The following is a 144,179-nucleotide window of genomic DNA, read 5'->3' as shown; positions in this document are numbered from 1 at the left end:
TTCACAGCCAGAAAGATGGTTTAGGGCACAATCCTGTGCATGCTTAGACAGAAATAAGTCTAAAACTCCCAGCATTCCCCAGCCATGCTTAATGGAGGAATTGGTGCACCAAGATCAGTTTTACATCCCATAATAAGTTGTACACTGAGCATAGTTCTCTGGCTACATGAGTAATGATGCACTGGAGTTCCACTGGAGTTGAGTCTGATTTTGTCGGCTTACATAAGCTCCAGCTAGGAGGGCTCAGCACCTCTGGAATTCAGCCCAGTCTGCTTTTGTCGTGTTTTCATAAGCGCACAATGATTCAGACATCCCAAAGAGCTCCAAGTCAGCACACAGGATTAAAAGGAGAATTAACCTTTTCTGCAAATGTAGTCCGCAGTTGCAAACGCAAAGGTCTTTTGAAAATAATGGCAAGGTCACTTGGCGCTGAGATCAGTTCACACACTGTTCCACTATCCTGATAAGGATTCAGATGAAAGACGCCCAGATAAGGATGGAATGAAATGCTTAACTGCCTTTGTGATTTTTATTAAACTGGACTGTTTCATCCCATTCCATTTATATGACATCATAACAATGCTTTGGTGTGGGCTATGCAGACACTCTGACAAGTATATCGAGTGTTGGATTCACAAGGTGATGTTTGGCTTTTGAAGTGTCAGTTCTAATAAAAGAAAAATGAAATAATCCCAAGCTTACCTCAGCTTCCTCTGCCACCTCCATGCAACTGCCCAAGAAACGAAGGGCTCTCACTCACAGCAGCCTTTTATTAGAATAATCATGGCCAGTGCTCGCACAGGCTCCAATCCTATGCACACTTCCTTGAAAGTAAGCCCCATTGAATGCAGTGGGACTCATTTGTGAGTAAACATGTCTAAAGTTGCTTGAGCAATCCTAGTCTTGGGAAAGACTGAAGGCAAAAGGAGAAGGGGACGGCAGAGGATGAGATGGCTAGATAGCATCACGGATGCAATGAATATGAACTTGAGCACGCTCCGGGAGAGAGCACAGGACAGGAAGGCCTGGCGTGCTATGGTCCATGGGGTCACAAAGAGTCGGACACGACTGAACGACTGAACAACAAAAACCCTCTGAATAAGCACAATGGGGCTTATTCCCAAGCAAGCACGTAAAGATTGCAACCTTGGTATCTATTTTGTAGTCAAATGTGCTTGATGCTTAGATTGTTGTTGGGGGTGTGGTTGGGTAATCTGGTAATTAGTAGGCCCTAAACTCTAAAACAAGGGCTGGCAAAGTCTGTGGTCCTCCAGATGTTTTGGCCTAGAACTCTCATCAACCCTCATCATTGGCTGTGCTTGCTAGGGCGGATGGAAATTATAGATCGCCACATCGGGAGGGCCACAAGTTGCCCACTCCTGCTATAAAATATCACACTTCAGGACAATATTTCCACCAGTGAAAAGAGTTCAGCTATTAATTTGCCTATGAGATGCAAGAAAGACCAGATAGGTTTTTCTTTTCCTCAAGATGGCGGGGGGGGGGGGCTACCCAACTAACCTAACATATATAAAATATGGGTCAAATTCTGAGGGTTGGGGAGGGTGTCTCCACGGGCAATTTGCTGTGAGCTGGCTGTGTTTGGAAGTCACCCGGGGCTGTCATTCCACAGCTTTTTGCAGAAGAACCAGTTTTCCCGAGACTACTTAAAGTCTGATTCTTTTCCTTAAGTCAGGTTCTCCACGCTATAGTTGGTATGTGTCCCAACCCCATTTACTTTGGGTATGCTAGACCTGCCCAGGGGTGTGCCTTTCACTGTGACCCAGGTCAAGGGGTGTTTCCTGTCCTTATATTTCCCATCGTTGTCTTGCCCAGCACAGACATATGTGTGTCTACCCAGAAGTAACTCCCATTGTGGTCAATGAGGCTTGTTCCAAAAATGTGCACTTCTGAAGTTACTGAGATTCCTATGGATCGAAATAACGCATTTAGGAGCCTGAAAGCTATGTCGAAGCTGCATGTGTTTGATGTCTGCTTCCTTGCTTTTCAGAAGTAATTAATTCACAACTTTGCTCCTTCGTAGCATCGGGAGCTTCAGGGGAGGGAGAATTCTGCCACTGTGTTTCTCTAATGTTTGCTTAGCTGTAAGGAAGGATGGGGGGAAGCCTTTTGCATTGGAGGCTGGGGGAAGACTCTCATATTGGTTGATCAGCCCCTGCCAGTCTGATGACGTTCACCCCAAACCCCCCACCCCACCCAGAAATATGTTACTGTGAAGAGACTTAGAATGGTACAGTGTACTCGTTTGTGGAGCCCTGCACAGACTAAAGCTGATTCCCTGAAAAATTCGGGTAATCCTACCTTCGCTTCTCCTCCTGTTGTCGTGGAGATCCCCCCCTGGTATGAATCAGAAACCAAAACACAGAACAACAAAGGCAGCAGCATACTTCATCTTGAATGGTTACAGTCATATTGTTATTCATGCTTCCCACATATCCCTGAAGACTGAGAAGTTCCAGGGTCAATGCTGACATTAGAGAAGGGATCTCAGGAGACTGGGGGCATTTCTATAATACTTGAGATTATTTACAAATATACCTGGTGAACACAGGTGAAGGCACACAGCTTAACATTCCAGCAAAGCAAATCCTCTGCTCCTACATCAGATCTCCAGAAAGAGTAAACTTGCATCTCCAGATGCTGTTAGATTACAGAGCCCTGGGGTAATTCCAGACAGGCAGCTCCCAGGGATAACTCCACTGCAAGCTACAGACAGAATTGCAACTGACTTTCCGCACCATCAGGGGATGTTGTAGATTTTCTGTGTGTACATCCCACTTAACTGAAAGAACGTTATGGTCTGGAAACAGCCCTAAGCTCAGTTCTGCCCTCTCTCTGTGCCTCAGTCTCACCCTCTGTCCTAAATCCAACGTACCGTTAGCGGAAGAAATTGCTGCACTACTGGAGCTCTGCTGTCTTTTCCCGTTGCACAAGGGGGTCACGCTAGAGGACCAATTTGTGAACCTATGAAAGAAAAGAAAAAATAAATGAAAAGAAAGTAAGTTCACTTCTGGAAACCAACAAGCCCTTTCAGATACTATGATAATCATAGGCCCTGTTCAGATGCATATTGGGGAAGGGTGGTTAGGCTAACATGGCACATGGTGGTTACCACTAACTACTGCGAGTGCTACTGCCGCACGTGCAGGTAACATTCCGCAATGTGGTTAGGATAACCGTTCTCTAACCACCCTCCCTCTTGCAGGAACCCACAGTCCTCCAGATGGGTGGCCATGTATCTCAGCAGCCTTTGCGCTGTCAAGCCATTTTGGTGCTTGTTGCTGCTTGTCATTTCAGCGTTTGGCGCTTCGGGCCATTTCAGTGACCAGCAGTTCAGCAGCCTGCTGCCCCCTGTGCCACGGCACACGGCCCCCAGGCATGTCCCACAGCATGGACTCACATGGTCTGAGATCCATCTTTCCCGTTCCAGAGGCGTATAATCACTGGTCACTGCCACAATCCCCCCCCCCCGATGCACAGTGCATTCACGCATCCCCTGCAGTGCAGACAGGGGCAGCCATCAGGAATCAGCTTCCATCACTTCCACCGACTGTTTATGCCACTGCAGGCGTAGTGCCAGAGTCCATGCTGCCTCTGCAGTCGCATTGTAACAGGCGCCATTGCACATGGCGATGCCTGGCAGTGCCCGTAGCGTGGCCGTAGTGGTGGCAGGCTAGGGCACAAGCAGCCACAAGCCACAACTCTATACTCACTTCTCTGCTGGAGTGCAGTGGGCTGTTGCAGGGGCAGCATATCAGCTGGCTCGCAGCAGCCGCATCTTTTGCTGCTAGGCAGATCTCGACCATAGAGATCTGCTGCTCCGGCATGAGTGGCTACTTCTTCTTGGCTGCTCTTGCTGCAGAGCTCCATGGAAGCAGTCAATTAACCACAGGGGCCTGTTCAGACATCATGCTGAGCCATGGTAGAGCCCACTAACCATCTTGCAGCAAGTCGTTAATAGCATGGTTAGTCCATAGTTAATAAACCACCATGGTTGGGAAAAACACTGTTAGCACAGAAATGCTAACCATCATGGCTTAGCTTGATGTCTGAAGCGTGATGTCTTAGGGCCACTGAGTCCAAAACACCAAGACACAGATTTCTTGCTCTCCCCCACCATGGCCAATGTAAACCATGTCAAATATATATAAGTTAGATATATATATATGTAAAACATCCGTTAATACAATTCTAACCTAACTTCCCTTATACCAATGAAGGTTTCTGTCCAGGGCTCACATCCAAGGTAGGCCTAGTTGGACAACTGCCGAGGGCCACGCCCCAGCAGGGGCCCACTGACAGGATCACCCTGGAGTTGCTCCTCCTCCTCACCTTTGCAACCTGCTTGCTCACCTGCCTCTTGCTCTGGCCCAGATGATGGTGGTGGTGAGAAGGAAGAACATCAGATGCCACTGTCTACTTGCTCCCCGGCTCTCTCAAACAAGCAAGTGGGAGCAAGGATGAGAAACAAGAAGAGGAGCAATAGCAGCTAGTGACAATAGCAGTGACAATAGAGGAGCAATAGCAGCTAGTGACAATAGCTAGTGACAATAGAAGAGCAATAGCAGCTAGTGACAATAGCAGTGACAATAGAGGAGCAATAGCAGCTAGTGACAATAGCGGTGCAAAGACAGACTCACTGAGGGAGGAGGCCCATTGAGGGCGTCTTGCCCAAGGGCCCTCAAAAACCTGGAGGCGGCTCTGTTTCTCCCCAAACATTCTCTGCGGTGGGGGCATTTGAAAGAAGGGCTCACCCTCAACAAATCACAGACAAATCAGCTAGTAAGTGATAAATCTGTCCTGGAAAGAGAACGGCGGTGCATGCTGGAATGGTAATCCTCAGTGGTCTAAGCATTCACGTGATGAACAGTAAAATCAGTTATGGTAATTGTCAAGAAACCTGGGCAGGCTGTACAGGGCAACGCAGAGTATGAACAACCCAGGAAAAATCTCAGAAGTAATACAAGGCCGGACCAAGACATGGACTGGAATACAAAAGTGGGATAGAACTGGGATACAAAACATTCCAGCATTGAGCCGTTCTATGCAAATTGAATGAGGAAGATGTGTAGCCAAACTGTCAAACTGATGGCAGGGCCTAGAGAACAAAGGGCTGTAGAAAGCATCCTGCAGAAAAAACACTGTTTCTGGGTCCGGTGGATAACATCACCCTTTAATATTATGCTCATCTTAGACAGAAAAAAACACTCAACTAACTGACAGCTGAGAAGCGTCCATCTCTGGAGTGTGTGTGGCGTGTAGTTCAGAACTCCAAGTCTTAATTGTTAAAAAATTCAGAAAACAAGGGGAAAAAACAATCCAGATATTGTTGCGCTAGAACAGTTTACATGATAAATTCTTTCTGTTTGACGTCTGTTACGCTGACAAGACCTTCATGCTCCACATCTAGCAGGAGCTGGTCGCCCTCTGGTGGCCATCTGGCGTTGTTGTTGTTGTTGTTCAGTCGTTAAATCGTGTCCGACTCTTTGTGACCCCATGGACCACAGCCCTCCTGTCCTGCGCTCTCTCCTGGAGCGTGCTCAAGTCCATATTCATTGCATCGGTGATGCTATCTAGATCTAGCCATCTCATCCTCTGCCGTCCCCTTCTCCTTTTGCCTTCAGTCTTTCCCAGCATCAGGGTCTTTTCCAGGGAGTTTTCTCTTCGCATGAGGTGGCCAAAATATTTCAGCTTCAGCTTCAGTATCTGTCCTTCCAATGAGCACTCAGGGTTGATTTCCTTTAGGATGGACTGATTTGACCTCCTTGCAGTCCAGGGGACTCGTAAGAGTCTTCTCCAGCACCACAGTTCGAAAGCATCAATTCTTCGGCGCTCAGCCTTCCTTATAGTCCAGCTCTCACAGCCATACGTTACTACTGGGAAAACCAAAGCTTTGATTAGACGGACCTTTGTCAGCAAGGTGATGTCTCTGCTTCTTACTATGCTGTCTAGGTGTGCCATAGCTTTCCTCCCAAGGAGCAAGCGTCTTTTAATTTCATGGCTACAGTCACCGTCTGCAGTGATATTGGAGCCCAAGAAAATAAAATCTGTCACTGCTTCCATTTCTTCCCTTTCTATATGCCAGGAAGTGATGGGGCCAGATGCCATGATCTTAGTTTTTTTTAATGTTGAGTTTCAAACCCCAAAATATCACGGTTCAGATTTCATTCCGTAGTTAAAGAACATTTAAAAGGTGGGATTTTATTTTCCACATGTGTAGGTGCACAGGCATTGGAAGATTCTAATTTGAATTTAAAAGATCAGAGTTCTGTAAGTAACAAAATTGTGAATGCTAGAGTCCACTTCATCAAATGTAGGAAGTGAATCTGAACTAGTGATTGTCAATATAGAATCAGGGTGTGATAGTTAAGGATTCAAATGTAGCTCCTGCTATAACATTTTTCTACTTAGTGCAGCACAACGCAGGAAAGAGGGGGCCGGCTTTCTGCATGAAGCAGATTTTGCCCATCAGCAACACAGGCTCATGCTATGTTAATTGGAATTAAAGGTGTGAGCTTGTGTGTTGAAGCATGTAATAATGAATGGATGGGATATTAGATACATACATATATACATACATGATAGATAGAAAATTGCTTTGATTATATGGTTATGGAAATGCAAAATAATGAAAATGTACACTGAAATAGAAACTTGGTTTCCCCCCACCCTGTGTGTGTGCGCGCGTGTGTGTGTGTGTGTGTGTGTGAGAGAGAGAGAGAGACAGAGACAAAGACAGACAGACAGACAGACAGATATTGTTCTTGTAGGTTTGTGGGGTTTGGACAGGAGAGGGTTAATGGTGATAGTATGGCAGCAAATATTTCTTAATGAGCATCAGGCCACATTGCAAGACACATACTTTATTAGGAAAGCTTCAGGTAGATAGCCCAAGACAAGGAGATGGTGAAAGGCACCTGTGCTCAACCTGTATATTTGTAAGTAAACTCAAATGTTACACAACACAAGCTTCCAGTGACGTCCTTTCAAAGTATGTGCCGCACCCCTGAAACTTTCACCACTTGAAGAAGTACATAAGTTTCTTCCTAGGATACACCAATGGCATTCTCTCAAAGCAGGTCATACAGGCGGCAAAGCCTGGGCTGCTTTCACAGCTGTCCCCATCCAGTGGAGGCTGGTGGCTCTGATTTCAGTGGGGCTGTAAATCTGCTCTGGGTTTCAGTCAGAACCAGCCAGAACTCAAAGGGGCTATCCAAGGTGTTGAACCTCTTTGGGGGATTGGGTTTAGCACCTTGGATAGCTCCCTTGGAGTTTGGTCTGGTTCTAAGACCCAGAGTGTATTCACAGCCCCACTAAGATTGGAGCCACCAGCCTCCACTGTCCCCCATCTGCTGTATGCATAGGTGGGAGACCAGCATAAACTCAAAACATACACACACACACACACACACACACACACAGTGCACTGCAGCACACAAACTGCACTACACCTGATTCCCAGATCGATTTTCTAGAAACAGCCTTCACATGAGCGGAGTGTGATGCACCATTTTCCATTGATGCATGTAGTTTGACATACCTTCTTGAACTTCTCTGAACTAGCTGTTTTGCTCCCTCTCGTGGTCCGAGGATGAAGAAACCAGCAGATTTTGGAATACAGAAGGTTGCTCTACTAAAGCTGTGTTGCTCCACTATAATTTCCACTTGATGTCAGCTGAAGCTAATGAAGCAAATACTGTAAAATTGTCATTAAATAAAACTTTTTTGTAGACAAATACAATTTTCATTCAGTTACAGTCTATCCATAAAATTTAATCCCTGTGCTGTATTCCCCAACATACTTACTCTGATGACGCCCTGACCAGAACCTGGGAACAAAGTAATTTTTAAAAATCTTACAATCATCATCGTTTATCATGAACAGAGAGAGTGGAGGACCTAAGGATTTGTCCCAGGTGATTCTATCTTTGCCTTCCTCAGCTTCCTTCTGAGCTTCGCGCATATGCTCTTCATTCAAGACCGCATATGAAATGTGATGATGCAAGGAGTTTTCCTAAGTTTTAATTTATTTAAATAGGCTAATAGCACCTCTGATCCCTACCATGTGAGTATATTTAGAAAAACTAACATTACACAGGGAATTTCCATCCATTCAAGGATCTGTTTTTCCAATAGTGAATGAGCAGTTTATAAGAGTAGGACTCCATTTTAACGTCAATAAACATTGTAAGCAACGGAGACCCTGGGCATTTACGAGGCAGAAAACAGATCTTGCATTTGGAAGTCCCTCAAGATTTTTCTTGGGTTTACAACTCTCTTCAAATATAAAGGGCCTCAGGGTATTCAGAACTGCACTGTAGGTCTGTTACAATGCAGCCCTATACATGTCTACTCAGAGGTAAGAGAGCAATCCTAACCCCCCTCAGACAGCTGTCGGGGGGGGGGTAGGTTAGGGCATAAGTGGCCATCTGCCAGCAGAAAAGAGTTCTGCTGACAAGAGGGAGACATCCACCCCAGAAGCTCACAGTATACCCTTGGAAGGCATAGGCCCACAGGCATAAGTCCACTACCAGTAGCGTTCCTGTCAGTAGTAGGCACTGAAATTGGCATCCCAGGGGCAGGGTGGAGCAGAGGTAGCCTTGGATCCAGCACTTCCATTCCCCCAGAGGCCACAGGATCGAGCCCATGCCTAAGCCTGCATTTTACCGCCTGTTGCAACCAACAGGAGTGAAAAATGTTAAAAGAAAGTGCAGGGACAATAAAAAAAATCCCGGTTAGGATTGCTGCGCTGGTCCCATTGATATTGTTATGGGTTTGTTATCAGATTTCAGTGAACAGGACTATCGCTGCAGGTTTTGCTTATGTCAATACTTGGCCAGAATCTTGGACCTGACAACAGAATGTTAATAGCCAGGATATTCAGGTGATGGCTCTAAAAATGGGAGCAAGTTGTTAGCAGATTGTTTCTTGAGACAGGACCACCCCAGAATGCTCTGAACAGGAAAAGCAGGGGACAGGAGGCATACCTTCCTCCCTAGCTAAGGATGATGTAATCGAGGTGTGTGTGTGGGAGGAACAGTTTTGAGTCAGGGAGTGAGACACATAGGGGGACGGGGGTGGGGAGCTGTAATACGTGGAAGCATTTTGTGGGTGTGGGCTGACTCTTCGGAGATCTGATGTGGGAGGCAGTAGAACCTGGTTGTATGTTAGAGAGATAAACTGTGCCCCTACGTGTTAATGTAGTCCAGTTTAGCTTCAGGGCCTACACTCTTTGGGCTCGAGGCACCCCAGTGGGTCACCAAGCCGAGTCCAAATAGACAAGCATCACCGTAGACTCAGCATTTCATTGAAATGTATAAAATGCTTTATTTAAGATTACAAAATCTAATAGAATGGTGGTTGCATGAGCATAATTTGGAAGCATTGTTGCACCTACATTATCAATGGTGAGAAAATGTCACATAAATTTAAGATTAACAAAAAGGAATTCAGTTAACATCACAGGCACTACAAATATAGCAAGATAGCAAATTGGGTTGATAGCACTGCTGATTAAATAATACGGCTCCTCCTGCACTCTATTCGTGTTTCAAAGCTAAACGAAAATATGCGAAATAACCTAATGTCCACTTAAAACTTCCTCCTGCGTACTACTTAAATGTGGAAAAGTTAGGCTAAAGCATTAGTATGTTTCAGCTTCAGAAATAAGACTATGACTCATTTTAAGAAAATACATTTAAGTTTGAACTCCAGAAAACAATGGTAAGTGCTAAAGACGTCTGTTAGCTAGATGTCTTGGTGCAATGGTCCAGTGTAGATCAGAAGTGAAGAAGTGCAGGCAAAGCAGACAGCAAAGATAAGACAAGACAGGAAAGATACCTGTTAAGTCAAGTATCTGTCCACCTTGCTGCATGTACTTTTATACTCTTGTTCTGATCAGAAGTGGTGGCTTACAATAGTGAGGTTACCAATCAGAAATGAATTGTCCCCTTGTCCCACATTTTACTCCCACTTCGTTCTAGGAATGTCTCTGAGTGTTCTTCAAAGTTCTTTCATCTGGGTATGTTATCTAGTGGGTACACTGTGTTACCCTTTATCAGGTCGGCAGGTTTCCTACGTACATCTTCTTTAAGTGTGAGGTCATCCTGACGTTGTTCCTGCTATTGTTGTGATTTTTCTCTGAACCAAGGCGTCAAGTAAGAACATTCTGGGTCTTCTTATCAGTACAGGTGCTAATCACCAGCCACCAAGCACAGTTAGTATCTGAGCATGCATCAAAGCTGTTTTCCTCTGTTCTTCAGTAGCTGTCAAGTCTTGATCCAAACAACTTTTATTGTTCATTCTCTGATGTTGCAGAAGGAACAATTAAAGCATAACAAGCTGAACTATACTTTTCCAGTGCAAACTCTTTTCATAGCCTTTAGTTCAGAGATGTTATCATCTCCAAACATCAGAAATCAAAAGCCCCAATTCTTCTTGCACATGAGTCTGGCATCTAGAACGTATGTCTGATGTCTTCTTTAAATGTGAGCCTGGGTCCTTCTTCTAGGTCTCCACATCAGTCTCCTCCAGACTTTATCCTAGGCCATTTGATCATTTCAGGACCAGGTTAGCAGTTTGCAGCTTCTTCAGAACCCAGTCAATATTTATTTATTTATTACATTTATATCCCGCCTTTTCTTTTTTTTTACTCTTTAAGGATCCCAAGGCAGCATACATAATCCTCCTCCTCTCCATTTTGTCCTCACAACAATCCTGTGAGGTAGGCTGGGCTGAGAGTCTGTGACTGGCCCAAAGTCACCCAGTGACCTTCCATGGCTGAGTGGGGACTAGAACCCGGATCTCCCGGCTCCCAGTCCAACACTCTAGCCGCTACACCACACTGGCTCTCCTATTATTCAGCCTTTTCGGTACAAGATAGACATCACCTATGCTCAACCTGTATATTTTGTACATAAGCTCAAATATTACAAAGCACCATGAATCTTCAGTGATCCTTCCTTCCAAAGGAAAACAAACACAAATAAACATTCACCACTCAGGGAAACAATATGTTTAAACCTTTTCATTATTCACCTAGGGAGACAACTATGGCTGACTCTGACCTGGTTTGGATAATCAAAATTAGCTTATTATAGCTTATTTGAATTGTGGCCATTGGCTGTTCTAGGGTTATTGGATGGTTGTTTTCCCCTCCAACAAGCCATGCCACCCAGGTTTGGATGACATGACAAGACGCACCTTGGTGGTGATTATGGAAATCATGCCCAGCATGTGCCATGATTTAAATAAGCCACAGTGGCTTATTTTGATCGTGCAAACCATTCCACTGACTATAGTAGTAGAATATGCTTAACAACATTCAACTTCGAGTGGGTGGGTGGGTGCGTCTTCTAATTGTTTTATGTTTTCTCTGTTGTCTCAAACTCATCCATTATTGGGGGGATCTCCATGGCAACAGGTTTAGTTTGCTCTCCACTTTGCTGCAGTTTTTACTGGAGTCAAATCTGCTCTGTCTGGGGACATACAGGGCTTGAAAGGCTGGATTATCCCAAAGCTAGCCTGGGGCTCTTGGCAGGTCATATGGCAGTTTAACAAGAATCGTTTGGGAGGCTACAGGGTGAAGTCTCATCCATATTATTACCTAGAGAGCCTGTTCCCTCCTACCCGCTCCCTCCCACTCTCACCTTGTTCTGCTCTTTCTGCTTTCTCTGGCCAGTGTTCAAATGCGCTATTTCACGATAGTACTACAGTGCTATAGCACTATAATGCTATAGGGGTATAGCTACTCCCATTCAAATGCACTATTTCATGATAGTGCTGTAGCGCAATAGGGGTATAGCGACTCCCATTCAATGTGCGAAATCGTAGAAACATCAGGGAAACACAGGCGGGAAAAACATTGGGGAAACACCCCTTGACAGGGGTGAGTGAGGTCATGGCCAGGTGAAAGACACACCCCTGGGCAGGGCTATCATGCCGAAGTAAATGTGGAGGGTTGGTGCACACAACAGAAGCACAGACAAGCCAAATTAAAGAAAACAATTGGACTAAAAGTGGTCTCAGAAAAACCAGTTTTTCGGCACAAAACTCCAGGGTGGCTGCAGGATGGCCATGACATCATGTGCCCTGAACAACCTCCAAATGCAGAAAACTCACAGTAAATTGCTTGTGGAGACAGCCCTGTGTTTCTCTCCTAGGGAGAATTACTGAAGAGCTTTATGTGGAAGTAGGTTACACATTTTGCTAGGAAATCACCTAGAACCTTCTGTTTGAATCCTGGCAGTGCCTTCAGGAAGCAATCTTGACACCACATCTCCATCACATTCAAAACTATTCATAAATGATTGATTGATTTTATGTTTATTTGTTTCAGGATTTGTATCAAACCTTTCCATTCACATCTCAGTGCTCTGGAGAGGTGACATAATATATGAAAAACAAAGAGCAGAACAATTTATAAACAAACACAACAAAATATGAAACTACAAAAACCATTTCTGGAGGGAGAAAACATCTTGCAAAGATCAGGCAAGTTACTATAGGCAAGCTACTGTTTTATGTCATTATGTAAATAATTCATTAATAGGTTAACAATGATGGATCATTACAGGGGCCAATTGCAGGAAGTTGCTAGTATGATGGTTACATTTCCACAATGCAGCTTTTACATTGCAAAATTAAAGTCCTGACAAGAACAAGAATCAGCCCACCATAATATTCTTCATTTGTGTCTTAACATGAAATGTGCTCTCACACTATGCCCTCAAGCAGAAGCAATATTTCCACAGCATGAACATATGTTGCAAACGAACATAAAACTTTACTTCCTGTTTTCTCGTAAGGGCAGGTCATGGCTTATCCCACACAGTATTGCAAAGATGCAACATTCCCCAAAGGGGTATGTAAAATAAAGCCTATGGGAGAACTATTGTAATGAAATCCAAGTGTTACAAAACCATGAGACCGTTCTCCATCTCTTGTGAAATTGGTGTCATGTGGGTCTCATAGCTTTTGTTCAGGTTTTCAAGCTTTCCTTGAGTATCAGTTTTAGGGTCAAAGGCTAAATTGTTACATAGAGAATATCCTGTAAACTTATCATTATTTGTCAGGCACAACTCCCATGACTGTGTCTATTTACTCACCCTCCCGCATCAATTCAAGGTGAACACAAGGTCTAATCATCCTCAAAGATTCTGTATGCAGATTTGCAAGGAATATGGGATGCCAGACCCATATTCTTCCTGGAAAAGATCCCTGCATTTATTTCATTGGAATATGTGAATGGTGAACTATGTGATGACACCAGCAACATAGCTGGTCCACATGAATTTTTGACTAGCAGGATAGATTGAGTTGCGCAGAGATGCATTCTTGGTTCCTTGGGAGTTGTCCCTGACAAACAATGATACATTTACAGGATACTCGGCATGCTGACCATTACGCCTCCGGCTGGTACAGTGCAATTTCATGGCTCCAGGAAAGACGCCTGAAGAACAACAATTCAGATAAAGTTAAGCATCCTTAAGCTGTTTTGAAATCAGTGAGATTTAAGTGTGTTTAACATTCTCTTAGGTTGCACCCTAAGAATTTGATGTTTGCATTCTAAAACACTAGATGATCCAATAATGCATATTCTTTTGTTTTCTCTGTGTTTCTCGCTCTGTGCGATGAACCTTCTTACAAATATATTTATTAGCATGCAAAGATATAAACAGTGTAACATAAATTGTAATCCCACTATAGAAGTTGAAGGCACCAGGATCTTATTTTTGTAAACAGAATGCTGCTGTGATCCTAAACACACTTGCTATGGAGTAGGCCCCACTGAACACACCAGGACCTAAGTATGAGTAAACATCCATAGGATTGCGCACATAGGATTGTGCTATAGGGCTGTTCCTTTGCAGGCAACAGCTGTCATTCAAAGAACCAAGAAACTAGTTCCAGCAATCCAGGAGGGATTTAGACTTATTTTTATTTACCAGTAGCTCTAATCCCCAACCACACCACCACTACCACCATATGGCAAACTATTTTCAAAACTGAATCAACCTTCAAAGTTAGGGGTGGCCAGTTGTTCACAGGAATAAATGCTTTACAATGTCACTGAGCTAGCACAGGCCCTCATGTGAGCCTATGTTGCTCTTTGAATCCAGGCCCATGAAATCAGGAGGAAAAAAAGGTGATGTTGTCCTTATCAATTGCATAGACAAAGGGTAGAATCCAATGGTGTTCAGTGGCCAGTCTGGTTCTGCAGCTAGTGCCCACCGCTTGCACAATGGAGATTTAGTACTCCGAGGACAACCCAAAACAAGCAGAAATGGTTGTTTCTGGACCAGGCAGGTCAGCGGAGCTCGCATAAGGGAGCTCTGCCGACCTGTCCCCTTCCAAAAATGAGTGATTCCACTCATTTCAGGGCTTGCCCCTGGAAACGCTAAATCTCTGTTGCCCAAGTGGTGGGCACCACTTGCACAAAAGGATCAAGGGAGTTGCCACTCATGGAATGGAAGCAGTGGTGGGCCCTGCTTGGGGATAGACAGCATTAGTTACTGCCCTGAGTGTGCAGTTCTGATACTAGAAGACACATGTTTCTACAAACTAGAGTGCAGACAGGGCAAAAAATGGCAGATAAATGCAACCGGGATCCTGTATACCAACAATGCTACTAGCTCACAGAGACCTACACATATCTCTTGAGTATCTCTCAAAAATAGCAGTCCATCTCCTTCCTTCCTTCCTTCCTTCCTTCCTTCCTCTCTCTCCTCTGTTTCTGTCTCTCTGTCTGTCTGTCTGTCTCTCTCACTCCACCGATTATATATTTCTTGGCTGGGTGGGTAAGGTATGTCCCTATCCTCTTCTCTGATTGGTTTTTCCTGTTCCCAGAATGGTCCTGTGTCGAGAAGTAATCTTCTAACGATTACCTCCTGTGGCAGGGATGGGCAACTGCTGGAGGTCCAAGGGACATTTTTGCCCCTCAGACCTTCCACACTCACATGCACACACGTGCATTGCACTCTGTGGGATGCCCACCGGGGGGGATGGTGTTTGCAAGTTAAATTTGCAAGCTAATTTTGACCCTTTGGGGGTTCCGTAGTACTATGGATGCTATTTTTTTGTTTTAAAAAAAGGAAAAAGAGAGTTTTTTACATTTGACGGTGTGGTGGGGGGCACAGTGGGGGGTGACAGGGATCCCATCTGGCCTCTGGGCCACATGTTGCCCACTCCTGTCCTATGAAGACACATCCCCTGAATATCTCAGGCTACTAACAATTCTTTGCCAAGTTAAGACTCTGGACAGGTATTGCCTTAAGGAAGGGGTAGAACCTATGGCCCTCCAGGTGGTGGCCTACAATTTCCATCAGCCCTAACCACTGGCCATGCTGGGAGTCCAACAACAGCTTGAAGGCCACCGGTTCCACACACCTTCCTTAAGGCAATCCACAGTGCTAGTGCTAGCCACAGAAACCTAATAGGATATTCATAACAGTATTGTACTTCTTATGTTTTGGATATTAATATATAATTTAAAATATCTTATTGTCCTAAAGTCTGGAGTAAAATGGAAAGTTGTGGGAAATTTATTTATTTATTTATTTATTTCATTTCTATACCGCCCAATAGCCGAAGCTCTCTGGGCGGTTCACAAAAACTAAAACCAAAGAACACACAATAAAACAATTTAAAATATATAGAACATTAAAACCACAATATAACAATACAACCACAATAAAACCTAGCAGCAGTACAGGAGTTTAAAATACAGATGTAAAACAGCAAAGATAAAAATTTAGAAAGCTAAAATGCCTGGAAAAATAAAAAGGTCTTCACCTGGCGCTGAAAGGAGTACAATGTAGGCGCCAGGCAAACCTCACTAGGGAGCTCATTCCAGAGCTGGGGTGCCACAACAGAAAAAGCCCTCCTCCTAGTAGCCACCCGCCTCACTTCCTTTGGCAGGGGCTCACAGAGAAGGGCCGCAGATGATGACCTTAAGGTCCAGGCAGGCACATATGGGAGGAGGCGATCCTTCAGGTAACCTGGCCCCAAGCCGTTAAGGGCTTTGAATGTTAACACCAGCACTTTGAATCGGGCCCGGAAATGGACTGGCAGCCAGTGCAGCTGGAAAAGTACTGGCGTAATATGAGCTCGCAGGCCAGTCCCTGTTAACAATCTTGCTGCCCTATTTTGGACCAGCTGAAGTTTCCGGACCGTTTTCAAAGGCAGCCCCATGTATAACGCATTGCAGTAATCCAGACAAGAAGTTATCAGAGCATGGATAACTGTAGCTAGGCTATCTCTGTCCAGATAAGGGCGTAGTTGGTATACCAGCCTAAGCTGATAAAAAGTGCTCCGTGCCACTGAGTTCACCTGTGCCTCAAGTGACAGTTCTGGTTCCAAGAGCACCCCCAAATTATGAATGTGATCCTTTAGGGGGAGTGCAACCCCCTCCAGAACAGGTTGAATATCACCTAGCCGGACAGACGAACCACCCACTAACAGTACCTCCGTCTTGTCTGGATTGAGTTTCAGCTTATTAGCCCTCATCCAGTCCATTACCGTGCCCAGGCAGTGGTTCAGAACAGCCACTGCCTCACCTGGTTTTGATGAAAAAGAGAGGTAGAGCTGGGTGTCATCCGCATATTGATGGCACCTCAGCCCACACCTCCGGATAACCTCCCCCAGCGGTTTCATGTAGATGTTAAACAGCATGGGGGATAAAATAGAGCCCTGTGGAACGCCATGGCACAATTGCCATGGCACAGAGCAATAATCCCCCAGCACCACCTTCTGGAATCGGCCATCCAAGTAGGAGCGGAACCACTGTAGTGCAGTGCCTCCAACTCCCAACCCAGACAACCTATCCAGAAGGATACCATGGTCGATGGTATCGAAAGCCGCTGAGAGGTCCAGGAGAATCAACAGGGTCACACTCCCCCTGTCCCTCTCCCGGCAGAGGTCATCCCACAGGGCGACCAAGGCAGTTTCTATATTTGCTTAGAAATATTTGCTTAGAAGTGCTACAGTGGAACTAAACACAGAGTTAAGAATGGAAGAACTACACTACTTTAGATCTTAACAAGTGGGGGAGAGGCAAGGAAAATTCAGTGAGTAGGGAACGGGACAAGTTTCTCAGAAACTTTAAGGTCCACCCTTGGATATATTTTCGGTTAAACAATACAAAGCAGTGTATTTTAAGAGGAACCAGCTGGTTACCCACGAACATAGTTCGCAAGAAAAATCAAATCTAACTAAATGTTTAACTTAACTAACTGCATTTATTGAAACATTCGAAGTGCTAAATCTTTTATCTTTACAAAACTTCTTTAAATACAATGTTCTTGGTGTAAACTCCAGGGTGGCCAATGTAACATCCTTGTTCTGGTCTATTGACAACTTGAATCTTGAGGTTTGCCAGTGACAAACATGACTCATGGCAACGTAGATTTGTTTACCAGTCATATGCTACTGGCATATTGTTGTACTTTGGTCTGCACCTCTATTTATAAAGGTGTACAGAGACTATTTTGTGTTCATATTTCATTTTGCTCCAATTTGCCATTAATTATGTTATACTTATAAATTATACTTGAGTTTTTTATATTAAATATAAAACTTTTTAGTACATTGTTATAGAAGATGGCCTAATTCTTTAAAAAAAACAAAAACGCTTTATGGACATAAATAAACTCCCGACTTTGAATTATAGTGAAAATTGTTATTGGTGGAATCTGTATGTCAAGAGCTTTCCGATGAAATATGTTTCATGAGAATCAATGAAAGGGAAGGCAGTCAAAAAGGGACCAACTAACTCCCAACTTTGAATTATATATTTGATGGCTGCAGTTCCTTTTTATATACTATAATAACTGTACCAATGTTATTAACAGAGGTCAGCCCCTTTCCCCCTCTTTTTTACACAAAGTGAATTGTGCCTTTGGCATGCATACCTCATACATTGATACCCTTGGACTCTGAATGGAGTTCTCAATAAATTTTATGACAGTAAACATGGAGTGGGTGGAAAATCAGACAGATGGCAAGCTACGTGAGTACATGTACCAAAACTGATTTTGCACAGTAAATACTTATTACATGTAAGGCTGGATAGCTGCAGACAGTGATTCCACATGGGAATTCAGTCAACTGAAATGTCAAATCACGAGGTGAAGAAAATGTTACCATATAAGTAGAAATCTGGTGAAGCAGAGTATGTAAAAAAAAAAAAACATTCCTCACCATCTGTCTGGCTGCTGCTGACAAATGGCTTCCTATGTGGTTACAAGCATACTAGTAAGTGTCCTTGGAGTAAAAAGGCATCTGTAGTTATCCACTGAGGTAACAGCCATTCACTGAAGTAGTGTTTCAAATACCACTGAGTATTTCTATTGTTCATTATTTATGTGTAGAAATGTTAAGCTAGAAAGCTATTTGGAACCATCCAAGCAGTCACTCGTGACAATTCACAAGTCATTGTAGGTTTAAAAGTTCTGGATGGCAACCATTTCTACAAGGAGGCAATAACAAGGGCACAAGCACAGCAAGATAAGTAACAAAGGTAAGGTAGAAAAAATAGTTAGGCTTATACAAGGTTTCTGTAATCTAGGCTGTCCTCAAAGTGCTAAGTAAAGCCTTTTGATTAAGGTAAGGCAGAAGGACTATTTAAGATGGCACCAAACTCTTCAAAACAGTTTCCAGACGCTTTCAACCACCTCACAAGTCCACTATATATCTAATAATATGCCAACCTTATCACAACTTTGCAGTACTTACGTGATAAGAATTCGTTAATCTCATTGTTAATCATGAGTATAAATACCACCCTTTCCTCGCTTGCTGTCCTGAGCTGTTTCACACTTCGAATGGCACCCAACATGGCACCCTCCAGATTTGTTGGAATATAACACCCATTCTCCAATATGGCACCCTCCAGATTTGCTGGAATACAACACCCATCACCCCCAGCTACCTGGGGATGATGGTGGCTGTAGTCCAATGCACTTGTAGGCGCCAGGTTGGGGAAGGCTGGTTTGGAAGATGAACAGGGTGTGGGGAGAGATGGCAACTGAAGGAACAGGGTGTCACCAGGCCAGGGCTGGTGACACACTCTAATGGACCATCAGTATAGTGCTGCCAGTGGGCTCCTGACACCGCTGCCCCCCATCACCAAAGCTCCCCCTGCCCCCTCACTGAAACTGCCCTCACTCGCCAGAGCCCCCAGCAGCCTCCTCACCCTCCCAAGCTGAAGTCCTCCACCTGCTGCTGAAGCCACCCACTCACTGAAGCTCTCCATCCACCAAAGATGCTCTCCCACCCACCCAAGCCCCCTGCCCACCTTTTGGTTCACCCTCCTCTCTTGGTTACTTTTACCTGGCAGCAGCTCCTCCTCCCCCTTACTTGGCCTGGTCGGCCGCACTGGCAAAGCACTGCAGCACCTGTGTGACTGAGTGTAGGCCCTGCAAGTGATTTTAAAAGCTTTTTTGTTACTAATGTTTTGAGTAGCAGTGATCTGAACCAATAAGAAGCTGCCTTTGGGAAGGACTTGGAGCAACATAAAGTCTATCTTGTGCCCTCATTGGCCATCTCCCCCCCCCCCGGCAGCATTTCATAGGTTCAGACTGCTGCCACTCAAAATGCAAGTGTTTTTTTTAAAAAAAAGTTTTTAAATGGAGCTCCACAAGGCCTGCAAGGCTGGCCGTGACAATGCCTTTCACTAGTAGAGCTGGCCAGGAGTGTGAGGAGGAGGATGGTGGCAGCTGTGGCAGGCTCAGGGAAAGATGTGAGTCCTTGGCAGCTGCCCGCCAGGCCTGGAACAGGCAACTCCTGCCAAGGATTGTCAATTAGACTATACACACTAACCTGGGAATAAGTCCTACTGAACTCAAAAGGGCTTAGGTTTGGGTAGACATGTACAGGATTGCACTGTTAGCCTATTTTAAAGGTTTTATTATTTTCTCCTCTGCATTCATCCACAGATGTTTATTTTTCTCCCATTAAAAAAAAAAACCTTATATATTTAATGCCCATGTTCTTACCTCCATAGTCCTTGGTTACAAAAGTTGGGCCACTGAGGGACAATTCAATGAGAAAACCAACTGAATTCTTGCATAGGGAGATTAAACAGAAGCCAAATGGGGATGTCCTTTGCAGATCACTGTTATCACCAAATTGTGACAAGAAGGGGGTGGGGGGAAGGAAAACTCTTTGTCTTCTCAAAAGCAGCACACTGGGGCTGTTATTTAGGACATATTTTACAGAAGTGGTATAGGAATCAGATCCCAAAATCAGTGATACAGGCTTTGGCTTGAAAACCACGTAAGAAATCTATGGCAATCTATTGCTGTGGCCTTAATTGACCTTTTTTTCAGTCACAGGTGTCATGTACTTACACAAACAATGTAAATGTGCGAGACTTGACAGATCACAGAAATGTTGCTCAGATTTTTGTGGGCTTTTGTGACTTGTTATACTTCAGTCACATAAAAAAGAAGAAAATAACGCTCTTGAGAATGTACAAAGAACTTTCCAATACTACTGCATAATTACAACCAGCCTCAATCTGAGATTAGGGAACAGAATTTAGGGCAAAGGCAGTTATTTCCAAGAAGCACCTCTCATGTAATATATGTATTAAACCTATGCCTGAGGAACACAGCAAAGATTCCTGATGCTAGTGTGGATGGGACATCACAGCCTATGAGCATTTCTACACCAGGCTAAAATCCTGCAATTTTACCGGGCTTTCTGCTTCCGTTTTAAATGCAGGATCATGACAGATTCCCTTTATACGCGCTTCCCTCCCCCCTCATCTGCATGTTCTATATGTTTCCTTATACAGCCACTAGATGGTGCTGTGGTCTAGCTCCTCTTATTGCTCAACTTCCTCTTTTCTTGAGGAAACTCAACACCCTGTAATTTGATAGCTCATTATCTCCAATCTTTTAAAAAAGGGGACAAAGGACATTTAGCGTGAGAGATGTCCTGGAGGTTGATGACATAATGTAAAGGACTTCACTAAACTTCTGTGAGTAACCAATCTCCACTGCAGGATAAAAGTCCCGTGTGGAGAAACACTGTGTGTCTGCACTAGCATGGAAGAGGGATCGGTAATGGTGGTCCCTCAGCAATCTCTGGGCCCTGACCCACGCCAGCCACATTCTTGCTGTTGTGACACCCAGATTACTTTATGGATGTGATTTGGCAACTGCTTTGAGTGAGAAAGCAGACCAAGATACCATGTGAACCTGTTAAGTTTCCCTGATTTGTTCCCAATCCAATCTCTGTGATGAGGTTAAACCATCTCACAGCCTTAGAAGTTATCATCGGTTGCCATAACTAATCCATTTTATTTTAGTTCATGTATTTATTTGTCACATTCCCACAAAACCTGCAATTTAAAAAAAAATCCATTAAAAAACAGCACTTTTTCACTCACTGCAAACTTTAAAATTCTTTCCAATAGCTAATTTGGGAATGCTCAGCTAATTTTCCTCCTCCCACCTAAACCAGCTTATAGGATCAGAGAGTTTTAATTCCAAAGTACAAGCTTAATTCCACACAAATAATTAGCTTTCCCCTGAAAATCCCGATTAGATTTTTCATAGAATTCTGATTTACGCTAATCAGTATGGATGACAGTCTCCTTCACATTCAAGATGATTTACTTAGTAGAGGACAAGAAACCAATTTGCATGCACTCTGTGCTTTGAAAGCTGAACATTGAAAGAACAAAGCCATCAGAAGCCATACGTGTTTCTGAAGTGTTATAATATTTCATTAAACATTTAGCATCGGACGCCTGTGTCATCTAAAGTACAGTACTTCCATTTTGATGCATTCTTCTCAATAACGTCACATGGGTAGTAGCAGTTCATAAATAATTTCAGATATATTTCTAATGGGGAAAATACTTTGAGCGCTCTAGGATAATGCACTACAATATTCCTGGAGGATAATGCACTGCAATATCCCACATCCCGTTCCAACAGTGGCCAGCCAAATGCCTCCCAGATAGTCATGCAGCTAGGTAATTTTAGACCCTGGACTTAATGGTCTTTTCTTAAGAAATCACCTAGAACCTTCTGCATGAATCCTGGCAGTGCCTTCAGAAAGCAATCTTGACATAGCATCTCTGTCACATCCAAAACTGTTCATAAACTACTGATTCATTGATTTTATGTTTATTTACTTCAGGATTTGTATCTCACCTTTCCATTCACATGTAAGTGCTCTTGAGGGGTAACATATTAAAAACAAATAATGATGGCACAATTTATAAACAAACACAACAAAAGGCAAAACTACAAAAACAGTTTCTGGAGGGAGAAATAATCATGCAAAGATCAGGCAAGCTACTACAGGCAAGCTACTGTTTTATGTCATTTGTCTTTCCTCGACAATGATGCTGAAACTGTGAACCTTGAGTAAATAATATATGAATAGGTGAACTTAACAAGATGAATCAAGCAGAGGCCAATTGTAGGAAACTGTTAATAGGACACATGTGTGTGCCTTGGATGGCCATCAGCATTACTTCAGTTGTAAAGTACACAGCTAATATTTCTCATGCTTTACATCTGCTTCTACATCCATGATATGTTAGAGCAAACAACACGATAACATACTTTTAAAGTTAAAATATAAAATGAGCATCTGTAACCAGGTACATGCCTGGCTGGCTGCCCCCTGACTATAAAATGTTATTTATTTATTACATTTTTATACTGCCCAATACCAATGTTCTCTGGGCAATTCACAAAAATTAAAACTCTAAAACACAACATAAAACACAATATTAAGCCTTTAAAAGTTTAAAACTGAATACAACCAGAGTAAAAACAAGAAGCAGGGAAAGATCTAAAAACACATATAAATTTTAAAACAAACCAAAGAACTAAAAAGCCTAGGAAAATAAAAAGGTCTTCACCTGCCGCTGAAAAGACTACAATGTAGGTGGCCAGGCCAGCCTCTCTGGGGAGAGCATTGCATAACCAGGGTGCCCCCCCCCCCAAATGCCCTTTCCTTAGTAGGAGATTTGGAGTGCTTCCAGATGGAGTGCTCCTAGTGCTACGAATTAGAAGGCATTGTGCAGCTATTTCGTCTTTTTTCTCCTTAACAGATTTTTCTTAATCTATTGGAAGAAGTGATGGGAAAACTCAGGAGGATTAGGAGTGGAAGGTGATGACGTCCAGTCCTCACATAAAATTCCATGAATGAGGCAGGGTGATAGTGCAATAAAGGCCTCAGCTGGAAGCACCCTTGGGGCTGCATAGCAGAGGTTGGGAAAAAGATTAAACACCCCTTCCTTCCCCTGCCTCCTCTCTAGAACAGAGAATTCCCTCTTGCTGAAGTGATTTGCTTATTTTAAAGTCTTTATTGAATGGTTTACACGTTAGTGTGTAATATGTAATTAGTAGCCCCTTAAAAGATCTTAGGTGTACACTTTAAAAAATCAAGTGTGGTGTGGCCCTCAAGATAAGTTTGTTCACATTAAGGTAGTTTCCATTTGAGCGGGGTGGTGTGTGTGTGTGTGTGTGTGTGTGTGTGTGTGTGTGAAGCTAATGTTAAGCATGCATTAAATTCTCCCTCTCCCTCTCTCTCTCTCTGGTCATACTTTGACTTTCATGGTACCGATGGGTATGTATACAGGCCAGACAAGCTGCCTACTGGAGCTGAAAATATTTGCTATTTATTTGTAAAGAGAACACTGCCACAGGATTTTTTTTTTGTAATTAATTGAGGTCACTCCTCCAAGGCCATCCGCCAAATCCAGCTGTTCAAAAAAGGCTAACACAGGATGTATATTAGATTAGAGAAAGGCCACAGTGCAATAGTATACTTGTGAAGACCCACTCACCTCCATTTTCACTTGCAAAACACTGAATTTAAGCAAGGTCTGAAAAAATGAGGGTTTAAGCAAACTCTTTATAACGTCTTGTATATGCCATCCATAAAAAATATAAGATCACAGTACATCACAGTAACATGCTCAACAGGCCATTTTACATATTCCATTCTCAAAGAGTGACCACATCTCAAGCAAACCCCCTCCCTCTTCTGCTTTTTTAGAATCCTGGCTGTGCTGGCAGGCTGCAAAAGCTTATGACTTTAAAGCATTCTGTCTGCCCTTAGCTCTCCCTCTGCTTTTAGCAAGGAGATGTAAAATTTCTGAAAACTTTGTTGCCATGAGCAGCGGGGGGGTGGGGTTTTTTGGCGGGGGTGGAAAAAGCACATGGAGAAATGGAAAAATATGCTATACTTATATTTTAGTGATCTTTACAGATGTGAAATTATTTTGTTACTTTAGGAACCCTAAATTTATTATGTATAATTTAAAATTATCATTAAAATTAACATTTAAAAGTAAACTCAATAAATGGCTTATTGTCTGAATAAATTATACTTTTAAATTTAATATACCAAACACGATACTTTTATGAGCAAACCAAGTTATACATAATACATTTTAGATTCCCATTTTATGTCCCACTAGAGGGAACTTCAGCAAGTAGTACCAGAAACAACTAGAAGTCAGATGGATGAGCTGGAGGCAGAGTTGGGGTGAAGTTCCAGAGTTGGTGGAACTCTTGGTTGGGGTGAAGTTTAGGGAAATCTGGTCTGAAGGAAAAGCTATTGAGAGCTTATTTAGCTGGGGAAGACTCTATTACCTAATAAGAATGGTGACCATGCATATTTAACTTAAGCACCTTTAAGAAATCTCAGCCTATTATTTGAAGAGTGATATTTACAAAAGGAAATGAAATAATTCCCACTAATAAACATCTTAATTCTTGTTCATTTTGAAAGATTCTCTCTAGTGGTGGTGTCTATCCCATGCCTATGTCATAGGAACCAGGCTAATGTGTTTCTTTTAGGTATAAAAGGGTTGTTTTGGCGGCAGCAGTTAAAGGTTAAATAGCTGAGGCAGCATTCCATAACAGTGAGGTATAATTAGGAACTTTATTAAAAACTAGTGCTGTGCCAAAACTTTCAATTCTTCAATTTTCAGCATTTGGGGGAGGGGGGAACTCTGGCAAAAGAGGCTGGGAGAGGTGAGAATTTCGGAGACGAGCTCAGGTCTTGTCTCTAGCTAGGAGTTCTTCGTGAATGCCTATTGGAGACGGAGAGGTCGCATGGTCTTCTGGGAGTTCAAAAAAAACCTGCTGGGGTGGAAAAGAGTCCTGGGCTCCTGCAAGTGCAGGGAGTGTTTAAAAAAAATGGAAAGAAGACCCCCTCCAGAATTGCCTACACTTGAAAAGGTATGTGGAAACCCTGTTCCCCTCCCCAAGGAGAACATTTCCCAAAATTCTCCCTCTCCCTGCGAAAGAGGTAGAAGAAACAATGCCTCTTTTGCAGGGAGAGAGAAAGTTCCCGAAAACAGGGGCAGGTTCAGCACAGCGCTATTAAAAACTTTGACAGTGAGTTCCATAGATTCAGGCCTCAAAGCTCTTTCAACAACAAAAAAAAGGTCAGATAACTCATACATTATTCCACTACATGTGGTGGCTGTGGCGGCATAACGTACAGTATTTCCCTCACATGAGGGTTTTAGACCTGGCTGCTACAGTGAGCTTTTCTACACGAGGCATTTATTGTGCACTCATCATTCCCTACTTATGATTGTTTACGGGTTCTTTAGCTGATATCACGACCCTCCAGTTTCGCTTCTGTTTGTAAAGAGCACTTCCCACAAGTTTTTTTAGAGCAGGGAAAATGGGGTATTATTTCTGATGGCAAAAGGAAGTGCTGCTTCCATGTGTGTATTTGCACTATTCTGCTACACCATAGTGCCACCTAGACGTTATGTAGTGAAAAAGCAAGAAAGGAAACACTCCTTGTGTAGTGCTTGGATCTCAATTCTGTGATGAAACCAGAAGTAGATGCAGCGGATTAACATCCTCATGTAGAAAAGCCCAGGATCATGTAGAACAAGCCCAGAAAAACAGGATTCTATAGAACAAAACTTAACCTGTCAAGAATTCAAACCCAAACACAATAATCTCAAGCTGAGCAACCGTTAGCCCTGATTATGTTTCTCAAATTATTTTCTGGAAAAAAATTAGCAGTGAAAGGAATATCAAATTTAGCTGTTAGCAGCACTGAAGTGATAAATGTGAAGCTTACTTCCCCATAGGCACAAATAAGTAAGCACAGGTAGGTGAACCAAGTGGCGAGGCAGGTGGGGAGAGGAGCCTCTCTTGAAATCACCAGGAACTTGCGCTCAAACCTCAGGCCCAAATTGAAAGAAGGTATTAAAGGAATATAATAGACAAAAAGGAAAAGCAGAGTGGGCACTTGAAAATAAACATATTATGATATGGTGACTCCAATCACATGTTGGGAAAAGTGCATGACTTGAGGCACCCCTAAATATCTATCAGTAAAAAGATACATTAGATCAATGGTTTTAATAAGGACTTGATGAAATAACTATGCTGGGAATCTTACAGAGCGGATTAAAAAACCACGTTTTCGTCATGGTTTCAAAATTTCCAGAAACTTTAAATCTCTTACGTAAGTCTTCCTATCATGCAGTAGTTACTTTTTAGAAGAGTAGTTATTTTGAAGAGCATCATTGTATGATCCAGCATCACTGAGGCAGGATTGCACACAAAGCTCTATTTCTGGCTCTAGTGATGGGAATCAGGCTTTCCCAGAAACAGCTTGATCTTTACTAATCTCTAATGTCCTTCACGAGTTACAAATATGGCATCAGCCAAGAGACTGCTGCAACACATAACAATCCTGGATCCTTGGCAGAAAACCATGTGTTAGTAACTGTCAGTCCCTGGAGGGTGTTAAAAGAAAGACTTAAGGAAAGGTTGGTCACTGGGTGACAGCAGGGGTGCAAAACTGGCTTGGGTTCCTCCAGAGGACAGGCCTCTAAACCCCACTCCCTGGAGGATTCTCTCTAGAGGAATCCCCGCTGTTGTCTCCAATCTGAGATTATCATGTGGGCAGCAGTGCTAATCTTGCAGTTGTAGCACCCAGCATTTAATATGAGCTGGTGTCAGAATTAAACATGGGTGAACATACGTTGTAGTGGCTTGTGGTTGATTACAGTTGTGAAATTATATCCATACAGGTACAAATGCTTCAAATTCTGTTTGTGAATAGCATTCAGCTGCTGCGAGAGCTTTCCTTGTGTGTGCTATAGTGAAGATCCAGCTAAAAGAATGAGTTTGCATTAGCATAGCCTGAAGCCCAACTGGTTGGCATCTACTATAAACTCAGTGTTCTTTGAAATATCAAAATGTGCTATTATTCAAAAGGCTCAAAATATGCTGTTATTGTAATATGGAAAAGGATGCCTTCAGGTTTGCTGTATAGGTGTCAATTCCCAAGATATATTGTTGCTGGTGAATTCTCTGAGATGTGTTATAATAGCAAGATTAGAGATGAAACCACACACCAAGGCCATATGAGAAGCCCCATTTTACTTGCAAGTTTGTATGTGCTGTATTCACACTTCTCAGTATGAAGAACTTCATCAGGAGGGCTTTAAACTGAATCCTACGGGGAAGGGAGATGTAATGTTGGGGGTAACAATGGACGTAGGCGCATGCACTGCAATGGAGAGAACAGCGCTGATAGCGCCCAATAATAGTCTTCAGACACATGTAGGAAGAAAGCCAGACTATGAAGCACATGGTCTTCGATGTCTATATACTAATGCCCAGAGTATGGGAAACAAACAGAACGAACTTGAACTCTTAATACAGGAGGGAAATTATGACTTGATAGGTATAACTGAGACTTGGTGGGATGACTCTCATGACTGGAATACAGCAGTTGAAGGATATAACTTGTTCAAAAAGAACAGGAGGAACAGAAAGGGAGGCGGGGTTGCACTGTATGTGAAAAATACATATCTCTGCACAGAAATACAGGAGGAGGACCTTGGTAGCCCCATCGAGAGCATCTGGGTTGAAATAAATGGAGCAAAGAATAAAAGGAACCTGGTGGTCGGAGTCTACTACCGGCCACCCAGTCAAGGAGAAGCCAAGGATGAAACTTTTGAAAAGCAAATAGCCAATGTTTTAAGGAAGCATGATGTAGTAGTAATGGGGGACTTCAATTTCCCCGATATTTGTTGGGAGACAAATTCTGCAAAACATGGCCCCTCCAGGAAATTCCTGACTTGTGTGGCGGATAACTTCCTCCTACAGAAAGTAGAGGAAGGAACTAGAGGATCGGCTATCCTTGACTTGATCCTAACCAACAGAGATGACTTAGTGGATAAAGTAGCAGTTACAGGAACTCTGGGGGAAAGCGACCATGTTGTACTTGAGTTCTTGGTTCTAAGGGAAGCAAAAGCCGAGTGTACTCAAACGCATACCCTGGATTTTAGGAAAGCTGATTTTAATAAACTCAGAACAATGATCAGTAAGGTCCCATGGCAAACAATGCTAGCGAGAAAAGGAGTCCAAGATGGGTGGGAACTTTTAAAAAAGGAAATTCTCAAGGCACAATCACAAACAATTCCAACAAGAAGAAAAGGTGGAAGACAACAGAAGAAGCCAATGTGGCTTCACAAAAAGCTTAGGGATGACCTGAAAACAAAAAAGGACACATATAGGAAGTGGAAAGAAGGCCAAGTAACAAAGGAAGAGTACAGGCAGGTAGCACAGAATTGCAGGGATGGCGTCAGGAAGGCTAAAGCGGAGAACGAGGTGAGGTTAGCGAGGGATGCTAAAAACAACAAAAAGGCTTTCTTCAGCTACGTGCATAGTAAAAGGCAGAGGAAAGAAATGGTTGTTCAGCTATTAAATAAGGATGGCAAAATGATAACAGATGACAAAGAAAAGGCAGAGGTGCTCAATTCCTACTTTGGCTCAGTCTTCTCCCAAAAGAGGGTCTATGACCCCCCTGGTAAAGGCGAAGTACAGGCTGAAGGGGCAGGATTGCAGCTTGAGATCGACAGGCATATGGTCAAGGAACACCTCATTACTTTGAATGAGTTCAAATCTCCAGGGCCAGATGAACTGCATCCTAGAGTCATAAAGGAACTGGCAGAAGAACTCTCAGAACCGCTGTCTATTCTCTTTGAGAAATCATGGAGGACCGGGGAAGTGCCAGATGACTGGAGGAGGGCTAACGTTGTCCCTATCTTCAAAAAGGGTAAAAAGGAGGAACCTGGGAACTACAGACCAGTCAGTCTGACATCAATCCCTGGGAAAATTCTGGAGCAGATCATAAAGCAATCCATCTGGAAGCACCTTGACAACAATGCCGTGATTACTCGAAGCCAACATGGATTTGTCAAAAACAAGTCCTGCCAGACAAATCTGATCTCATTTTTTGATCAAGTCACCTCCCTTGTAGACCGTGGGAATGCTGTAGACATCATATACCTCGACTTCAGCAAAGCTTTCGACAAAGTGCCCTATGATATCCTGATGAGCAAACTTGCTCGAAGTGGGCTAGATGAAACAACGATCCGGTGGATCCACAGTTGGCTACAGAATCGGACTCAAAGAGTGCTTATCAATGGGACCTTCTCAAGCTGGGGAGAGGTAACGAGTGGGGTACCGCAGGGCTCAGTCCTGGGCCCAGTGCTCTTCAACATTTTTATTAATGACTTGGAGGAGGAGGTGCAGGGAATGCTGATCAAATTTGCAGATGACACAAAATTGGGAGGGATAGCTAATACTTTGGAAGACAGAAACAAAATTCAAAGTGATCTGGATAGACTGGAGTGCTGGGCAGAAAACAACAGAATGGCATTTAATAGGGACAAATGCCAAGTTCTGCACCTAGGAAAAAGAAACCAAATGCACAGTTACAAGATGGGGGATACGTGGCTCAACCACACTACGAGCGAGAAGGATCTTGGAATTGTCGTCGATCACAAGCTGAATATGAGCCAACAATGGGATGTGGCTGCAAAAAAGGCCAATGCTCTTTTGGGCTGCATTAATAGAAGCATCGCTTCCAAATCCCGGGAAGTACTAGTTCCCCTCTACTCAGCACTGGTTAGGCCTCATCTGGAGTACTGTGTCCAGTTCTGGGCACCACACTTTAAGAAGGATGCAGACAAGCTGGAGAGGGTTCAAAGGAGGGCAACAAAGATGATCAGGGGACTGGAAACAAAGCCCTATGAAGAGAGACTGAAAGAACTGGGCATGTTTAGCCTTGAGAAGAGAAGACTGAGGGGAGATATGATAGCACTCTTCAAGTACTTGAAAGGTTGTCACAGAGAAGAAGGCCAGGATCTCTTCTTGACCATCCCAGAGTGCAGGACACGGAATAATGGGCTCAAGTTACAGGAAGCCAGATTCCGGCTGAACATCAGGAAAAACTTCCTGAGTGTCAGAGCAATACGGCAATGGAACCAATTACCTGGGGAGGTGGTGGGCTCTCCCACACTGGAGGCCTTTAAGACGAGGCTGGACAGCCATTTGTCAGGGATGCTCTGACTTGGATTCCTGCATTGAGCAGGGGGTTGGACTCGATGGCCTTGTAGGCCCCTTCCAACCCTACTATTCTATGATTCTATGATTCTAACCCTGTTTTTCCTACCAGCAATCCTGTCTGATGGTGGGAACCATGGGACCTGGGTTCATGCAGTAGGGTGTGGGGGACAGGCATGCTGGTCTCAAAATAGTATGTGGCACCTCTAACTCACCAAGACCTCTGTTCTTGAAAGAGGGTAGGGAGAAAACCAGTGAGCAACTTATTGGGTTATAAAAAACAGGAACTAGGAATTATTTAACACCGGGGAGGGAGCAAAAGGAATATTCAAATTTATTTTTATTTATTATTAAATTTATTAATACGTCAACACTTTAACGCAAGTCTTTAAACAATAAAATAGGGGCAAACAGAGCCCCAAAATTATATGATCCGTAAATGTAGATTATCTTTTACCATCTGTCTGGCTGCGTAGTCCAGGGCTCAGAGGTAGTGGCACACCTCAGTTGTTGACAGTTGCTGGAGCAGCAGCTGCTAAATGAGAACTGTGGGAGGGCAGAATGATACTACTGCTGCTGCTGTCTTTCCCTGCCTTCTCTCAGCACGCCTCAGGATTTATCTTCCCTGCTCTTCTATCCCGCTTCACTGTCATCCTCAAAACCTCTCTCTCTCTCAGAACCAGCACTTTCATCAGGATCAAAAAGGATTGAACTCCAGGAATTTTCACCAGGGGGCTGCACTGCCCAGAATTAGATCAAATGTCATTTCACTACTGTAGGTATTCTAAGGCCCTGTTTCCACTACAATGGAAGAAGGAAAGAGTGGCTTACCTGGATTTTTCTAGGGCCTGTTTTCCAGGCAGGGCTCAATGGGGGTGTGTATCGCCCCATTTTAGGTTGCTTCTCTTAACATACTTCTGGGGGGGGGGGCGTTGGAGTGAACATTATCTGAACATTATCAACCAATAAGAGAAGCTTCCCTCCCTCCAGGCAGTCCCCCCCCTTTCTCCCAAATGAAGGTGCAAATTAGAAGTAATTACTTTATTAGAATTAGAAGTAAGCCTCATTGAGCACAATGTTACTTCTGAGTAGATTTGTGCTGGGAATCACAGGGACGGGAGACAGGAAACATCCATTGAGCAGGGTCACACCCCGGGCAGGGCTAGCATACCTGAGGTCAATGCGGGGGTTGGGGCACACAGCCACTATACTGGGGAGACCCTGACTCGAGGAAAAGAATCAGACTTTAAGCAGTCTCAGGAAATCCAGTTTTTCCCTGATAAGCTCCGGGGTGGCTGCTGGATGGCCAAGGCGTCGTGTATCCCTAACAACCTCAACATGCCCCCAGCTCAGAGTAAATCCCTGGTGGAAAAATCTCCTAAGACATCTCCAAGTCAATTATCATCAATTCTTTTTGAGTTGTCCCAAACACAATAAACTCAGGCTGAGCAACCATGTTAGACCTGATTGTGTTTTTCACAGTATGTTCTGAAAAAAATTAGCAGTGAAAGGAATACCAAACTTAGCTGTTGGCAGCACTGAAGAACAGCATGAGTGATACATGTGAAGCTTACTTCCCCATAGGCATAAATAAGTAAACACAGGTAGGTGAACCAAGTGGCTAGGCAGGTGGGGAGAGGAGCCTCTCTTGAAATCACCAGGAGCTTATGCTCAAACCTCAGACCCAAATTGAAAGAAGTTATTGAAAAAATAAAATAAAAAGCTTGCTAACCTATGCTAAACTCTTTGACGTAAAATACTCACAATGGAAGGGTCACCTGGAGAGTTGCAACATGAAAAGCAACTTTGGGTGGTCACAGGAGGTGATGATTAGAGTGACGAAGTGACAAACTAGAGTGACAAAGGAATAAAGAACTATATTTCAATGTTATATTTGGCATAGGGGTGGGGTGGGGAGGTGAGTGCCCAACATGCTTCACAAATCCGAGGACTGGCAAGTAAACAGGAAGATCCTCTTCTCACCTTTGGGGCTAGGAGATGAACTATCAAACTGTTAATGAAAACGGAGATAGTTCTAGGGATTTCTGGTAGACCAAATACATCAAAAGGCTTCCTGCTTTGTGGATCTGGAAGCGCCAGAAAATATGTGTGTTATTCCAAGCAGGCTATGGATGCACGCATCCTGGGCCTAATCTACATGGCCAATTTAGTGCAGAGTGACAGCACATCAGGGTTGTTCACGACAGACGACGCTGTCACCAATCCACAGCAACCCCACAGCTTCCCTCTGGAAAAGGCGCATTTTTGGAAAGTCTTTTTAGTGCATTGTTTTTCCTTAAACACAGCTCCTGAACAGTTCTGTTCCATCCCCCTGTACTAAATCCCTGGCATGCCTATTTCGGTGAGATGGCTCATTTGGAGGCCCAAGTGGTGGGGCCTCCCCCTTTTCCCCTCCCAGTTCCTCTTTTTCCGCATTCACAGTATCACACTTGCATGGTTTCAGGCATTCACAATAGCAGAGTAGGTGCTGTATCCATTCACAGTATGTAGCCTGTATTTCCCAATCAGAATAGTGCAGTAGCACTGTTTCAGGCATTCACAATAGCGGAGTAGCTGCTTTACACATTCAGATTATGTAACCTGTTTTTCCTATTCACAATAGCGCAGTATCTTTTAGTCTTTCACAATATCCCAGTGGTGGATGAGAGGGGAGAGGTGTGGGGTGAACTACAGGGGTTTAATTCAGCGTTTCTAGTAAAATTCCCTGAGCAGGGTAGCATGGACAGGGGCGGGGAACAAGGCTCTCTCAGTTGCTGAGCAGCACCTACAGGGTTGATGACATTCAGTTCTACTCTGCCCACCCAACAAGTGCTGTGTGACCCATGAAAGCAGGTTTTTAGATAGTGTATACTCCGCTTTTCTTGCTTCATGTGCCCCCTCATGAAAATCCGGAAATAACTAGGAAGTGCTTCTCGTTCCGTTTCCATGTAGATGGAGCTCTGGTCAAAGATGCTTGCAGCTTTAGAGAAATACACACTGAAAGGCAGAACAGAATCATAGGAACTTCTAAGACGTATAATATGTTTGCAAGCCAGCCTTCCCCAACCTGGTGTCTGCCAGCTGTTGAACTACAACTCCTATCACTCACAGCCAGTGCAGCCATCTTATACAGTCAGGGCCTGAAATATTGGAACAAGGATAACTGTTTTGGCAGTTGGCGTCTGTACACCACCACATTGAAGTTGAAAGGAAACACACCCAGATGGGAGCCAAGTCAGGACTTTCAGCTTGACAAAAGTGGGGCACTAACCATTCAGGAAGTACAGCCAGTGGCATACACATACACCCATCGTTGGTGGCTCATAAGTAATGGAATGAATGGCTGACAAGCAGCTGCATGGCCAGATGTGGCCTGTTTCCTGGGTACCCCATGACCAATCAAGTAGATAAAAGGCCTGGAGGTGGTTCCAAGTGTTACATTTGCATTTGGTAGCTGTTCACTGGAACTCGCAACAGGAGGTCCAAAGAGGTGTCCATGCAAGTGAAGGAGGCCATCATTAGGCTGAGGAAACAAAATAAACCCATCAGAGATAGCAAAAACAGTGGGAGTGGCCAATACAACAGTTTGGAACATCCTGAAAAAGAAGGAATCAACTGGCAAGCTCAGCAACAGCAAAAGCCCTGGAAGATCACAGAAGACAACTAAAGTGGATGACCGCAGAATTCTGCTCATGGTGAAGAGGAACCCTTTCACAACATCTAGCTAGGTCAAGAACGCTCTTGCAGAGGTAGGCATGTCATTTGACTGTAGATGTTGACAGAGATGGCTTTATGAATGTAAATACAGAGGCTTCACAACAAGGCACAAACCACTGGTAACGCTCAAGAACTGAAAGACCAGATTAGCCTTTGCTAGCAAACACCTAAAAATCCCTGCCCAGTTCTGGAATAAGATTCTTTGGACTGATGAAACCAAGATTAACTTGTACCAGAATGATGGGAAGAGAAAAGTATGGAGAAGGAAAGGAACAGCTCATGATCCAAAGCATACCACATCATCTGTCAAAGATGGTGGAGGCAGTGTTATGGCATGGGCATGTATGGCTGCCAATGGAACCGGGTCACTGGTGTTTATTGATGACCTGACTGCTGATAAAAGCAGCAGGATGAATTCTGAAGTGTATAGAGCTATACTTCCTGCTCAGATTCAGCCGAATGCTGCCAAACTGATAGGACGCCGCTTCATACTGCAGATGGATAATGATCCAAAACATACAGCAAAAGCTACCCAAGAGTTTCTCCAGGCAAGTGGGATGTTCTTCAATGGCCAGGTCAGTCACCTGATCTCAATAAAATACAGCATGCTTTTCACTTACTGAAGACAAGACTGAAGGCAGAAAGACCTACAAACAAGCAGCAGCTGAAGGCAGCTGCAGTAAAGGCCTGGCAAAGGATCTCGAGGGAGGAAACTCAGTATTTGGTCATGTCCATGGGTTCCAGACTTCAGGCAGTCATTGAATGCAAAGGATTTTCATCCAGGTATTAAAGGTGACTCTTAAGTTTGAAATGATGTTGGTTTGTTCCATTACTTATGAGCCACCAACGATGGGGGTGTGTATATGCCACTGGCTGTCCTTCCTGAATGGTTAGTGCCCCACTTTTGTCCAACCCCTTGAATTACAGCTGAAAGTCCTGATTTCGCTCCCATCTGGGTGTGTTTCCTTTCAACTTCAATGTGGTGGTGTACAGAGGCCAACTGCCAAAACAGTTATCCTTGTTCCAATATTTCTGGCCCTGACTGTATGTTCACTGAGACACAGCATTGACTGAAGCCTCTGCATCTATCAAAAACTCTTTTTCTTTCCCATGCAGGAAGATTTTACATTGTTTGAACACAGTATTCCTATTTGTCTCATGTGCTGGAGATATGGTAAAAGCATATGGGTTCTCTTCAGCGTTGTAGTATTTGGCAATCACTGCAAATCATGGAAGCATGCTTAGTCTAGAATTACCTCAGTGTCAGGACCAAATACACTGAGAGTCTAGTGCCTTTGGAACTCTGTGGTGAGGTGGCCTTATGGAGATAATGGCCATTGTGTTCTTCAGGTTGCAGCAAAATAATTCAACTTGCCACATTTCTGACAAATATTTCCTTGGCTGGGCACGAAAGTATTTCCTCTACAGTAGTAGCAGAGGTACATAGTTGCTGTGTTATGAGCAACTATATGAGAAGTCTGAAGCTGGTTCCTACCCATCTTGGGTTTAACAGTCAATGCAGTTCCTTCTATGCCATCAGCATAGTGAGCTTCCATTTTCTGGGCATGGTTTCTACCTTCTCACAGGCATGAGCAGTACCCAGATTTTACAGAGTGAGACATCTGGATCCATGAGTTGATTTCTGAGGCAAGGACAGGCATCTCTGAAATATGTGAGCTCAGACCTCTCTATGTTGCTGAATTCAAGGGTGTAGCTTGACATCTCAAATATGCATCAAACTCATTCATTTGTTCACCTTGCTACTTATTCATCAACCATTATTGTCTAGTAGTCACTTGTGAAATCTAACCCTACCACAATTTGAGGGGGGGCTTATATACCTTCACCCCCAGAAAATAAAATATTATGGATTTCAGGAGCTTGTGTGAACTGAAGCTGGTGTGAAGAATTTCTTCTAAAAAGGGTGCAACCTCCAAAATAGCCATGAAGGTTGCTAACTACTTTTGCTGACAGATAGGGTTCATCACACTTAGTGGGGGAAGAGGGGATATATTTGAACTTTGCATGGGTTGGAGCAACTAGAAGCCAGAAAAGGCATGCAAAGTGGCTCTTGCTCTGCTCCCACAGATCTCCTTGCATGGTTGTTTCTGCTCTCTATTTTGAGACACTACTCAGAAAAGGAAGCAGATGTCTACCTTGTATAGAAAGAGGAAGCACTCTATATCTATCTGCCTGATCACACCATTTCATAAGAATCCAGGATGGGGTAAAATGCAAACTCTTGAGCCTTGGCTGGAGAGACCATTTCTTGGTAAAACTTTGCCTAGTTCTGCAGAGCTAAAAAAGGGAACACAGCATACATTGTCAGTAGCATGTAAACTCCTGTTTCAGTTTAACGGGTCCAACAGGCTCCTGTGCTCACCCACAAACCTCTGCCTACTAACAAACCAAACCTATGCTTGTTTACTCAAAAGCAAGTTACACTGTGTTTTATTTATTATATTTTTATCCTGTCTTTCCACCAAAAGAGGCAGTATCCAACAGTGTCATTCCGCTAACATAAATTATTATTATTATTATTATTTCTAAACCTCCCTATAGCCAAAGCTCTCTGGGCAGTTTACAAAACTAAGAAATTTAAAATACAATATACAAAGTTTAAAAACCATTGACATAAAAACATGCAGACAATCTGCAAACAACACATAGCTAAAAACAACTTTGAACTAAAAACAATTTTTTAAAAAATCCAACAATAAAACTCAGCTTAAAACAACACTGCTTAAAAGAGTATACAAAAGTCAGCAAAAGGAACAAGAGATCTAAAAAAGGGAAGGCCTGCCAGAATAATACAGTATTTAATGCCTGCTTAAAAACCTTCGAAGAGGTCAGCAGGTGCATTTCAACCAGCAGGTCATTCCACAACTGAGGGGTGGCAAAGGAGAAAGTCATCTTGCGTGTGGCTGCCAGTCTCTCATTAGGCAGCCACAGCAGAGAGCCCTCAGAGGACCTTAGGTGGTGGACTGGGACGTAGGGGAGAAGGACCTTGGACCTAGACCACGTAAGGCTTTAAAGGTAAGAACCAGCACTTTATATTTTGCTCGGAAACAAATTGGCAGCCAGTGTGAAGATTTTAAAATCGGTGTAATATGGTCTCCACGGGATGTCCCAGGTCTTGTACCAGTTGAAATTTCCGAACTAAATATAAAGGCAGCCCCAAGTACAGCACATTGCAGAAATTAAGCCTAGAGGTTACTAGTGCATGCACAACCATTACCAGTTCCACATGTTTCAGGAATGGTGTAGCTGGTGTATCAGCCGAAATTGATGACAGGCACTTCTCACCATTGCCTCCACCTGGGGTGCCAGGAGCATGGTTGGGTCAAGAAGCATCCCCAAGCTACAGATCTTCTCCTTCAGGGGGAGTGCAACCCCATCCAGAACTGGTTGACGTACCTCAATACCCAAATTAGGACCCTTCGCTATGAGCACCTCTGTCTTGCCTGGATTCAATTTCAGCTTGTTCTCCCTCATCCAGCCTGTTACTGACTTCAGGCAGTCATTCAGAGGAGTCATACCTTCCTTGGATAAAGATGTTAAGGAGAAACAGATTTGGGTGTCATCAGCATGCTGCTAACACTCAGCCCCAAACCTCCTGATGATCTCTCCCAGCGGTTTCATGTAGATACTGAACAGCATCGGGGACTCCACATAATAGTTCCTTTTTCAAGGAACAACTACCTCCAAGTGACACCATCTGGAACCATCCTGCAGAGCAGTGCCCCCAACCCCCAACTCCCTCAGACGATCCAGAAGGATATCATGGTCGATGGTATCAAAAGCTGCTGAGAGATCCAAAACAATCAATAGGGATGCACTCCCCCTATCGATTCCCAGGCGAAGATCATCCACCAAGGCAACCATGGCAGTCTCAACTCCGTATTCCGCTCTGAAGCTGGTTTGAAATGGGTCCAGACAAATTATGTTGCACTAGCGGAAACTAGGTTCCAAACCATGCACAAGAGGAAAAACCAACTGAAATTACATTTGTGCAAGCAGTTGCGCATTACAGTTGCACAGCTGCTTTTACAACTGCTTGCACAACAGAACGATTCTGCAGAGCTCTGCTAGTGTTATTTGAGTTTGCGGAATGACACCGTTGGATGCGCAGGGCAGCTAACAATAAAATCAAGATTAAATCAAAAACTTAATTAAAATATAACATAAAAATAAATTTAAAACACAACAAAAGAAATAAACAGCACTCAAACCATCTAAACCATCCTTCAGCAGCAGACCCGCTTATATGCCAAAGGCCTGCTTAAATAAAAATGTATTTGCCTGCCAGCGGAAAGATAACAGAGAGGGAGCCAACCTAGCTTCCCTCAGCAGGGAGTTCCAGAACCTGGGAGTGATCACCAGAAAGCCCTCTTTGACACTTTAAATAAATAATAAATTACAATAGGATTGCTGCTGTATTAACTGGGACTCAAGAGCTCAAATCTTGCTATTGGAAGATGGAATCACTGTTTCCTCTGATTTCTCCAATACTTACCTATGGTCAATACATTCAGTACTGCAGTGCTATCTATGCACCTGCCTGGATATTAGTATTGAGTGAGGAATGCCCTCTTGATAGTGCCACATTTGCCTGGAGTTCAATATGCAGCAATCCAAAGAGAGGGCGTTCTCCATACAGGCACCCTGACTGTGGAATTCCTCATATACAGGCAGCATCAAGTCTTACAAGCTTTCAGTGCCATCTAAAGACCTATTTGTTTACCAGGCTTTTGACTGAATTTTTGTCTCTTTTCTTTTGCCACACTGTGCAAATTTTTATTTATCTGTTACTGTTCTCCCCGTTTTGATTTTTTGTCAGTGCTGTATTATTTTACTGTGTTTTAATGTTCATACCCTGCTTTGGGATTATTTTATAATGAAAAGTAAGAATTTTTTAAAATAAATACTGAAACGAAATAACTGTTTGACTGTGAAAAGGTTGCTGAAGACTACAAAAATGAGATCAAAGAAGCACCATGGCTTGATGCAACAGCTCCATGGTTTCTAGAGCACTGTTAGGAAGCAGGATCCCTAAATCTCAAGGCTTCCGCCCCTCCAGGGGGACAGTGGATATGATCTTCACCGCACGACAGCTCCAAGAAAAATGCAGAGAGCAAAACCAACCTTTGTACATGGTGTTTATTGATCTGACTATGGCCTTCGACACTGTAAACCAAACTGCTGTCTGGACCATCCTTCTGAAAACTGGATGTCCTAATAAATTTGTGAACATCTTGCGGCTCCTCCATGAAAACATGACGGCAACAATTTTGGATAAAAATGGCTCTCAAAGTGATCCATTTAAAGTGGGATCAGGCGTTAAACAGGGATGCGTCATTGCTCCAACCTTATTCGTTATCTTTATCGCTATGATTCTATACCTTGTTGAAGGGAAACTTCCCACTGGTGTAGAAATCATGTATCGAACAAATGGAAAACTTTTTAATCTCAGTAGGCTGAAAGCAAAAAGTAAGGTAATTACAACCTCTGTTATAGAACTTCAATATGCTGATAACGTAATCTGCGCACATTCAAAGGAAGATCTCCAAACTATCCTAAACATCTTCACAGAAGCATATAAAAAGCTCAGCCTCTCACTTAACATCAAAAAAACCCAAAGTGCTTTACCAGCAAGCACAAACCAATCCCTCTATAGCGCCATCAATCCAGCTTAACAGTGTGATGCTGGAAAATGTTGATCACTTTTCTTATCTTGGCAGCCATCTCTCCACAAAAGCTGACATAGACGCTGAAATTCAGCATCCCCTGAGCTCTGCGAGTGTAGCATCCTCCCGAATGAAGCGCAGAGTGTTGGAGGATCAGGACATTTGCAGGGAGACTAAAATGCTTGTTTACAAAGCCATTGTACTACCGACTATGCTGTATGCCTGTGAAACATGGACCATCTATAAACGCCACTTCCAACTTCTCGAAAGATTCCATCAACGCTGCCTCCAAAAAATTTTGCGAATTACTTGGGAAGACAGACGGACTAATGTCAGCATACTGGAAGAAGCAAAGATCACCAGCATTGAAACAATGATTCTCCAACATCAACTTCGCTGGACCAGTCATGTTGTTCGAATGCCTAATCATCGTCTCCCAAAGCAGCTACTTTATTCCCAACTTATGAATGGAAAATGGAATATTGGTGGACAGCAAAAGAGATTTAAAGATGTTCTTATAGCTAATCTAAAAAAAGTAACATAAGCATTGAGAACTGGGAAGCTCTAACCCATGAGCGTTCCAACTGGAGGTCAGCCTATATTAAAGGCGCTATGGACTACGAAGAAGCACGAGTACAGGGCGAAAGGGAGAAACGAGCTCAACGGAAGGCATGTCAAGCAAACCCTCACCGTGATCACCTTCCACCTGGAAACCTATGTCCTCACTGTGGGAGGCTGTGTGGATCCAGAATTGGCCTTCACAGCCACCTGCAGAACCACTGTTAAGACTCTACTCTTGGAAGACAATCTTACTCGGTCACGAGTGATCGCCATGATGATGATGAGGAAGCAGGAAATGTTGCTTTAGCTCCACTGTGGGCAGATGCTGTTATTGCATCCTTTCAGTGCGAACCTTCTGTATTCCATGAATAGCAATTCATATAGCTAGATGGTCCCCAAGTTTCAAATAACAGCTTTAAGAGTAAAGGAGCAAACAGTTTTCTAAGCAGTAGAACTAGAACACTGCTTCACCCTGCTCCCAAAGGCAATTCCATAAACATCTACAGCAACAGGCTGACATAGCAATGAAATGCATCTTGTTGTGGTTTCCAAGGGGTCTGGCCTGTGAAAGGCTACCTTTCTTGGCCACTCCACCTCGAACTGCTAGTCATGTTATTCAGTTAGGAACCAGCCAGTCAGGGACCAAAGTTCAGTGTCAGAGAATGTGATTAATAACCAAGACCCCAGATTCAGTTTCTGGTGATTCCAGTTACAGAATTACAGAGACTCTGGTGACAAGACTCCAAACAGACAGAGTTGAGGACTAAGACCCCTTCCTGAGATATTACAGAGCTGCTACTAATCACTAACCATTTTTGGAGGTTTCTAAGTTTTTAGGCTCATCCATTTAGCCACTGATGCTACCCATCTAATCCAGGACACCTATGATTTAACCCAAGATTACTGGTATATACCCAATTATTAAATTAACATAACTCCCAAATAGTTTGTAGAGTTGGGTTGATTTGCTATTTGGCTTCTGTGCAGACAGTACAAACTTTGTAATTCAAATACATATCAGTTGGGTAGCATCAAGTCTCCATATCTCCAACACTTGGGATTATCAGAGTAATTAAACAGTAATGTTGGAGGCCAGTGCATTATTAATAATACTCATACTGTATGAGCCTGAGTCACAAGTCCAGTAGTGTTGAACTTACTACATAGTGGGCCCATAGTGTACATGCTGAATATGAAGTGCTGTGACTACAAATGCATGGGCACAGAGCTGCCAAATGTAGATCTGCCCTTCGGAGGTACTCACAAAGCTGGAATGCACTTTTCAGAGCGAACTTGGCAAAATTACAGATGAGCATGCCAGCACAGAACCGACACCTAAGCCAATACCTAAGCTTTTCCTACTAAGTTGCTTGCTTCTGCTCCCTCCTTAGCTACCTATAACTAGAGCAGCATTTACAGGGCGGCCATCTCCCTTGGGAGACAGGATATGGGCAAGCTGCAGGTTACTGAATTCCACACCATGCCTGGACATCCTCAGGACAAAGAAGCGAATGCCCACAAAATAAATGCACTCTGCAGATGCTCAAAAGCACTTTGCTCAAATGCCCTTTAAAAAAATGGTCCTGTTGACAGAAAATAATTCTGCACATACTCAGAAGCATTCAACCTCAGGTGCCAGAATTTTTGAGGACAACTTAGTGGTGTGATACAGAGTTAACTCCTTTCAAGAATCCATTTAAAACATGCCAGACAATTTACATGGTCCTCTTTCTCACACCCAAGTACTTCACAGAAGCCATTTTTGTCTTTGGAAAGAGCATGACAGAGCAGGCTTTGCATGCGGGTCTCAAGTTCGAATTCCAGCAACTCCAGGTAGGGCTGGAAAAATTCCTGCCTGAAACCCCGGAGAGCCACTGCCAGTCAGCGTGGACAATACTGGGCAAGATGGATCCATGGTCTTACTCGGTATAAGGCAGCTTCCTATGTACCTCTATCTTCAACGGTTTGTCTGTTAACTAACAGCCCTCACGAATCACGGGGCTTTCTTCCCCCATGACTCCCTCTCGCATTCCCCCACACCGAGTCTGCCTGCCTGCGCCTCAGCCCGCGGCTTGCTTTTCCCGCCCAAATCGCTGGACGTCGTTACCAAGACGCCTCTGGGCGGGCCGACTGCGGACAACGCCCACAGGCGGCGGGGCGACGCTCACAGCTCCGGCAGCGAAGGTTATCTCGGGCGGGGCTGGCGCCGGTGGCCCAGGCAAAGGGGTGTGCGCGGGAAAGGCGGAGTCCGCCAGGGAGAGACCCCACCTCCGGCGGGATGACAGAGCCAGTCAGGAGGGGGCAGCGCGGCTGCCGTTGCCTAATACACAGACCGCGGCGTGTGCTTCACTGCGCCTCCATCAGCGTCTCTTTGTGTCCGCCGCCGCCGCCGTTGCTATGCGGGATTACGACGATATCATCGCCTTCCTGGGCGAGTGGGGCCCTTTCCAGCGCCTCATCTTCTTCCTGCTCAGCGCCAGCATCATCCCCAACGGCTTCAACGGCATGTCGGCCGTCTTCTTGGCCGGCACCCCCGAGCACCGTTGCCGGGTGCCCGGCGGCGCCAACCTGAGCGCCGAGTGGCTCAACGCCAGCATCCCCCTGGAGGTGCGCGACGGGCGGCAGGTGCCCAGCCGCTGCCGCCGCTACCGCCTCGAGGCCCTGCTCAACTTCTCCGCCGCGAGCCTGGAGCCCGGCCGCGACGTCAACCTCAGCCAGGTGGAGCAGGAGAAGTGCCTGGACGGCTGGGAGTACAGCCGAGACCCCTACCTCTCCACCATCGTCAGCGAGGTAGGGAGGTGCCCGCGCGCTCGGCGGGGGGACACGAGGCCCGCGGCGGCGGCTGGCTGGCTGGCTGCGTTGTCGCTTCGAGGGGCTGAAGGGGGGACAGGAGCTGCGTGGGCTGGGCCAGGCGCGCGAGTGTGGAGGGCGGCAGCCGCCGGCTCCGACATGGAGTAGGTAGGGTCGGGGCGAAGGGAGGCGGGGCCTCGCTGGGGCCATGTTGTGTGAAGCTTTCCGAAGAGAAAGATGCGCGTGGAAAGAGCGGCCTTTGGGCACGTGTCACTCGCGCGCCTGCATCCGTGCCTTCTGTGTTTCCGTGCGGCTACTCTTGCCTGGTTTCCGGAAAGGGGAAGAGGGAATTGAGGAGCCTTTAGCCTGCGCGCTGGGGCTGAAGAAGCGTTTCTCATTTTTCGGCCGGGTTGGTGGTGGTTGTAGGACAGGGACGGTGACGGTTTGCCTGCTATGGTGCGGCACCTTCCTCCGCATGCTGCGTTTCAAATCTTGAAACTAAACGGCGTTCTCCACCGCTTCCCTTCTGCGCTTAAGGAACGTGGGGACTGTGCTACTTCGTTTATGATTGCACGTGTGTGTGCTTATGTGAGCGAGAGAAAGGAGGGGACGCGACGCGCAAGCGACGTCTATGCATAAATTGGACCCTCTTGCGGGCGCGTATGATGCCGTCGCCTTTGTATGACATGAAAATACGATCCTTCTTTATTTGCCCCAGTTTGCAGGAGGATGTGTAATCAGAGACGACTCGAGGCGATTCACAGGTGCAATAAATTAGACATATTTAATAAATCACAGCAGATCAAGAGGGAATCGGGACTATGAGATGAAGGCACAGTAGATAAGAAATGAGAAGAAAATAAATTAATTTCAGAGAAACTATAATACAATGGTTAAATGAAAATTGCAGCGCAGAACAACTTGGACAAAAGAAGAAGTAGTGGTTCTTACATACCACGGTTACAGCATGCAAAATTAGCTCCAGCTAGGCCTTTCTAAACCCTACATGTGCCCCTAGTAAAAAGAAACGGAAATAAGGAGAAAGGAAGGGAATCCTAGGAAATTAGATTTATTCAAAGCTGTCCCCTGCTGAAAAGCTAGCTTTGTGTAAAAATTATAAGGAGCAGTGCTGATAAGGGAGGAGTAAACTCTTCCAAAATAAATAACAAAGATTAATCAGAACTTTGCAAAAAGTCTGTGGAAAACTCAGCACTGAAATACCTGAGGTGTGAAATTATAAGTAAAAATAATTAGATCTAAAAGTGAAGTTCCATTTCCTCTGTGTTCCAGAGAAAAGAGATAAGTTTCAGTGCACACAGGCCATCAAAAAGGACACCCTCCCCCATCGTTTGTATGTGAAAAACAGAGCAGAAGCTAAGATGTAGTCCAGTGAAGGAGAACTGAAGTTTCTCTCAGTTCCTTACCTCCCCAGTCTCTTCCTGCTCCCCGACTGGTTTCATCTCTTCCACCCCTTCCTTCATAATTAAAATTTCAGTTCTGTATTGGTAGATGGGAGGCCAAGGGGAAAGGCTCATTACACCACACTTTACTGCTCCAAAGCAGATTCCCTGTTGTCTTGGGGCAACTGACATGGTCATATTATTTATTTATATTTAAAATATTTTTAGGCTGCCTTTTAGAGTAGGAGCCCTCCGAAGCAGGTGTACAACAATAACATTCATATAATATGTATGCAATAATAAAAACAGCAAATGTTTTTTCTAAGTTCTTATCAGACTGCACTCTGGGCACAGAGCCATTGGAAGAATCCAACTTTGTACCTTTTCCACACTTGTGCATCGTTTCGTAGCTTAAGACCTGGTCACCACAGCAACTGTCAGAATCCAGAAATCCAGGCCTAGAGAATCTCTACCCTCTCTTCCAACAGGAAACAGTCAGACAATCATTCTGTTTATGAGCCAAACCAAAGATTTCCATTCCATAGCTCTGTAGGCCTTGTCCCCAGTACCCCTGAACCCCCAGAATGGGACCTGAGTAGCATGAATAAGATCCAGCAGGAATTACAGGAACCTGTTTACAGATCTAGTCAATGAAGCCTTATAGTGCCCTGGCTTACAGTCATTTGATGTCACGTCTTTAAATACGTTATTATTAGATCACTCACTGCTGAACATGTGAACCGTCTCCACTGCAAAGTATTAGGTCCCAGGGCAGCCTTCCCCAATCTGGTGCCCTCCAGATGTTTTGGACCACATCTCCCAATATTTCTAATGATTGACCACGCTGGCTGGGACTGATGGGAATTGAAGTCCTAAACATCTGAAGGGCACCAGGTTGGGGAAGATGATATGAATGTGTTGTAGGTTAGGTGGGTGATCTGTGATGGCTGATTCACACATGGAAATAAATTGATATTGAAGTCATCACACAAGTTCATACATGTGGAAAGTTCATAAATAGATGGGTACATCAGTGTGTCATATGTGATCTGTAACAGGTCCCAACTTGTGGATGGATGTTGTGCTTTGTCTCCATGCTTGCACACACACATACTGACAAAGCAGTAGAACTGAGCTTTGTATAAGTTACTTAGATAAATAAATAACCATTACTAGCACACTAATTATGTCAGGTCAAATTAGAGCAATTTCCTGTGGTTCTGTTGAGATGGATAAGTGTATGTACTTGTATAGAATAACATCAGTGTGGTAGCTAAGGGTGTGTCATTCAAAGGGTGTTGTCATAATATAATTTTTAAAAACATGTTTTCCTTCCTCAAGTGGGAAAAGAAAGGAATGTAGTGCCAAATTAGATTGCCAAATTATAGCTCTAATCTAAGATAAATCTGGTAATAATAATGTTGAGCAAACCAGGCATGAAATAACCTAGAGATCACATTAGGTCTCAGTTTCTTTCTTCCTATAAAAAAAAATGGTGCCACAAGCAATTATTCTATTGGAATAGACAGCTCTGTAGAAGAGAGTTGAAATTCTGACTCACTGGCATTTAAAAACATTCACTTTTCACATCCACAAACTTCTGGAGCATGTTAACCCCATGCTTACCTTTGGCATATACCACAAGTTATTTATTTAGCATGATGATTCTCACACTTTACAGTATTGACAGCACAATCCTATACATGCCTACTCAAAAGCAAGTCCCATTGCATTCAATGGGCCTTACTCCCAGGAAACAGGCTATAGGTTTATAGCCTAAGACTGATTTGATTGTTTGTGGATGCTATAGATCAGGGGTCCCCAATCTTTGTGGAGCCATGGACACATTGGGGAATTTGACATGCCCTAAGGACGCAATCCTGTAGAGAAAGATGGGTGCCTCCGATCTCCCCTGAAGTTGGGGGTGACTGTCTATCCAATGCAGGGTGGAAGCATCACGGAGGACAGTATTCCCTCCGTGCTGCAGCCACCCTGCACTTTGCCTTAGACGTGTGCGCATCTAAGTGCGGCTTTGGGGAGGGGGTGGGAATGAGGCTGAAGAGCACATAGGAAGCTGTCTGAAACAGCTTCCATGGTTTCCTCCCATACCCGCCCTCAGGAACATCCGGGTTTCTCCCCTCTGTGCTCTGTGTTACGAGCACGGAGGCGGTGGGGTTCTCTTGGCCCTGGCTATGACAGGGAGGGAGCATGGAGCACAGTTTCCCAGCAATTAGCGCCGTGTACAAGCTCATAGCTGGGAAACTGAAAAATCATATCTCCCCCAGACGCTGCCTAGGGAACGTAGGATTGCTCTCTTAAAAGCCCAGTAAATAAAAGCTACAAGTATTTATGGTTTTGCATTTCATAGAAGTGGGGCAAGTTGTTTACAAACAAAAAGTTGTCTCTGATGGAATTGAGATCCAAGTGGTGATTGGTAACTTGAATGCCCTTTCTTGGAAATGAATCCTATTTTTGCATAAACACGCATTGTTCTAGTGACATCAAGTATTTTCAGAATCGGGCATATTTTAGTTAGATGTTTGCATATTTTAGTCCTGTAATTACAAGCTAATTCAGATGTAATGACCAAACAATGGTTTAGCTGTTAGGTTCAAGGCTCAGGCTTATGTGCTTCCTCCTTCACCCTGTCCTCATGTACTCAGATTTCCTTGCTGACTTACTGGTTTGCAGTAAACCAAGAGTTGGCAATCTTTTTTTGTCGAAGGCCTCATTCCTTTATGGGTATCTGTCAGGGACTACATGTTGGCAGTGAACAAGGCTGAAGCCAGCAGTGGGTGGGGCCAGAGCAAAAAGTGAGTGGGCCACCCTTTTTCTCCCACCTTCTTTTCTCGATCTCCCTTCCAAGGAAGGGACAGATAGCTCTTACCAGAGCTCTGAACTGATTGCATGCAGAGGGCTTTTGAAATTAGGTTGAGTGCCACATGAAATTAGGCAGAAGCCTGCACCTTAGCAGAAAAACATAGCTTGCCATTACATCTGATCCAGGCAAACCATAGTTTCTGTGCAAACCACAATTAGAAACCATGGGCTGTACATTTCTGTGCTCCAAAAGGACTACAGTGTTAAACGAAGTTCCACTGAACGTAAAATCCGTGAAGAACAGATGCTGTCCTTTCCTGAGAGCATGAACAAAATCCTGAGAGCATGAACTCCAGATAATAACTGTCTGGTGTTACCAGTTGGGGCCCCATCTGTTGTGTGTTGTTTGGTTTTAGTTTTTGTGAACTGCCCAGAGAGCTTCGGCTATTGGGCGGTATAGAAATGAAATAAATAAAATAAAATAAATAAAATGATAAAATCTTCACTCTTTTCAACTCGTCGTTTCAGCATTTGACAGTATTTGGGGCAAGTTCTCAGACATAGGGACAAAACTACCCTATTGTGTCACTTGCTTACTCGTGCTTTGGTCGGATTCTGCTTTGCCTTAAAGGCTTGCATAATTATCAGGGAATTAGCAGAGAAGAAGGAAAAATTATAAACAAAGTTTCCTGTTAAAGGCTTAGTCAATTTATATACATGTGTGTGACTTTAAATAGAGTTGGCTTTATTTCCAAAATTTCTGTAAGTATGATATATGGTCCTGTAGACTTCTCTGAGTGCCTTGAGTTTTGAGGCTGGATTGGACACAAAGTTCCTGACTTAGCTGTGACACAGGGCCCGTGCCCTCACCGCTTGCCTCCTCTCTTTGCATGCCAGTTTTAGTGCTTCAGTCCTGGTCTCTTTAAACCAGGTTTTTGTTACATTCGAAGCGGGGAACAAGTTTAAATGTTGTTGTTTTTACTAAACCATATCTGAAACCAGCATCAAACTGTGGTTTCAGATCCTGGTTAGTTCTCTGTCCCTCCTCTACCAGTCCACAGCAGGCTACCAAAGTTTTGGCAGGCTAGTAACTTTTGTGGATTTATTAACAGGGCTGCATTAAACTGCAGTCCTTGTTTCTTATGTAACATGAAAGCGTGGTTTAGAGAAACCAAGATCAAAGTACCAAAGCATGAAGGAGGTAGTTTGCAAATCTGACAGTTGTTCCCGGCATAATGAGTATGTTTTATTAAGTCAGGTACATCCAAACTGGCATTCTACCTTGTTAGCTTTTTCATTTTGTCTCCATGATTTCATCCACATGTGCATGCTTACTCATACAGTGTTCCAAAGGATTGGTACCACCTTTTTATTTTTGCCAGGTTTTGGCCTGGACATTTGCTTCTTAGATGGTTCTTTTGTGCTTGAATTCTAAAATGTATGGAAGGCTATCTGATTTTAGAGGATTCCCCTGTTTTATTGTAATATATGTATTTTTATCCATTTTGTTTTAGTGGGTTTTTTTTAAGTTGGGTCCAACAGTATTCTCAGACTATGATCCAGATCCTTACAGTAGCATATGACCACCATTCAGAACAGATATACCCCTGATCAGCCCACTGAATCCCCCACTATTGTAAACTCTAATTTATCCAGATCGATCTTCTTACATTTATTCGCCTTCATTGAGTCCACCACTGATTTCAGGCACAAATGCAGAGACCTCACTGCCTCACCTGGATTTGACGAAAGAGAGAAACAGAACTGGGTGTCATCATACTGATGACATTTAATTCCATACCCCTTGACAAGTTCTACCGGTGTTTTCATGTAGTGTTTGAAAAGCATGGGGGAAGAAAATTAAATTCTGAGGAGCCAATCCTCCTGCAGAACAATTTCCATTGGAAGGAACAGCCATCCCTCAGCACTACGTTCTTGAATCTGTGATCAAAAAAGGAGTGGAGCCACCATAGTGTGATGCCCATAGCCCAAAAGGTGATCCAGAGATACCATGGTTGATGGTATTAAAAGCTGCTGGGAGGAATAGGGAAATCAACAGTCACAATCACTCTGTCCTTCCTTCAACAAAAGTCTCCAATCAGGGTGATGAAAGTAGTTTTAGATCCAAAGCCAGGCCTTGAAAGCAGACTGAAATGGATCTAGGTTATCACCCAATCCCATCCCCTTCAGCACCTTGCTCAAAAAAAGACAGATTAAGGCTTTTATGTGGTGGCATCTTTTGCAAAACAAATTACCTGTCCATGAACCTACAACCTGCTTCTGAGATTGTTCATGGTCTTAGTAGACTATATTGTTTATTAACTTTTTAAGATGACCTTGCCCGACTTAACCCCTGCTACTTTGAAAATACCTTATTTGGTTTGTTCTGAATAGTTCCAGCACAGGTACAAACTGGTGCTGGTAGTGGGGAAATAAGACTTATCCTTAATTTGGGGAGTAATTCTGCTCCTCTGTCTTGGAGTACTAAAACAAAGTTAAGTTCTTGGCCTGCATAGTTATAGAGGAAAATATGAAAACATGGAGATAAGAGTAAAAATGTTCCATCATTGGAACAGCAAATATAGGGTGCAATGGAAGTTGTAATTAGCTTCCCTGTTTGTTGACTCCTCAGTGGAGCAAAGGGGAGATAAGAAAGAACTACAGTTCTCCTCCTCTTCTTTCACAGCGAAAGCAGAGAAAAAATGTTATGGAAATCTAACTTTTACTGGCCAGCACTGTACACTTCGTGAGGTGGAGATAAGGAAGCATGAACATCTTGCCTATCCTGTGCACACTCCTCTAAAAGATGGTTGCAGCATCTATTGGTATTTAGGGCCAAGCTAGTGCCTCTTTGCACTAACTTACAGTTTTGTTTTGTTTTTAAAAACTTATTTTATTGGGTGGGGGAGATACTAATTAATGGGATCAGAGCAGGCATGGAGAGGAAATTTAATCCTTTCGTCCTCTTTGTGGTCTTGAGGAAAATGCTTCTTCTGGCAACCCATGTCAGGGCAATCCTTAGTGGCTGAAGGAGTTGGAGTTAAAAGCTGCAATTTATACTAGAGATCTAAAATTTCTGGGTTTGCATTGGCCAGTCTTATTTCAGGGGAAAGGGTGGGGGGAGAAATGTGAGGGAATATTGATACCTGCAGTATTTGCTTTCTAATGAATCTTACCTTACTTTACAATAACTACAAATATATCCTGTTTTACTTATGGATGTAAGCTGCTACCCCCAAGGTAACTAATAGAGCAATCCAGGGAGTGCCCAGAGAGTTCTGGGCTCCACCGGCAGGCACCCATTAGAGCAGAAGGACTCTCCATCCTCATTTCTGTTGCTGTTCCACTAGTCACACTTTTGAACGCATCTAGTAGAATCAAGAGGATGGAAGCTGGGAGGCTTTGGGATTCTGAATATCCTTGGTCCCTCCTGCCCCCTTCCTCCTCGTTTGCATCCTCACAGTGTCTGTGGCCTCGAAGGAAAAACTGCAATATCCTATTGGCCCTGGAAGACTCTCCCAGGGTACTATAGGATTGCTCTCTATGTTTTTGCCAACTGGGAAAATAACAAGAGAGAAAATAAAATAAAAGTTGAAAATTGAAACTGTCAGCTTTCTAGTAAACAAAGGCAGGGTTTATTATCTGGAGACAATTAGAAATAGCATACAGACCTTGACATTGCCACACACAAACAGAAGGGTCTTTTACTTTTTTAAATGAAAAAGCTTGAAAATAAACATTTCTATAATGTTATCAAGGAATGACACTAAATTTGGATATTCAGTTACACTTTGTAATAGTGTATCATTATTATACACAGCCTGCAGTGCCATGCACGCTTTACTGGGAGTGAGCCCCACTGAGCTCAGTAGATGTTCTTCCAGACTCCCAGATGGAAGTCTTACCTGAATATGCTCTGCATTTTGCAACATTTTGAAAGTACTTCTGCCTAGGGAGTTGGTGTCCCCACCCCTCCACACCCAGTCCTTCACATCTCTAGGAGAACGTACATTGCATTTGGGTATCTAGTGTTTAATTGGCGTTAGCAGATAGCCCCAGAACAGATGAGCTGTCTCCCGCTCAGACATCTTTCTTCTCCTTCAAGCCAAAATAGTATTCTTTCTTCTTCCCCCTGCCCCACACTTTTTCTCCAGTTTATTTCATCTTAAGGCAGAAAATTCTGTTAAGTCTTTTACACCCAAAATGCAATGGCCAACAGTTTCTCTGATCCTGTCTTAATTCTTAAATTCAGCCTGAGTGACATGAGAGCCAGTGTGGTATAGTGGCAAGAGTGTTGGACTGGGAGCCGGGAGATCCAGGTTGTAGTCCCCACTCGGCCATGGAAGCTCACTGGGTGACTTTGGGCCAGCCACACACTCTCAGCCCAACCTACCTCACAGGGTTGTTGTTGTGAGGATAAAATGGAGAGGAGGAGGATAATGTAAGCCGCCTTGGGTTCCTTGCAAGAGGAAAAAAGGCGGGATATAAATGAAATAAATAAATAAATAAAGTCATTAACAGTTCCAGTTCGTTTTGATAGCTGGTGACAGTCGCTAAAAATACCTTTGCTTCTCTCTTTTTTAAAAAATGTAGAATAAAAGCACTAAAGTTCAATAGCTTTACTGCAAAGCTTCTGGCTATACCATTTTATGACTTTTTCAGTTTGCCTCAAAGTCTATGTGTATTCTTGTGTTTGTTAAGTGGTGGTAATTATTATTTGAGACACATCCACTGCAAGGAACTGTTGCACTTTTGTGGAAATAGGAATTAATTAGAAATGAACTACTCTCAGTGAAGATTAAAAACTGACTAAACCAACTATTGCATCATGGCCTTCCCGCATGATCAGTTTTTACCCTCATAAATATGCACTTTCTACTCCAGTCCATACACTGCCTATCACGACATGCTGGTATCTCCATTTCAGTCACTGGGTGCAATACATTTTGTATTTGGGGAAAATGCTGTGCTTTGCCACAGTAGTCTGTCCGTTGATATTGTGATGGCTGTGTGGCATGGATTTTCACAAGTGCTCATAGACACCAATAGGATTTTCCTTGTGACAAGATTAGTTGGAGGGGACCATTTTCTCCTACCCTACCCCAGTTATCTTCTCTCTAGGCTCACACATTTCATGAACTTTAGAGAGCAATCCTGTGGCCCCTAGACAGCTTCTGGGAGACACAGGATTGTTTGCTTTTCTGCCTCCAAAGTCAGGAAACTGTGCTTCCCTCCCCAATTCCCTCTCAGCCGGGAAGGGGTGGGGGGAGATTGGGGATGTGGGGATATGAGCTTTCCCCAACCGTCCTCAGCTTCTTTCCCTCCCTGAAGCCTATACTAGATGGATGAAACACGCATCTAGCTAAAATGCAGAGCAGGAGGCACAATGGGCCTCTCACTCTGCCTTGGGTACTCGTAAGCCCCCAAGTTTGGAGGCTTATGAGTACACAGGGCAGTTCCGATAGGATTGCACTCTTATTTAACCCAAAAATCAAATGTTAAGGCTTTTTTTAAAAAAAAAAAAAATGTTGCTGTGTGCTCCCTTGCACTGAAATGATCTAAGTATCCTGGAAGCATCTGTTAAAGTGAACCATACATAAGTGATTTCTAGGAGTGGTGCTAAGTTGCTATGTATTATGCAAATTCCCAACAATTGTACATCAGCTTGAAGCTGAACATATCTTCTACTGCTACAACATCAGGAAATTATTTTAAGTGAATAGGTTTGTATTATAATTCTTAATTTCACTGGCCTCTTTCTTGAAACCTATGCTGTCACTCATAGCTTATTCATAATTATTATCCAGAGCAAAGACTCCTCTGCATGGTTCCAAATCTACTTTCAACAAGGATTGAATACCGTGGTTTCTTCTTGTGCCATAAGCTTCTAAATGTGTGAGCCACTTAACTCAACTGTACAAATATTTAAGGATTACTCAAATTGTTTTTGGACAGGTGGTGAAAGGACAAGAGTAGCCTGCTTAAGGTGGCAGTCTTCTATCTACCTATGTAGGTGTGAGCACCACTGTACTCAATGGTATTTACTTCTAGACAAGTATAGAATTCATAGTAGATATCTTCACTCTCCCCTTCCAGGAGACCAAACAGAATTCCAGTGTCCAGTCTACCTTTCATCCCAACCACCTGACACACCAGCTGAAGCAACTGTTACAAAGCACCTTCCTACCAGCGCTACAGATTGGTATCCAGTGAAATCAGTTTTTCCAGATAGGAAATTAATACTGGCACACAGCACATACAAGATTTCTAAATATATCTAAAATGTAGACTTTGCTAAAATAAATATTGTCATAGAAGAAAAAAAACAATTGTTTGCCATTGCTTCGGTAGTTGAAGGCTTTAAAGTAGACTGTTCTAATATCTTGGGATATAGTCCTAATATGCTTTAAATCATGGGATACTGACTTTTAGTATTAGAATAATGGCAACTAAGCATATTTTGTAAGACTTCATAAATACATAGCTTTCCCATAGAAAAAAGAGGAGAACTCCACCTAATTGATTTCAGTTTAACAAGACAGTCTGACCAAGGAATAAAATAGCATTTTAGTACATTTTTGTTGCATCTCCCTCTTTCAGTCTGCCCCAGCAGTATTAAAATTACTTGTGTGCTTTCCAGACAACAGCATAACAGACTGTATGTACTCTTGAAGTCTGGAGCCAAGATCCAGGGAATGGTGCAATTATTTCCATGTGCCCAATACAACTTTGTGTTTCTTGGTCAGCAAATCTGTATGTCATATTGCAAATGGGCTTTGAAACTGAAAGCAGTATCAAAAGCAGCTTGTGATGGAATGTTATATAGCATGCCATGAAAAAAAGTAAAAAATCTTCCTGGACTAGCATATGTCTTTAGGTTCTTCTAAAGTAGCTCCTGGATCCCAGATCATTAAGTATATGTATTAATCTATGTAATATGGAAGTGCAGTAAATTAATTTTCAGTTGAAGAGTTATGCATATTTTCCACTGAAATCAATAGAACTTAAATGTTCTTATTGTGCTCTTTTTTTTTTAAAAAATGTTTTTTTAAAATCTTGCACTAATATTTCTGGACTGCTGCATGTTGAATCTCTACAAGAGGTTTACAGTTCAATCCTATGCATGTCTGATTAAAAGTAAGTTCTATTGAGTTCAATGAGACTTACACTTAGGTAAGTAAGTATAGGATTGTAAACTAAGGCAGCAATCCTGATACAGTTACTAGGGAGTGAGTCTCATTTAATACAGTGGAAGTTACCTGTGAGCAAACATCTTTAAGACTTGGTGCAAAAAAGTCTAATAATTGTTATGATAAACACTTCTAATTTAGACTGCAATATGGAAGAACTAGCATTTGTGGGGTAAATTAAATTAAGCATAAATTAAAAACTACTCAAAGCCATATTTGGTGAGAAGCTGATGTTGACAATAGCACAATATGCAGGGATTGGCATGACAAAAATTCTGGCCATGTCTTATTCCTTACCTTGCACTGCACCTCAAAAATGTAGTATAAGGTGAGGGACAACTCTCCTGCTCTCTTCTTCAGCTCCAAGCCTGAAACTGGGATGAGGATAGTGGTGTAGCAGGTGGAAAGCCAAATAATAATAGTAAACTAAAAATTTTAGGCTTCCATCTGACTTTGGGGCTGGGGAGGAGGTAGGCATAATCTTGATCTCTTAGGCTTGTTCTGCTCGCCTTGACTGGCTACACTACCACTACGGTGATCAAGATTGTCAGGATCTAACAATATGCCATTTTAGTGACTTCCTGTCAAAGTTAGCACTATTGTCTTTTGTTGACACCCTCTGACTGATCTCATGGTCACAATATAGCTTAAAAGTCCCCCGTCCCCCCCCAGCAGACAGTTAAAAGTTAGCATAACATTTTAACATAAGTAATAGAAATCCTTCTGTGTATTCTCTGGTTTGTGGCCATCATGCAGGTGCCAGGTTACTGATGTTGGCTCAGTTCAGCTGTTGCAGCCAGGTTTTGCAGCTATTGGGAATATGCTGTGGGTTCACAAGTGCCCCTGGCATGTACCAATTCCCTCTTTCACTTCCTGGTTTGAAGTAAGCAGAAGTACAGACTTGGGAAGAGCAATCCTATGGGGATCGACAGTCGCCTCTGAACTTGGGAGTGACCACCTATCTACTGCAGGGCGGGAGAAGCAGTGAGGAGCATATATCCTCCATGCTCTCGCCACCCTGCTTTCACAGGCAGACAGCTGATTTCGGCTGTCTAGCCACGGGTCCTTGGAGCGCAGGGTGGGGAGGCTGGAAGACACAGAGGAAGTGTTGTACTGGCACTTCTGACCTCCCTGCCCCCAGGAATGCCCCGTTTCCCCTGTTCCACGCTGCGCTTCCATGCGCGGAGCACAGGGCCAATCTGCGCTGCCTATGAGGTGGCGTAGGAGGGGGTGGAGGTCAGTTCCTGGGAACCAACCGACCAATCCTATGGCCATCTAGCTGCTGACTAGCGGCCAAAGGATTGCGCCCTAATTGACTCCATGTGCTTTTTGCACTTTATTGCCATTTTACCCCATTATTTATGATTTTTCCTCTCTACATCCATATGAATATTATACATCTGTCATCTGAGGTTAGTGCATCATGCATCTGATGAAGTGGACTCTAGTCCATGAAAGCTTATGCCTTAATGAATTAGTCAAGTTCTTGGTGGTATGGGGATACCAAGTCATCTTGTCTGCCTCCTGAGGAATCTGTATAACGACCAAGTAGCAACAGTAAGAGCAGACCATGGAACAACGGACTAGTTTAAGATTGGGAAAGGAGTACGACAGGGTTGTATACTCTCACCCTACCTATTCAACCTCTACACAGAACACATCATGCGACGTGCTGGGCTTGATGAATCCAAGGGTGGAGTTAAAATCTCTGGAAGAAACATTAACAATCTCAGATATGCAGATGATACCACTTCGATGGCTGAAAGCGAGAAGGAGCTGAGGGACCTTATGACGAAGGCGAAAGAAGAAAGTGCAAAAGCTGGGTTGCGGTTAAACCTCAAAAAAAACAAGATCATGGCAACCAGCTTGATTGATAATTGGCAAACAGAGGGAGAAAACGTGGAGGCAGTGACAGACTTTGTCTTTCTAGGCGCAAAGATTACTGCAGACGCTGACTAAAGCCAGGAAATCAGAAGACGTTTACTTCTTGGGAGGACAGCAATGACAAATCTTGATAAAATAGTGAAGAGCAGAGACATCACAGTGACAACAAAGGTCCGCATAGTTAAAGCAATGGTATTCCCCGTAGTAACCTATGGCTGCGAGAGCTGGACCATAAGGAAGGCTGAGCGAAGGAAGATTGATGCTTTTGAACTGTGGTGCTGGAGGAAAATTCTGAGAGGGCCTTGGACTGCAAGAAGATCAAACCAGTCCATACTCCAGGAAATGAAGCCAGACTGCTCACTTGAGGGAATGATATTAAAGGCAAAACTGAAGTACTTTGGCCACATAATGAGAAGACAGGATACCCTGGAGAAGATGCTGATGTTAGGGAAAGTGGAAGGCAAAAGGAAGAGGGGCCGACCAAGGGCCAGATGGATGGATGATATTCTGGAGGTGATGGACTCAACCTTGGGGGAGCTGGGGGTGGCGACAGCCGACAGGAAGCTCTGGCGTGGGCTGATCCATGAAGTCACAAAGAGTCGGAAGCGACTGAACAAATAACAACAAGGTACTGCAAGACTCTTTGTTGTTTTACCTAAGGGCTATATGTATTTCCTTATCCATCACCACCACAACAAAAGTTTAACTCTTGACCTGCACCACTTCCTTGACTCTATCCATTACCCATTTATTCTAAAATAACTCATGAGTGATTTCCTCCCTACAAATTAGCAAACTGTGGGAAAGCCAGGCCCAGTGATGCTAAAGGTCTGCCACTACCTCCCTGCTTCTGTGCTCTTCTCCCCCCACAGTTTCCATTTCCTCCTCTTTCTGGGCCACATCTTTCTCTTCCTCCCTGCTACTTGCAGAGAGGTGCCACTTGTCTGCTACAAGCAGACTTTATGGGATGCGGGGGAGAGGTCAGGGCCGGCCACTGCAATAGGGGGCCCACTGGCATGATAGGGTTGCCTCATGCTGAGGGCCCACACAAACCTGCAGCCAGTCCAGGGGAAAGCTCTCCTAAACTGGGCTTCCCCTGTGGACTTTTCAAAAGCTTGCCTCTTGGGGTATCTCTGTACCTTTAAGATATTAACTGGTCCAAGTCACAAGGGGTGAGTGTTGCTTTTCCTCAGTTCTGAAGGTTTTTGCCTATTAAAGATTAGACTGTAGGTTCCTGAAAGATTGGGTTGGATATTCATTTAGAGGGAGTGTTGTTTCGGCGTCAGTTCCTATTTCTGCTTCTTTGTTTTCTTTGCCAACATGTGCTTCTGAAAGATGGGAGCTGGTCATCTGCTTCTTAGGTCCTGGATATATGGCTTCTAGAGCTCTAGAACTATTGCAAGTAGGCACGCTACCCCTGCGAGACAGAAAACATCTTAGAAATATCTTCCTCTGTGTTCGATTGCCAAGTGTTCTGATTTCCTAATTATACATCTGAATAAAAGTTTTTAAAACCCCAAATGGCTCTTCTGTGTGAATGTATACCTTGTATAACCCATAGATCTTATTTTTATACAATTTTCATTAATTTGTGTAACTGTTACCCTCCCTCCCTCCCTCCCTCCCTCCCTCTCACACACACACACACATTGCATGATGTATTGTCATTTTTTGTTTGGTAAACACATGTGGTAATGATGAGTGATTTCCTTCTGCCATGACAACCAATAGCTATTTTGAGTTTCACATGCCTGGAATTACAGCTGCTTTCTTAATTCTGGAGCCAACCTTTTTTGCAAGACATTGGATCATGGCTTTTATTAAAGCAGTGTTTTTAAGAGTACACTGGCTTTAGAAGTTGCTAGGATTCAGAATAAAAAGATGTATTTTTATTTGTGTATGTAGGGATGTCCCAAGAATATGGAAATGTAAGATCCTATTAAGAGTTAGCATTATTATGCAACTTCTTGTTGTTGTTGTTCAGTCGTGTCCGACTCTTCGTGACCCATGGACCATAGCACGCCAGGCCTTCCTGTCCTGCGCTCTCTCCCGGAGCGTGCTCAAGTTCATATTCATTGCATCGGTGATGCTATCTAGCCATCTCATCCTCTGCCGTCCCCTTCTCCTTTTGTCTTCAGTCTTTCCCAGCATCAGGGTCTTTTCCAGAGAGTTTTCTCTTCGCATTAGGTGGCCAAAATATTTCAGCTTCAGCATCTGTCCTTCCAATGAGCAGTCAGGGTTGATTTCCTTTAGGATGGACTGATTTGACCTCCTTGCAGTCCAGGGGACTTGTAAGAGTCTTCTCCAGCACCACAGTTCGAAAGCATCGATTCTTTGGCGCTCAGCCTTCCTTATAGTCCAGCTCTCACAGCCATACATTACTACTGGGAAAACCATAGCTTTGATTAGACGGACATTTGTCGGCAAGGTAATGTCTCTGCTTCTTACTATGCTGTCTAGGTTTGCCATAGCTTTCCTCCCAAGGAGCAAGCGTCTTTTAATTTCATGGCTACAGTCACAGTCTGCGGTGATCTTGGAGCCCAAGAAAGTAAAATCTGTCACTGCTTCCATTTCTTCCCCTTCTATATGCCAGGAAGTGATGGGGCCAGATGCCATGATTATAGTTTTTTTAATGTTGAATTTCAAACCAGCTTTTGCACTCTCCTCTTTCACCCTCAACAAGAGGCTCTTGAGATCCTCTTCGCTTTCTGCCATTAGGGTGGTATCGTCTGCATATCGGAGGTTGTTGAGAATTCTCCCGGCAATCTTAATTCCGAACTGTAATTCATCCAACCCAGCATTTCTCATGATGTACTCTGTATATAAGTTAAATAAGCAGGGTGACAATATGCAGCCTTGTCGTACTCCTTTCCCAATTTTGAACCAATCGGTTGTTCCATGTCCGGTTGTTACTGTTGCTTCTTGACCCTCGTACAGGTTTCTCAGGAGACAGGTAAGGTGGTCTGGTACTCCCATCACTTTAAGAATTTGCCAGAGTTTGTTGTGATCCACACAATCAAAGGCTTTAGCGTAGTCAATGAAGCAGAAATAGACGTTCTTCTGGAATTCTCTTGCTTTCTCCATGATCCAGCGAACGTTGGCGATTTGATCTCTAGTTCCTCTGCCTCTTCGAAACCCAGCTTGTACTTCCGGTAGTTCTCAGTTCGCATACTGCTGAAGCCTAGCTTGTAGGATTTTGAGCATCACCTTGCTGGCATGTGAAATGAGCACAATTGTGCGGTAGTTTGAACACTCTTTGGCATTGCCCTTCTTTGGAATTGGAATGTCAACTGACCTTTTCCAGTCTTGTGGCCACTGTTGAGTGTTCCAGATTTGTTGGCATATTGAATGAAGCACTTTAACAGCATCATCTTTTAGGATTTTAAATAGCTCAGCTGGAATGCTGTCATCTCCACTAGCTTTGTTGTTACTAATGCTTCCTAAGGCCCACTTGACTTCACTCTCGAGGATGTCCGGCTCAAGTTCAGTGACCGCACTGTCATGGCTATCAGGGACATTCAGATCTTTCCTGTACAGTTCTTCTGTGTATTCTTGCCACCTCTTCTTAATCTAATCTGCTTCTGTTAGGTCCCTGCCTTCTTTGCCCTTTATCATGCCTGTCTTTGCACAAAACGTTACCTTGAGATCTCAGATTTTCTTGAAGAGATCTCTAGTCCTTCCCATTCTGTTGTTTTCCTCGATTTCTTTGCATTGTTGATTTAAGAAGGCCTTCTTGTCTCTCCTTGCTATTCTCTGGAACTCTGCATTCAGTTGGATAAATCTTCCCCTTTCTCCCTTGCTTTTCGCTTCCCTTCTTTCTTCAGCTACTTGTAAAGCTTCATCAGACAGCCACTTGGCTTTCTTGCATTTCTTTTTCTTTGAGATGGATTTCGTTGCTGCCTCCTGAACAATGTCACGGACCTCCGTCCATAGTTCCTCAGGCACTCTGTCTATCAGGTCTAATCCCTGAAATCTATTCCTCACCTCCACTGTATATTCATAAGGGATATGATTGAGGTCATACCTGAATGGTTTAGTGGTTTTCCCTACGTTCTTCAATTTAAGCTGAAATTTTGCAAGAAGCAGCTCATGATCTGAGCCACAGTCAGCTCCAGGTCTTGTTTTGACTGACTGTATAGAGCTTCTCCATCTTTGGCTGCAAAGGACATAATCAATCTGATTTCGATATTGACCATCTGGTGATGTCCATGTGTAGAGTCGTCTCTTGTGCTGTTGGAAAAGAGTGTTTGCTATGATCAGCGTGTTCTTTTGGCAAAACTCTATTAGCTTTTGTCCTGCTTCATTTTGTACACCAAGGCCATGCCTGCCTGTTATCCCGGTGATTTCTTGACTTCCTACTTTAGCATTCCAATCCCCTATGATGAAGAGGACATCTTTTTTTGGTGTTAGTTCTAGAAGGTGTTGTAGGTCTTCATAGAACCGATCAACCTCAGCTTCTTCGGCCTCAGTGGTTGGGGCATAGACCTGAATTACTGTGATGTTGAATGGTTTGCCTTGGATTCGTACTGAGATCATTCTATCGTTTTTAAGATTGTACCCCAGTACTGCTTTTCCCACCCTTTTGTTGACTAGGAGTGCTACTCCATTTCTTCTAAGGGATTCTTGCCCACAGTAGTAGATATGATGGTCACCTGAATTAAATTCGCCCATGCCTGTCCATTTTAGTTTGCTGATTCCCAAGATGTCGATGTTCAATCTTGCCATCTCATGTTTGACCACCTCCAGCTTACCTTGATTCATTGATCTGACATTCCAGGTTCCTAAACAATATTGTTCTTTACAGCATCGGACTTTCTTTTCACCACCAGACACATCCACAGCTGAGTGTCCTTTCGGCTTTGGCCCAGCTGCTTCACTCTTTCTGGTGCTACTTGGAAATACCCTCTGCTCTTCCCCAGTTGTATATTGGACACCATCCGACCTGAGGGTCTCATCTTCCAGCGTCATCTCTTTTAGCCTTGTGATACGTTCCATGGGGTTTTCTTGGCAAGAATACTGGAGTGGGTTGCCATTTCCTTCTCCAGTGGACCACATTTTGTCAGAACTCTCCACCATGACCTGTCCGTCTTGGGTGGCCCTGCACGGCATAGCTTATGGCTTCACTGAGTTATGCAAGCCCCTTCGCCACAAGAAGGCAGTGATCCATTAAGGGGTATTATGCAACTATGCAGACCTATAGGCATCCTGGTGCAAAGAGGTGGGCTAATTAGTAACTTTAGTTGGAGTAATGGAGTAAAGTCTTAGAGATGGGGCACTGTGCCATGAGGAAAGTGGTGTTAGAAGAGAGATTTCTTCTTTAAAGAGAATGATGATTTGCTCTGATTGTTTTGAATAGATTGTTCTGAAAACAACTACACAACTTCCTCTTGCAGCCTTCAGTCATAAGTCAGCTCAATTCCTAAGGTATAGTCCTTTCCCATATAGGCAGTGTTCTTGTACATGGGCTCAACAGATCTTTGTTTCTCCCCCTTCTCTCTCCACCTTCACACACACCATCCTGTAGATGCATAAGGGTACATATGTAGGTAATGTGCCAGGACACTGGGAAGGTCTGTGAGAGTTTCCCTTATTCCCGGCCAGCTCTCTCACTCTGCTCAGTCATGTTTTGTGAGCTCCAGAGTCTGAATAATTTGTTTTAAATGGTGGAAGAGGCCTAGATTGGGATGTGGGGGACACATACAGATCTCTCATTCCTGGTACATCTCATCATGCTATCTGCATTTACCCCCATGCATGTGTCTAGGGGAGTGCAAACAGGTTACCAGTGCAGGGAAGAATCATATCTGCAGGAGATAATGATAAAAGTTGAAAGATCTGGTAATTGCAGATTCCAGCTCTTGATCCCACATTAGTAATGCGTGCTTTTATACTAAATTTCAAAAGACTTTGCCCCATGATAATGTTTAATCAAATGACAGAAACATGTTGGCTAGTTAATGGCTAACATCTGAAGCTCTGATATTTCAAAAAGGGAGTTTACAGAAGATCAATAAAAAGGTTACATTTCTACGGTTTCATGCGTGGTAGTTATTTGATGCCTTACAATAAAATTGGGCTCTTTGCGGGGACCTTTCTTTTTGGGGACTCTTATCCTTTGGAAGGTTGATCCTCTGCTTGTGTACTGATGTATTGTAGTCTTCACAAACAATAGATGAAGTGTTGGTAATCCTGTACCACAGGGGTAGGCAACCTGTGGAACTCCAACTATCCCTGACTGCTAGTCATGTGAATTGGAATTGATGGAAGTTAGAGTCCAACAACATCTGGAGTAAAACAACATCACTCAGTTGATCTTAACAACTATTGTCCAGAATCTGACTTGCTGTATCTGGACAGTGTTTGAGCATGTGGTGGCATCTAAGCTCCAGGTATTTTATGGATAAAACTGATAGTTGTTGTTGTTGTTCAGTCATGTCCGACTCTTCATGACCCCATGGATCATAGCACGCCAGGCCTTCCTGTCCTGCGCTCTCTCCCGGAGTATGCTCAAGTCCATATTCATTGCATCGGTGATGCTATCTAGCCATCTCATCCTCTGTTGTCCCCTTCTCCTTTTGCCTTGAATCTTTCCCAGCATCAGGGTCTTTTCCAGGGACTTTTCTTTTTGCATTAGGTGGCCAAAATATTTGAGCTTCAGCTTCAGTATCTGTCCTTCCAATGAGCACTCAGGGTTGATTTCCTTTAGGATGGACTGATTTGACCTCCTTGCAGTCCAGGGGACTCGTAAGAGTCTTCTCCAGCACCACAGTTCGAAAGTATTGATTCTTCGGCGCTCAGCCTTCCTTATAGTCCAGCTCTCACAGCCATACGTTGCTACTGGGAAAACCATAGCTTTGATTAGACGGACATTTGTCGGCAAGGTGATGTCTCTGCTTCTTACTATGCTGTCTAGGTGTGCCATAGCTTTCCTCCCAAGGAGCAAGCGTCTTTTTATTTCATGGCTACAGTCACCGTCTGCGGTGATCTTGGAGCCCAAGAAAATGAAATCTGTCACTGCTTCCATTTCTTCCCTTTCTATATGCCAGGAAGTGATGGGGCCAGATGCCATGGTCTTAGTTTTTGTAATGTTGAGTTTCAAACCAGCTTTTGCACTCTCCTCTTTCACCTTCAACAAGAGGCTCTTTAGATCCTCTTCGCTTACTGCCATTAGGGTGGTATCGTCTGCGTATCTGAGGTTGTTGAGAATTCTCCCGGCAATCTTAATTCCGACCTGTGATTCATCCAACCCGGCGTTTCTCATGATGTACTCTGCATATAAATTAAATAAGCAGGGCGACAATATACAGCCTTGTCGTACTCCTTTCCCAATTTTGAACCAATTGGTTGTTCCATGTCTGGTTCTTACTGTTGCTCCTTGTCCCTCGTACAGGTTTCTCAGGAGACAGGTAAGGTGGTCTGGTACTCCCATCTCTTTAAGAATTTGCCAGCGTTTGTTGTGATCCACATAATCAAAGGCTTTAGCATAGTCAGTGAAGCAGAAATAGACGTTCTTCTGGAATTCTCTTGCTTTCTCCATGATCCAGCGAACGTTGGCGATTTGATCTCTAGTTCCTCTGCCTCTTCGAGACCCTGCTTGTACTTCCGGTAGTTCTTGGTTCACATACTGCTGAAGCCTAGCTTGTAGGATTTTGAGCATCACCTTGCTGGCATGTGAAATGAGCGCAATTGTACTGTAGTTTGAACACTCTTCGGCATTGCCCTTCTTTGGAACAGGAATGTAAACTGACCTTTTCCAGTCTTGTGGCCATTGCTGAGTGTTCCAAATGTGTTGGCATATTGAGTGCAGCACTTCAACAGCATCATCTTTTAGGATCTTAAATAGCTCAGCTGGAATACTATCATCTCCACTAGCTTTGTTGTTACTAATGCTTCCTAAGGCCCACTTGACTTCACTCTCTAGGATGTCCGGCTCAAGCTCAGTGACTGCGCTATCATGGCTATCAGGGACATTAAGATCTCTCCTGTATAGTTCTTCTGTGTATTCTTTCCACCTCTTCTTAATCTCATCTGCTTCTGTTAGGTCCCTGCCTTCTTTGTCCTTTATCATGCCCGTCTTTGCACAAAACGTTCCCTTGAGGTCTCCGATTTTCTTGAAGAGATCTCTAGTCTTTCCCATTCTGTTGTTTTCTTCAATTTCTTTGCATTGTTGATTTAAGAAGGCCTTCTTGTATCTCCTTGCTATTCTCTGGAACTCAGCATTCAGTTGGGTATATCTTCCCCTTTCTCCCTTGCTTTTCACTTCCTTTCTTTCCTCAGCTACTTGTAAAGCCTCCTCAGACAGCCACTTTGCTTTCTTGCATTTCTTTTTCTTTGGGATGGATTGAGTTGCTGCCTCCTGAACAATGTTACGGACCTCCGTCCATAGTTCCTCAGGCACTCTGTCTATCAGGTCTAATCCCTGGAATCTATTCCTCACCTCCACTGTATATTCATCAGGGATATGATTTAGGTCATACCTGAATGGTTTAGTGGTTTTCCCTACGTTCTTCAATTTAAGCTGAAATTTTGCAAGAAGCAGCTCATGATCTGAGCCACAGTCAGCTCCAGGTCTTGTTTTGACTGACTGTATAGAGCTTCTCCATCTTTGGCTGCAAAGGACATAATCAATCTGATTTCGATATTGACCATCTGGTGATGTCCATGTGTACATCATGTACACGTGATACAACATGTGTACATACAACAGCCTCTTGTGCTGCTGTGATACATGTGATACAACAGCCTCTTGTGCTGTTGGAAAAGAGTGTTTTCTGTGATCAGCGTGTTCTCTTGTCAAAACCCTATTAGCCTTTGTCCTGCTTCATTTTGTACTCCAAGGCCATGCTAGCCTGTTATCCCGGTGATTTCTTGCCTTCCTACTTTAGCATTCCAATCCCCTATGATGAAGAGGACATCTTTTTTTGGTGTTAGTTCTAGAAGGTGTTGTAGGTCTTCATAGAACCGATCAACCTCAGCTTCTTCGGCCTCAGTGGTTGGGGCATAGACTTGAATTACTGTGATGTTGAATGGTTTGCCTTTCTATCATTTTTGAGATTGTGCCCCAGTACTGCTTTTCCCACCCTTTTGTTGACTGTGAGTGCTTATCCAGTCTGGATTGAGGCTTAGTTTTGGCACAGAAACTAGCTTGGTCACCTGGTGGATGATCATCACCAGGAGATGGATGGGGGAATTGTGACCCTCTTGATTTTCCTGGACTCCTAAATTGCTTTCTGTACTCTTAGCCATGGTATCCTTCTGGGACACCTTGCAGGGATGGGTTTGTGGGGCTAGATTCCCTACCACAGTGGTAACTTTTCACAAGAACTCACATGATGATTTGCTCTTCCATAAATAAATATTTTTTAAAAGATTCCTGCTGATAGAAACCTAACATTCCTGGAAGCAGGCTGGGCAGCATGGGTTATTTGAGAATTAAACTGGGTTATTTGAGGGTAACTCATGTCACCTGGGTTTGGATGACATGACTTTCCATGGGACCCCCCCCCCCCGAGACTGAATATTCAGAATGGACACCTGTGTGTGCTGCAACCCTCCATGGCTTAAATAAGTCACAATGGGCTATGGTGATGGTGTGAACTAGATCAGAATGTGGTGCTTAGTGAATTAATCATTTCAGTATTCAGATTTGGATTGTTTCTATGATGGATTGTAAATTTAATCTGGTTGCAAACCAGCCTGATTGCCATGGCTTCACTCAAAGAATTGGCAATTGAAGTTTGACAACGGAGTTGAGGATTTTCTCTTAAGGGGTAGCAAAGCAATTCACACTACTACAGTTCCAAAGATTCCAGGCTTGGGAGTGATGACAGCTAAGCATTATGAAACTGGATTAAACAGGTAGTCCATTCTTTCCTAGCATCGGGTACTTTTGGAATATAATACCAGTTTTATTCATTTTCCCAGGACTGACTGCAGATTGTCTTCATTACTTTCAGATTTGTTCTGTACTAAGTGCCTGTTTTTATTTGGCTTGCTGTAGTGAAAAATAATTGTCTGACTCAGTTTATCAGAATGGCTGTATAATATCTTTGTCTTGTGCGTTGTGCTTCCTGACTACCACCAAGTATCTGGAAAGAAGTATTTTTTAGCATCCCATAGGGATTTGTTGTCATGACTTAGGACAGTCTCCACAGCAGCACTGGGTTCTCCCCTTGTGTGAGAGTAAACATGCAGACAGGCATAAGGACAGAGACTTTGTATGTTATAAATCCCCATTATATCCCCAAATCACACAAATCAGTAAGTTTTACATTAGTTTGCTTCATGGTTCATAAAATTTGATGCATAGGTCATAAAGTGTGTAACACCTATTTACCTGAGCAACCTTGAAACACTCTGTGCAAACTCAGTGACTCCAGTTCCCAAATTCTTTTCTATAAAGTAACTTATTCTCACTGATTAAAGTCAGCTGCAGGTTATGTTAAACTAAGGACATGTTGGCAATAGGTCAATTTACTGTAAAATCCTAAACTGATATTAAACTTAGATAATTATATGACAATAAATTGTTCCAACAAAGAAGCATTTGCTGCACACTACTATGTGAAATGTTAGAACTTCCTGAGTGTTCTGTCTCCTTATCAGTTTCCAAAGGGGTAGCTATGTTAGACTGTTGTAGCCGAAAAAAAGAAAAGGTCTTGTAGCACCTTGAAGGCAAATAAATTTGTTATGACGTATGCACTTTGTTTGGTCCAGAGGTAAATACAAATTCTCATACACAGCAGTATGCACAGAACTGTACATTAGGGTGAAGAGATATTAAAGGGAGGAAGTTTGCAGTAGCACTCCTCCTTCTGTCCCCATTATCCTCACTGTCTTGCCTGATTCCTGCCCCACCCACTAAATCAGCTTGAGAGGGAGTAAAGAAACAATGCTGGCTGGTACTGCTACCCATGCCAGGGAAGGGATTAGAATTTCTGCTAGTGTGGGATGGAGGATAAAGCCGCTACACACTTTGGCAGGTATGTGGGCCTATGAGGCTTAGAAAGAGGTAACTGGGCTTTCTAGTTGCTTTAGGGAATGACCTGAAAAGTGAGAACTAAGCAGCTTCTCTATTTAGATGCTTCTCAATGATCTTCTGTTCTGGCAGAGGCAATTTCTCTTTAAGGGCAGAGGGACAGCAAAGAGCAGTTCATTCACTTTGTGCAGCTAGATCATTCTCCTCCTCACATCCATTACTGCTGCTGGCAGTGACAAGGACAGGACTCACTGGTGCTTCTTGGCATGCTTGTCTGCTTTCTGTTTCCTCTAATGAATGAATAGGCAGCACTTGCTCCTTTGTGAGCTTTGGCTTTGTATTATTATTATTATCATTATCATCATCATCATCATCATCTTTATAATCTCTTGATTTGCTTTGCAGTCTCTCTCTGGGGTGTTTTCTTTTAAATCTCCTGAACCCCTCCTGCCTCGAAAAATCTTTGCTTTGCAAGGAGCTTTAAGTTAACATGCATGCCTGTTTTCTCTCCAGTGCAATGAATTGATGATGGAGCAGAGAAATGTGGGCTGAAAGGACTGTGTTAGTGTAAGATCTAGTTGGCTGTGCCAGCTGCAGTCCTTTGGCTCCGCCTCCCATTAGTTGTCCTCCGCCCACTGTGTTCTTGGTCACTTCAGCCCTCTTGCCAGTTCCCCAAACTGAAGCCCGCCAGATGTGTTGGATTACAACCCATACTGGCTGGGGATGATGGGAATAGTAGTCAAACACATCTTGAGGGCACTTATTGGGGGAAAGCTGTTCATGGCAATGGTGGCTATAGATTCACTTCCAGTCCCAGAACTCTCATCCCCTCCCCAGGGAAGGACCAGACACATGGTTTGAGGACCTTGGCCTTGGCTTGAAATAGGACCTTTGCGTTTTGAGCAAAGTAACCCTGATGACAGATTTGGTCTTCCCTGCTGCTAGTAGGACTCAACTTTTGTTATTGCTATGTGCTCCTTACACAGTTTTAATAGCTGAGGCAAGCCTGACTTTAAATGGGTGAGCAACTTCTGGCCCTCCAGATATTTTGGCCTACAAATCCTATCAGATCCAGCCAGCATAGCCAATGGGAAGGAATTATGGGAGTTGTGGGCCAAACATCTGGAAGGCCACATGTTGCCCATCCCTGGCTTAAAAGAACTCTTCCTTCTTAGACAGAGTCTTTAAGGGTGCTATCCTATGCATGTTTAGACAGAAAGAAGTCCTACAGGGTTTGAACCCAAGACCTGCATGCAAAGCATGTGCTCTACCACTGAGCTATGGCTATTTCCCATTTGAGTAAGAATATAGTGCATAGGTTCTGCTGTATGCACATCACACTTCAGGTTAAAGGGCTGCCATAGATGTACACATGCTGGTTGCATGTAAACAAGGACATGACAACACACAATCCACATAGCTCTTAGCCCTATGCAGGTGTTTTCCTGCTCGTGTGTAAGACTAAAGTGTTTAGGGAGACGTGGGTGCAGACGTATGCCCCACCCCCAGCATCTCTGCACACCCAGTATCCATTTAGACCTTTGCCTGTTGAGAGCAAAGGTCTGAAGAGGGCTGTGTAAATGCATTCAGCTGAAAACATTTACAGAGTTCCTGTGATCGCCTGCCTTATCAAGCTTTCAGATTGTGGGAACTCTGTAAGTGCATTCAGCTGAATGCGTTTACACAGCCCTCTTACAGAGCTCAGCGAGTAAAGATCAAACTGGTGCCTGAAGACTTAGGGGCCAGGGCCAGCATACAGGGCCCTGACCTGCTACAAGTGAACACCTGAGTAGGGCTTTGTGTTCTCTAATTAGAGGCATCCCTTACAGCAAGGGTAGGCAGGCTGTGGGCTCTATTTGGCCCCTTGCTGCAGTTTTTGTGGCACATAGCACTTCTGGCAAAGAGTGCTTTGGAAAGCATGGATCCATTTTCCAAAACCTCCCTGTCTGGACAAAAGCATGGATTCATGCTTCCCAGTGCGAGTGTATGTGCGTGCTTGCTGTGAATGGGTGAAGTGTAGTTAGTGTGTGTGTGTGTGTGAGGGGGGTGGTGGTTATGGTGGTGATCTTTAGATCATCACCGACTCACACTCTCTCTCTTTTAAGATTCTTAAACCTTAAGAAACTCTGTGAGGTGGTAGTGATCTGGGGAGAGAGAGAGAGAGAGAGAGAGAGAGACTGTGGCTCCAGCCGGCTACCAACAGCTTTAGCACCAGCCACAGGCAGTATGCCCCTCCCCTATATTCCTTCTGAATGTTGCTTACTTGGCTTCAAAGTTGTAGTCAAGATATATCCTGGTTAGATTGGTCATGGATAGAGATGTAAAATTTCTGGAATTTTTTAGGCCATGGGGAAAAAAACCATTCCCCTACCCTCGGGGGGTTGGGGGGGGGGGAAATGGAAATTTTAGAAAAATAAGCAATACTTGTTTTTTAGTGCTCTTTACTGATCTAAAGTCACTTTGTTTCTTTAAGACAGCCTTCCCTAATTTGATGCCCTCCAGATATTTTGGACCTCAGCTCCCATCAGCCTCAGGCAGCATGGCCAATGGTGAGATGCTGGGCTGTGTAGTCCAAAACACCTGGAAGGCGCCAGGTTGGGGAAGGATTTCTATTCCCTAAAGCAGCCTTTCTGTTCTTAAAGTTTTTTATATATATATGACTTAGTTTGTCATAAAAGTATCATTATGTTTTAAAACTTTTAAAAGTAAACTCAGTTACTAAATGTGTAATTATTGTCTAAATAGATTTTGTTGTTCAGTCGTTCAGTCGTGTCCGACTCTTCGTGACCCCATGGACCAAAGCATGCCAGGCCTTCCTGTCCTGCGCTCTCTCCCGGCTTAATAGATTAGAACTACATTAAATTCCTTCTGCGGCATCAGAAACGTACTCTATAGAACAAAACCCAAGCTGTCAAGAACGCATATTTACTGTCAAGAATGCACAATGCTGACTCTACTCACATGTTGGGAAAATGAACATAAATATCTATCAGTAAAATATATGTTAGATCGATAATTTTAATAAGGAGTGAAAGAGCTAACTATGCTGTAATCCTTACAGAGAGGATTAAAAAATAGTTTTCCTCATGGCTTCATTATCTACAGACATTTTACATCTCTAGTCTTTCTATAAAAGTGTTCTTAGTTTTTAGTAGTTTTTAGAAATCATTTTGGGGGAGTAAAGGCTGGGTAACAATATATAAATTGTTGTTGTTAAGTCGTGTCCGACTCTTCGTGACCCTATGGACCATAGCACGCCAGGTCTTCCTGTCCTCTGCTCTCTCCCGGAGTGTGCTCAAGTTCATATTCATTGCATCAGTGATGCTATCTAGCCATCTCATCTTCTGCCATCCCCTTCTCCTTTTCCTTCAATCTTTCCCAGCATCAGGGTATTTTCCAGTGAGTTTTCTCTTTGCATTAGGTGGCCAAAATATTTGAGCTTCAGCTTCAGTATCTGTCCTTCCAATGAGCAGTCAGGGTTGATTTCCTTTAGGATTGACTGATTTGACCTCCTTGCAGTCCTGGGGACTCGTAAGAGTCTTCTCCAGCACCACAGTTCAAAATCATCAATTCTTCGGCGCTCGGCCTTCCTTATAGTCCAGCTCTCACAGCCATACGTTACTACGGGGAAAACCATAGCTTTGATTAGACGGACCTTTGTCGGCAAGGTGATGTCTCTGCTTATTACTATGCTGTCTAGGTTTGCCATAGCTTTCCTCCCAAGGAGCAAGCGTCTTTTAATTTCATGGCTACAGTCACCGTCTGCGGTGATCGTGGAGCCCAAGAAAATGAAATTTGTCACTGCTTCCATTTCTTCCCCTTCTATATGCCAGGAAGTGATGGGGCCAGATGCCATGGTCTTAGTTTTTGTAATGTTGAGTTTCAAACCAGCTTTTGCACTCTCCACTTTCACCCTCCACAAGAGGCTCTTTAGATCCTCTTCGCTTTCTGCCATTAGGGTGGTATCGTCTGCGTATCTGAGGTTGTTGATAATTCTCTCAACAGTCTTAATTCCGACCTGTGATTTATCCAACCCAGTGTTTCTCATGATGTACTCTGCATATAAGTTAAATAAGCAGGGCGACAATATACAGCCTTGTCGTACTCCTTTCCCAATTTTGAACCAATTGGTTGTTCCATGTCTGGTTCTTACTGTTGCTTCTTGACCCTCGTACAGGTTTCTCAGGAGACAGGTAAGGTGGTCTGGTACTCCCGTCTCTTTAAGAATTTGCCAGAGTTTGTTGTATAAATACTTTGTCTTAAATTCTAAAAGAAAATATTTCATAATCCAAAGCTGTTCAATTTTTCCGGGGGGGGGGGCGGGGAGAACAAAAATGATCCTTGGGGAAAAGAAGGGGGAAAAACAGTTTTTTTCTGAATGTTTCCAGTTTTTTCATGGGCCCTCACCTCTCTAGTCATGAAGCCTACACACACATACACCAACATGCAGCCCTTGTAATATCCGTTTAAAAATTAAACATATCGTCCTTCAGCTATATGTTTTTTTCACCGCTTGACACATTTTCCTATAAACTCTGCCCCCTTTTCTGAAATTTACTTTCATTTCTTAGCAAAGGTATTTATTTCGATGCTTTCCTTTCTTTTTTAAAAAGCTGTTGGTTAGTTCCCTTCATTTGAAGATCTTGAGGGAATTAGTACCCATGAGTCAACTCAATACATTATTTCTACCAAGGCCCCAGGTAGAACTGTAGAATAGTGGGCCTGGATTCCCTCTTCACCTTTCCTGGTGGCACTACTGTTGAATTCATCTTATAAGGGTAATTGAATTCAGCTTATGTTCAAATTGTAATATGTAAAATACCAGCCCAGGGCAAGAGGATGAAAAAACTGGGTGTTCTTTCTTTTGGATATAGCAGAGGCATGTACTAGAACAGTGACTGACCTTGATCTTCTGCTTGCCATTATTATTGTTATTGTTATTTACATTTCTATACCTCCCCATAGCCGAAGCTCTCTGGGTGGTTTACAAAGATTAAAAACCATTAAAAATATAGTATACAGAGTTTAAAAACCATTTATATAAAAAGACACAAACAGACAGCATACACAGAGGCAAAATATATCTAAAAATTCATCATATGCTGCCAAATGCCTGGGAAAAGAGATAGGTCTTAATCTGGCTCTGAAAAGATAACTATGGGCACCAGGCAGACCTCATCAGGGAGCTCATTCCACAGATGGGAGGCCACCACTGAGAAGGCCCTCTCCCTTGTCACCTTCCGAGCTTCCCTTGGAGGAGGCACTCATAGGAGGATCTTAGATGCTGAACATAGCGTACGGGTAGGTTCATTTCGGCACAGGCGTGCCATCAGTTATTGCGGTCCTAAGCTGTGTAGGGCTTTGAATTGAGCTCGGAAGCATATAGGCAGCCACTGCAAGTGGGGCAGAGTCGGTCTTATATGTTTGGACCTTCTGGTCCCTGTTATCAATTTGGCCACTGCATTTTGCACGAGTTGCAGCTTCCGAACTGTCTTCAAAGGCAGCCCCACATAGAACACATTGCAGTAATCTAACTTGGAGGTTACTGGAGCATAGACAACTGAAGCCAGGTTGACGCTGTCCAGATAGGGGCATAGCTGGGCCACCAGCCAAACTTGGTAGAAGGCAGTCCATGCCACTGAGGCCACCTGAGCCTCAAATGACAAATATGGCTCCAGGAGAACCCCCAAGCTACAAACCTGCTCCTTCAGAGGGAGTGCAACCCCATCCAGAACAGGTTGAGCTGTTTTACAAAAAGGCAAAAACTTTAATACATTTTTATTTTATTTTGTGTAAAGCAAAATGCAGTCTAGATTTCTAAAAGTATATTTTAAGTGTGGCAACAAATATACACTCCATTTGGTGACTCAGACAGGGGTGGGATATAATAGGATGCAAATAGTGCAATTAAATTTGTGTCGTTAAAACATGTTTTATCACACTGATCATATATATTTCAGTAATGGGTAACACCACAGACTGATCAAATTGCTATTGGGCTGTGGTTCAAGTAGAAGACTTGGAGCCAGGAAAACTGTGTCTTACTTGCCCTCTGACATTACCTAGCGTGTGCAGGCAGTCAAATAACATTTCTGACCAGACTTTAAAAAAAAAAATTAAAGTAGGAGTATGCTTCCCACCTTTAAAAATATATGCTACTATCAATGCCTTTGTCAATTGTTGTTTGGTTGAAACATTCACTGCTTTGAATAGAAGAATGGCCAAGGAGACTAGTTTTATTTTCAGACTTCTGCTGCTTATAATGTGTTTTATTTTTCAGACATAGAACATATATCGGAAAAATACTGAATGCTTACACAGTACAAATAATATGTGCAAATGTGAGGGCAGAACCCATTTTTTTTAAATGCAGAACTATGATTCAGGCTCCCACATGCCCAGTTTAGACAATTGCAGCCATCTCTTCCAACCATCTGGCTAGTTTTCAAAATTCCAACATCATATGATGAGTAAGGGATATTCACAAAGCCAGGAAGTCTAGGTAGAAAGCTGGGGTTAGGGTGATTATTCCTACTTCTTCATTAGTACAAGGTAGATCTATTAGATTATTTTTTTAAAGTATGCATCTTGGAATGGCCAGTGTTAGGAAATTCCAAAAGAAGAAGGTGAAGAAATACAAATGTGCTGCATTTGTCTTAATGGCTTGGTGGGTAGGACAGCGGGTTCAAAAGTTGCTCCTTGGAAATGTCATTCTCCACATAGTTGTAGTTTATGACCCATGGAAATCAAAACAAACCCTTTGGGTGTTGGCCTGCTGGAAACCATTGCTGTTGGGAAATGATTTTGGTGAAGAACAATTCTTCACCAAAGAAGAATTCTTCTTTGTCCATCTTCGTCCATCTGTCAGGGATGCTCTCACCTGGATTCCTGCATTCAGCAGGGGATTGGACTTGATGGCCTTGTAGGCCCCTTCCAACCCTACTATTCTATGATTCTATGAATTGTGGAAGCAAAACAAAATGGTCAGGAGGTACTGTGACTAGAACCCAAGTCTCCCATATTCCAACGCTTACATCCCAACTGCTGCCTCTGCACCCACCATCTGTCAGGGATTAAATATTAACAGCAGGGAACCTTAAGAGTTCAAACAATTCCATCTGCAAATGATTTGATTAGTCTTGTAGAAGTGCATGTCTCATCCCCTCCAAATTTAGACACCATATTTTATGCAGAGTCAGAAATGGCCAGTGTTAGGGCTTTACTTAGTCATATTGTAATGAATAGCTTTCAGCTTGTTCATGCTAAGAATGTGGTCAGACTACTCGGAGGATTGAGACTATCCACATGTATGGAGGATTGAGACCAATCACATGCATGCAGGACCTTTGTCTGTCTTGGCTGATAAAATCAGCTAGATATAAGTCCCAAAAGTATTGTCCTGACACCTCTGAAAGAAGTGGTGGTTCAGACTTGGTTGAAAAAAATCAAATTTGAACCCACCTGATCTTAACAATTGTTTCCCAGTATCTAACATGCCATCTTTGGACAGTGTTTGAGCGTGTAATGGCATCTAAGTTCCAGATATTTTTTGGATAAAACTGATTATTTAAATCCTTTCCAGTGTGGATTCCGGCTTACTTTTGGCACAAAACCTTGGTCGCCCTGATGGATGACTGTCAGTAGATGGATGGGAAAAGTGTGACCCTGTTGATTTTCCTGGACTTCTCAGTGGCTCTCTGTACTATCAACTATAGCAGGGGTCCCCAACATTTTTCAGCCTGTGGGCACATTTGGAATCCTGACAAAGCACCATGGGCACCAGTGACAAAATGACCACCGGGTATGCATGGCTACTCACAAGACCGTGGGGGTGGTGGGAGTCAGGTCAGAAAGATGATAAGACTGCAAAATAGTTCAAACATGAAATAATGTATTAACAAATAAATAAAACAGAAATACAAACATCCAAACATTCCGAACAAACAGTTATAACAGAAATACAAATATCCAAATATTCCCGGCAGAGAAATGCAAACATCCAAACTTGCCAGCACAACCATAGCATGCATAGAAGGATCAGAGGCATGGATCACCATGATTTTTATATGGGATCTCCATCAAACCAGCCTGAAATTGCAGTTCACATTGCAGATCTATGGTTTTAAGGTGGTTTGGGGGAGATCATATATAGAAATCATGAGCAAGAGAGTGCCCATTTTTAATCCTACTGGGAAACTCAATGTTAAAAACAACAATGAGGCTTGTGTGTCACCATAAAAAAAGACGACTAACATGTTAGTACTAATTGGCATAAGCTTTCATGGGCTATAACCAGCTTCAGCCACACACAGAGAGACACTCTATATCACATGAGTGCGCACGTGCACACTCACACAGAGAAATGTGCCGTTTTAGAATCTCTGAAAACGTGATGGTGGAAGGATAGAGCTGAAGCAGGGATGCCTTTTTGCTACTGGAAAACAGACTTAAGAAGGGGCAGAGGAGGGCCAGCAAAATTGGGGTGGTGGGGTGGATAGAAACAAAATAGAGGGAAGAGAGTGGGAAAATGCCCTACCTTTGCCAACGCCACCTCCCCACTGTATGAAGTGCCAATCCTGGCAGCCACCACCAACAGAAAGGAGTAGGGTGGGCAAGCAAGCAGGGAAAAGCTCTGGCTTCCCCACTCCCCCATAAAATTCTTCTGCTGCAATGGGCCACAAAACAAATCCGGCTGGATGGGGCAGCCAGCGAGCTCAGACATTTAGCATGCACAATAAACAAAAGCAGCACAGGCACGTGAGCAAGCACACAGCAAAATCCTTAACTTTGCGCGTGCTCCCCACATGCACCAAGCAACATCCAGGAACCACAGCAAACACAAGGCTGGTAGCACTGGGGGAGAATGGGAAATGCCCCTGCATCACCACCACCCCAAACACAAAAGCCTGGAGGTAAACCAGCACATGCAGATGAGTGAATGGGCTGGAAATTCCATTGCTTTTATCCACACACACCCAATAAACAAACAGAATGGCACAGAGGACAAGCACCACACCTCCCAACAAGAGATGTACGAAAGTCACTTACCTTGAACGAAATTTGATTCGTGGTGGGGGGGGAGGCACTCCGTCCCTCCCCCCGAAATTCTGGTGGGGGGGAGGTGCTCCGTCCCTCCCCCCCCGAAATTCTGGCGGGGGGGAGGCGCTCCGTCCCTCCACCCCTGAATCCTGGCCGGCCAGGTCGCAAATGGCGGCAGCCGTAGCTGCCGCTGTTTGCGTCCCTGCAGTCAGCCGTGATAGGCTACGTAAATGTTTACGTAGCCTATTACGGCTGAGTAAAAAAACCAAACCGCGCGTATGCAAATGGCGGCGCCCATGGGCGCTGCCATTTGCGTTCCTTATTTTGGCACGTCTAGTCTACGTAAACATTTACGTAGACTATGGTGAAAATAAGGGGAATGCAAATAGCATAGACGCTACGCTATTTGCGTTCCCCTCTACGCTATTTGCATTCCCCTTATTTTCGCCGTAGTCTACATAAATGTTTACATAGACTAGACGTTCCAAAATAAGGAACGCAAATGGCGGCGCCCATGGGCGCTGCCATTTGCGTACGCATGGGGGTTTGTTGTTGTTTTTTTTACTCAGCCGTGATAGGTATTTTTAAAAAATCTAGCCGTGATAGGCTACGTAAATCTTTACGTAGCCTATCACTTTTTTTTTTTTTACGGAAGACCAGCCGCCACCGCCGCTGCCGAACCACCGCTGTCAGAGCCGCCACCACCAGGAGGATTTGCCCAAGGTAAGTCCCGTCCCAGTCGGGGGGAGCGGGGGGGCAGACCGTTTCGCCACCAATTTCGAGGGGCCGAATGTGCTGGCATTCGGCCTCCCCGAGATTACTGGCGAAATTCTCTGACATCCCTACTCCCAACACAGAAAAATAAAGACTAGGCACCATCCCCCTCTCCTCCCCCCAGTTCATATAGGAGGGTGAGCAAGCAGGCAGGAAATGCCCTCTCTTTGCCTGTGCTTTTCTCGAATGGAAAACACGCCAGCCCACTCAGTCCCATCTCCGTACTGCCGGCTTGCATTCAAGGGGAGCGCTTACCTTTTCCTTCTGACACAGCCACCCCACCGTTCACGCTTGCTTTTAGTAGGCACAGAATGGGAGTAAGGATGATGGTTCATAACCTGTTACTTTGGAGTGTGTGAAAACTGCAAGTAGAGGTACATAGACTTAGAATTATAGAGCAACCAGAAAGTTAGCAGACATGCTTTGTATACATGGAAATCACGAGAGTGGCATGAAAGGCCTCGCAGGTACACCTGTGCCCTCGGGAGCACTGTTGGGGATCCCTGAACTATGGTATCCTTCTGGGACACATTGCAGGGAGGGGCTTGGGGGGCACTATTTTGCAGTGGTTCTACCCATTCCTATAAGATTGCTGTTCCACTCTCTTGACATTGGCTTATGCAGTGATATAGGGTTCCACCTCGTCCCTCAATCATTTCAACACCTGCATGAAGTCGTTGGGAAAGTTCATCCAGAGTTTTTAGTTGAAATATCGTCAGAATACTGAAAACCCACAGCTCTACCTCTTGTTTCCATCCTCTAACTCTGGGGAGGCTGTGGAAGTGATTAGCCAGTGACTGATGTTGGTTCAGGAGGGAATGGCAGTGAACAAGCAGAAACATAATCTGGACAAAATGGAAGTAGTATCAGTCAAAGGTTCCAGCAATCCAAGGGGGGAGAGTCAACCTGTTTTGGATGAGGTTGCACTCCCTAGGAAGCAGCAGTTGTGCAGGGTTCTCCGTGATCCATTGCTTTCTCTGGACTTGGAGATAGTGGCAGTTACAAGGAGCACCTTTTCCCTGTTCTTGCTGGTTTGCCATTCCTGGAGAAAATGAATCTAGAGTCAGTCAGTCATGGCCCTGGTTATATCCAGACTAGACTACTGTACTGTACTCTATGTCTTTAAAGATTGTTTGGAAGCTTCAGTCTGTGTAAAATGCAGCAGCCAGGTTATCTGGGGCTGAAAGGCTTGAACATAACACTCCAGGATTATACCATCAGCACTGGCTGCCAATTTGTTTTCAAGCTCAGTTTAAAGTGTTGGTGTTGACCTTGACAGTCCTAAATGGCTTGGGGCTAGATTAATTTAAGACTCCTACTCCTGTATGAACCCGTTCAGTCCTTTAGAGAAGAATGAGCAGGGCATCTGTTGCTTATCTTTCCATGAAATTAGGTGGCTGATTACTGGAAAGGGAGCTTTTTCTGTGACTGCAACAATATAGTTCAGTACTGCTTTTAATTTGCTGCTGTCAGCTTTAAAATTTTATTTTGTCTGGTTTCTTTCGAATGTCTGTTTTGTATTTTTGTGTTTTATTGGCTGTTAATTTTTTAATCTTGCTTTGATTTTTTGTGATGTATTTTATCCTTTTGTAAGCGGCTTGAGAAATAAACTAAAGTATACTTACCTTGGCAAATGCATGTTCCCAGACCTGTTTGCTGAGGTAATGTCAGTGTAGAGAGGGATTTGTAGGGCAGGATCAGTGGGCAGGGACATAAATTGCTTAACTCTTTTGCACCTATTATTCTTCCCCTGCAAACTCCCCCAGATTAGGTTTTAGGGATGTACGAAAGTCACTTACCTTTCGCGGATTATGTTGATGGTGGGGGAGGCGTTCCGTCCCTCTCCCCGGAATCCTCGCCGGAGGGGGAGGCACTCCGTTCCTCCCCCCTGGAATCCTCCGCGGCCAGCTGTGCTCCGTGGCAGCTCGGCGGAGCAGCCAGGCCAGAGCCGTCCGCAGCCGGATTTCTGGCCGCAGAGGGCTCTGGGTAAAAAAAACGAAAACAAAAACCGCATACGCAAATGGTGGTGGCTACGGCCGCTGCCATTTGCGTTCCTTATTTTTGCCGTCTTAATCTATGTAAATATTTATGTAGACTATGACGGTGAAAATAAAAGGGAACGCAAATAGCCTAGCGGGCGCTATTTGCATCCCTTTTTGATTCACCGTTTAGCCTATGTAAATCTTTACATAGGCTAAAACAGCGAATCAAAAAGGGATGCAAATAGTGCCCACTACGCTATTTGCGTTCCACTTTACTTTCGCCGTCATAGTCTACGTAAATATTTACGTAGATTAAGATGGCAAAAATAAGGAATGCAAATGGCGGCAGCCGTAGCCGCCACCATTTGCGTACGTGTTTGTTTGTTTTTTAACCCACCCAACCATGATAGGCTACGTAAAGATTTACGTAGCCTATCACGTCGTGTGTGTGGTTTTTTTTTAAACCTAGCCATGATAGGCTACGTAAATCTTTATGTAGCCTATCACGTCTTTTTTTTTTTTTACGAGCCTGGAAATGGCGGCGGCGGCCGGTCAGAAGACCAGCCGCCGCCTGGAAGATCCGCCACAGGTAAGTCTCGTCCCAGGGGGGATCTGCCGGGTGGGCGGGGGGTGGCAGGCCATTCCACCATGGAGTTCGGGGGGCCGAATGCACTGGCATTCGGCCTCACCGAGATCCGTGGCGGAATTCTCTGACATCCCTATTAGGTTTACAGAGCAAACATAGGATGGTAAAACCCCTGTTTGTCTTGTAACATGCAGTTCCATCCTTACGACCCAGCAGCTAGCAGATAGGAAATGTTATCTAACACCTTTACAGTAGTGCTCTCGTCGGTATGAGAACTAGTGAGGGAGATGTTGTTGTCCTCTGTTTTTGTTTTTGTTTTTTGCTTTGATCCACCACCCCACTGCCCCAACAGTGGTGTGTGGTGGAAATTTTTCCAGCACTGTATTTTTCTGTGGAAATAATTCCATTTCATACATTCATGAGTAAAAATGAATGTATACCAACTGCAAATACAATATTAGGCAAGATTGGCAATTTCAAAGCTTTAATTAATGTTTTTCAGGTGATTGTCCTTAGCAAGTATGTGAGAGAATAAAAATATGTCATTGAAATACATATATGTCTCAGAGGGAAATGGAACGAATAAATAGTGACAGTGAAACTGAAGGTGTCCAACAACCTTAGTGGAAGAGAGTTGAACTCTGTTGAAAGAGATGAGTGATTGTCAGCACATATCTTTGGATTGCTAAAACTAATTAGTGTGTTAACAGTTTTCAGCACCTTTGGGTTTTTTCTTAAATTAAAACAGTTTAAAGGAAGTGCATGTCTTTACATTTTTACAAGTATTCCAATAACATTTTCTACATAATGTAACATTTAAATCACATTAACGGTGGTTTAATTTCCCCCCCTTAAATATTTCAAATAAAATACTTGTGTATTGGGGCAAAAATGAACATGGTGTACTATTTTTTGCTTTGTTTACTAAATACAAGTAAAATAAACATACTAAATTAGATCTCTCTAGGGTAGGGGTAGGCAACTTGTGGCCCTCCAGGCATTTTGGATAATGGTTCCTATCAGCCCTACCCAGCATAGCTAATGGTGAGGGATGTTGAGAGTCATAGGCGAAAACGTCTGGAGGGCCACCCCTGCTCTAGGGCATCAGAATATTTGCCAATCCAAACTGAAACTTTTCTTATGTGAATGACTCTAATTTGCATTAGAAATTTTTCTAGTTCAAAATTTTCCGGAAAACCCACATCATTGCCTCCCGCAAAAGACTGTTTAATCCATAATAGATATGTAGCTAGAATACATGCCTATTATAGTCATTCTCAATTGTGTTTTATTTCAGTCATAAATCTCCAGGGGGAAAAATATACCTCTAAAGCTAGTCTATATTTTTCCTCTCTGCCCCTCCTCCAGTTTTTTTTGGTTAAATCAGTCAGAAGTAGATGAAATGTCTAAACAGTTCAATTGGGGAAGTAGAAATAACTGGTTAGTTTCTACTCTGCTGTAAGCGATTTGGCTGATGTTTTCCAACTACGTGCATCGTGCAGGATGTAATCCAAGCTCTATGGGAGTTAGATCTGGCTGTTGGCATTTCTCTGCTTTCTTTGCTTTCATCTGAAGTGTATTTGGCCTAGATTTGTGGAATTTTGATATTATCTTCAGCAGATGCCTGTGAACTCTGTACACACAGGCAAATCGTTGCAATATAGAGCTGATTTATTTTAAACGCTTAGGTGATGGTTATAAAAGTGAACTAGCTGGCTTAAGGTAAATTGTAAGGCAAGATCCAGGAGCAGCATCAAATTAATTTGTTCCATGCTATTGGTCTTCAACAGGTGGGTCACAAACCCACAGTTGCATTGCACCAGTAGCAGTGTGCCATGACCAAGAAAGAAGAAGACCCATGTATTACACATGTATATCTACAGGGAGTTCACAGATTTTGGCAGGCCATAGTAACAAACCAAAATTTATGGTTGCTACCAAGATTGCCTCTTTCGCAACTCAGGCTGAGCTTCTTAGTTCCTTCAAAATCCTCTTTTAGGGCACAATCCTATCTAGATAGGCAGCTGCCTCCGAACTCGGAGGTGACCACCTATCCAAAGCAAGGCAGGAGAAGCACGGAGGGGATTGTTCCCTCCGCACCTTTCCTGCCCTGCTTATTTGGCTAGACAGCCGTTATCAGCTGTCTAGCTGCAAGGGGACCAAGTGGGAGAGGAGGCTGCTGTACAATACATAGGGTGTGTCATACATGCAGTTCTGCTCTCAGTGCCCTGGAATGCCCCTAGCCCCACCCCTTTTCGCCTGCTCCGTGCTCCTCTTCTGAGCGTGGAGGATGGGACTTCTCCATGCTGCCTCGGAGGCAGCGCGGACTTTGGAGGGAGGTCAGTTTTCTGAGAACCAACCTTGGAGCATGGGCTCCAACATTGGTTCTGGGAAAACAGCATATTCTGTGGCCGTCTAGCCACTTTCTAGCAGCCATAGGATTGCTCCCTCCATGTCATATAAGATGGCTGCTAGCACTACAACATATGGCTGCAAGTTTCATAAATTAATTCTGCATTGTGGGGGGGGGGGAATCTTTTGTCTGTCCTGAACCTTGTTGTTGTTCAGTCATTAAATCGTGTCCAGCTCTTTGTGACCCCATGGAGCATAGCACGCCAGGCCTTCCTGTCCTCCGCTCTCTCCCGGAGTGTGCTCAAGTTCATATTCATTGCGTTGGTGATGCTGTCTAGCCATCTCATCCTCTGCCGTCCCCTTCTCCTTTTGCCTTCAGTCTTCCCCAACATCAGGGTCTTTTCCAGTGAGATTTCTCTTCGCATTAGGTGGCCAAAATATTTGAGTTTCAGCTTCAGTATCTGTCCTTCCAATGAGCAGTCAGGGTTGATTTCCTTTAGGATGGACTGATTGGACCTCCTTGCAGTCCAGGGGACTCGTAAGAGTCTTCTCCAGCACCACAGTTCGAAACCATCAATTCTTCGGCGCTCAGCCTTCCTTATAGTCCATCTCTCACAGCCATACAATTACTACTGGGAAAACCATAGCTTTGATTATGTGGACCTTTGTCGGCAAGGTGATGTCTCTGCTTCTTACTATGCTGTCTAGGTTTGCCATAGCTTTCCTCCCAAGGACCAAGCGTCTTTTAATTTCATGGCTACAGTCACCGTCTGCGGTGATCTTGGAGCCCAAGAAAATGAAATTTGTCACTGCTTCCATTTCTTCCCCTTCTGTATGCCAGGAAGTGAAGGGGCCAGATGCCATGATCTTCGTTTTTGTAATGTTGAATTTCAAACCAGCTTTTGCACTCTCCTCTTTCACCCTCAACAAGAGGCTCTTGAGATCCTCTTCGCTTTCTGCCATTAGGGTGGTATCGTCTGCGTATCTGAGGTTGTTGATAATTCTCCCAGCAATCTTAATTCCGACCTGTGATTCATCCAACCCGGCGTTTCTCATGATGTACTCTGCATATAAGTTAAATAAGCAGGGCGACAATATGCAGCCTTGTCGTACTCCTTTCCCAATTTAGAACCAATCGGTTGTTCCATGTCTGGTTCTTACTGTTGCTTCTTGACCCTCGTACAGGTTTCTCAGGAGACAGGTAAGGTGGTCTGGTACTCCCGTCTCTTTAAGAATTTGCCAGAGTTTGTTGTGATCCACACAATCAAAGGCTTTAGCGTAGTCAATGAAGCAGAAATAGACATTTTTCTGGAATTCTCTTGCTTTCTCCATGATCCAGCGAATGGTGGCGATTTGATCTCTGGTTCCTCTGCCTCTTTGAAACCCCGCTTGTACTTCCAGTAGTTCTTGGTTCACATACTGTTGAAGCCTAGCTTGTAGGATATTGAGCATAACTTTGCTGGCATGTGAAATGAACGCAATTGTGCGGTACTTTGAACACTCTTTGGCATTGCCCTTCTTTGGAATTGGAATGTCAACTGACCTTTTCCAGTCTTGTGGCCACTGTTGAGTGTTCCTAATGTGTTGGCATATTGAGTGCAGCACTTTAACAGCATCATCTTTTAGGATTTTAAATAGCTCAGCTGGAATACTGTCATCTCCACTAGCTTTGTTGTTAGTAACGCTTCCTAAGGCCCACTTGACTTCACTCTCTATGATGCCCGGCTCAAGTTCAGTGACCGTACTATCATGGCTATCAGGGACATTAAGATCTTTCCTGTATAGTTCTTCTGTGTATTCTTTCCACCTGTTCTTAATCTCATCTGCTTCTGTTAGGTCCCTGCTTTCTTTGTCCTTTATCATGCCCATCTTTGCACAAAACGTTCCCTTGAGATCTCCGATTTTCTTGAAAAGATCGCTAGACTTTCCCATTATGTTGTTTTCCTCGATTTCTTTGCATTGTTCATTTAAGAAGGCCTTCTTGTCTCTCCTTGCTATTCTCTGGAACTCTGCATTCAGTTGGATAAATCTTCCCCTTTCTCCCTTGCTTTTCACTTCCCTTCTTTCCTCAGCTACTTGTAAAGCCTCCTCAGACAGCCACTTTGCTTTCTTGCATTTCTTTTTCTTTGAGATGGATTGAGTTGCTGCGTCCTGAACAATGTTACGGACCTCTGTCCACAGTTCCTCAGGCATTCTGTCTATCAGGTCTAATCCCTGAAATCTATTCCTCACCTCCACTGTATATTCATCTGGGATATGATTTAGGTCATACCTGAATGGTTTAGTGGTTTTCCCTACGTTCTTCAATTTAAGCCAAAATTTTGCAAGAAGCAGCTCATGATCTGAGCCACAGTCAGCTCCAGGTCTTGTTTTGACTGACTGTATAGAGCTTCTCCATCTTTGGCTGGAAGTACATAATCAATCTGATTTCGATATTGACCATCTGGTGATGTCCATGAGTACAGTCGCCTCTTGTGCTGTAGGAAAAGAGTGTTTGCTATGATCAGCATGTTCTCTTGGCAAAACTCTATTAGCCTTTGTCCTGCTTCATTCTGTACACCAAGGCCATGCTTGCCTGTTATCCCGGTGATTTCTTGACTTCCTTTTTTAGCATTCCAATCCCCTATGATGAAGAGGACATCTTTTTTTGGTGTTAGTTCTAGAAGGTGTTGTAGGTCTTCATAGAACCGATCAACCTCAACTTCTTCGGCCTCAGTGGTTGGGGCATAGACTTGAATTACTGTGATGTTGAATGGTTTGCCTTGGATTCGTACTGAGATCATTCTATCGTTTTTGAGATTGTACCCCGGTACTGCTTTTCTTGGGCTCCAAGATCACCGCAGACGGTGACTGTAGCCATGAAATTAAAAGACGCTTGCTCCTTGGGAGGAAAGCTATGGCAAACCTAGACAGCATAGTAAGAAGCAGTGACATCACCTTGCCAACAAAGGTCCGTCTAATCAAAGCTATGGTTTTCCCAGTAGTAATGTATGGCTCTGAGAGCTGAACTATAAGGAAGGCTGAGCGCCGAAGAATTGATGCTTTCGAACTGTGGTGCTGGAGAAGACTCTTACGAGTCCCCTGGACTGCAAGGAGGTCCAATCAGTCCATCCTAAAGGAAATCAACCCTGAGTGCTCATTGGAAGGACAGATACTGAAGCTGAAGCTCAAATATTTTGGCCACCTAATGCAAAGAGAAAACTCTCTGGAAAAGACCCTGATGCTGGGAAAGACTGAAGGCAAAAGGAGAAGGGGACGGCAGAGGATGAGATGGCTAGATAGCACCACCGATGCAATGAATATGAACCTGAGCACACTCTGGGAGAGTGCGCAGGACAGGAAGGCCTGTCGTACTATGGTCCATGGGGTCACGAAGAGTCGGACACGACTGAACAACTGAACAACAACAACAACTGCTTTTCCCACCCTTTTATTGACTATGAGTGCTACTCCATTTCTTCTAAGGGATTCTTGCCCTCAGTAGTAGATATGATGGTCACCTGAATTAAATTTGCCCATGCTTGTCCATTTTCGTTCGCTGATTCCCAAGATGTCGATGTTCAATCTTGCCATCTCATGTTTGACCACCTCCAGCTTACCTTGAGTCATTGATCTTACATTCCAGGTTCCTAAACAATATTGTTCTTTACAGCATCGGATTTTCTTTTCACCACCAGACACATCCACAGCTGAGTGTCCTTTCGGCTTTGGCCCAGCCGCTTCACTCTTTCTGGCGCTACTTGGAAATACCCTCTGCTCTTCCCCTGTAGTATATTGGACACCTTCCGACCTGAGGGGCTCATCTTCTGACATCATATCTTTTAGCCTTGTGATACGTTCCATGGGGTTTTCTTGGCAAGAATACTGGAGTGGGTTGCCATTTCCTTCTCCAGTAGACCACATTTTGTCAAAACTCTCCGCCATGACCTGTCCGTCTTGGGTGGCCCTGCACGGCATAGCTTATGGCTTCACTGAGTTACGCAAGCCCCTTCGCCACAACAAGGCAGTGATCCATGAAGGGGGTCCTGAACCTACTGCTGGTCTTTTTCTTCCTCTCCTGCCCTTAATACCAGAATTGGGATTAGGGATGGATGAATTGGTCTATTTCAAGTTTGCATCAGAATCGCATGTATTCAATCATAGGTCTGTTTTGCCCAATTTCTGCGTAACTCTGAGAATTATATTTTTTAAAAATCACATGAAAATTCAGATTTTTTGGGGGTAGGCAACTTGGCCTAATATCTGCATTTTTGTACACAATTTTGAACTGAAAACTGCATTGCAAAATTTGGAGGAGTGCATAACCTGAAGGATAATTGTTCTAATTTGCATATATATCCAGACAGAGCGAATTAGATCAGTTTACCTAAAAATGCAGACCAAACAAAATTCTCCCCCATCCCTAACCAGGGGTCATCTAATTAATAAACTCTTTTCTCTATCTGCCTTCTCTATACCGTGCGTAATGTTATAACTCTTTTTCATGGTCCCCACTTAGTTGTTTTCTAAACTAAAAAGCTCCAAACACTTTAAGCTTCCCTCATAGGGAAGTGGCTCCACCTGCCTGATCATTTTTGGTTGCCATTTTCTATACCTTTCCCAGTTCTACAATATCTGAAATGTTCAGAATAGTCCAAATTGTGTCCACACCATTGATTTGTTTAAAGGCCATTTATGATATTGGCATTTTTATTTTCAATCCATTTCCTAACAGCCCCTAGTATGGAATTGGCCTTTTTTGCAGCTGCCACACATTGAATGGATATTTTCATTGATCTCTTCCCCACTATCCCAAGATCTTGTTCCTCATTAGTCGCTGCCAGCTCAGACATTTGTATCCTAAATCATTGCAAAATGACATGGAATTTGCTTTCTTTTTTTGTTTGTTTCTCTTATAGTGGAATCTCGTATGCGATGATGACTGGAAAACCCCCTTAACTACATCTCTGTTCTTTGTGGGTGTACTGCTTGGATCCTTTATATCAGGACAGCTCTCAGACAGGTAAAGTACATGCATTCAGCTAGCTGTCCTAGGATTTTTGTTTTGCTTTTATCTTTTTTACTGCAGTTTGGAAGAAGTAAAACAATATGTAGTTTGAGAGAGAATTCCAACTCTGATGACTGGAACCAAAACCAGGCATGCCCACTCACACTAGGGCAGCAGACTTGAAACAGACTGTCAGGTTTAGGCCGAATTATCCCTTTATTTTTTGGACTCATGTGGGCTAGCACACCTGAGTAAAAAAAACGCATGCATACTTTCCTGGCTGCTGCATCCTACACATGGGTTAGTGTGTACTTATGTAGCAGTGTGTGAAGTGCATATATTTCTACAGGAAAAGGAAATGAATAAAAATAAACTTAGTGCCAGCAATTAAAAAAAGAAAGAAAAAGAACTGTGGTAAACCATTGCTACAAGGTTTCTGCAATCTGCATTAGAATTTGGGCAGCAAAATGCAGCGGTGAGGACTTGTTACACATGTAGCAAACCCCCAACACTTTAGTTCGGAGGTTTTTTGTTTTAAATTATGGGAAGCGTCCTTGGGAGAGTGTGATCTTGAGCATATGCTTAATCTTTTCCCACTGGGCATTTTCTGCTCCCCCCCCCCACCGGTTGCTTTTCCCTGCAGGGTTTGCAAGGACAAATGTGCAACGGGAACCCCAGTGAGGCTCTCCAGGCTACTTTTCATTAAAAAAAAAAAAGTTGGGGCTCAGTATATATATTTGCATCAAAGCGCAGTATTTAACAGTGTCATTGTGCTAACACAAATTACGTTGCACTAGCATAAAAGTCTCTAGTGCAGTGCCAATAGCGTTAGCTTCCAAAATGGGTTTTCAGGACAATCCCATTGCACAAGCTAATGCTATTGACTGGTGCTAGAGGTCCCTTACACCAGTTCAGTGTAATTTGCATTAGCACAATGACATGATTGGATACTATCCATCATGTATAGTTTGCCTTTTAAGTTTGCCCCTGAGGCTCTGTTTCAGGGAGAGGCACTGTTCTATTGAGGGTGAGCTGTTCCATCTGCTCCCCCGCCCCATCTAGAGACTTTAAAAGCAAGGCTGGAGCTGCAGCTTGAGAGAACTGCTTCAGGGGAAGGCGCTGTTCCTTTGAGGCTGAGCTGTTCCACTTGCTCCCCGCCCCCCCCCCCCAAACTTTAAAAGCAAAGCTGCAGCTGCAGCTTGGGAGGCACTGCTTTAGGGGAGAGATGCTGTTCCAACCAAGGCAATTTTTTCCTCATCTGCTCTGCCCTTTGCCCTGCCTGGGAAATCATATAAGGAATCCTGGATTATTCCAGCTCTACTCTGGCATTTTTGCTGATGGGTTTTTGCTTTTGGATATGTAGGAGATGTGTTTGGGCTGCAGGATTTTTAGTTGTTTTAGTTTTAAACAGCTGTTGTGATATTTCTGCTTTAAACTTTAGTGTATCGTTTGGATATTGTATATGTATATTTTTGTGAGCTGCTTTGGGGGCCTTGTGACCAAAAGGCGGCATAGAAATAAAGTATAACATCACTGCCTTGTTGTGGCGAAGGGGCTTGCGTAACTCAGTGAAGCCATAAGCTATGCCATGCAGGGCCACCCAAGACGGACAGGTCATGGTGGAGAGTTCTGACAAAATGTGGTCTACTAGAGAAGGAAATGGCAACCCACTCCAGTATTCTTGCCAAGAAAACCCCATGGAACGTATCACAAGGCTAAAAGAGATGACGCTGGAAGATGAGACCCTCAGGTCGGATGGTGTCCAATATACTACTGGGGAAGAACAGAGGGTATTTCCAAGTAGCACCAGAAAGAGTGAAGAAGCTGGGCCAAAGCCGAAAGGACACTCAGCTGTGGATGTGTCTGGTGGTGAAAAGAAAGTCTGATGCTGTAAAGAACAATATTGTTTAGGAACCTGGAATGTAAGATCAATGACTCAAGGTAAGCTGGAGGCAGTGAAACATGAGATGGCAGGACTGAACATCGACATCTTGGGAAGCAGCGAACAAAAATGGACAAGCATGGGCGAATTTAATTCAGGTGACCATTATATCTACTACTGTGGGCAAGAATCCCTTAGAAGAAATGGAGTAGTACTCATAGTCAACAAAAGGGTGGGAAAAGCAGTACTGTGGTACAATCTCAAAAACGATAGAATGATCTCAGTACGAATCCAAGGCAAACCATTCAGCATCATAGTAATTCAAGTCTATGCCCCAGCCACTGATGCCGAAGAAGCTGAGGTTGATTGGCTCTATGAAGACCTACAACACTTTCTAGAACTAACACCAAAAAAAGATGTCCTCTTCATCATAGGGGATTGGAATGCTAAAATAGGAAGTCAAGAAATCACCGGGATAACAGGCAAGCATGGCCTTGGTGTACAAAATGAAGCAGGACAAAGGCTAATAGAGTTTTGCCAAGAGAACACGCTGATCACAGCAAATACTCTTTTCCAACAGCACAAGCGATGACTGTACCCATGGACATCACCAGATGGTCAATATCGAAATCAGATTGATTATGTACTTCCAGCCAAAGATGGAGAAGCTCTATACAGTCAGTCAAAACAAGACCTGGAGCTAACTGTGGCTCAGATCATGAGCTTCTTATTGCAAAATTTTGGCTTAAATTGAAGGACGTAGGGAAAACCACTAAACCATTCAGGTATGACCTAAATCATATCCCTTATGAATATACAGTGGAGGTGAGGAATAGATTTCAGGGATTAGACCTGATAGACAGAGTGCCTGAGGAACTATGGACGGAGGTCCGTAACATTGCTCAGGAGGCTGCAACTAAATCCATCCCAAAGAAAAAGAAATGCAAGAAAGCAAAGTGGCTGTCTAATGAGGCTTTAAAAGTAGCTGAGGAAAGAAGGGAAGTGAAAAGCAAGGGAGAAAGGGGAAGATCTATCCAACTGAATGCAGAGTTCCAGAGAATAGCAAGGAGAGACAAGAAGGCCTTCTTAAATCAACAATGCAAAGAAATCGAAGAAAACAATAGAATGGGAAAGACTAGAGATCTCTTCAAGAAAATTGGAGATCTCAAGGGAACGTTTTGTGCAAAGATGGGCATGATAAAGGACAAAGAAGGCAGGGACCAGCAGAAGCAGATGAGATTAAGAAGAGGTGGCAAGAATACACAGAAGAACTATACAGAAGAGATCTTAACATCCCTGATAGCCATGATAGTACAGTCACTGAACTTGAGCCGGGCATCCTAGAGAGTAAAGTCAAGTGGGCCTTAGGAAGCATTATTAACAACAAAGCTAGCGGATATGACAGTATTCCAGCTGAGCTATTTAAAATCCTAAAAGATGATGCTGTTAAAGTGCTGCGCTCAATATGCCAACAAATTTGGAACACTCAACAGTGGCCACAAGACTGGAAAAGGTCAGTTGACATTCCAGTGCCAAAGAAGGGCAATGCCAAAGAGTGTTCAAACTACCGTACAATTGCGCTCATTTCACGTACCAGCAAGGTTATGCTCAAAATCTTACAAGCTAGGCTTCAGCAGTATGTGAACCGAGAACTACCGGAAGTACAAGCGGGGTTTAGAAGAGGCAGAGGAACTAGAGATCAAATCTCCAACATTCGCTGGATCATGGAGAAAGCAAAAGATTCCAGAAAAACGTCTATTTCTGCTTCATTGACTATGCTAAAGCCTTTGATTGTGTGGATCACAACAAACTCTGGCAAATTCTTAAAGAGACGGGAGTACCAGACCACCTTACCTGTCTCCTGAGAAACCTGTATGAGGGTCTAGAAGCAACAGTAAGAACCGGACATGGAACAACCAATGGTTCAAAACTGGGAAAGGAGTACGACAAGGCTGTATATTGTCGCCCTGCTTATTTAATTTATATGCAGAGTACATCATGAGAAATGCTGGGTTGGATGAATCACAGGTCGGAATTAAGATTGCCGGGAGAATTCTCAACAACCTCAGATACGCAGACGATACCACCCTAATGGCAGAAAGCGAAGAGGATCTCAAGAGCCTCTTGTTGAGGGTGAAAGTGGAGAGTGCAAAAGCTGGTTTGAAACTCAACTTTTAAAAAACTAAAATCATGGCATCTGGCCCCATCACTTCCTGGCATACAGAAGGGGAAGAAATGGAAGCAGTGACAGATGTTATTTTCTTGGGCTCCAAGATCACCGCAGACGGTGACTGTAGCCGTGAAATTAAAAGACGCTTGCTCCTTGGGAGGAAAGCTATGGCAAATCTAGACAGCATAGTAAGAAGCAGAGACATCACCTTGCCAACAAAGATTCATATAATCAAAGCTATGGTTTTCCCAGTAGCAACGTATGGCTGTGAGAGCTGGACTATAAGGAAGGCCGAGCGCCAAAGAATTGATGGTTTCGAACTGTGATGCTGGAGAAGACTCTTATGAGTCCCCTGGACTGCAAGGAGGTCCAATCAGTCCATCCTAAAGGAAATCAACCCTGAGTGCTCATTGGAAGGACAGATATTGAAGCTGAAGCTCAAATACTTTAGCCACCTAATGCGAAAAGTCCCTGGAAAAGACCCTGATGCTGGGAAAGATTGAAGGAAAAGGAGAAGGGGATGGCAGAGGATGAGATGGCTAGATAGCATCACTGATGCAATGAATATGAACTTGAGCACACTCTGGGAGAGAGCGGAGGACAGGAAGGCCTGGCGTGCTATGGTCCATGGGGTCACGAAGAGTCGGACACGACTTAACGACTGAACCACAACAACAACATTAAGTTGTTGGTGAAGGGGAATCATGTGCTTTCTGCATTGTTACAAAACCCCCAAACAGATTAAGGGAGCAATCCTATGCCCACCAGTCAGCAGCTAGACGGCCATAAGATATCTGGTTTTCCAGGAACCGACCTCAAAGCCCTCACTCCTTCCCCCTCTTCCACACTGCCTTGCAGGCTGTGCGGAACAGCCCCATGCTCCGAGCTCTCAAGAGGAGCATGGAGCGGCCAAAACGGAGCATTCCAGGGCAAAGAAGGTATAAATGCCGGCAGGACACATCCTATGTGTCGTCCGGCAGCCTCCTCCCCCACTCTGCCTTGCCGTGGTTAGACAGCCAAAATTAGCTGTCTAGCCGCAAATGCAGGGCAGGAGAAGCGCGGGGGGAATGATCCCCTCTGTGCTTCTCCTGCCCTGCATTGGATAGGTGGTCACTTCCGAGTTCGGAGGTGGCCACCTATCTCCATAGGATTGTGCCCTAATGCATGTTACTGTGATGTGCCATCCATGTTCCAATCAGTAACCTGGATTTTGCCTTACTGGGTCTGTCTAGCTGAGTATCAGAGATTATGTTCCACAGCTGAAGATTTGCATCTCTTATCAAGAGAAAAACAATCATCTAAACAAGCAGTCCCCAACCTTTATGAAACCAGGGACCGGCCTCGTGGAAGACATTTTTTCCACGGACTGGGGGGCGGGATGGGACCGGGCTGCAGCAAGGGTGTGGGAACCCTCCTTACCTTGGGTCCACGGGGGGGGGGGATCTGTCCCTCCCCCCCCCCCCGAATCCTTGCTGGCCCTGGCTGGCTCTGCCCCGTGGCGAGTCCGCAGAGCTGCCGGCCGGCTCTGGCCGCTGGTAGACTTGCGGCCCCTGGGACGCAAATGGCGTCCGTGTAGAGCACGCCATTTGCGTCCCTGTTCTTTGCAGCAATAGGATATGTAAAGATTTACGTAGCCTATTACTTGAACAGGGACGTAAACGGCGGCCACTATGTGGGCGCCACTTGCATCCTGGCGGCCAGAAGTCCGCCAGCAGCTGGAGCCGGCTGGCAGCTCTGCGGACTCACTGTGGAGCTGGCCAGGGCCAGCGAAGATTCCGGGGATAGGGGAGGGATGGATCGCCTCCCCCCCCCCTGTGGACCCAAGGTAAGGGGGGTTCCCACACCCCTGCTGCAGCCCAGTTCCTAACAGGCCACAGAACGGGACCAGTCTGCAGCCCGGGGTTTGGGGACCCCTGATCTAAACAATGAGGATATCATGGTGCTACCATGTGTTCATCTAAAAACATTACTGAGAAAGGCAAACAATTTTTTGTTGGTGACTCTTCAAACTGTTAATTGGAATGTTATTACACGAAAGCAGCTGATAACCACTCATGTCTCTTTTCCAAGTGCTATTATCTGATTGTGTTTACTAAGCAGGACTTCCATTAGATAGAAGACAGAAAACTACAGAATTTTATCTATCCACTGGTAGTTTTCAGCAGTCTTATAATATAAATAAATGTCATGGTTTTAAGCAGTATTTGTAGCTATGCTGCCTTTTGGTGTGATGGGCATAATGGGTTAATTACCATCTTAGTTTGCACCTCTGACTTGCCATTACTGGATGCACATTATAAATCAGTGGTGGTCACCCTTTTAACAGTTATGTCATAAGTTGAATCCAAAGTACATGAGATACTACAGGATGTACTCAGCTCTCTTGGGGTACCTTTACCATTTACCTGCTTAACTGGGAAGGGGACAGCAGTGTAGAACTGGTGAAACAGATAGGAGTGCATGCCCCTTTGCTCCTAACCAGGCGTGCCTCAAACTCCTGTTGCTGGTGCCGCTTATAACCTGGGTGGCCAATATGCAATTGTGGTATGCTTCCATTTGGAGTTTTGCACATTTTTACTTTCTGTTGAACTGGATATAATATTCAAATTGAATTAAAATGGAAGGTTCTGTAGGTACAGATGTGGTGACACTGTTAACAGTATTTCTTTAGCATGTACATTGTATGGTACTTTTTTTTTTTTTTTAATGGACATAAAATGTCACAACAGATATCTCATTCTGTCAGTCTGCTGGCAGAACAAAATACACTGGCTGACCAGATCCCTGTCATGCAGCCGCCCACCCTCAAATCTGCTTTTGTATATGGGGGACTTCCAGAGCAGTTTGGGGTGGGTGGGGGGACAGGAGAGGTGTAGTGGGGAGGAAAGTAAGGGGAAGTCCTGTTGTGCAAGCAGAAGTCTACTTGTGTGATGTTGGCTGTACTTTTTATGCTCTAGTTTTTAGTGAAAATAATGGAGAGGTGATGCAATGGCTGGAGACAAATGCTGCTCCAGCAAGTCATATGTAAGTTTTCCAAAGATAGACTACTTTCTCCATCGCTTATAGTACAATGGGCAGCAACCTCTGTTTGCAGGAAGAACATATCTTCCTTGAGCTGGACAGGCCTGCCAAGTCTTGCCTTCCATAGCACCCAGAAATAATTATATTGTGGATTCACTGAGAGTATTCTTCCTTCTTTGTTTTTCTTTTCCCCAAAAGGTTTGGCAGAAAGTCTATTCTCTTTGCAACCATGGGTGTGCAGACAGGTTTTAGCTTCCTGCAGATCTTCTCAACCAGCTGGGAAATGTTCACAGTACTTTTTGTTATAGTTGGCATGGGGCAGATTTCGAACTACGTTGTGGCCTTCATATTAGGTAAGATTATTTTTATAACTTCAAACTCGTATAGCATGGTGGCTTGAGTATGCCTAAGCAATATTATTTAGTAAGAAATGATTCTGTGTTATAGAGGATCCCGTACCTAAGCAGTGAAACTATTTTTAGGAAAACCAACAAAATTAATAGAGATAAATAAAAAATATACATTGGCATTTGGGGAAAGCTGAGGAAAGCAATCCAGAGGCTGGATAGAAGAGGAAGGCTTCTAAATTTGCCAGGTAAGACAAAACGCTTTCAGCTGGTAATGGTTGTCAGATGTCTTAAACTTGCAAGAAGGCAATGGTTTTAATGGTTTTTTAAAGTTGACACAAATGGATAAAAAACATGGACAGGTTCAAGAACAGATTTGATGCTTTCATTTTATTTCAGAATTCACTTATCATAATCTGTTCTGACAACTTTGCTAACTCATTAGAAGCAGAACTAGACCCGAGAAGTGAAACACAGGGATTTCTTTGTAATACGAATGTGGAAGGGAGGCATTTGCAGAATAGAATTGCCAGGAAGTAGTAGGCTACTTAACCATTCCTCCATCAGTTGATGCCCCCCAGACATTTTGTACAGTTTTTCCTCCAGCCGAGTTCCCAAACAAGAAGAAACCCAGCTGTGGGAAAAACTGCCCTAGAAAACATTTGCTGGGAACAATTGATAGGTGCAGGGAACTCCTCCTGCATTAGCGTTACTTGGCAGGCATGTGTTTAGGAAATTCATATTTTGCTGGTATGATGTTTACATCTCCCATAGGGTCAACTTTTAATATAGCAAAGGCAGTGGTGTGTGGTTTGCTTCCATAAGGGAGAATGTTTAAATAATAAATAATAAGCTGTCCAAATTGTCTTAGTTAAAAGAAGCAACTCTATATCATGCTCCTTATAACCCACCAAGCTGTCTCCAGACCACCAATTCTTGGTTGTAAACTAAAGGTGCAATCCTATGGCTGCTAGACAGCATCTAGATAGCCATAGGATTTTTTGGTTTCCAGAAATCCAACTTCTTGCCCCCTCCCCCACCACCTCATAGGAGGTACGGTTCATCCCCGGCTCCATGCTTGGATTATCAGCACAATGCACCCGAAAAGGGGGCGTTCCTGGGGGCAGGGAGGGGACCGCGGAAGCACCGGTATGACACTTCCTATACGTCATCCAGCCTCCCCCTCCCGGGCTCCGATGTGCCCTGGCTAGACAGCCGAAATTGACATCTCACCACAAATGCAGGGCGGCCAGAGCATGGAGGAGAAGCTCCCTTCTGCGCTCCGCCCGCCCTGCATTGGATAGCCAGACGCCTCCGAGTTGACAGGCAGCTGGCTATCCCCATAGGTTTGTGCCCTAAGTGCTTTATAATGACCCTTTTTGTGCCATCCCAGGCAGGCAGCTAAAATGATGATTTGGGTGGGCTTTGTTTGTGCATCCCAAGTTGTGCAGGCATGTCATGTTCAGATAGAGAGTTAATTTCATCCTCTTTTACCTGGTCAAACGTGTTCCCATGACTAGGTTCATTAACTTCATTACCACAATTTTTATGCTAGAAATCTATATTGCTAACTATTAATTTTGTAAGCAATCAGCTGACTCCCAATAAATGTCAAGTTTACAATCCTTAATGCCTTTGTTTCAGAAGGAGAATTTATAGGAATATTTTTTCAAAAAGAATTAGAGCATTTTAAAGGCATTTAAGACTCTCTGTTTCTGCTATAAGAGCAGCACTGAGGATCAGAGTACTAAGACTTTCGCCTTTGCCCCTGGTGTATAGGAAAGGATCCCCCCATCTTTCATGGGGAAGGAGGTCAAAAGGTGCCACCTGGAACTTTGTGATCACAATATCTTGCCTTTATGTTGAAAGGTTTAGGCTTAAGATTCCAGACCACTATTTTATTGCCAAGTGAGCTATAGGTCAAGGATTTAGACATAGTTCTCAGGGTTAAATGAGATGACAGAGATATGCCTTTACTTTTGTAGAAAGGATTTCAGCAGTGGCATGGAAATTATTTTTAGATGTTAAGCTTCCAACAATTTGGTGAGAAATGTTTCAAGCAGAGGACAATTTAAAAACCTGTCTTTCACCAAAATATGTTGCGTATGTAGTGCTCACAATTTTTTGGAATATGTGAACCAAAAATAAGTTGTATGAGCATTTTTAAAATGTTGTGTTCCTTTGACGATTAGACTGCCATGCACCTGAAAGTTTGTCAACACAAGTGCTAAAATACTCATAGGCCTGCAAAATATTTTTCTCTTGTTTAAGTATGCCATGCTATCAGTATTTATTGATGTAGTGCCATCACTGTACATGATGCTTTACAGAGTAAGATAAACAGAAGAGAAAAAGTTCTGCTCCAAAGACCATTGTGATGGTGGGGAAGATAACCGAGGGAGGAGAGGGGAGGGAGAAACTTAAGGGTACAGTCAAATGGCTTACTATGCAGAGTAAGCCTCCATATGGTGCAATTTGAAAGTGGCTACCAGACCATGCCTGCTTCCATGTAGCCACCCTCAGAACAAGCTGCTTGGAAATATAGATTATTGTTCTTTGATTCCCCCCACCCTACCTTCCAAACATTACTAACCCTCTACAGATTTGATTATAGTTTCCATTGACACTGATGTAACCTTTTTGTGTAGTAATACAGTCTTTTTTGATTCTGCTGTTTTAAAAAGAAGGTGTCAAAAAATGTTCAACTTCTTTTTGAAATGCATGAAAGCCCTCATGGTGAAAAGTTTTAAAAGAAATGTTGACACCAGGATTATTTTTTTCCACTTTGACCATGTCTTGCTAGGTAACAAATATCTGTGCTATGCTAGTTATGTGATAACTTAGTTATTTTTGAGTATTGAGGCAAGTGGAAGCATTCTTAGTGGGTTTAAATGAAAGATGCTTAAGCTGATCTCATCTTCATTCTCTGCCCAGCAACATTTGAAAAATAATATATTTCTGGTAGTAAGTATAATAAACACATAGGCCTTGGCACATTCCCTATTTGTACAGATTTTCTTTTCTCATTTTGCTAGAGAAATTTCAGATACTGTAGCCACAAACTCCAAGCACTGTAGCTGGAGTGGACAGGGGAGAGAAGCTGGGGAAAGCTTTGTACTAATGGTGAACTTCTAGAAGTATTGGTTTATGCAAGTAGGGACACACAGACTACAGTTGTGGGAGACATGGCTTGTTGACATGCTATATGATGAATTTATACCTGCAGACTACTGGAATCCCTTCAGTTGGACATACTTAGGGTCTTCATATGTTCATCTCAATAAACTGGGGCAATTATTTTCCTTTGTGGAGGACTTTTGGCCTATTCTGGACTACAAGGACACTTTTTCATCAGTGATTACAGTGTGCGGTTTGCTTTAATCTCCAAATCTGTTAATGCATGTCATCTCTGTGCTTCAAAACCTAGTACACTTTCTATTACGTCTATGTCAGTGGTTTGGAAACAAAGCTCCTAGGAACCCTGAGGTTCTCAGAACTTATTAGAATCTTACATAAGTCCTATACAGAGTAGACGCATTGAAATGGATGGGACTTAAGTTAGTCATGTCTCATTTAAATACCATTCATTTCAATGGTTCTACTCTAAGTAGGACTTACATTGGATTTTACCTATTGAAAATTCCTTGATGAGGACATCCGTAACAGCAGAAAGCCTGCTCAAAAGATTGCATATCTGTTTTTACCAATCTTCCCTTTAGAAATCTTTGTTTCTGATTAAATCATTAACACTAAATTCAGTGAAAAGAGTTCTCTCTTGGCTCCATCGATTTCTAAAAGTGTCTTCTACAAAACTGTTCCATTAAAGGCATTTCTTTTCTTGTTGCCCTGCTAAACTCAGTTATGATGATGTTTGGGTGCCTGTAGTTGTCTCTCTCATGCTGATGTAATCTGAATTTGGGTACTGAAATGCTTGAAACACAGCATAATTTTGTCTGGGGTTTCATATTTGTGTTGATTTTCCTATAAAGTAACTTTCATCCCTAGTGTGGATCTCAAGTTGTGCAGGTGTGTCATAACCTTGATCGGATAAGAGAGTTAATTTCACTTTGTTTTTTTACCTAGCTCAAACATCACCCCATGACGCTCATTAACTTTATTACTACAATTTCTTTATCACTCCACCATGTTAGAAAAACTATATTGCCATGTATTGATTTTCTAAGCAATCAGCTGACTCCCTAGAATTGTCAAGGTTATCATCTTTAATGGCAGACTATAAGTGTTTCAGAAAAAGAATTAAAATAATTAAAGAGAGCATTCTTAAGGCATTCAAGACACTCTGTTTCTGCTGTAATAGCTATACTGAGGAACAAAGAATAATGAATACTGATATTTTTCCCCTTGCACCTGGAGTATAGGAAAGGATGTCCCACCCATATTTTCAATTTGGCTTGTTTAAAACAAACCATAGTTAATGTTAACCGCTGTTTGTCACTTCAGATGAAACAGCAAACCATGGTTAAGCGAAAGCAGAAGTGAAACCTTTTGAAAACATTTCAGCCACATGGGAAGAGGAGGCGGAGCACGTGAGCCAGAGACTCAGGCTGGTCATTCTGGCTCATAGACATTGTACTAAAGTATGGTTTAATGTGACATGCAAACGTGGTCATAGTATATGATATAGAAACTAACTTACTTTCTATGCAAAACTGAGATTTCCTCTTCTCTTTGTTCACTCCAGATCATGCCATATTGTTTCGTCAGATAAAAAGCATACTGTAAAGCATATTGGGAAGAATTCCTGGAATCCTAGAAAGCCCATCAGTGAATGTTAATCAAAGTGTTTTCAAGACCATTGTCCATATATGTACTAGCACATAGAGCTTGCCTGCCAAATTGGGCCTAATTGGACATTTATGAAATTGGCTATGACTGAGCTAAAGCATGAGCCAGAAGAAGAGATGTAAAATTTCTGCAAATTTTAAAGCCATGGAGGGGAAACTGTTGTTTTCCAGTGGTTTTTCGGGGGTGGGGAACCATGGGGGGAAATTTTTTAGCACTCTTTATAGATATAAATCATTTGGTTACTTTAAGAACATTAAGGATGCAGTCCTATGGGTTGCACGCTGGAAACTCATAAGTCCCTGAACTTGGAGGTTTACGAGTATCCTAATCAGAGTGGGAGGTGCCTGCATTTAAGCAAAAAGGGCGATTTTGCCCCTCTAGCGGAGGCTTCATGAAAGGGGAAGGAAGGAGGCTGGGGCGGCGATAGGAAAAGGCATAAGCCAGCCACCCTAGTGTCTTCCCTTCCCCACCCCCAAAAACACCGCCTTTTCCCTATCTCCATGCTCCCTTTACCGAGTGCAGAGAGGAAGCTGTGCAGTTCTCTCTGCGCTGCCTACGAAGGGGAGGGGAGCGTGATTTCCTGGCTACAAGGTCGGAACCCTATCTCCAATCTCATATCCAGGAAAACGAAGAATCCTATGTCTAGGGGGCATAGGATTGCTTTCTAAATGTATTATGTATAGCTTGGCTTGCTCATAAAATTATTAAAATTCAGAACATTTAAAAGTAAACTCAGTAAATTTGTAATTATTGTCTGAATAAACTATACTTTTAATATACCAAACATGATAATTGTATGTGAGCAAACCAAGTTATACATAGTATATTTTAGGTTTCAGTTTTATTTCTGACTAGAGAAAACTTCAGCAGGTAGTCCCTGAAACATCTGAATCATTTCAGGGACTACTTGTCAGAAGAAGCAGGAATTGCTGGAGGCAGAGGAAGACTGGTGTGCTGCATCTATTCTTGTTTATGAAGAATTGGTTGGGGTGGAGTTCAGGAAAATTTGGTCTGAAGGAAAAGCTATTGAGAGCTTATTTCGCTGGGGAAGACTCTATGACCTATTAGGAATGGTAACCAAGTATATTTAACTTAAGAACCTCTAAGTAGTCTCAACCTGTTATGTGAAGAGTGACATTTTATTTCCTTTTGTAAATAATTCCCCCTAATAAAATTTAATTTTTGTTCATTTTGAAAGGTTCTCTCTAGAGGCGGTGTCAATCCCATGCCTACATCATAGGAACCAGGCTCCTGAGTTTCTTTTAGTATAGAGGGTTTATTTTGATTGTAGTTATTAAAGGTTTTATACCTGAGGCAGAATTCCCTAATGGTGAGATCTAACTTTATTAAAAACTTTGACAGTGCTTTCCATAGTCCCAAGCCTCAAAGTTTGTTTATGGTTGGTTTTTTTAAAGAAATGTAAGTGGGATAACCTACACATTGTTCCGTTGTGTGCAGTGGCAATGTTAGCATAGCCTACAGTGTTTCTCTCACATGAGGGTTTTAGAACTACATTCATTGGCTGCTACAGCATCGAATCAGAACAAGCCCAGAAATAAGGGACTCTACAGAACAAAACCCGAACTGTCAAGAATGCACATTTTCTTCACATAATTATGATGTGATAACTTTAGTCATATGTTGGGAAATGGAATATGACTTGGAGCATCCCTAAATGTCTATCAATGAAAATAAATTAGATCAATAATTTTAATAAGGAATGAAAGAAATACCTAGGCTAGGAATTTTACAGAGAAGGTTGTTTTCAACCCACCCCCGCCTTTTCAAAATTTACAGACATTTTATGTCTCTAGTCTTATATAAAAATATTCCAGTCATGTAGTTTTTAGAAATCATGTTGGGGGAGTATAGGCCAGGTAGCAACCTTGACGGGGGTGGGGGTTAAATAATTTTAAAAGAAAATATTTCATAATCCATTATTTTCAGAAAAACAAAAAAAGGTCCTCGGAAAAACAGACCCCCCTTTTTTCTCCCAGTTTTTTGGGGGTGGTTTTCAGGCCTTGACATCTCTACTCAGACGTCTAGGACTTGCTGTAAGCCATGTGGCTTATGGGGCTGCTTTTCTTAGAAACACAAGCTCAAGTTCCCCTTGGATGCACAGCTCTAGCTGTGCTGTTTTTTGGATGCCAGTCAAAGTCTGTATCCTCCTATGAACAGTGTAATTGGGTTTGCTGCATTTCTTAGGCCTTGTTAAAACAGGCTAATGGAAACTCAGTGATTTTTAAGAGCTTTGGACTAGGAGTACTTAGTTGGTGGGCACAATGGGCAATTTGTTTCTAAATGACTGCTTGGATGAAGGTAGGTGTGTATGTGTGTAGCTTTTTCTTGCCATTCATCTGAGACACCCAGAATTCATGTTAGCTCTTTGTAAAAATAAATGAAATTTAGATTCAGTGACAACAGTTGGTGGACTTAAGACCCTAAAGACAGGTACCCCTTGTTGAAAATCTCATAATCAGAGAAATGTATTCAGGCATAAATTAACTGAGAGATTGTTTTTTCCAAAGCTGAATAATCAAATCTTACCAAGATTGATACATGGATTCATACCATGGCTTTCTTTCTGCAGTGGGGTGACCTATCAGGATAAGATACCTATGAATGGTAGACTGATATATAGGTGCAATATGCATTGGATTCCCTAGTCTGCCATACATCTGGCAAGCTTAATTTTTAAACTTGCTGAGTGTTGGATTTGAAGATAGTAATGTAACTCAGTCTTTAAAGAAATACGTGATATTGTGAGTGAGTAAGTAACAATGGCAGGAGAGGAAGAATGAAGGAGGGGGTGCAATTAGTCACCACCTTGCTCCTACTTGCCACAGATTGCTGCCTTTGCTATCTTCTTGTTTTATTTTATTATATTTCTATATTGCCCAATAGCCACAGCTTTCTGGGCAGTTCACAAAACAAGACTTAAAACCATAGAATAAAATAACATAATAAAAGATTGTATAAAAACATTAAAATGTTTTGAACAGAATAAAAGCCTAAGTAAAAGCCAGTAGCAGTGTAAAAATTCGAAAACACAATCGTGGGATTTTTTTTTTAACTGAAAAACTAAAAAGCCTAAGAGAATAAAAATGTCTTCACCTGGCAGCAAAAAACCCACAGAGTAGGCACCAGGTGAGCCTCATTGGGCAAGTGCAACCAGAGAAGGGCTTGTGAAGAGGACCTTAAGGTCTGGGCAGATATATACGGGAGGGGATAATCCTTCAAGTAACCTGACCCCAAACCATTTAGGCGGTTAAAAGTTAATACCAGCACTTGGAATTGGGTCTGGAAATGGACTGGAAGCTGGTGCAACTCACAAAACGCTGGCATCATGCGATCATATCACCTAATCACCACTAACAGTCTCGCTGCCCTATTTTGAGCCAGCGGAAGTTTCCAAACTGTTTCAAAGGCAGCCCACATATAACACATTGCAGTAATCCACACAAGAGTTTACCAGGGCATGGATAACGGTAGCTAAGCTATCTGTCCAGGTAGGGTCATAATTGGTATATCAGCCCAACCTGATAATAGGCACTCCTGCCACTAAGGCCACTTGTGCCTCCAGTGGCAATGCTGGATCTAAGAGAAACTCCGAACTATGAACATGACTGGGAAGCTTTAGGGAGCATAGAAAGCTTCCTTGAGTCAGACTATCGGTCCATCTAGCTCAGTATTGTTGACACTGACAGCAGCTTTAAAGTGTTTCAAACAGGAGATTTTCATAGCCCTATCAAGAGATGCTGAGGATTGAACTCTGGGGCTTCCTGCATGCAAAACATGTGCTCTGTCACTGAGCCACCAACCCTGCCAGCTAAAGAACAGGTTGAACACCACTCAGCCAGGCAGATGAGCCACCCACTAATAGTACCTCAGTGTTGTCTGGATTGAGTCTCAGTTTATTATCCTTCATCCAGTCCATTACTGCACCCAGGCACTGATTCAGAATACCCACTGGATTTGATGAAAAGGAGAGATAGAGCTGGGTGTCATCTGCATATTGATGATGCCTCAGTCCACATCTCTGGATAACCCCCCCCCCAGCTTTTTTCATGTAGCTGTTGAACATAGTGGGGGATAAAATAGGGCCCTGTGTAATCCTGTAGCATAACTGCCAAGGGACAGAGCAATAATTCCTTAGCACCACCTTCTGGAATCTGCTATCCAAGTAGGATTGGAAACACTGCAATGCAGTACCTCCAACATTCAGCCCATATAGCCTATCCAAAAGTATGCTATGGTCGATGGTATTGAAAACTGCTGAGATACCCAAGAGAATCAACAGGGTTGCACTTCCCCTCTCTCCCTCTTGGCAAAGGTCATTCCACAGAACAATCAGGGCAGTTCCCATTCCAAAACCAGCTAGTCCACATGTATATAAGGATTTATTTCTCTTTCCCACCTCCCCTGCCGCTAGGTTAAGCCCAATAAAGCAAAAGCTAGGCATTTCTTTGCTTCCTTACATTTGCACCATTGTGGTTTATAAATAGGGCTGTCACCCAGTTAAAGAAATCTTAGTTGATTAATCAATTTAAATTAGCATAAACATGCATATGAGTAAAAACACTAATTCTGAAGCAGAAAGCATTTGTTCTTTGAATTTAGATAATGTACTTCTCTTGCAGTACATCACATTTTAGAATAGACACTTTCTCCTCTGTGGGAAAAAGTGAAATTAGTTTTTAATTAGTTTTTGTATTAAAAAGGATACTTTTAAAAATCTTCTGCCAAACAAGCCATCTTGTTATATGATTAATTAAAACAAACAATGAAAACCAGACTTACTTATAAAATTATTAATAATGTAGAGAAGTTATTTTTTTCCCTCCTTTCCTCAGTAATACTCAGTGAAGCTGATTTGCGGTAGGTTCAAGGATCAATAAAACAAACAATGGGCGAGTTCTCATGTCATGCTAAGCTACCCTGAAAATAAGCCGCTGTGGGTGGGAGGCTTGCCCGTTACTCCCAACAGACGATGGCCCGCTTGGTGACTTATTGTGGCTTGTTTCTCCCTCAGTCCTCCAGGCCACTGCAGGCATGTGTTGCAGGGGCCTTTGCAGCAGAAATCCTTGTTTCCCTGCATCAGCACCCTTCCTGCAGTGGTCCACTGGGGTTGCCAGCACATGAGGGACACCTCCCCCCTGGCATCAGTTCACTAAAGGGATTTAAGTTTCTGAGCCCTTATCAGCATGGGAACACATTCACAAACTTTAACTTTTATGTTAGGGGTCTTGCACAAGCTCACAGGACCATAAGACCACCTATCAGCTATTGAGCCCAGCATAGTCATATCCCCATTGGTAGCGAACACCTTAAAAAGAAAAGAAAAGTCTGGTTCATGTTCTACTGAAGTAATACCCACCCTAAAGCTCATTCTCTCCGGCTGCCAGCCACTCCCCCCGCCCCGGCCCTAATCCATGCTTGTTGCTTCCCTCCACTGGTCTCCATTGCTAGCTGTCAGATGTACATGAGGATTACAGAGCAGTGAGCAGTATCACTACACATACTCAAATTTCAAGGCAGAACAGGGACTGAGTGTGTAAAGATATGCAAATTTCAAGGCAGACAATTGAGGCAAATTGCTAAAAATACATAAATTTCATGGCAGAGCAGTAAAATGGAGGGGGAAATTGCGCAAAATTTCTAGCAGCAGGCATTCACTCCTGTGCACTTGCGTAGGACCAGAAAAAAAATTGCAAACATGTTCAGGACACTCTTCAGTGTTTTTTCTTCAAGGTTTCTATGAAAAAAAATGTAAATCCATCCTGAGGCGGAGGGTACTGAAAAGGGATGAGGTAGAATGGCGGAGTCATTTGCAAGATTGCGAGGAGCAGCAGGGGTTTTCATCATTCTTGCCGGGCAGCTCTCTACCCATTCTCAACAATCCACAATAAAATTGCCCTGCTGGGGTTCAGATGTCACCCTGAGAACAAGCCACCCTAAACAACCCTACTACAAGCCATGTGTTCTCAGCATGGCTTGTTTACAAAAAACAACCCATAATGGAAAAACCGTTCAGGACTTGGACGTAATGGCAAGCCACCCTGCAACCACCCCCACCATAACAATCTACTATGGCTTAGCGTGATGTGTGAACCAGGTCACTGCATCGTTAACTTAGGGAATTCACAAGGTGTGTTGTTTAAAAGAAAAAAGATTAGACAAATTCATGGAGGATAGGTCTGTCCATGCTCCTTAGCTAAGTGGAACCTCCATATAGGCAAAATATATATTCATAAATACTGGGTGCTGGAGACAAATGTAATGACCATCACCTTCATACCCTGCTTGTGACTTTCTAGAAGAGGGAACCTGTGACCCTGCAGAAGTCGTTGGACTCGCATCAGCCCCAGCCAACATGGCCAATGGGTAGGGATGATAGGAGATGTAGGCCAACATCTGAAGGACCAGGGGTTCCTCAGCCATGGCCTAGAGGTATATGATTGACTGTTGTTGGACTGTTGTTTCCTAGATTTGACCAATTAGATTGCTCAAATCTAGCAAAAGCAGTTCTAATAGTCTAATAGAAGTTGAGACACATCCTCAGTAATGATAATGGCTGTTTGGTAATCCACTTCCAAATACCTGATTTCTCTCCTTCCACCGCCAACGTTATATCATAACTTACACATTAAGCGACAGTTAGATCGGAAGAATTCTTCAACTAGTCTTGCTTTAAGTTTACCCTAATTTTGATCCATGCTGTAGGACAAATGGCTCCATTTTAAAGGCTGTATTTATTTTTCAAAGTGCAATAAAATATTTTGGGCAACTTAAAAAAAAGAGTTAAGATGCTAACCCACACTCCTTGTTTTGAACAGGCACAGAAATTCTTGGCAAATCAGTTCGTATTATATTCTCTACATTAGGAGTTTGCATATTTTTTGCAATTGGCTACATGTTGCTGCCACTATTTGCTTACTTCATCAGAGACTGGCGGATGCTGCTACTGGCTCTTACTGTACCTGGGGTGTGCTGCGTTCCACTGTGGTGGTGAGTTTAACTGTTCTGAAAGGCGTTCAGCTTCAGCAATGTCCCTCTGTAGCTGATAACCTTCAACTTGCATTGTTATATAACCAGCTGGATTTTTACAGCCTTTGGTTGCTGTGGATATATTTTTCCCCTCTGGCATTTTGGTTGTAAAGAGCAAAGAACTGTCTTGAACGTCAAACAAGTTCTAGTTAGATAAATTATCTTTATCTTGAGCCCCACTGACTCTGCTAGTTTGGTTGAATGCATCCTGTTCTGGCTCTTCAGTGCTATTTAGACATTCTTTCTGGGTTATTTTATTCTTTAACCTCTAATTTTTAATTGCCTTTTTAAAAATATTGATTATTGCTGGATGAACTCTCTTGTGCAACCTTTCCCTTTCTTAATCTTCCATCCCCATTTTCTCTGTGGATGCAACTACAAATCTTCCTTGCAGATAAAGTGCATAAAATAGGTCACATGCTTTTTTAAGGACAGTCATAGAAGAGCAGTGCAGTTAAATCTATACCGCTTCTTCTGGTTCAGATTACATAATTTCAGTTTGATACCTGTTATATTTTGGGCATATGTTGGATCTACATACCCATGTTCGCAATAGGTTTGACATATCTAGGCAGAGTGAGGGATAGGGAAAGGCATTGTAAGAATCAAATTCCATCTCTAGGAATGGGTCTACCCCCCTAAAACCACTGAATGACTTAATAATTCTTGTGTTAATACCTATGTTGAAGGAGCAGAATCTAACTTGACTATTAAAACCTGAAAAAAATAGTAAAGAAAATAGACTTTTTTGGGTGCCGGGGGGCAGGGAGGGGGCATTGGAGGGTGTTTTTTCTAGATATTTGCTCCTATGCTTGAGCTCAATTTGGTGTGCGATCTTGAGTTTCTCCAGTGTAGCCTTTTAGAACAGCTTATAGTCCTATTCATGTGTCACATGCATGAACAGCACTCACGTATTGAAGTAGAAGTGGGGCTGCACTGTTCGCCTTGTCCCCAAAGGTGTGCGGCTGGCCTAGCCCTGCCTTCCCCCCACCAATGTGCATTGAATGTGAATGTCTGTAAAGGAGCCCCTAACTTCTAGAATCCCTGTGCATGATGAACTCACGTGTAGGAGATTCTTTGCCAATATCCATGCTCCGTGCACTCCTTGGGAGTGGGGCTATCCCGGGCATTCAACCTCAGGGTTGGGGCCTGCAGCATGGCACCACTTCAACAAGTGAGTGCCCCACGTCTATGTAATGCAGGAATAGAGCTATTGCCTGTGTATTAACTCACTAGAGTGTAGCGCATTCCTCCTGTCAGCATTCTTATCTCCGTGGCTAGCACCGTAGTGTTGCTAAATATTTAAGTAGTGATCATTCTTCATTCATCCTACAGATGGTGCCTACTGCAAATACCATGAATGCCAATTAGGCCCAGCCCCCAGCAAATCTTTGGTCACCTCTGCTTAAAAAGCTATTCTGTCAAAGTGTAAAAGTGGGGTACACAACTCAAATGTCTCTGAGGGACACTTTTACACTTTTATTAATTCAAGAAGGCCACCTCACTGTTAACTATTGGAAAGCATTTTTGTTTTTTAAAAAACTCTGTGTTGTAAAGCATGCATGTTCTCGTTCTCTCTCTCTCTCTCTCTCTCTCTCTCTGTCTGCACCACCATAGATTTCTCCGAATGACTCTTTCTCCTAACCCGCTCTTCTTCTCTTTCTTCACTCCATTGCCATCTTTCTTTCTTCACCCCATAATGCATGCTTCCTTCCCTTCCTTTGCTCCAACCACAGGCCTGCATTCCCATTAGCCCTCTCTGTCCTTGTGTTACCCACCAACCAGTCTCTCTACATAATCCCTCTTTTTATCTCTGTTACCCTCCCTCTTTTTCTCTCTGCACTCCCATCTCTCTCTCTTTCTCTCTCTCTCTCCTTCCTTCCTTCCTTCCTTCCTTCTTACTTTAGGTTTTCTTTTAAGCATGCACATACAGCATATCCTCCTCCTCCTCCCAAGTTCTTGGCAGTAGCAATTCACACAGTGATAGTGGGCTGTGCACATGGTCAGCTGGCTTGAAAAACTAGTACAGATCCTACCATATACCCCAGAGGGAGAGGAGGAGCAATGCCAACCTATAGATATTGGCATTCTCACCTCCACACCCCCAATTTTAAGGGCTTGGGTGGACTTTAGATATTCCTACAAAAAGATGGGAAAGGGCCACAAACAGTTGGCATTTGAAATTCCCTAAGAGGCTTCAGTCAAGTTGCAGATTGATGTTATGCGGGAAACCTCCTGTTTTGGAAGTTTATAGTTCTGTTTTGAAAATTATGTGTGCCTTTCTTACTTGGTTGCTTGAAATAACAATTCAGCAATGGGCTATGATGTCACACTGCCATTTGCTGCCTCATATGTTATTAGTGAGTACAGTACAGAACTACCCAAACCTTTTTGCTTAAAGAATTGAGTGATTTTTATTAAAATATATTTTTCTTGTGAAGATCTGTTTCACTAATATGAACACATCAGTTTCAGCTCTTAGGAATATAGGGGAGTTGTGCATTTTGAAAAGGTTTTGAAGAACCTGCTGCCCTGCTAACAAGGTAAAGATTTATTCTTTCTGGCTAGGCATGACATTTCAGCCTACAGGAAATGTGTGTAGTATCTTCTTCACCCATGCTCCACTCCTTCTAACCTCACTCAGCTTCCCACTTTAGCCGCTAAAAGAAAAATATTTGGTTCCAATCTGCTTTCCTGTCTGCCAATCAATTTTCCAGAATATTACAGGGTATCACAATGGAGCTGACTGTCTCTACTGGAAACATGCCTTGGGGGTTGACCTGACTTCCTGAAGTGCCCTTAGTATTAAATAGTCTTTATTCTACAGAGATAAAGTAGCAGATAATTTTATTCAAAAACCTGTTAGTTATCACATGGATTGTTTCATATGGTAGTTGCACTATAGAGCTTTTCTTTTCTCCCTTTATTACTTTTCCTTTCCACAACTTTTTCATACATATATTTCTCCTTATATCCTGATCCTTTGTTATTTTAATTTGAATAACTGAGCTTGTAGCTAGCCTGTGTCTATATGATTCAGCAGCTACAAGTTTAAGGGAGAACATTTTTTGTAAAGTTCATAACGGGTGTATTTAGCAAGCCACCAAAACAGGTAAGTCTCAGTTTTGGCAGCTACGTAACACAACACTGAAGGAGATGGGGTGCAATAAGCTGAAATCCAGCTAGGATCTTTGCTCCCAATTTGTCTGAGACACATTAGATGTGACGCTAGTTTGCTGAATCAGAATACAAGAAGAATATTTATCCCAGGGGTTTCCAATGCCGTGCCTGTGGGCACCATGGTGCCTGCAGGGACCTGCAACGGTGCCTGTGAAGTTCCCTGTTCCCTGCCTCCTTCAAAAAAAAATTTCAATAGAAAACTTGAAAACTGTTGGGGAAGCATATTCTCCTTCCTGTTCCTGAACCTGCTGCTGATCAGTAGGAAGAGAAGGGAAGAGTTGCTTCCTGGCCCCACCCAATCTTCTTCCGCCACAAGGACCTTTTCCCTTTGCTCGCTCTCTCTCTCTCTTTCTCCCCACTCCCTGCCTCTAGGCTTGCTATTTCTCTCTACCCAACCCCTTTCCTCGCTATGTCTCTCTTTTCCCCATCCCTTGCCTTCTTTTTTCTCTCCCTTCCTAGCCCCTAGCATTGCTTTTTCTCTCCCACTCACCCCTTTATCTTGCTGTTTCTCTCCACTCCCAGCCTCTGGCCTTACTGTTTGCTCCCCCTCTTTATTTCACTGTTTCTCTCCTGTCCTAGCCTTGCTCTATCTCTCCCCTCTACCCCTTTGCCTTGCTATTTCCCCTTCCTCTTAGCCTCTATTCTTGCTATCTTCCCCCTCTCCACCTCTTTTGACTAGCCAGGTCCCCTCGGCAGCCATTATATGACTAGCCACATCCTCCATGTGAGCCATTTTGTGGTGGTGCTCACAGCTGTTTCTCTAATCCCCAAATATGCCCATGGGTGAGGAGGGGAACCTGCTGCACTTAGCTTGGTGCTCAGAAGTTATTTGCTCGGTGAAGTAAATTATGCCAAACCCCACAGCTCTTCCATTTCTTTCATATAGATCCTAACCTATAAAATTCTATCTCGTTGAATACCCTCCTTTTTTATAGTCAGATGCCAACAAAAATTTATTTTATAGGTCTAAATAAATTAAATAAATTATCAGTGAAATGCCTTATTGTTACTATTTTTCTTCTTTAAATTAAATGAACAAATACATGGGACATGCATCTTCCCTGTGGGTAAGAGCCTGGACATGCAGGGATCCCCATAGCGTATAGAGCTCTGCTTCTCCCCACATAACTCCCTTGGTGTATGAGCATGAGCAGACCATGTCATTATAGAAAATGGGATGTTTTGGGGTGCCTCCCATATCCCTGTTCAGCCTCCCCTCTTTTGCTCAGTTAATGAACCCAAAGTCATGTTCGTTGAAAAAGTAAATGGTGGAGAGCTGGATGGAAATATGGGGAGATGCACACATGCTCTGTAAAGGCTTGGTGCTGTGCTTGTGCACATGCCCAGAAATACTTACTGAGGGTGGGGTGGCAGAACCTGGCTAGTCTACTATAGCGATTACCTTGCAGGTACTGGTCATGAACAAGAAAGTGTCGGGCCCATGAAATAAAGCTTTTGTGTAATTCCTTTTCAGTGCTGGTTTGCTGGAAAGTTGATTCTATTTTAAATACCATCTATATTTAGATATTGAAATATTTAAAAACCAATTTATTACATTGCAGACCCAACTGTCCTCCTTGCTTATGCACACTTCCCAGGGAGTAAGCCCCACTGAGCTCGGTGGGACATGCTTCTGGGTAAACATACATAGGATGCTGTTGCTGATTTTAATATTTGTTCTTAATTAATACTGATATATTAATTTTATGGTTAGCCGTTTGGGGGGCCTTTTTGATTGAAAGATGACATATAAATTAAATAACTAAGACAGAAGGGAAACACTGTTGCTTTTAAATTTCCATTGAAAGTGTGGTCAAAAACCCATGACTTGAGACCAGGACTGTGCTTGTGGGGAATTGGATTTTTCTTTAACAGTCATGGGTGGACACTTCCTCCTCATTAGAGCCTGCTAGTAATGTATTCAACAGAGATCTAGAAAAGGATTGCACAATACCTGCCAGAACTATTGGTCCTTGGCATCCCATTTCCATAGATTGACTTTGGTGTGTTCCATGTTAAAAGTTCCTATGCTTGGCAAGTGAATATTAACTGCAAAGGATCAGTGACACAGTGTTGTCACACTGTTACATACACAACAGCATGTAAGGGGCAAGCCCTGCTTTGGCCCAAATAAGTCCTTTGTGTGACACAGCCCTACCACACAGGGAAAGGTGAACAGGACTGTTAAGTGTTGTTGTGCTACGGTAGGGTTCAGATCAGCTTCTGGAGTCACTAGAAGGGGCTGCCCTTTTGTGCTTGGGCTGCCCTTTTGTGCCATGCTCATCACCAATCCAGTGTGAATCCTAGTGTAGGAACATAAAAGGATTTGGAAAATTCTCCATGTACCAAGTATTATTGTGTAACCAACATCTACAGGAGTGAAAATATTCTTTTTGCTGACAACATTTTGAGTAAAATAGACAGTTCAAATGAAATCTGGTAGTTTACATTGGACATTGTGTATCTTGATTTCTTTTGTAAAAGAATTAACATGTGCATTTATCTCCAGCATTACAAAAAACTAGTTTCTTATCACTGATTGAGGTCTTTCTAAAAACATCAGGTTATCTCATTCCTGCTGTGTTTTTTCTGGAGACAGTTTCCCCTGTCAAAGAAAACAAAACTACAACATATAAGAGACAATAAATTATAATGACGGAAGAAGGGCATGCACTTGGATTAATCCCATAAACAGGTCCTGGATAATCACACTTGGATTCTGCTTGTGAAACAGTCATGTCCACAAGATGGCACTGCTGAGATTTCCTCACCTTGCATATTATATATCAGACTTGTGTTCTCTTCGGGTTATGTTTAGGGGATAGCTTTTCAAAAATTTGGGAGCTGTCATTTATCTTTGGAGTTCCACATAGTTCCTGTTGAGATATAGTTTTGTTGGTTTTCTTACCACTTTAAGCAATGCCTTGGAAAAGTCAAAGCAAGCTCTTCCTCCATATTGTAATCAGCATTGGTGTGTACATACACTGTACCTGAAGCTTCTTTCTAGATTGCATGTGTTCATCAGTACCATGCTACTGATGTTTGATCAGGGCTAGCACCATACTAGAATCTGTACACAGCCTTCATAATGGCTGATTGTACATTAAAGTTGCTGCAAATATGAGCATGCTTATTTGGAACTAAGTTTCATTGAAATTAATGTTATTAACATCCAGGCAAATGTGCTTTAAAATTGGGCTATAAATTGTATTTTACCTTTTTAATGTAATTACCTTACTTCTAAAACTGTGATGTGTTTCATTCTACTGTTGAAGAAGATCTCATCATTTTTGTTTAGCATTAAAGTAAATAAGAAACACCTTATTTGCTTATTTTAAAAAAGTTTGGGAGATTACACACATGAAAAATTATCGAACATAAAGTTGCTACATCAGGACCTAACTGGAAGGGGGCAGCCATATGTATTTATTCACATGTCTGCTCTTTTCACATAGAAACTGGTGTGGTGTGGGTGGGGAGGTCTAGCTTTTCCACACAAAGGAGTGCCTGGCTGAGAAAACCAAAACCTTCCTCACCGAGCTCTGCTGCTTAAAGCACTTTTCTCTCAGTTTAGCTCTGATACCAGTAGCGAGCAGGGCTGGGAAGAAAAGTACGTGAAGCAACAGAGTGCATTGAGATAAGGAGCATTTAGCTCCCCTCACCATCATGCTTCTTTTCATGTCAAAAACAGATCTCACTCCTTGCTTTATATGCAAACAGGGCAGACACATGAATAAAGCACACGTGTCTTCCCTGATCATGTCAACACTGGCCCTCAGACCCCCAGCTAAGGAAACAATCAGCTAGTGAGGATTCTTTCAACCAGCTTGATAGTAGCTGTTGTGAAAGTATCAACTGAATTATTTGAATTTATTACAGGCTTATTCCTGAGTCTCCCCGGTGGTTGATCTCTCAAGGAAGATTTGAAGAAGCTGAAACGATTATTCGGAAGGCTGCAAAAATGAATGGGATTCCAGCTCCAGCAATACTGTTAGATCCTATGGAGGTAAATATTATATTCATGCGCTTGTATATCTATGTTATTATTTCAGTTAGAGCAAGCCAGTATAGTAAACAGGCCCCAGTTAAAGCACCTGGCATATTAGTAAACAGTACATACTTGGCGCTGGCAGCTAACGTAAGGCAGTTGATGGCTCACGTGCACCAGTGCATACACCCAAGTTAATTATTACTCTAGCAGCTAGAACTCTTAATTTGCTGAGAGACTGACATGTCTCAGAGCTTGACTGTTCGGATATTCATGGAATTATCTTTGAAAGCTTTGAGCAAGTAAGTTGCAAGGATAATGTTACCACACATCAAGGCAGATGTGCAGTAAAACAGTCACCTGGATCCATCTGTTGCTTCCTTGAGCACAATCTGCCACTAGCAGAGGGCGGGAACAATCAAGTTGCCTGTACCACGAATTCCTGCCTGATTGTTTACCTAAATGATTTATTAAATCTAGCTAGCTTAGATAAATAAGGCCAGGATCACCAGCTGATCAAACCTGGGTAAAAATGCCTTTGTCAAAGGTTAGCTTGGAGCTTGCTTGATTTCTGCTATTTCTGTTGTGCTTGCCAGTTGTGCGAGACACCTGCAGTTGAGTCTGGGCCATTATAGTGACATTGCTACATCTTTAGTCTTGCCTGGAATGCCACAATGATTCTATGCTGTAATCACACCTGTGGACCTTACCACTGTAGCCGAGTCTGCCATGTATATCCTTGCTACTTGGACAAGTGTATTATGGGCTGCCCATCTTTCTTTTAAGCTTACCAGCTATTTGTGCAAGTTGCAGGATAGCTTTATGCAGTCATGCCATTTGCCTCTACATGTGAGCACCTGAGTAGTTTACTGCATCTGACCTTGCTGTGGCAATAGATATGTATGCACAATTTCTGTAGCGCTTCATTATGGTATGGAGGTTGAACTTGTGACGCTCTGCCTCATCTCCTAACGTTGAACAGCCTCTAACCCTTTAATGCTAGGAGAGGTCTAGAGAGAAAATGTGCAGCCTAATTTTTGTGGCTCTGCATTCAACACAAAGCTGAGAATAGAGGCTGTGTGTGCAGCCAGCCCTGGCTCTTGTTCTCCTTCCTAACACTTAAAAGTCTACTGGCACATGCTCTTATCTCTCCCTTTCTCTTGCCTAGACGTAAAGAGCTCTTGTTTGTTTAACACTTAGAGAGAGGGTTGAATGTGATGCTATCTCATCTAGTATTAATCGCAGCCATTTAGCAATAACAGAGTAGCAGTAATGGAGTCAGTTGGAGCAAGGGGTGGGCAACTGCCTCCAAAGTAATTATTTATAAGGGTAACTTTGTGGAGTAGTTATTTTCTCTCCCACCCTTCTAATGTATACATGGTTAGAAGGAGGCAGCAAAGTAGGCAATCATATTTAGCTAAAGCAGGGATAGGCACCAGGTAGATCAGGACCTTCTGTTAGGTATCTGGGTGATTTGCCAGTAGCTCTGCAAGGGTTTCTGACTCCAAATTGTTTAACAACAGCAACAATGGAAGGTTTTCTTTCCTCTTCCCTTCTAAAGTAGGCTGCTGAAACAAAGGTGGTGGGGGTGGAAACCAGGAGTGGATTTTTGTGTGGAAAGGTTGTGAGCTCAGTTTTGCTGCTTACACCAAGTTCAGAATTGAACTATGTGCTCCGAAGCACCCTACTAGATGCTTCTACTAGTAGAGAGCTATATTTTCCCTAAGACACTACTTTGCAGCACACTCCGTTTGGTGGACCTTGAGGTTCCAGTAAAAAAAAACACAAAGTAGATCCTGGAAGCCTAAAGGATGCCCACTCCTAATCTGAAGAACATGTGAGATAGAACCCAGTATTGAGATGCACCACAGTACTGTGGTGGCTGCAAGGTGGGCAGTTACTGCATAGATAAATTGGAAACATCCTTAGAGCAATCCTTACTGAGGCTGTTCAACATTGTAATATTGTTAACAGTGCCTGGCAGTCCACACTTGTTCATTGTTTCAGTTTGATATATGAGCAAGTTTATCCCTGTAATTGGAAGAGTTGATAACTTGCAGTTGGATAGGTCATTCATTTTGGGCATGTGGTTAATATACATGAGCTAAAGGGCAACATATAACCTGTTGGAATTTTCCCAGATAAACGGGGTTTATTCCTTGACACAGAATTCTTCCCCTTACACTAAAAAAAAAAGAAAAAGATTTTCTAGGATGTATTGAAATACGTGCTCTTCCCAGGCTTTCAAGATGTAAACATCACCCTTCAAGGAAAGCTGGAATGCACACCTGATCACCAAAGCCCTGTTTGGCACTGTGTTTGCAGAAGATAATAATTTCATAATATTCTCTAATAAATGTTATTTTTTGAGTGCTATACATTCCTAGATAGGTTAAATAGTAACTAGACATGTCCAGGTATGAGGTAGGAAGCTACTTCTCAAAGAGACCGTTTCTGGAACTGAGAATAGATGTCTGTGTCCACATCTTGGCTCATCCGTTTACTTAATACTAAACTTGTTTTGATTCATATGGTGCCCTTTCTTGTTGTAATAGCACATATTTGTACATTAAGCACTGAACTAAAACCATCAGGTCTCTTTTTCCCAATTATAATAATTAACAATGCAGGCTGGGTCTAAAATGTGGGCTTGGTTTCTAACACTGAAAGAAGAACTTCAGCGCTTGGGTGGTATAGAAATGTAATAAATAAATACATACACTTTGAAAAATAATTGGATTCTGAATTATGTTTATTTATTTATTTTTATTTTTATTATTTATTACATTTCTATACCGCCCCATAACCAAAGCTGTCTGTGCAGTTTACAAAACTTAAAACACTAAAATACAATATACAAAGTTTAAAATCCATTTACATAAAAGCATACAGACAATATATACAAACAACATATAACTAAAAACAACTTTGAACTATAAAACAATTTAATACAAAATAAAGATCCAACAATAAAACAACACAGCTTAAAAATAGTATACAAGAGTCGGCAAAAGGAACAAGAGTTCTAAAAGGGTAAGGCCTGCCAGAATAATACAGTCTTTAATTCCTGCTTAAAAACCTTCAAAGAAGTCAGCAGGCGCATTTCAACAAGCAGGTCATTCCACAACTGAGGGGCGGCAAAGGAAAAGGTCCTGTTGTGTGTGGCTGCCAGTCTCACATTAGGCAGCCGCAGCAGAGAGCCCTCAGAGGACCTTAGGTGGTGGACTGGGACATAGGGGAGAAGGTGCTCCCTAAGGTACCTTGGACCTAGACCACGTAAGGCTTCAAAAGTAAGAACCAGCACTTTATATTTTGCTCAGAAACAAATTTGCAGCCAGTGTAAAGATTTTAAACCTGGTGTAATATGGTCTCCACAGGATGTCCCAGAGACCAACCTGGTTGCCATATTTTGTACCAGTTGAAGTTTCTGAACTAAATATAAAGGCAGCCCAAGTACAGTGCATTACAGAAATCAAACATAGAGGTTACCAGCATGTGCACCACCATTATCAGGTCCACGTGCTCCAGGAATGGGCGTAGCTGGTGTATCAGCCAACATTGATAACAGGCACTTCTTGCCTCCACCTGGGGTGCCAGGAGCAGGGTTGGGTCAAGAAGCACCCCCAAGCTATGAACCTGCTCGCTTAGGGGGAGTGCAACCCCATCCAGAACTGGTTGGCATACCTCAATACCTGATTTAGGACCCTTCATGATGAGCACCTCTGTCTTGCCTGGATTCAACTTCAGCTTGTTCTCCCTCATCCAGCCCATTACCGACTTCAGGCAGTCATTCAGAGGAGTCATACCTTCCTTGGATAAAGATGTTAAGGAGAAATAGATTTGGGTGTCATCAGCATACTGCTAACACTCAGCCCCAAACCTCCTGATGATCTCTCCTAGCAGTTTCATGTAGCTATTAAACAGCATCGGGGATAGAATGGATCCCTGAGGGATTCCACATAACAGTTCTTTTTTCGAGGAACAGCTGTCCCCGAGTGACACCATCTGGAACCATCCTGAGAGAAAGGAGCAGAACCACTTGCAGAGTACTGCCCCCAACCCTCTCAGGCAATCCAGAAGGATACCATGGTCGATGGTATCAAATGCCACAGAGAGATCCAAAAGAATCAACAGGGATGCACTCCCCCTATTGATTCCCAGGCAAAGATCATCCACCAAGGCGACCATGGCAGTCTCAACTCTGTATCCTGATCTGAAGCTGGTTTGAAATGGATCCAGATAATCAGTTTAATCCAAGACTGCTTGGAGTTGAACCGCCTTCTCGATTACCTTGCCCCAAAATGGTAAATTACTTACTGACCTATAATTATTGAAGTCCAGGGGGTCAAGGGAAGGCTTCTTCAGAAGCAGTCTAACAATTGCTCCTTTCAGACATGGTGGAAGATTATCTTCCCTTAGGGAGGCATTAATAATATTCAGCAAAAATTGCTTTACCATCTCTCCTCCCTGGACTACAAGCCAGGATGGGCAGAGATTGAGAGGGCAAGTTGTCTTTTTGACCAAACCAAGCAGCTTGTCCACATCATCAGGAGTCACAAGCTAAAAATGATCTAGTTTAATCATGCAAGCAGAGTTGCTGGACACACCACTGGTTTTGCCAGTGGTTTCGCCATTGTTAAAAAGAAAACTAAAGCCACTCAATTCTAGCCCTTTGTTCGTTTTACACTTAAAATAGATAGCTGTTTACATGCAGTGGACAGGAGTTTACATTTGATAATGGGGTCACCATTAAACATGTTTGTATAAAATGACAGAAGGGGCAAACGTAGAACAAAAGCAGAGCAAAAGCATGATGTTGTTTCAGCACTGCCCTTGGTCATAAACTGGTGATTTCCATGGGACAAACAACAGACTTCCCACTTGTTTGAATCTTAATTTGTGGCTTCAGTTACTTGACTACCAGCTTGATCAAAATGGCTTCCCATGCTGTAGTTTGATTGTTGGGTATCCAGGGTTTTTAGGTTTGTTTGTTTGTTTGTTTGTTTGTTTTTGGAATTGTTTTCTCTCTCTCCCCCAACCCCTAAGGTAGAAGATTTTAAGGCCAAGCAGCAGCAGGGCATGCTTCTGGACTTGTTCAGAACCCGAAACATTGCCGTTATCACTATCATGTCTCTTCTTTTGTGGTAAGTAAATGGTGAGATCCTAAAGGACATAAGGAACAATAGTCTGGTTTAGGCTCAATTACTTCAGCAGACACTACATAAACTATCCATGCATTTGGGACACGTATGCTATCAGGTTCCAACAGGACATCATAATCCATGTATGAACTAAGTTGCCTCCTTAGTGTGTAAGTAGCAGATCGCTAATTATTATTTGTGTTGCTAAGTAATCTGTGAGTGTCAGAACACTTATGTGATCACTTTCTAACTTCTGTGATATTAAATGGATCTGTTATAGAGTTGTGAGTCATGGCGCTACTTTCCACCGGCAAGCAAAAATATACCAGAAACAAAACTACCCTCAGGCCTTTGCTAATGCTCTTACTTTAATATTTTGAATGAAATTACAAAAATTGCACCATAAAAGAAAGACAGACACAGCAAATAAAAGCAACTTTATAAACAACAACAACAGATCAGTCCACTAAAAAGTATTCAGTCTGGTGAATCAAATAAAAACATCTCAACTAAATAGTAAACAGCCAAAACAGAAGGGGCCAAATTGATGTTCTGAGGCAGGGAGTTCTATAATCTAATAGCCTTTATTTTCCCCATAGCTTTCTTGCACTCAAGCAGACAACTTTCCTTTTCATCAGTTCATATTATTAAAACCATTAACCTTCCATGAGCATTAATACAATATGGAAACAAAAGGAAAAAGCTACCTATTTTAAATGGAAAATTACAACCATTTTGACATTTGGAAGCTGTTGTAAATGAAAACATTTCTTACACAGAGTCATAACAAACACTCACACTGCACTGAAGATAACAATGTTTGTGGGTAATCAGAAGGTTCAGATAATATGGCATCTAGTAGACACCATTCTTTCTTTGTATTAAGGTCCTTCCACTTACACAGTAGATCTACATTTCTGTAACAGAACAGAACAAGTTGAGAAACTTTCTATCTTCCTTTGCAAAGAATCAAAATTACAAGCTAGAAATTTTATTTGGATGGCTGGGTCCAGTAGTTCCATAACACAGAGGCTTGCTGTAAAAATTAAAAGGATTAAAGTCGTTACAGATTTAACCTCTTATTGTAATTATAAGAAATAACATTTTGGGTGTAATTACTGGAAAACAGGAGAGGGCAGCACCAAAACAGAGATCAGCAAAAAAGGAGGTGAGGCCTCAAAATGATAAGAAGTCATATAAAAAATTGAAGATATCAAATGCCCAGTGCATTTCCATTACACCTTCTTCAGAGGCAAAATCCTGTCAGTGTTGTTACTGATTACTGGGACAATAACAAAGGATGGTTATTTCCATTATACCCTGATTGGTAGCTTCCTAGTGGCATCTGGCTGAGAGTAGTGCTCAGTAGATCTTGGATGTGATCCAGTAAGGTAATTGTTAAGCACTTGAATGAAAATTGCTGTATGGTTTATGGAATTGCAGCATTTTAGCACAAAAAAATTAGCACATTGCATGGAATAGTAGAATAGAAAGTAAATGGCAGCCAAAGTCTTGTATTACGTTGATCATTGTAGCATACATTTGATTAGCTAATACTATGAAAGTCAAGGACTTTAATATTTGCAATCTTTCTCCTTTTCCCCTTTCAGGATGTTTACATCTATTGGCTATTTTGGTCTGTCACTCAACACCCCCAACTTGCATGGAAATGCCTACCTCAATTGTTTCCTGTCTGCAGTAATTGAAGTTCCAGCCTATGTGATTGCTTGGCTTCTCCTCCGGACCTTACCTCGGCGTTATTCAATATCTGGCACGCTCTTCTTGGGAGGAGGGGTTATTCTGTTCATTCAACTGGTACCTACAAGTACGAACATCCACAAGAGCATTAGATGTATTAATATTTGACAGTGTTGTATAGGGACTATAGTAAAGGTTTAGATATTGGAAAAGACAAACTTGATCTAAGCATCCAAGAGTTGTGCTTAACTCTGTGTCATCTTGATCCCATATCTAGTTTGCCTCCATACTCCAGGAAGCGTCATTGTACATTTATTCTATACAGGGATTTGCAAACACAGAACATTGTAGCTATGTCAGCATGAAAGCTTCCCAGTCCTCACCATGTGGAAAATAAAAGCTAACTACTGGACCAGGCTTTGCCCTCTTAGTACTAACAAGTGCCTTCATGTAACACTCTTGCAGAAGGAGATAAGTCTTCTTTCCTTGTTGGTATCTATCATAGATTAAGGCACAGCTCTTAATGGCTTTGCCTATATAATCCATACTGCAACACCTTATTAACTAAGACATTTGCTTTGGTGACATGCTGGAGACATAATCTAAGTATACTACCTTTAGTTGTTGGAACTATTGTACCTGCAGCATAGTCTCAAACCTGTGTTTAAATCAAGTATTCACAGGCATAATCTACAAACAAGGCACAAATGTCAACTTGGTTTGGTGCTCTTAACACTGCTTAAAAACAGTGTGTAGAATACAGAAAAATAATTGGGGTAAAATGAGGAATTGCGCAAAAGTAGTTAATAAAAAGAGCCTAGAGAACTTATTACTTCTTTTCTGTCTTTCCACAGATCTCCATCTCCTGTCTGTTATCTTGGTGATGCTGGGGAAATTTGGGATCACATCTGCCTTCTCCATGCTTTACGTCTACACTGCAGAGCTCTACCCAACCATAGTAAGAAACATGGCAGTGGGTGCTACCTCTATGTCGTCCCGGGTGGGCAGCATCATTGCTCCTTACTTCGTTTACCTTGGTAAGAAGTATCCTATCATTGATGTTGTACTTTAAAGGTGCTCAGAAGAAAACACTCCGTGGTTAGAACATTCTTCTAAATGCTTAAAAGAATATCCTGGCAGGCTTACCTCACATAGGCCCTGTATTTATTATCTATGCCTGAGTCACTCCTTGCTTCAAAACTTCCAACATGAAATATCATTGTTCTTTTTTATGCATTTGAGTAGTCTTACATAGTACAGTTTAAAAACAAAATTCAGTTCCCATCCAATAAAGGACTATCATTTACTGTTAGGTATTCTGAGAAGGATTACTGAACTGTTTACATCTTAGTGGCGTAGTGGAGAGTGCTGAACATGAACTGTGGAGACCTGGACCCTCCAATTGCCTCTCAGCTATGAAGCTCACTGGGTAACCTTGAATCAGTCACTGTATTTCAGACAGGATCATTCTTGAGGATAAAATGGACAAACAAGTGCATGCTGCCTTAAAGTCTGGAGGAACGTCAAGATTCAAATATGATAGATGAATTATACCTCAGATTTTGTGTAACTGTATAATAAGCGTTGCCACTTTCTGTGTTTCACCAGGTGCCTATGAAAGATTTCTGCCTTATATCCTCATGGGCAGCCTCACTGTGCTGATAGGGATTCTCACCCTCTTCCTCCCAGAAAGTTTTGGGAACCCTCTACCAGAAACATTCGAAGAGATGCTACAAGTTAAAGGGTAAGCAAATTTTACTGAAATATAGCTCCCCATTAGTATTATCATTCCTGAAACTTGCACACTTTGGAGATTTTTATGGGGGAAAATGGTAGATTGTTTTCTTAATTGTACTGGAATAAATGAGAAGCTATTGAACCTCTTTGCCTCCTTCCTTCTCCTCCATTATGTGGCCTAGCATTCCAATGCCTTACAGGGCATGTGAGAAAACACATAAAATACTTGTTTTACATATAAATGTTTTCCTTCTCCTCTTCTGTTTATTTTGTTCCATTCCATACTAGGAATTGTCACAAACTGTGAGGATGGAGGAGAATAGGACTGAATGCCCCTTACCCTACTCTCCCAGTGTTGTATGGTCATCGCATCAATCCTGGAATGCCTTACCTCCTTGTAGCCAGAATTGAGCAAATACTTTGCGCAGTGAGGGGCAAGGGCTGAATAATGTCCAGAGGCATGCCTATCCATCTGTACACTAGAAAAGGGGGGTATGGGGTTCTTCAGCTAAGGTCCAGGCCTTGAACTGTATGTGAGCAAAGCTTGTCCAGTCAATCTGAGCTCCAGCAGAACTAACCTCTTCCCTATGGGCATGATCTTCAAACACTTCCTGTGTGTTGAAACTGCTTTGGAATATAATCCAAAGGCAGCACCATCAATTGGATTCTTTCGGCTTACTCTAATAGGCTTTGTAAAAGTTCCTCTGATGGTATTGCTGTTGTTTATAGGAGGGTCCTTTTGTTCTGATTAAAGTCTTTTTTTCAAGTAAGGTCTTAGTGCTCCTGAACAAATTACAGATTTTTCTTTCTGGAGACAACAGAACTTCTCATTCATTCTAGAGTTCTCTTTTTCTCTTTTATACAATTATGAGAAATGCAGGGTGGATTTGCCATACTGGGCTTTGCTTATTACTTGAGTCAGTCCAATGAATTAACATGATCACAGAACACTAATGCATACTTTAACATCATCCAGAGTGGTGTATTGACTCAAGTGTTGGACTCAGGAGACCACTTAGCCATGAAGCTCACTGGGTGACGTTGGACTAGTCACTGACTCTCAGCCTAACCTACCTCACAGGGTTGTTGTGAGGATAAAATGGAGAGGAGGAAGATCATGTGCGCCACCTTTGAGCTCCTTGAGAGGGAAACGTAGAATATAAATTTATCAAATAAGTTAAAGAAATAAAAATCTCTGAGAAAAGATGTTGGTAATTAAGGCTGAAGCCAGTTGAGAAATCCGTGGAATACTTCAGAATAATGGTTTACAAATTAAATTAAATTATACCTTCAGGAACCAGATGAAATTATGTTAGAAGGCTCATGTAGTTAAAACACTTTATACTTTTTGTTCTTTGCATAAATAAAAGGTGTCTTACCTTTGGTAAGCTTTTGATTGATTGTACCTTGGAAAGTTCAGAGCAGCTTACCTGTAGTCCCCAGGCATTCTCAGCTTACAGAGCCAGAGATGCTTAGCTTCAACAGCATTACAACATGTGCTTTCAGACCATCCTCTGGGCCAAATGACCTCAATTTTAAAATGATGAGCACACTTCCACACTTTTTAAAATAAGAGGCTTCTTCAAGAGCATGGGATCCACATTTTATATCAGTATTTCTGTCTCTGCGGCCTATATAAAGAAAGGTATTCATATATAGATGTGGTGGAAAACTCGGGAGAAGCCTAACTAAGTTAAACACAACTAAGAGCCCAGTTGAAGGCTTGGTCTGAGGCAATGATAGTGACAAAGAAATCTTATTTCTGTGCCGCCATTGTGTCTGCCATCCAGCAGACTATTCTAAAAAGGTAAAGACCTGTTTCATTTTAGCCTTAACTATGAACAGACTTAACCCACAGTGACATGTTTGCTTAGCACTTTGCAGATAAAATAACTTGCAGCCACTCCAACTTATATGCCACTTCAAGTGGGGATACTGAAGGTATCCCCAGCCTTTGTCTACAGCATCTCCAGTCTGTCCCAGTTGCCCAACACAAGGTATGAATAATTCAGGTTGGTACTCATCCAGACCACAGGCCCAGAGAGGAAACTGGAACTCCCCAGCCCTCTAGCCTCTGCTGCTGCCCTGAATAACCAGGTGAGCACACTAGGAGAGACTAACTCTTCCCACCAGTTCCATCCAGGGCCCAGTGATACAAACCAAGTCAGCCACATCCATTATTAAGTCATGGTTGACCGGAATGAGTGCTGCATTCAGCAGGCCGGAGGGCAATGTGTTAAGTTAACCAGGAAACTTTCCATGGAGGAAAACAGGCATAAGATATCAAATCATTCTTCCTGTCTCCTGGCTTTTCTGGCCCCTACCACCGTATCTCCCCTTACCTGTAACCATTCTTACAGGGGCAGTGCAATCCCTTCCCAGATTAATTAAATCACCCTGCCACATAATATAGTAGTAAATCAAACAGAGTAACACCCTCTGAGCTCTCAAAGGACAAACACCTTTTGGTGTTGAACTTTCTATCCATGGCAGCGGTTTCCTTTTAAGCTCCTTACCAGTTCCAGGAAAGTGATGCAGGAGCTGTTGAAAACTGCTGAGTTGGGTGGGCCTTTCTGGGAAATTTACCTTTCCTAGAGAAGACAGTGGAGTCCAACTTCAGAGACTTCTAGGTGAAACTGATGATCTAAATCCCTATAAGTGTGACCTCTGGAATTGAAACTGCCTTGGTCTCCCCAGTGCAGTGGAGACTGCATGCATGACAGTCCAATTAATTTCGCTTTCTTCATGAATGCAGCATAATAAACTAAATCCACAGGATCGGTAAATACCACTACTAAGATCCAGCAGTGTTCCCAATATGGAACATAGGCTTTCAGATTGTACAAAACACTTTCTCATTGTGGATGTTTTAAAAAAATTAAATGTCTTAAATGCTCTCCTGCAACATGTTTCAATCCTAAAATAGTCTTTATGCTCTGGCAGCCTGACTCTGTGTATGCTTACTTAGAAGTAAATCCCACTTGGGTCTGTATGATGTGTTTCCTAATTAGTGTATTTAGAAGATTGCTTTAACTAGATTAAAGCTGTTCCTTGCTTAAATACTTCATGTTACACAGAAGAATATTTGGACAAACTAGTAGTTTGCCATTGCTGTTTCTAATGTACATAATTTCCTATTTGTTTTCAGATTCAGAAACAGAAAACACACCTACAAAATAGGGAATTCAAAGCAGAATGATCTGAACCCCAAGACTCTGAGAACATCATTGTGATTGTATATCTTTGACTTTTGATATAATAGACCACCAGGACTTTTTACAGTGTAATTCTGCATATAAATGAAAAGTTATTAACACTATGAGGGAGGGGATTGTCTAATGACCCTACAATTCACAACAGTGGTGTACCAAATGTGTGGGGTTTCTCTTAAGTTACTGTCAGCATATGTAAGGCTCCTCCATCACTAGTTATTTTTGTACCTTGGATTTTGGGGTTGTTTGGTATGTTGTTTTTGTGAAGTTTTGAGCACTTTCATCTCTTCCTTGAGATTTAGGTATTATGTACCTTTTAAAAGCAGGCCTAAACAATTGTTGGGAAAAGTGAAGCACTGACTATATAGAATCTCAAGAGTTGTAGTTGATGACACATCAAGTTCCTTTGAGCCCCAAGTGTCATTTTTAAAAGGCCCTAAGGAGAACTGGATGTATTAAAAATCCAGTCACCTGTGGTGTCATGTTGTGTTGTTTTTGTTAGGAAATGAATGTTTTGAAAGGAATGAGGCATTTTACCAAGAAAGTACTTACAGAAATGGCCTTCATTAATTTAGGCTCATTTCGAAAAACTTTAAAGGGAATAAAGCTTTAAAGACAAATGTTTGACCCTAATAAAATGGAGGTATAAACTTTAAGAGAGCAATCCTATGTTCCCTAGACAGCATCTGGGGGAGATAGGATTTTTTGGTTTCCGAGCTCATAGAAAGCACTACGAACTCGTAGCCGGGCAACTGTGCTCCTCACCCACTCGCCCTCGTAGCCAAGGCAGAGAAAACTGTAGCGGCTTCCCTTTCGTGCCTGTCCGTGCTGGTAACATGGAGCATGGACAGGATGAAAAGGGGGCGTTCCTGGGGGTGGGGATAGGAGGAAACTGCGAAAGCTATTTTAGACAGCTTCCTGTGCGATTTCCATCCCCGTTCCTGCCCCCTCCCTGAAGCCATGCTTAGACGCCCAAAATCAGGCATCTAAGGAAAACTACAAGGCATGGAAGGAATCCTCTCCTCCTTGCTTCAGCCATCCTGCATTGGATAGGCGGTCACCTCCAACTTCCCCTGAAGCCGGAGGCGACAGTCTATCTCAATAGGATTGCGCCCTAAAAGACGTTTTTAAAAGCAGATCATATTCTTTGGACTCTACTTAGTTGTCAGGAGTAAACTTTGACAATATTTTCCTCCATCCATCACACCAGATGAAAACTCTGAAACTCCACACCCTCAAAACCAGCCGACAGTAAACTAGTTGTACTGTTTCTTTAGGAAATTTGCCAGACTGTAAAGCGAGAACAATATCCAAAAGTTATTCTTTGATCTTTCTCTTTCCTCCTGCCTCCCCCACACACAACTCCTCTCCCACCGCCCACCGCACACATTCTTAAATTCTATTTCCTTGTAGGATATACACCAAAGCTATTCACTCTGTCTAAACCAACAACTTTAGAGAGATTATGATTTCCTGGGATCAAGACTACTGCAAACCAGATCCTATGATGTCCTTGTACTTTTGTCATCCTGCCACAAGAAACTGTTCTGAAGCTGGAACTTCCTTATTTTTTGTTATTCCATGTTTCTTTTTTTAGGGCAAACTATAACAAGTATTTTAAAAAGGGAAGGGTTTGTTGCCTCAAACACTTTTTATAGTTATTTCCTCATGAGCATTTGAACAAATTAGTTGCAAAGAAAAGCATATTAGTGAGATAGTGATTTAGAAGGCTGGTATTGGACTGGCATTGGCATGTGTGCCCAATAAAGCTCAGGTGGCAATTTATTACCCACTTAACCATGGCATTCCTTCCTTTGCCAATACAAGGCATGTATTTTGCATAATCCCCTGGCTTGATGACTCAAAGTGAGAGCTGAAGTTTCCTGATTCAGACTCTGTGTATGAAAGTGAGGACTGATTCATATGTTAGCAGCATTAGGAGAATTGTGGTGGCCTGCTGCTTTCCTGCTGCAAATACTCCTATGCCATTGCTGGTAACATATAAAGCAAACTTTAGTTAAATAAATAAATCTACAAAATGCAGCACAGCTGAACTAATAAATGATCAAGGACCAAGATGGAAGGACCTTCCTTATCTATTCCTAAAGGTATCATTATGCCACACAGTACATCCTGGTTGTTTTTAATATAATTAATCCAGAATAACTTGTTTCCTGATCTCAGAACTTATCTACGGTGGTGTGAAAGTTTGAAATGTGGCAAGGAGGATCTTGGCTAAATCACCTTTTCCTCACCCACCCCTCTACAAAACTATAAGGGCCTGATACCCCACATTCTACATGGAGGAACAGTGTCTTCCTTGGAACAGCAAAGGGCAGGGGAGAGGGATGAACTCTGCCATAGAGTTCTTATGGGAACACTCCTCCTGATCTGAAGGCAATAAATTCAGGACTAATAGCAATCAGCCTAACAAACCCAACAGCTGTTCTTGAGAGAGAACACTGTTAAGATTTCACCATTCCAAAATTAGCTAACTTTTCCAGAAATAATGTTATTTGCCATTGAATCCTATACCATGAAGCCATCATCACGCTGAAATGAGGTTCTGTTATACTCTGTCTTCCCTGTTCATCATTTATTTTTTAAAAGTTCTCTTTGGAAAACAATACCTGATTATTTTAATATTTGTTAAGTTTTTTTAAAATTGTTTTGCCATAACAAATCTCTGTAGCCTAATACGTAGCATGACTCTTTTAAGTGTCTCAGTTGCTTGTTAAGGTTGCCTGTTTCTGATGCAGAGGCTACAGTTATTGCTTTGGCAGGTCAACATTTAGGAACAGTGTTTCCTACTCCTGTGCTACAGCAGATCTGCCCTGCTTGTTTTGTTGTAAGGAATACTGTAAGGGTCTTGTCCACAGCAGCCTGGCAGGTATATGAAATGCTCTAGTTGTCATGGCTGAATGTGGTCTTTCTGACTGGGAGCTTTAAGCAACAGCTACAGTCTCTTGGCAAGGAACTGATTATCCTAATTGCTTTCTCAGCAAACTCTTCATATCTGTAATGGATAAAGTTGTTTACATAACCTGTTGTAATTTGGTAGCAATTAACATGGCATATGTTTATGTAGATATTTCATACAAAAAAATAATTTTGACCCAGTTTTACATTGTTGTAACTGTCACTATTTCTAAAGTTACATCTATTGTAGCATTTTAGCGGGGAGGACCTAGTTATACTAGGGTTTCTTTACCAATTAGAGATTCTCCCAATTTTTAATTTGACAGTTTCCAGTTTAGTTCCTTAAGCAGTGATATCTTAAAACATAAAGTTGCACTTTCGAGAGGATTGTGGCATTGTAAAATAAATTGTTTTGGAAGGATCCAATCTGTAAAGATTTCCCCAATATTACTTGATACAGTGCAAGTCTTGGGAGTATTGTATTCTTTTAAAGTATGTGTAGTGATTGAGTTCAGCTACATTGCTAAAGACTATGGATCTGAGTGCCCTGCTTGCTCACATGTAATATAGTGCCTCAAGTCTGATATGTAACTACACATTCAGCTGAAGAAATCCAGCATGGTACTTCTATGTGTATTACACATGCTATAAAACATGAAGCACTGTAGGGACTGGAGTGGGTTTTGACATGTTAAATCTTTACAGTATTTATCCTAGAAAGAGTTGCTTTATGGGGGGGGGGGTGTATTTGCAAGTAAAATGTACATCCTCCACCAATAGATTCTCTCAGGGATTTGCCAGGTGGTGGTTGCAGTAACCCAAAAATTGTAAATGAAAGAAGGATCAGGATGGGGAGACTTCTGATGCTAGCACCTTATTTGTTATTTGTTTTTCTTTCTTTTACTGTAAATCCTCCAGATGGTGCTGGCCCAAGCTTTGATTTATTGTTTGGGGACTAGTTCGTCTTTCTACGGCTTCAGCCCACTCAGTGAAGCCTAGCTCATCGGCCATGTTTGGTGGCTAAGAAGCAGCGCAATAGAGCTCCCCATTTTGGTGCCTGCCTAGAATGAAACAGACTGGAAAGATGTCAGGCACCTAGCAGCAGTTAAATGGCTGTATTTGGCTCAGAGGGGTCACAAGTTATGCTGGGCAGGCCTGTTATATTGCAACCTTTGTAAAGTGCCTGCTGGTCAGGTTTGGCGCAGGATGGTTCTCTGTCAGGAGGAAAAACGGGTGACTGGAGTTTTTCCACTAACCTGAGTGGGAGTCACCTTTCCCTTGATCTTGCCTAGCTGCTATTTGAGATGCCCCCTCTCCTTTCCATGTTATATTTGAATAATGTACAGTATTTGTTTAGATCTGCAAGTGGTTTGTTTGTGATTTCTGAAATATGCTATGCATCACCATGTAGCTGTTGCCTCTTTATTTTTCCTCATTAAAAAAATTGCACTGACTAGTTTTCTGTGTTCTAGAAGTCAAAGAGAGTAGCATATAAAACCTATGTACTTTCTAAGTTACTGATAAAATTCTTCCTATTTGGTAGCAGAATACAAAATTAGTGATATTTGTGTGAAGTGATACAATAGCCAAGTAAGGGTGGGGGTCAGAAGAACTGCCCATAGAGCTTCGGCTATTAGGCGGTATAGAAATGAAATGAAATGAAATAAATAAAACACAGTGGACATATCTCAGCCTGAAATGGAAGAACTGGTGTTGATTTTATGCTAAATAATATATATACATCTATCAATATGAAACAATATTCACTCTTAAGTAGTTCTAGTAGACTCTAGTCATAGTGTGAACACTGCAAATAATATTCCACCATATATTCGACTTTTGTGCTTTTTCATATACACAATAAAGCCCCAAAATAAGGGGCTTATATTCTCTTGTGATAACCAGAGAATTGGTGTATTTTTTTGAAGAAGCATCTTGGAACACTTTAATCTTTTTCTACCATTAAGGTTTCTGGCTCTTTGAGACAAATTGGTTTCCACAATTACTCTCAGTGTAGGAAGAATTTATACCTGGGTCCATTAACTCATTGGATAGTTATTCTAGAATCCAGCAGCAGCCATCATATCAAGTGACAAATTTTAGAGGATAGCTGTGTCAGTCTGCTGTAGCAAAAAGGGACACAATTTCCATGTCAGAAATATGAGGAAACACTTGGGCTGTTTGGTCACATGGGGGCAGCAGACTGCCTCCCGGTTAACTGATCTGGAAATAGGGATGTACGAATTACTTACCTGCAGTTCCAGCGGGGAGCGGGGGTCTGCGGGTGGGGAGGCGATCCGTCCCTCCTCCCAGAATCCTCGCCAGCCGGCTCCACTCCACGGCAATTCCACGGAGGCGCTGGCCGGCCCAGAAGCCCCAGCTATACGGCCACCATTGCCGTATCGCTGGCTGGACTGACGTACTGCGGACGCAAATGGCGTCCAGCATAGCAGACGCCATTCGCATTCCTGCTCTTTGACGTGATAGGCTACATAAATCTTTACGTAGCGTATCGCGCAAAGGAGCAGGGATGCAAATACGCCATTTGCGTCCCTGTTTTTTCACGCAATAGGCTACGTAAAGATTTACATAACCTATCACGTCAAAGAGTAGGGACGCAAATGGCATAGCGGACGCCATTTGCATCCACAGTCCATCAGTCCAGCCAGCGATATAGCAACGGCAGCCGTATCACTGGTGCTTCAGAGCTGGCAGCAGGCAGGATCCAGCTGGTGAGGACTTCACAGGGAGGCGGAAGTAAGAGATCCGATCCTCCACGGACTTGGGGGGGGGGGCAGATTCAATAGAATCCAGCCTCACATGGGTCCGTGGAGGATTTCTCCGACATCCCTATCTGGAAATAACCTGGATAAATCTTGGCTGATTATAATGTATACCGGTGTACTGGAGAAAATGTGTGCAGCTTCCCAGTGCATTCACTGTCACCATGCAGCCTTGGTCAGGTGGATTTTTCCTGGCCATTGCAATTTTTTGATATTTGAAAGGTATTCTTATACTTGCCTTGTAAACTTCAAGTCACTGTTGCCTGCAATCAGTCCTCTTCACTGCAAGTGATAGAAAGCATATAAGAAAACGTGTAAAGATAGATTTGACAGGTTAACTCTGGACAATGTTTCTCATTTAGTACAACCAGGCGGCTGGATCCATTTCTTCAGTGAATAGTCTCTGTTAATTTGTCCATTTCGGCAATCTGCAAAACTTCAGTTAGCCACTCTTCGTTCCTTCATTGTTAGAACTGCAGGTTTTTTCCAACATCATATCAATACAACCTTGTCTGCTAACAAAAGGTTTATGATAAACATAAAAGCAGACTGATAGTTCTCAGCAAAAAGGTTCAGTAATAAAAACAATGGATCAAAATAACTAGATTACAACCTTGTAGCTATTCATCTGTGGTAAACTTGAACTTACCCCCAACTTTTTTAGATATTAAATAAATTCAACATTATGCATCCAAGAGGAATTTCTCTTTCTCTCCTCCCACCTGAAGCTTCCCACATACCACTGAAATCTGATCTAGATGATCTCCCAACCCTTCAGAGTGTATTTGTCTGGGGTGGGTGAGCAACGACTGCAGGTGGGAGGGGGAATTCCGTCCACCATGTCAGGGCAATAATTCTTAGACTCAAATAGCACAGTTACTTTGTACATGGATGCACATATACTTACGTTGTATTTTAAAACATTAGCAAAAAGCTATTATATTTAAGACAATTAAAGAAAGAAGATGGTACCATGGTACCAGTTACCAGTGTTTAGAACAGGAAGATGAAGACACAATTCACAAGCTTAAAAGGACATACCAGTTGTAACAGAGGTGACTCCCTGCTGAGATTGAGCTCGCCCAGTGTTTTTCTTTCACACATAGTATTATGCTTGAACATGATATGGAATGTGATGGGTTATTATTCCTTTACTCCCACCTCTTCACATTTATTCTTACCTTACCTTCACATCAGTTGTTCCTCTTCTCTCCCAGTGACCTCTGTCCATACCAAGAGAATTACATTTTTGCTATGTTTATGTACCCCAGTCTTAACAACAAGATGACACATCTTTATACTATCTGGCTTTACAACAATGTTTCCTGATTCTTTGCTTACTTCATAGACCTTTGTCCTAGTTGCTAGTTCTTTTTTCTGTATCTCTTTCTGTCTCTTGTCCTTGGAGTCACTACTTCTTTTTTAATTAGCCTGTTTTTGAGGCTTTTCATTTATAAGGCCCCTAACTTGGTTAAAGCCAAACTTTGGTCTATTTTATAAATATATTAATCCCATATACAAGTATACAGCCAGCAGTATCTGTTCCACTGCTGGAAGGACACTGTTGGATACAACCTAATATTTCTGACTTACTGGTTCATTCAAAACAGATTATACAGAAATGTTTGCCACACCTAATTGCTGCTTTGAATAAAAGCCCGGTGGAATGGGCTTCAGTCTTTTTAGTAAGTACTACAATACTTGCAGTCCAATACCTCCTGTTTTAAGAAGCCTGGAAATGGCTAGATATAAACAATAATGTGTGCTGACTTCATTGGTCTCCATTGTCTATGCACAGAGGAAGATATGGAAGATAAGCCATGGTGCTATCTAATAAAATGTAGGTTAGATTTCCATAGCAAAGCCAGTCTGAAGTGAAAATGTTCCTGACCTTGTTTGCTTGCATAGCCTTCACCAGAAAAGGCCCAACATTGTATAGTCTTGAGTTTCTGTTTGGAAAAGCTCTGGAATTTACCCTAGTGAATTAAAGCATATCTATAGTGTCTAGAGAAATGTATAAACAGCAACGAGCCTTTCACAGTCCCCAGCTAGAAAGGTGTGACGTTCTCATTGTTGTTTTTGCATAATTTCATCTTCCATCTGCAATCACTGCATTTTATCACTACAATCACTGAATTTGAAATAATTGCTCTCCAGTAAGCAAAAAACAAACAAACAAAAAATGGTCTGGTATGTGGAGTTGTCCAGAAAATGAAAGATGCAAAATAAAATAAGATGACCTCAACTTATTGCTTTCTTCAATTGGACCAACTATTTTTATTTGTATTGTGTTTTTAAAGATGATGGATCAACCATTGTTTGTGTCTTCATCCCAACAATCCAAGGGACAGTCCTAGATGCAAATCATCACAGTACCTGATAAGACTAATTTGAAAGTCTGCAACCTCTTCCCACATTCCATCTCAGGGCTCTGACCATGCAAACTTAAGTCAAGCTTTTTTTTCTCCTCCCCATCCCCACCCCCCACTTTTAAAACCTGTTGTCTAGAGATCTTGAAAGCTTGTGCAGTGTTTTGTGACTTTTCCGAGTTGTCCTAATAAAGGTATTTATTAATAATAGGGATTTTGGCATGGCTACTTTTGCTTCACGATACAATGCTATCCCAGAATTATATTTTTGAACCAGCAATATCTGTCTCCATGAACAAAACATTCTCCACTTCTTTATCCACTTGTTAAATTGAATGATTCATGCACTGTTTTATTTTTCTCTGGAACTCTGTACTTTGCCCATCAAAGACACAATTTTGGTATTGTTTATGAGATATCTTTGAGGAGAAAGGAAGGTGAACTCAGGAATCCTTTGATATTGTCAGGAGGTATAGATTGTTAAGGTCTTGTGCTACACCCCTTGCACATGTATTCAAACCAGAGGTCAAAGTCAATGTAGAGATGGTTATCCCAGCATAACTGATTGTGTAATCAGGCCCCAAGTAGTACTTTGGCTGCAATGCTGCTGTTCTTATCATCATTATAAATTCTTGTATATTTATGTTTCTTTGTACATGTGTGTGGTAATTTGTATGGCAAATTGCTTCACTTAATAGATTTGCCTGTTTTGCATATAAAAGGTTTTTATATGCAAAGCAGAAAAGTAGAAGTCATTTCAGTCATACACATGCTAAGGCAGATTCAGTTGTTTGTAGAGGATTGGAATCTGTTTGTTGTGTTGGAAAAATGTACAGGACAGGGTCAGGTCACAAATATAGGTCAAGTAGTAAGGTTATTAAAACTGCAAGTTAATTTGTCTGGATTACAGTAATGAATTGGTTAATGACACACTTTTTGATACATATTTCTTCTTTATATATTTTAAGGGAGGATATATGTTGTAACTTGTATTTTATATACAGCAGGGGTCCCCAACATGGTGCCCATGGGCACCTGAAAATATTTTGTATTATTATTTTTAAAAAATATTTTTTCCACTTTTAAAAATATTTTATTGTTCAGTCATTAAGTCCTGTCCGACTGTTCGTGACCCCATGGACCATAGCACGCCACGCCTTCCTGTCCTCCACTGTCTCCGAGTGTGCTCAAGTTCATATTCATTGCATCAGTGATGCTATCTAGCCATCTCATTCTCTGCCGTCCTCTTCTCCTTTTGCCTTCAATCTTTCCCAGCATTTAAAAATATATACACCTGGATTTGTATGAAATGCCTACAACTTTCTAGGAATTATATATGGGCTGCAACAAAAGTGGACCAAATATCCAAATAAGTATCCATTTGAAGGTGGCATCTCTATGTCATTCAAATATTGAAAGTGTTGTAAGGTCCTCAGTCCATTGCATTATAGGAGGTGTTTATCCTTCCAATGTTGCAATATCAGTCTTTTAGCTGTCAAAGGGGTGCAGAGAATCCATTTTGTGCCTTTTCTTTTGCTGTTAAAATTGTGGTTGTGTGTGCTGTCTACTAAATAAAGAAATGTTAAATATACAGGCTTTCCTGCTTCACCTTTGACCCAGTAACTAAGAAACAGCTTGAACATTTTATGGCTAGGTGTGCAAAACCCCAAGGTTCGTTTGATAGTTGCTTTCTGGACGTTTCAGTCTTTTTCTAATAAAATCAAATGGTTTTATGTAGAAATTTCTACTTTGGCCCTAAGCATATTTCGATCCTGTGCCAACAAATCAGACTGACCTTATAAAATGTTATTATCATGTAATGTGCTTCAGAGTGAGGTGATAAGCACACGGAACAATGCTTTGGTGATTACATTGTCTTCAGGGGTCTTGCAGCATTGCCATTATTGTGTTGTCCTGTGATACTTTCTAGATATTAAAGCAATCAAGATAAAAGGTTAGTGCACTGCTGAAGTAATAATTATCTACAATGTAATTGCTCTTTGAATTGTGTTTAGATGGACTCAGTGACAGACTTAAACAAAGCATCCTGTACTATAGACTTAATCCCACAAAGCTCTATCAAGGTCCTTGACTTTGTCACCACAAGAAGGGTCTGTGAAATAAATTTAACTTAATAATTTCCCACAAGAATCAGTGTAGAACTAAACTCTGTATCTTTTGTGTTTATTCTTATGCAGCCTAGCAAAGAGGTGTTGGTAAAAGGACATGATTGCCTTCTGCAAGTACATGGCAAAAGAGGAAGGAAGTATGTGCTATTCATCAGTAAATTCACAACTATGAAGAAACAAAAGTCATTCCATTGCCCATAACAGCTGTGCTCAGGGAAGTATATTTCTGAGACTCCGCTCTGTAGTTTATTACCCTAAGTTAAACCAGCTACACCCAGGCTGCCTCTGCCCACTAAGGAGAAATGGATTGCTAATCAGTCAGTCAGTGGAATATTTTATTGTATATGACTAATAGCCATTACAGACAACATGTAGTTTAAAACACCATGTGATAACGGAATATAAAACTTAAGTCAGATGAACATCTGTCCTGCACAGTCAACTGCAATAGCATTCAGAGTGACTGCACAAATATGTTTCTCAGCCCTAGCAAACAAGGCTGTTTTATATGTAACATGAAGAACACAATCTCACAGTAACCAATAAATGTTCACATAGATGCTTTTACCCCACAAAGATGCCAAAGTCTATCCCAAGAAGCTCTCCCTAGGGATTTAATATAAAGGGCAACACAATAGATACCCTCTACCTCTCCCAGACCACAGAGATAGAGCTGTAGATTTCTTGGAATCTGCCGAAAATGGTAGTACAACAAACAGAGTAGAACTCTGGAATGTCCTCATATGACTTGTGTGGTTAAAAAGCAGGAAAAATACAGTGTGAATGTTACAGGAATTATTTATTCTTGATTTAAAAGATCTGTACCCACCTCCCTTAAATATGAATTCTATCAGAGTGGCTAGTAATAAAAACAACTAAGGGCACAATTCTATTGATTACCCCCTCAATGATCTGAAGCCCCTGAACTCAGAGACTTCCGATCATCCAATGCAGGGCGGGAGGAGCAGTGGCGGCAATCTTCACTCCCATCTTCCCGCCCTGCATATTTGGCTAGAAAGGCTTTTTCTAGCAACAGCAGACTGGCAGAGGCTCAGGATAGCTTGCATCCTGGCTTCTCTGGTCCCCTCCCCGCCTACCAAAAAAAACCCTTTCCCCTCTCTCCAATGTTGATTTTCCAGCCTTGGAGGGCAGCTGGCACTGTACTTCCCGTGCCAGCTGCAAGGGGGCTCGGATCTCTGACTCCCCCTCCCAAGGTCAGAGTGCCGAATTCCCAGTATCTTATGGCACCTCAGACAATTTCTAGAGGCCATAGGATCCCTCCAAGTAATTCAGAATAATTTTTAAAAACCCAGCGGATTTGAAAAGCAGAGTAACAGATAAAATCTATTTCAGCTAACATTAAGAAAGACCAGGGAAAATAATTAAACTCTTGACCTGGCACAAAAGGCACAAGAGTCAGCACAAGACAAACCTGTTCCAGAAAGCCTTCCATAAATGGGGCATCACAGCCAAAAAGGCACTCTTACCAGTTGCCACACACCTAACCTGCACCCAGGGAAGGGCTCTGTGATTCTCAGCAACCTTAACACATGGGTGGTAGGTGCATGCAGAAGAAGACAGTATATGTTTCTCAGCACACATCCGTGCCCTGCAGAACTAATGTTATTTTCCTTTATTCATGTGAAAAGATCTACAGGCAGCTTCATCAATGCTCCCTTCAGCCACTCTGTTCTTTACCTGTTCTATGCTAGAAGCTGAATATAAGGAAATGATCCTGGCACATCTAATGATCCGAAAACATTTTAAGACCTAATTGAAATAGCTTGATTCTATGTTCGCTTACTCAAAATTAAGTCCCATTGTGTTTACAGTTAGGTTGGTATGCGTAGGATTGCAGAGTAACTCTCCTCACACTTTTAGCTAACTTTCTCATAAAATACACTCCCTGTCCCTGTAACTTCGAGATCTTAAATAGTTTGCTCCAAAGACTTGATCTGAAGCAAACAATATGAAATGCTTTTGAATTTGAAGTAATGTTGATCAGGAACTCAGCTGGAATCTCAACATCTGCAGATTTGGCTGCGCTCTGAAGAAAGGTCACATGTCTTGTGATTTGGGGGCACTTCAAAAATATAAATATTAATCACAGCTTTCATTGTTTCAAAAACAAATCCTGGAATCTGGAAAGATCTGAACATCAAAAACACAAGAGCTCAAAACATCTAACGACTATGTAACTATCTGTGGCACCAGGCACCAACTGTGTATTATGTGGAAATCTGTGTGATCCTGTATCAACTTGTGGATAATTTGTAATTAGTTAAAATATTTGTGTATTTAAATATATGGTGTGATTAATGCATAAAAACCCAAATAGTAATTTTAAAGCGATTTAAAAAGTAGGCTGCTTATAGCAAGTCTGTGGATGTTTCCAGACAAGGCTTTTATTGTGCAATTGACCTGCCTGATGTCAACTGTTCCTTGTAAAAAGGAAAGGTTCCTCCTGTGCAAGCACCGAGTCATTACTAACTCCTAGAGGGACGCCGCTTTCACTGGCGTTTTCATGGCAGACTATAGCGGGGTGGTTTGCCATTGCCTTCCCCAGTCGGGACTACCTTTCCCCCAGCAAGCTGGGTACTCATTTTACCAACCTCGGAAGGACGGAAGGCTGAGTCGACCTGAGCTGGCTACCTGGGACCCAGCTTCTGCTGGGATCGAACTCAGGTCATGGGGAGAGTTTCGGTTGCAATACTGCTGCCTACCATTCTGTGCCACATGAGGTTCCTTGTAACCCTCCCTTATTTTCCCACCACTTGTCTTTTTTCTTTCCACAAAAAATCTGTTAAGGAGGAAAAGACAGATTAGCTGCACAATGTAGTTTGATTGGTAGTGCTAGGAGCTGCCTGCCTAGAAGTACCCTATCAGCCTTCCCCAACCTGATGTCTTCCAGCTATTTTCCCTACAACTCCCATAATCCCCAACCAGTATGACTGATGGGAGTTGTAGTCCAAAACACCAAGTTTGGAGGGCACCAATTTTGGGAAGCTTCTGTTGTGTATTTCAGCATCTAAAGAAAAACAGAATCATAGAATAGTAGGGTTGGAAGGGGCCTACATGACATTCTTTTAAGAGGAAAATTGTAGGTTTGAAAAAGACCTAGGGCAGACATCAGGATTCTTGGCCACTTAGCAGAGAATATTCTTGTATCTTCTTTTCTGTCAAATTAAAACTACTGATATGTTGGATATTTATTATAAAATAAAAGCTGCAGACTTAAAGACCAAGCTTTTATTGTGTAATTGCCCTGCCTCATTCACAAAATTTTAGGGGGGGGGGTCTAGATGATGCCGTCTTCCATTTGTAACACTCCCGCGTTTTCCCACCATATCTTCCACCCTTTTTTTACCCCAAAGAATCTGTTAAGGAGAGAAACATGGAATAGCTGCACAATGTCTTTTGATTCATTGTGCTACACTTGGGACTAAGCGTCATTGGACACAATGGGATTGACTTCTGAGTAAACATGCAAAGGATTGTGTGTCAACTTCCATATGTTTGCAGTACATACATGATACATATATTATCTGATGAATGGACAAAAATCCAGATTTTTCCCAATTTCCTCCCGAACCTATCATCTTCCCCTTAATAGAGCCTGCAGTTTTTCTCTGAACATATTCATTTATTTATTACATTTCTATACCGCCCAATAGCCAAAGGTGTCTGGGTGCTTCACAAAAATTAAAACCACAAAGTATAACATAAAACAATATAAAATATAACAGCTTAAAATTACAATATAAAAGTACAACCAGAATAAAACCTAACAGCAATGCAGAGATTTAAAATACAGATTTAAAACAGCAGAGTTAAAAGACTAGAATGCTAAAATTCTGGGAAAATAAAAAAATCTTCACCTGGCACCAAAAGGAGTACAAGGTAGGCACCAGGCAAACCTCTCGAGGCAGCTCATTCCTGAGCTGGGGTGCCACAGCAGAAAAGGCCCTCTTCCGAGAGAAAAGGGCAAAGGAAGGTTTCCAGGCGCAGATAGGACTACTACTCCTGTCCTTGAACTGTTTCTATTCCATTATGTTGCTATAAGAACTTTATAGCTAACAATGGTACGTTTGCTTTTCCTCCCGCGCGCGTGCGTGCGTGCGTGTGTGTGGCGTCTTTTAGCTTGTAAACCTGAGGGCGGGGACTGACTGCTGTATTATTAATCTCTATAAACAACTCTGGGAGCTGTTTTCAGCTGAAGAATGAGGTAAAAATGCTTTAAATTAAACAAATATAATGAAGGGAGTCAGCTAAACCTTTGCTTTTTGAATGGGAAGATGTTTTTAATTTTCTTAAGTACTGAAGACTACTGATTTTTCCAGAAGGGAAATGAAATACTGTTAGGCCTGATTTATATCCCTCCCTTTGTCCAAGGAGAGCAGAATACACACGGGTTAGTCCTGTTCATCTTTACAATATCTCTGCGAGTCAAGTTACAATGCGTGATAACTTGCCTAAAGCCACCTAGCAAACTTTCTTGTCTGAGCAGAAATATAAACATAGTTCACATGTATGTAAGAGCAGCTCTGCTAGAGCAGACCAAAGGCCTATATAGTTTAGTATTCTGTTCCTTCAGTGGCAAACCAGATGCCTATGACAAATCCATAAGCTCTCTCACATTCTCCAGCAACTAGTAAACAGGGGCACATGCTTGTTACTCGAGGATATATATATATATGACTAATAGCCACTGACAGCCTTATTCCTTATGAATTTGTGTAATCCCATCTTTGCCCAACACTAGCACACTGGCCGCGAACTAAAATGGACAGGCATGGGCGAATTTAATTCAGGTGACCATCATATCTACTACTGTGGGCAAGAATCCCTTAGAAGAAATGGAGTAGCACTCATAGTCAACAAAAGGGTGGGAAAAGCAGTACTGGGGTACAATCTTAAAAACGATAGAATGATCTCAGTACGAATCCAAGGCAAACCATTCAACATCACAGTAATTCAGGTCTATGAACCAACCACTGATGCCGAAGAAGCTGAGGTTGATCGGTTCTATGAAGACCTACAACACCTTCTAGAACTAACACCAAAAAAAGATGTCCTCTTCATCATAGGGGATTGGAATGCTAAAGTAGGAAGTCAAGAAATCACCGGGATAACAGGCAGGCATGGCCTTGGTGTACAAAATGAAGCAGGACAAAAGCTAATAGAATTTTGCCAAGAGAACACGCTGATCATAGCAAACACTCTTTTCCAACAGCACAAGAGATGACTCTACACATGGACATCACCAGATGGTCAATATCGAAATCAGATTGATTATGTCCTTTGCAGCCAAAGATGGAGAAGCTCTATACAGTCAGTCAAAACAAGACCTGGAGCTGACTGTGGCTCAGATCATGAGCTTCTTGTTGCAAAATTTCGGCTTAAATTGAAGAACGTAGGGAAAACCACTAAACCATTCAGGTATGACCTAAATCATATCCCTTATGAATATACAGTGGAGGTGAGGAATAGATTTCAGGGATTAGACCTGATAGACAGAGTGCCTGAGGAACTATGGACGGAGGTACAAAGGAAGAGTACAGGCAGGTAGCACAGAATTGCAGGGATGGCGTCAGGAAGGCTAAAGCGGAGAACGAGGTGAGGTTAGCGAGGGATGCTAAAAACAACAAAAAGGCTTTCTTCAGCTACGTGCATAGTAAAAGGCAGAGGAAAGAAATGGTTGTTCAGCTATTAAATAAGGATGGCAAAATGATAACAGATGACAAAGAAAAGGCAGAGGTGCTCAATTCCTACTTTGGCTCAGTCTTCTCCCAAAAGAGGGTCTATGACCCCCCTGGCAAAGGCGAAGTACAGGCTGAAGGGGCAGGATTGCAGCTTGAGATCGACAGGCATATGGTCAAGGAACACCTCATTACTTTGAATGAGTTCAAATCTCCAGGGCCAGATGAACTGCATCCTAGAGTAATAAAGGAACTGGCAGAAGAACTCTCAGAACCGCTGTCTATTCTCTTTGAGAAATCATGGAGGACCGGGGAAGTGCCAGATGACTGGAGGAGGGCTAACGTTGTCCCTATCTTCAAAAAGGGTAAAAAGGAGGAACCTGGGAACTACAGACCAGTCAGTCTGACATCAATCCCTGGGAAAATTCTGGAGCAGATCATAAAGCAATCCATCTGGAAGCACCTTGACAACAATGCCGTGATTACTCGAAGCCAACATGGATTTGTCAAAAACAAGTCCTGCCAGACAAATCTGATCTCATTTTTTGATCAAGTCACCTCCCTTGTAGACCGTGGGAATGCTGTAGACATCATATACCTCGACTTCAGCAAAGCTTTCGACAAAGTGCCCCATGATATCCTGATGAGCAAACTAGCTCGAAGTGGGCTAGATGAAACAACGATCATGTGGATCCACAGTTGGCTACAGAATCGGACTCAAAGAGTGCTTATCAATGGGACCTTCTCAAGCTGGGGAGAGGTAACGAGTGGGGTACCGCAGGGCTCAGTCCTGGGCCCAGTGCTCTTCAACATTTTTATTAATGACTTGGAGGAGAACGTGCAGGGAATGCTGATCAAATTTGCAGATGACACAAAATTGGGAGGGATAGCTAATACTTTGGAAGACAGAAACAAAATTCAAAGTGATCTGGATAGACTGGAGTGCTGGGCAGAAAACAACAGAATGGCATTTAATAGGGACAAATGCCAAGTTCTGCACCTAGGAAAAAGAAACCAAATGCACAGTTACAAGATGGGGGATACGTGGCTCAACCACACTACGAGCGAGAAGGATCTTGGAATTGTCGTCGATCACAAGCTGAATATGAGCCAACAATGTGATGTGGCTGCAAAAAAGGCAAATGCTATTTTGGGCTGCATTAATAGAAGCATAGCTTCCAAATCCCGGGAAGTACTAGTTCCCCTCTACTCAGCACTGGTTAGGCCTCATCTGGAGTACTGTGTTCAGTTCTGGGCACCACACTTTAAGAAGGATGCAGACAAGCTGGAGAGGGTTCAAAGGAGGGCAACAAAGATGATCAGGGGACTGGAAACAAAGCCCTATGAAGAGAGACTGAAAGAACTGGGCATGTTTAGCCTTGAGAAGAGAAGACTGAGGGGAGATATGATAGCACTCTTCAAGTACTTGAAAGGTTGTCACAGAGAAGAAGGCCAGGATCTCTTCTTGATCATCCCAGAGTGCAGGACACGGAATAATGGGCTCAAGTTACAGGAAGCCAGATTCCGGCTGAACATCAGGAAAAACTTCCTGAGTGTCAGAGCAATACGGCAATGGAACCAATTACCTGGGGAGGTGGTGGGCTCTCCCACACTGGAGGCCTTTAAGACGAGGCTGGACAGCCATTTGTCAGGGATGCTCTGACTTGGATTCCTGCATTGAGCAGGGGGTTGGACTCGATGGCCTTGTAGGCCCCTTCCAACCCTACTATTCTATGATTCTATGATTCTAGGTCCGTAACATTGTTCAGGAGGCAGCAACGAAATCCATCCCAAAGAAAAAGAAATGCAAGAAAGCCAAGTGGCTGTGTGATGAGGCTTTACAAGTGGCTGAAGAAAGAAGGGAAGCAAAAAGCAAGGGAGAAAGGGGAAGATCTATCCAACTGAATGCAGAGGTCCAGAGAATAGCCAGGAGAGACAAGAAGGCCTTCTTAAATGAACAATGCAAAGAAATCGAGGAAAACAACAGAATGGGAAAGACTAGAGATCTCTTCAAGAAAACTGGAGATCTCAAGGGAACGTTTTGTGCAAAGACAGGCATGATAAAGGACAAAGAAGGCAGGGACCTAACAGAAGCAGATGAGATTAAGAAGAGGTGGCAAGAATACACAGAAGAACTATACAGGAAAGATCTGAATGTCCCTGATAGCCATGATAGTGCGGTCACTGAACTTGAGCCAGACATCCTCGAGAGTGAAGTCAGGTGGGCCTTAGGAAGCATTAGTAACAACAAAGCTAGCGGATATGACAGTCTTCCAGCTGAGCTATTTAAAATCCTAAAAGATGATGCTGTGAAAGTGCTGCATTCAATATGCCAACAAATCTGGAACACTCAACAGTGGCCACAAGACTGGAAAAGGTCAGTTGACATTCCAATTCCAAAGAAGGGCAACGCCAAAGAGTGTTCAAACTACCGCACAATTGCGCTCATTTCACATGCCAGCAAGGTGATGCTCAAAATCCTACAAGCTAGGCTTCAGCAGTATGCGAACCGAGAACTACCGGAAGTCCAAGCTGGGTTTCGAAGAGGCAGAGGAACTAGAGATCAAATCACCAACGTTCGCTGGATCATGGAGAAAGCAAGAGAATTCCAGAAAAACGTCTATTTCTGCTTCATTGACTACGCTAAAGCCTTTGATTGTGTGGATCACAACAAACTGTGGCAAATTCATAAAGTGATGGGAGTACCAGACCACCTTATCTGTCTCCTGAGAAACCTGTGTGAGGGTCAAGAAGCAACAGTAAGAACCAGACATGGAACAACCGAGTGGTTCAAAATTGGGAAAGGAGTACGACAAGGCTGCATATTGTCACCCTGCTTATTTAACTTATATGCAGAGTACATCATGAGAAACGCCGGGTTGGATGAATCACAGGTCGGAATTAAGATTGCC

At 42.8% G+C, this 144,179-nt stretch overlaps 1 protein-coding gene across 1 annotated transcript; it reads left to right on the top strand.

The window, feature by feature from the left end:
- Positions 1–42,625: 42,625 nt before the first annotated feature.
- On the top strand, positions 42,626–129,739 carry SLC22A4 (solute carrier family 22 member 4). The gene is made up of 10 exons (XM_084838844.1): positions 42,626–43,147; positions 87,051–87,154; positions 94,411–94,565; positions 106,202–106,373; positions 113,472–113,598; positions 118,627–118,724; positions 120,332–120,546; positions 121,274–121,456; positions 122,028–122,163; positions 125,305–129,739. Exons 1-10 carry the CDS (start codon positions 42,755–42,757, stop codon positions 125,387–125,389), a joined length of 1,668 nt encoding a protein of 555 aa, XP_084694970.1. The 5' UTR covers positions 42,626–42,754; the 3' UTR covers positions 125,390–129,739.
- Positions 129,740–144,179: the final 14,440 nt, after the last annotated feature.

Source organism: Heloderma suspectum, chromosome 2, assembly GCF_057233095.1.
Source record: "Heloderma suspectum isolate Gila_16-S chromosome 2, 16-S_ref, whole genome shotgun sequence".
Lineage (NCBI taxonomy): Eukaryota > Metazoa > Chordata > Lepidosauria > Squamata > Helodermatidae > Heloderma > Heloderma suspectum.
The sequence above is the reverse complement of the archived record's forward strand: the minus strand, read 5'-3'. Positions and strand labels throughout refer to the sequence as shown.

Excerpts from the sequence above, each read along its gene's own strand:
- SLC22A4 (XM_084838844.1), top strand. The coding sequence starts at position 42,755 with ATGCGGGATTACGACGATATCATCGCCTTCCTGGGCGAGTGGGGCCCT. Across the intron at positions 87,155-94,410 it reads TCAGGACAGCTCTCAGACAG|GTTTGGCAGAAAGTCTATTC; the intron begins GTAAAGTACATG and ends TTTCCCCAAAAG. Across the intron at positions 121,457-122,027 it reads TCCTTACTTCGTTTACCTTG|GTGCCTATGAAAGATTTCTG; the intron begins GTAAGAAGTATC and ends GTGTTTCACCAG.